The sequence below is a fragment of the Bufo bufo genome, chromosome 2, assembly GCF_905171765.1.
Source record: "Bufo bufo chromosome 2, aBufBuf1.1, whole genome shotgun sequence".
Lineage (NCBI taxonomy): Eukaryota > Metazoa > Chordata > Amphibia > Anura > Bufonidae > Bufo > Bufo bufo.
In genome coordinates this window covers 220,642,835-220,766,138 of record NC_053390.1, presented here as the reverse complement: position 1 = coordinate 220,766,138, position 123,304 = coordinate 220,642,835, and the positions used below count along the sequence as shown (strand labels likewise).

The window sequence follows — 123,304 nt, the reverse complement described above, 5'->3', positions numbered from 1 at the left end:
ACCCTTTAGGGTCAAATTGGCTTCTCAAGGAGATCTATATGTTAAAGGCATCCCTTCTTCTGTCTCATTCAGTAGCTATAAAACTATTGAGAGAGATGTATTTTAAAAAAAATACATTTACACATTTAACCCTCCATTTTAATTATATTATTTACCCCAGTGTTAAATTCACACCCCCTGGATGCTTGTTTTTTCCTACAGTGGGGTAGATAATTACACACAGGGTTTTAAAGAATAAACTTCCTGACTCAGACCAAGAGCTGACTCAGTGAGTCAGCAAGTGAATGGAAGCATCCGCGCATGTGCATTGCGCAACCTAAGCTTCGGGTCACTTGCTTCTTGTCAGCTCAGCGAATGAACCGAAGATTCGATTCATGAATCGGTTCATTTGAATGAACTGATTTAAATAAACAGATACATGTGAAAGATCCGAATTTCCCATCTCTAGTTTACTCGCAGTAAACCTTTCCGACAACCTGTAGCAGTGTCCCCTTCTCGGCGCGTGCGCACAGTGCAAGAAGAAGCCGGTGCCAGCAGTCCGCAACGGCGCATCAGGCTGAGCCTGTGCGCACAGGCGGGATCTCAAAGCGGGAGGAGGGGGGAGGGAGGGAGAGGCGGCACTGAGGAGTAGAAGGCGGCGCTGGGCACGAACGGCAATGCGTGCGTCCGGGCACCATGCATCCACAGACCTCCCCTGCTTGGGCACCTTAATTCAATGATTGACAGGTTAGTAAAACCTGTTTTTCCGCAGAATAAAGCCACAAATAGCTTTTATAAGACCACCTTAGAAATCAGAATGCTACCCTAGGCATGAGCAGATGTTTAGCTCACAGGGCTTATAGGTAATGACAGAATCCCTTTAATCATATACATAAATATGATAATTTGGGGCAGGGAAATGAGCCCAGTCCTCCACACCATCGAGCAAAGTGTGCAGATACTGCATATGTTTGGAAAATGTCATAAAAAGTTTGTAAAAGAAAAAAAAAGAAAACCTCCATGAAATGAGACGTACACCTCCCTGAAACGAGTTTTTGCAGGTTGGGATGTCTGATATAGTATATACAGCAGTGTACTGATATGTGAGGTATGATAGATGCAGTGTGTACAGATATATAGTATATACAGCAGTGTACTGATATGTGAGGTATAATAGATGCAGTGTGTACAGATATATAGTATATACAGTAGTGTACTGATATGTGAGGTACGAGGTATAATAGATGGAGTATGTAGATATATAGTATATACAGTAGTGTACTGATATGTGAGGTACGAGGTATAATAGATGGAGTATGTACAGATATATAGTATATACAGTAGTGTACTGATATGTGAGGTACGAGGTATAATAGATGCAGTGTGTACAGATATATAGTATATACAGCAGTGTACTGATATGTGAGGTATAATAGATGCAGTGTGTACAGATATATGGTATATACAGTAGTGTACTGATATGTGAGGTACGAGGTATAATAGATGGAGTATGTACAGATATATGGTATATACAGTAGTGTACTGAAATGTGAGGTACAAGGTATAATAGATGGAGTGTGTTAAGATAGTATATACAGCAGTGTACTGATATATGAGGTATAATAGATTGAGTATGTACAGATATATATGGGATCATTTATTAAACTGGTGTAAAGTAGAACTGGCTTAGTTACCCATAGCAACTATTTAGATTCCACCTTTTATTTTCGACAGTTCCTGTGGAATATGAAAGGTGGAATCTGATTGGTTGCTATGGGCACCTAAGCCAGTTCTACGTTACACCAGTTTGATAAATGACCCCATATATATCTGTACACACTGCATCTATTACACCATATAATACATGCAGTGTGTACAGATATATAGTATTAGGTTTAGGGTCAGTATTAGGGTTTATTATTAGGCTTTGGGGTTGGAGTTAGAGGTTAGGGCACATGGTCTCAGCCATATACCAGTTAATACACATCAGAGCAGAGCAGCTGTGGAACGGCCCTTATGGCGACCCGTAGACTACGCTTCACCGCGTGCTACTGATACAGACGCTCACAGCACAGTCAGGAACACAATGAACGCGTCCCCAGTTACCAGAGTGCAGCGGCTGCTAGGGACCGCTGACGTCACTTCCTCTTCCGGGTGCAGCATGCTTCATGCCCATAGAGATTCTGTCGTCTTCAGGCTCGTGAGTGAGTGTGACTTTCACTTGTATCGTGTGTGCAGGGACGAGGCCGTCGCAGTGTGTCCGCTGTGCTGTGTGACTGCAGCCCTATGACTAGTGCCAGGATGCTGGCACACAGCATAGTGAGGAGCAGCATTACTGGGGGAGGGTGGCTGGTATTGTACCCATAGAGGGGTATTCCAGGATTACCTGATTTTCTAACTTCCCACCTGCTGTACTGAACCTGTGAAGTTACCTGGTCACTGCTGTCTTCACCATGCTTCAGTCTCCGCATGTAAACTTCTGTCATGGACGGAGTCCTGTGTTCCTCTGCTGCAGCTAATGATTGGTGATGTGTTCCCAAGCGGCATATCACTGCTGTCACATCTGGCTTGGGTGACATGTCACCTCTGTGGCCAGTCATTGGTTGCAGCGGTGCACAGGAGCCCGTCCATATCGGAAGTTTACAAGTGGGGGCCGAAGCATAACGAAGACATCGGTGGATCCACAAAGCCTGAACCAGGGAGCAGGAAAGTATGCTCCTTCTAATGGGTATTCCAGTGCAATGATTTGAAATAGAATGATTTGATCCCCAGCCACCTCTGTTCGTCTGCCGGTCCATTCCTCTTTACTGTTCGCTTCTCGGGCTTGACACACTGGAGACAGTTTAGACTGCCCAGTGGTGACACACCTCAGCCATTAAAGGGCATCTGTCAGCAGATTTGTACCCATGAAACTGGCTGATCTGTTACATGTGCACTTGGCAGCTGAAGGCACTTGTGTTGATCCCATGTTCATATGTGCCCGCATTGCTGAGAAATATGTTTTAATATATGTAAATGAGCCTCTAGGAGCAATGGGGGCGTTACCCTTACACCTAGAGGCTCTGCTCTCTCTTTAACTTCTGAGCCCTCTGCACTTAGACAGGGCCAGGTGTCAAATTGTTTTACTGCCTGTCAAATTGCAGAGAGAGCAGAGTCTCTAGGTGTAATGGCAACGCCCCCATTGCTCCTAGAGGCTAATTTGCATATATTAATTTTTCTCAGCAATGGGCACATATGAACATGTGACCAACACAGATGCTGTCAGCTGCCAAGTGCACATGTAGCAGGTCAGCCAGTGTCATAGCTACAAATCTGCTGACAGATGCCCTTTACTTAGCTGAGCGGGTAGTCCAAGCCATCTCTGGTGTGTCGAGGCCGAGAAGAGGAAGTGGAGAGGAGTGGGGACCTCTCTGTGAGAGCAAATCTTGCTGTGCAATTCTGGGATAAAGGTTTGGTTCCTGCTGAAGAAGCTTTGACCATAGCTGATCTTGTACATGATATCTAGTTTCAGCATCATGGCCTTCACAGAGCAAATGTGCTGGCAGTAATATTGCCAGCTCTATGCAAGAGAACATGGTACCCTATCAGTCACGGTGATATCGGGGGCACATGGAAAATTTTAATGTCTTATTATGATTGCAGAAATACAAGGATGGGTAAACTGAGAAAGAGGCATAACTGGAAAGCAAGACAACAAGTGCAGTGCACAGAAGACAAGTCCGAACCCAAGCAAAATGTGCAGGTTGAGCTAGAAGGTAAGATACTGATACCAGGTGGTATCATGGGAATACTGTATATGGCAGCTAGCTAATTACTTATCAAATGATATATTCTAGGAGCTGAGCAACTGAAAGGTGTGGACGAGAGCAACGCTCTGGTGCTACCCTCCAAAAAATCCAAGCAGAAAAAACTTACTGGGACTGCTGCCATTAAAAAAACACTAAGTCGAAAACAGAAGAAAGCTCTGCAGAAGATCTTAGAACAGAAAGAAAAAAAGATCCAGGTTGGTCTGTTTAAATGGATTTAGAGGAAAAGTTGCACATATAGGATTCCTGCACCAGTTGTAAAACTTCACAGTATGGACGGGTCTTCCATACTGTGAAGTTTTACAACCCTATTAATCTGCTTGTCTGTTCTATTGTTTAACTGTAAGAGTGCCCAACAGTGTTTTAGGTCTAAGGGCTCTTTCACACCTGCGTTATTGTCTTCCGACATAGAGTTCCGTCGTCGGGGCTCTATGCCTGAAGAATCCTGATCAGGATTATCCTAATGCATTCTGAATGGAGAGAAATCCGTTCAGGATGCATCAGGATGTCTTCAGTTCCGGAACGGAACGTTTTTGGGCCGGAGAAAATACCGCAGCATGCTGCGCTTTTTGCTCCGGCCAAAAATCCGGAACACTTGCCGCAAGGCCGGATCCGGAATTAATGCCCATTGGAAGGCATTGATCCGGATCCGGCGCCGGAGCCGACATTTAGCTTTTTCAGAGTGGTTACCATGGCTGCCGGGACGCTAAAGTCCTGGCAGCCATGGTAAGTGTAGTGGGGAGCGGGGGAGCAGTGTACTTACCGTCCGTGCGGCTCCCCGGGCGCTCCAGAGTGACGTCAGGGCACCCCAAGCGCATGGATCACGTGATCGCATGGATCACGTCATCCATGCGCATGGGGCGCTCTGACGTCATTCTGGAGCGCCCGGGGAGCCGCACGGACTGTAAGTATACTGCTCCCCCGCTCCCCGCTCCTACTATGGCAACCAGGACTTTAATAGCGTCCTGGGTGCCATAGTAACACTGAAAGCATTTGAAGATGGAACCGTCTTCCAAATGCTTTCAGTACACTTGCGTTTTTCCGGATCCGGCGGGCACCTCCGGCAACGGAAGTGCATGCCCGATCCCAACAACGCAAGTGTGAAAGAGGCCTCAGTTTGGATCTTATCCATTTTTACTATTCTTACGGATATGTATGTGTGTCTGCCACCACAGGATATCCGCTGGTATATGCTACCGGTGATAGTAGGGGAAGGGTATTAAGTTGGATTTATGCACCATTGGACTTTTTGAGATTGTGATTTCACAGACGAATGACGTTGCTTGTACACATAGGAATACATGGCATGATATATTGTAATATCAAAATGTGCATGCAAGTGTGTGATTATTGCGTGTGATGAATTGTTGTCGTTTTTTAGTAACCTTAGACAATAGGGTCACTGGGGGAGTAGAAAACGTCCGAACACACAGAATAGGGATGTGACAGCAGCATAGATTACACAATAGTGATTGTGCAAAACTCTTCTGAGCATCCTGTGCAGTGTGATGAGATGAGACATTGCATTTCTCTCTGGGTCCCATTTGTAATGAGGCACTTGAATACCAGAAGTGCTGCACATTCACCAATGTGAGCGTACCCAAACGTTGTTGTAAATTGCATCAAAATTTGCTCTAGCCCGACAAGGGTGCATGGTATAATAGAAAAGGACGGTGGCTTAAAATGTGCCGTTTTTACTCAGAATTGTGCCATCATTCTGGCATAACCACTAAGCCAACCAATAGTTGGTATGCAGTTAGAGAAAAGTGTGTATCTCTGCACCAAATTCATCATCCAGCAAGAGCAATATCATGTCTAAATAGCCTAAGTCAATAAATCTTACCAGTACAGAGAAGATGATTGCTACTTGTAAATGGAGCTCTCCCTTCTGCTCAGTGATCAGGCAATTATTGGGAATGTTTAGTTTGTTCCCTATAATTGCCTATGCATGTGTAAAATGATCTAGAGTGCTTTAGTTGTGTGAGTTTGCACACAAGAGCTCTTTAAGGCTAGTTTCACACCTGCGGTGTGAATTCTGGCATGCTGTTACGGGAGAGAATAGTCTGCCGGAATTCACTGGATCCGGCACTGAATGTCCGCCAGCCCCATTAAGTATGATGGTGGTCCGGCAGACAATGCGGATGATCGGCCGGACACAGACCGCTGCATGATGTGATTTGTGTTCTGATGATTCCCTGCATTGTCTGCCGAAACAGCCAGATGGAATTCACACCGGAGGTGAGAAACTACCCTAAGCTGGCCATACACTCCAGTTTTTGGTCAGCCAAAAGGCACAGAAGACCTGTCCCCAATCCAAAAAGTGAGATATTTATATATTCTAGTTGGCCATGTTTCCATGCCTTCGTTTATGAAATTAATATGATGATAACCGTCACAGACCAACCAAGAATGACAAGTCGTTCAGAAAATGTCCAGCCGAAATCTGTATATGGCTGGTTTTAGGCTTTAAAGTATTGCTGCTTTTAATTGAATGCTGTTTGCAAGCAAGGAAGAACTAGACTTCCTACAACTCCTGTCATCACAGCTAGACATTTAGTGATACATGATTTGTTTTCCATCTAACAGAGATCGGGCCTCCTCACTAAGCTGAGTGAGGTGCAAGCCTCTGAGAAAGAACTGAGCCTGTTGTATACAACCTCCAAACTAGGCACAGGCGATCGATTGTACTGTGCTAAACGGTAAGATTTACTTCAGAAGCAGTATATCTTAACTTGTATAACTTTGTGTATTTTCCTTTTTTTTTTTGTAACTTGCTTTTTTTTATGTCCTTACAATTTTTGTGATTTGATTTTTTTTTCTAGTTTTCCAATTCACTATGTATAGGTAAAAAAAAAAAAGTAATAACCAGAAGTTTTGCAGGTTTCAATCTTGCCATTTAGCTTCATAAAATGGACACTTTCTGATGTGTAGAGATCACTTCACGGCAGTCATTTCCTTATCACAGGCAGGATTACAGTGACAGGTAACACATATATGTAATCTACCATACAGCGACAGGTAACACCTATGTATAGTGGATTCTAACATACAGTTACCCAATGTACACAGGATCCACCATTCACAAAAGGTGATGGGGACTGGTCCACTCCTCAGACCTTCCTGTACAGGTTACAGAGCATGTTTGCCACACTCTACCATATAACTCAGCCAGTCATCGCCAGGCTACAGTTTCCCATGGTCCATGTAGATGCCATTTAGCATATCTTTTTACTGCTGCAAACAGAGCTGAGTAGTAGCTCAGGTAAGATGACTGTCCCATAACCAGGTACAAAAAATGAATACAAATCTTTACAAATTAGGAAAAAGGTATTTCAGTAGTTGGTTTTAATTTCTTTAGTAAAAAAAAACTATAGGTGATATATTACCTTTAAAATAAAGACTAGCCATAGGTAGACTTGTTATGGCAATTTTAGTATCTAATCAGGAAACTGTCTTTTTGAAGTTAAAGGAATTTTCACATCTTTATGCTACGCCCACAAGTTGTGTATCTTATTGGTTGGGGGCACATATTGGTTGGGGACACACCTCTGAACAAAGTCTAAGGCCTCGTTCACACTTCAGTGGTTTGGTCAGTTATTTCCATCAGTGATAGTGAACCAAAATCAGGAATGGAGGCTACACAGAGATAAGGTATAAGGGAAAGATCTGTACCTGCTCTGTGTTTTGAACCTGGCTTTGGCTCACAATCAGTATTAGAAATCATCTACGAAATACTGACCAAATCACTGAAGTGTGATCTAGAACTAATTGAAATAGGGGTCAATCTTCAGCTTCTCTGACAGGCACTTTTACACCACTTTTCTCTAGGACGGTTGATGACGTGAATAGTCCAGTATTGGGATGCATAAATAGCATCAGTGGAGCCAACAAGAAGCGTAGACGAAAAGCTCCAGCAGAAGATGATGAAGAACAGACAGACAAGGACATGTCTTCTGATAGTTCTGCCGAGGAAGACGAGAGTGATGCATCTGAGAAGAAGGAAGAAATGGTTGGGGATAATGTCAGCTCTCCTGTGAAGCCTATAGTCACAGATGTATCTCAGAGCATCCCAGCAGAATCTAAGCCAGCACCTACCGGAGAGCCATCTAAAGACAAACCTGCTCCTCTGCCATCACAGCCAGCAATATTTATTCCTGTCGACAGGTCTCCTGAAATTCAGGTTTGTATTTTAACTCACTGATACTGCTAGTAGGGTAAAAAGCCACGTACGTTGGCAGGAAAGCCAAAAGAGAGAGACGCAACCGTTTCCTCCTTGTGTCTTCTAGGAGGCTAGGTTAAAACTCCCAATCCTGGCTGAAGAACAGGTCATTATGGAGGCCATTCAAGAAAACCCTGTAGTTGTTTTGTGTGGTGAGACTGGCAGTGGGAAAACCACACAAGTGCCACAGTTCCTCTATGAAGCCGGCTATGGAAGGTAAGTCATTATTGTCTGATATGTAAATGGTAAAGTACACATGGAATAAAAAGGAGCACACTTTAATGGAACGTTCGGGCTGTAAGTGCCCAGGCCGCTCTGCCTTCTTCTCACATAACTCCTCTGTCGGGCGGTAATAATTCAATTAAGAATTATTAATTATGGTTATAAAATAATTAACATGAAAAAATAAAATTTGTCATAAATTCTTGAAATCATAACCTGGTGAGTTGTAGACAACCTAATTGATACAATTCACATCTGAGTCCGACTATTTCTTTAGATAATAAGTTATTTTGACGTGAGATGACGTTAATGCTAAAGGTGTAGTTTTGCATTATACAATAATACACAGGTATTATAAAAATATGAAGATTAATTGGTTACAAGGTTATAAATAAGTAAATAAACACAATGATACATACAAATGAGTATATTCAGCGTTGATATAAAGCATTACAAGCTTAACAATACATGTGAGTAGAAGTAACTTGTTACATTATAACCAAGCTATTATTAGGTTGGGATATCAAAGTAAGAACATAAGTTATATACATCACTTCTGTTCAGAGTAAACCTCATGATATCAGGATGGGCATGTCTAATCCTAGACATTAATATGGAATGCTAAATACATTCCGCCCGCTTCTAACCAACTACACATCACATGACTTCGAGAATGGGCAAATCCATTCAAGGATATAATTTAGAAGAGATAACTGTATCCTTCCGCCCCATCCTGGACTATTTTCACACCTTTGACTTTGGTAAGACTATTAAGACAAACAGGGATCTACAGGGAGTGCAGAATTATTAGGCAAGTTGTATTTTTTAGGATTAATTTTATTATTGAACAACAACCATGTTCTCAATGAACCCAAAAAACTCATTAATATCAAAGCTGAATATTTTTGGAAGTAGTTTTTAGTTTGTTTTTAGTTTTAGCTATTTTAGGGGGATATTTGTGTGTGCAGGTGACTATTACTGTGCATAATTATTAGGCAACTTAACAAAAAACAAATATATACCCATTTCAATTATTTATTTTTACCAGTGAAACCAATATAACAGCTCAACATTCACAAATATACATTTCTGACATTCAAAAACAAAACAAAAACAAATCAGTGACCAATATAGCCACCTTTCTTTGCAAGGACACTCAAAAGCCTGCCATCCATGGATTCTGTCAGTGTTTTGATCTGTTCACCATCAACATTGCGTGCAGCAGCAACCACAGCCTCCCAGACACTGTTCAGAGAGGTGTACTGTTTTCCCTCCTTGTAAATCTCACATTTGATGATAGACCACAGGTTCTCAATGGGGTTCAGATCAGGTGAACAAGGAGGCCATGTCATTAGATTTTCTTCTTTTATACCCTTTCTTGCCAGCCACGCTGTGGAGTACTTGGACGCGTGTGATGGAGCATTGTCCTGCATGAAAATCATGTTTTTCTTGAAGGATGCAGACCTCTTCCTGTACCACTGCTTGAAGAAGGTGTCTTCCAGAAACTGGCAGTAGGACTGGGAGTTGAGCTTGACTCCATCCTCAACCCGAAAAGGCCCCACAAGCTCATCTTTGATGATACCAGCCCAAACCAGTACTCCACCTCCACCTTGCTGGCGTCTGAGTCGGACTGGAGCTCTCTGCCCTTTACCAATCCAGCCACGGGCCCATCCATCTGGCCCATCCATCTGGCCCATCAAGACTCACTCTCATTTCATCAGTCCATAAAACCTTAGAAAAATCAGTCTTGAGATATTTCTTGGCCCAGTCTTGACGTTTCAGCTTGTGTCTTGTTCAGTGGTGGTCGTCTTTCAGCCTTTTTTACCTTGGCCATGTCTCTGAGTATTGCACACCTTGTGCTTTTGGGCACTCCAGTGATGTTGCAGCTCTGAAATATGGCCAAACTGGTGGCAAGTGGCATCTTGGCAGCTGCACGCTTGACTTTTCTCAGTTCATGGGCAGTTATTTTGCGCCTTGGTTTTTCCACACGCTTCTTGCGACCCTGTTGACTATTTTGAATGAAACGCTTGATTGTTCGATGATCACGCTTCAGAAGCTTTGCAATTTTAAGAGTGCTGCATCCCTCTGCAAGATATCTCACTATTTTTGACTTTTCTGAGCCTGTCAAGTCCTTCTTTTGACCCATTTTGCCAAAGGAAAGGAAGTTGCCTAATAATTATGCACACCTAACATAGGGTGTTGATGTCATTAGACCACACCCCTTCTCATTACAGAGATGCACATCACCTAATATGCTTAATTGGTAGCAGACTTTCGAGCCTATACAGCTTGGAGTAAGACAACATGCATAAAGAGGATGATGTGGTCAAAATACTCATTTGCCTAATAATTCTGCACTCCCTGTATGATCAAAGCTATTATATCTTAAATGGGAAGAACTTAGAACAAGTCTTTCCTGTGTGAATCTATTACCTAGCTACTACATCTCAATATGAAGATAATCAATTAAGTAATTTATTTATTCGCCAATCTAGATGGTATAATTTCACCCACATTATCCAATTAGTCTTAATAAAATGAAATATCATTCTTTGTGTCTCTTACCAAGTCCTAGTAGGAGTCTCATTTCTGCTCCTAGGAAAGCTGGGTGGTCCATCATCGCATAGCTCACCGTGACTTTCATCTTGATAGACCCCTCTAGAGAGCTCAACTTGTCCTTGTGTGTCTAAGCCTGTCTTTTAACCTCTTTAGGTGTCTAGCTCTTTTGTTTTCTGATCTTCTGGTTGCTTGGTTCCTCTGGGATCTCTTTTTCTTTTACCACCCCTATGTGGTTTCTTAACAAAAAAACTTATCAGATGAACACACCTTCCTAGTTTGGAACTTTCCAATCATTGTCGAATAGGCGCGTACATTGATAAGGGATGTGATGTCATAACACTACCCAGAATGCACTTTTGCTACTGGTGTAGTGTTACCTACTCATACCTAGGTGGCACTGTTGTATAAGTCATAAGAATCATGCCCTAAAGAGTTAAATATGCATGTCTGACTTCATCTTCACTACACACACCTGACATCTGGAAATTTAAATCAAAGCTAGAGGGATTAATTCTGACACTTCTAGCAATTATATTCTAGACTCCAAGGAATCATTTTGATGGTTCACATACCATAAATCTATGATACAGATAAGAATACAATCGGACACTTGCACGTGTGTCTTCAAAGAGTAGTTAATTGCTAGTTAGAATAACATAGCTCTCTTCGGACAGAGACACATTAACACAGTCTAATACTTAAAGATTCTTCCTATATTTTAGGGGTGGAAGCATTCTTAGTGAGAATTATATAAGATAATGGATGTATTCTATATCTTTTATTACATTTAACAACATACATAACCATACCATATATCCTATTGATTATCTTATACTTAAAGAATTAAGGTTCATTATATATATATATATATATATATATATATATTTATATTAATCACAGATTTGTTTCTTGTCTCATTCCTCTATTTACTCACCCCCTGCTTCATTACCAGACAGAAAGCTGTAGGGGTTATTTGTACTAGATGTTTAGAGAACATACTAACTTCCTCATGCTTTATCTTTAAATATAAATCTTTTAAAAGACAAGGAGTACTCTCTCAAACTGGCACAATTATAGAGAAAAATGTGAGAATACACTTTAGGAACGTGTGGCCTTTCCATAAACTCACACAACATGGTGGACATATCACAAGATGGCAGATGCCATACTATTAAACATAGCAATTTATGTTTAATTCATTTAGGGCCAATAATTTTTACGACAACTCCCCAGCCTCTTGCTTGGCCCGACCTGTAAGCCCCTTGCCTCATATAGTGTACTTGCCGAGATCCCACTGGTGCATGCGCAGTGCATAGAGCAATGCCCGGTGCCCACAATGGTCTTCACAGTGCGCATGCCCAGGCCTGGTGGTGAACTGCGCACTCACGGAATCTCGGCCAGCACACTAGATGACGCAAGGGGCTTACAGGGCGGGCCAAGCAAGAGGCTGGGGAGGAGTTGTCTGAGAAGAAGGCAGAGCGGCCCTAATTTGCATATGAATAAAACTATGATATCAGAACAAAGGTACCATTTGACTCATGTAGACTTCTGCTACAGCGCTATGTAAGCAGTGTATAAGGTGACGTTGTGACAGACTCCCTTTAAGATGTTATCTAGTGAAATGCACCAGTAAAGTGACACAATGTTCAACAGGAAATTGTGATATTGATTCACACCATATTTGTGGAAGCTGTGCAGTGTTTTAATACTGTGCAGAAAGTATAAAAGTCTGCAGAAAATACGGATGACGTCCTTGTGCATTCCGTGTTTTGTGGAACAGCTGGCCCCTAATAGAACAGTCCTATCCTTGTCCGTAATACGAAGAATAATAGGCCATGTTCTATTTTTTTTTTTTGCGGAACAGAAATATGGAAATGGAATGCACACGGAGTAACTTCCGTATTTTTGCGGACCCATTGAAAGGAATGGTTCTGCATACGGTCCGCAAAAAGAATGGAAACGGAAAGAAAATATGTTTGTGTGCATGAGCCCTAAATTTCAATAAAGTGCTGCTCTGTTCGATGCGTCTTTGTGTTGTTTCCTGAGCTATGTAGGAATCATGTGGCAGTAGCCTCTTAGAAACCTAGTTGGACAGCTTATACAGCACAAAGCATGAATTGTTCCTGCATGGGCTGCTGTAAATACTTGTCAGAATTACTAAAAGATTATGAAAGGAAATATGTTTGCCAACCTCGGATCAAGACTTAAAGGGGTTGTCTCATCATAGAGAATGGCTAGCATATGCCCCCATTGTCTTATAGGTGTGGGTTCCACCGCTGGTACCCACACCTATATAGAGAATGGAGCCCCAAAAGTGAAGGAGGGCGCACTGTGCATGCGCATCCGCTGACTGTTCATTTTCTATGGGGTCGGCGAAAATAGCCGAGCGCTATCTCGGCTATTTCTGTCAAGCCCATAGAAGTGAATGGGAGCGGTGCGCTCCCATTCATTATGGAAAGCCGGCTTGGTGGTGGCCAGACCGGAGTCCTCCAGCCACCACCTTGCGGGGCTCCGTTCCTGATATAGGTGGGGGTCCAAGTAACCATTGGTGGAATAATATGGAGCCATACGCATGCTTGGCCACCTCTGCATGTAATTTCCACTTTGACGCATTGCCGCTTCATTTGGTGAAACAGGGCGCCATAAGGTTATGTTCACATTTCACAATAAAATCTGCCACGGTTTCTGCAGTAGCTTTTCACTTTGAATGCCGTGGTCCCGCTCTCGGCGACATGGAGCTAAACCATTAGCAGGCTCCTGCTGCAGCTTTCATGGTCTTCAAAGGTGTTCGCATGGTAACAGTGGTAAGAATAGATAAACGTATGTGAAAAATCCGCGACCACATGGACTGCGCTGCACTGGGAGTCGGTTCCAGTGCAGATTCAGAGCTGAAACCCGTGCCCACAATCCATTGCGTGGGCATACACTAACATCCTGGGTTTCCCTATCTTATCCACAGGTAGTGCCATAAATGTCTGATGAGTGGGGGTCTCGGAGAGTGAATGTCACCTGACTTTTTTTCCATTCGGCAAAACAGCTTTTTGCATCCAGATGGAGAATAAATGGACAGATGGTTGCATATGTGCAGCTCTAATTATTCTAGTCAATTAGAAATCCGGTGTGTCTGCCTCGGGGACCCAGTTCTTCTGTACATGTTTAAAAACCCTTAGAATACCCTTTTTATAACATAATGATATATTATGTCAAACCAAATCAGATAATGTAACCAATCGGTATGGCTAATAAAAATAATTTCTGTTTATTATTATTATTATTATTATTATTATTATTATTATTATTGTTGTGGTTTGTATGGTTGCATTGCTCTTTTTATATACATGCCTGCACTGTATTACCGTCTTATGTAGCAGAGTAGAGATTGTAATTGTTTTTTTGTTCTGTAGTGAAAATGACCTCATTGGCATCACAGAACCACGTCGTGTAGCAGCAGTGACCATGTCACAGAGGGTGGCTCTGGAAATGAACTTGCCTCAGAAGTAAGTTGCAGCTCCCGTTCATCTATGTAATGACAGTATATTTTATACCACCCACCCCGTCTAATGGTATGCGATCAGAACTCCCAGGTCATAAAACAAAGCAACGTTTAGATGCCAAATATTTGTGTCACTGCTGGATAACTGGAGAATCGAGCTTTGCCGCCAGTTCTTGCTTCCTGCTCTGCATGCTTTTGGCGGCTGGTCCTTCCATCTCCAGAAGGTCCTGTTTTGACCCTGCTGGGAGGCTATTCTGTGACCAATGTAGGAGCTCTATACTATTTGGTGAAGGGGGAAAGGTCCTGCCGTGACCACAGGGGAAAAGGGGAGGTGCTGTGACTACTGGTGGACGGCAGGAGATCTTGCTTACACTGCTGACGGAAAGCTGAGACCTGTTGCTGTTAATGAAAGGAGCTATTATACTGTGGAGAGAAAGTTGGGACAATGGAGGGGTAACTTTTTTGAGGGGGAACTTATGTGACTACCAAATAGTTTTGATGTAAAGGGATCTTTACTCTGACTACTATGTGGAATGGGGCAATATCTCCTGTGGCAGGTAAGGTCAGGCAGATGCATCATGGGTGTCAGCCACCCTTTCTGATTAAAAGCCAGATTGGAGCAGTATGTAAGACGAGTAAAATTTGCACTTTGTCCCTCTTACCTTTTGAATCAGATCTGAGTTTTCTTACTTTAATTAAAAATGGTATCAGTCATTCATTCTGATCATGAACCCAGCATTACAGCGTTTTCTTTCTTGCTGCTACATGTGCCTAAGGTTTCTTCAGAAGATGATCTATGTGTATGTATAGGAGAAAAGTTCAGAGATGAGGCCGCGCAGAGAACGTTTTTCACCCAGCACTTCTCAAGGCCTCACTGAACAGGCTGCTCACAATTTTCTTCACTGATTATGGAGTGCTGACTTTATTTTTTATTTTTTCTGGGTTGTCTTGAGAGGATTGGCATCCTGTACATTCCTTAGTACAGTGCTGCTATCTTTTGACTGTGTCTTTTGAGTGTATAGGAGGATATACAGACAGACCCTCTGTTAGACACAGTTTGCATATTAGGTGGGCACTAACCATTAGTTTATAACTAGCCATAAAGGGGTAGATTTAATAAAGACATTTAATTCCCATAATTCACTTCCCACTGCTCCTGCGCTATAGTCCCTCGCTAGCCATTACTGAAGTGATGATGGCTGTCCTTGTACACAACCACTGCAGCTATGTGCACACCACAGACTAGATGACAGTAGGCACATGACCGCTGAAGCAAGGGATTGACTTCAGCGGTCATGTGCCTATGCAGAATGTGAGCAAAGACCAACAGGAGACTATAAGGCCTCTTTCACATGGGCATCATATTTTTGGCCCGGATGCGGGTGCGCTGCGGGAAAATGCACGATTTTTCTGCGCGAGTGCAAAACATTGTAATGCGTTTTGCATGCGCGTGAGAAAAATCGGCACGTTTGGTACCCAAACCCAAACTTCTTCACAGAAGTTCAGGTTCGAGTTTGGGATCGGGGTTGTGTAGATTGTATTATTTTCCCTTATAACATGGTTATAAGGGAAAATAATAGCATTCTGAATACAGAATGCATAGTAAAATAGCGCTGGAGGGGTTAAAAAAATAAAAAATAATTTAACTCGCCTTAATCCACTTGCTCGCGCAGCCGGCATCTCTTCTGTCTCCTTCTTTGCTGATTGCAGGAAAAGGACCTGTTTTGATGTCACTCCGGTCATCACATGATCTTTTACCATGGTGATGGATTATGTGATGACCGGAGTGACTTCACCACAGGTCCTGTTCCTGTAATCAGCAAAGAAGGAGACAAGAGAAGCCGGGCTCCGCAAGTGGATTAAGGTGAGTTAAATTATTATTATAATTTTTTTTTAACCCCTCCAGCGCTATTGTACTATGCATTCTGTATTCAGAATGCTATTATTTTCCCTTATAACCATGTTATAAGGGAAAATAATAAAATGATCGGGTCTCCATCCCGATCGTCTCCTAGCAATCGTGCGTGAAAATCGCACCGCATCCGCACTTGCTTGCGGATGCTTGCGATTTTCACGCAGCCCCATTCACTTCTATGGGGCCTGCGTTGCGTGGAAATCGCACAATATAGAGCATGCTGCGATTTACACGCAACGCAGAAGTGATGCGTGAAAATCAACGCTCATGTGCACAGCCCCATAGAAATGAATGGGTCCGGATTCAGTGCGGGTGCAATGCGTTCACCTCACGCATTGCACCCGCGCGGAATACTCGTCCGTGTGAAAGGGGCCTAAGAGCATCTTATGGATCAGCCGGAGATATAACTGATTTAAAAAAATAAAATAAAATATATAGATATATATAGATATATAGATATATATCATTACTTATGTTGGACAACCCCCTAATTGTTTTACTTTAGACATCCATGTGAAAATATATTTTATTTTTCAGCGTTGTTTCTTATCAAATTCGATATGAAGGAAATGTTTCTCCTGAAACAAAAATAAAATTCATGACCGATGGTGTTCTGCTAAAAGAAATTCAGAAGGTGAGCATCTTCATTATCCATGATTGAAAGTGAAATGCACCTAGACAACACTTAAGAATTTAATGCAGAGGATTATGAGACTGAACGATGTAGATGATGCAAGTAAGGTAGTTTTAGCAAATATCACACTAAGGCTACTTTCACACTGGCGTTTCGGCTTTTCGTTTTTGTGAGATCCGTTCAGGACTCTCACAAGCGGTCCAAAACGGATCAGTTTTGCCCTAATGCATTCTGAATGGAAAAGGATCCGCTCAGAATGCATCAGTTTCGTCTCCATTCTGCTTTGGAGGCGGACACCAAAACGCTGCTAGCAGCGTCTTGGTGTCCGTCTGACGAAACTGAGCCAAACGGATCAATAGAAAACGGATCCGTCTTGAAGGCTTGGCTATGTTAAAGATAATAAAAACGGATCTGTTTAGAACTGATGCATGCGGTTGTATTATCTGAACGGATCCGTCTGTGTTGATCCATGACGGATCTGCACCAAACGCGAGTGTGAAAGTAGCCTAAGCCGAACCTGGCACCTGCATTTTATTTTTGTATGGGTTATTTTCTAATTTTTAACCAATTGTGTACAAACAAGACATAAAGGGAAAAAAAGAAAGTGGGAGTAGTAGGCAACAGTCAGGGCGCCTCTGTTGGCAGACTGGCAATTCTGCACTTTGGTATAATAAGGATAGGGCAGAATGTCCATGACAGTGGAGGATTTACCCATAGCAACCAATTACAGATCTGTTTTTATATTCCATAAATCTGACAATCTTTCTGTTAAGAAAGATAATTTTCAATAAATAATTGTATGCAGAGGGTTATTTAAACTAGTGCAAATGTAATAGGGCATTTTAAATGGCAACCAATCACTTTCCAGCTCTTATTTTTGATGCTTTTGGAGAATGAACATAATTGGTTGTTATGGGAAAATCAACTTTTCCTTTGGTAAATCATCTGAAGTATAGCCTCACAAATATCCATACTGCCAGCTTTGGTGTCAGCCAACACATAACTTTGTAATGAGTATACCCTTTTTTTTTTTAATTAGAAAAAAACAGGAATTGGTAGGAAAACCCTCTTAAAGGAATATTCTGAGAAATGGATCCAATCCATTTTGGTTAAAGGGGTTGTCCGGGTTCAGAGCCCTTATTTTCACCCAGGCAGCTCCCTGATTTTGGCATCGGAGCATCTCCTGCTCCAATGCGCTCCCTTGCCCTGCGCTAGATCGCACGGGAAGCTTCCGCCCAGCAGTGTGTTCGGTGACGTCACCGGCTCAGATGGACGTGTTTTAGCGCTGCCCTAGCCATTTTATTTGCTAGGGCAGCACTAAAGCCCGCCCATCAGTGTCAGTGACGTCACCGGGCTCCCTGGCAGCCCCATGGAGAGCCCGGTTAGTCACCGGAACTCCTAAAAATGCCTATGTCCTGCGCGATTTAGCGCAGGGCAAAGGAGAGCATCGGAGCATGAACTGGTCCGATGCTCAAGTCAGGGGGGCTGCCTGGGTGAAAATGGCAGTATGGAACCCGGACAACCCCTTTAAAAGCTTATACATTTAGGGTGTATCACATGTAATAGGGTTATTTCCATTATATGCTGTGTCCACAGGACCCCTATTTGGAGATAGTTGTGGACCCATCTGTATTAGACATTTTATGGTTATATCCTGTAGTTATGCCTTAAATGTATACAACAGGATTACCTCTTCAAAATTAATTCTCCTATGTTACTAATTGTTTGCTTGGCTTTAAAGGGGTATTCTGCTTTTGTGATATTGATGACCTATCATTAGTATCAGAGCGGTGGGGGTCCAACTCTCAGCACCTCTGCTGATCAGCTGTTTGAATGGGCCACAACACACCTGCAGTTGCTGCTTCTTCTGCAATGTTTACCTGCATACCGTCTACATTGTAGTGGTGATGCAGTGTATTTAGAGTTCCTCTTGCATTCACTTGAATGGGACGAACAGCTGTAATTACCGTGCACCACAGCCTCAATGTAGACGGCGTGCAGGCAAACAGTGAAGAGGAAGCAGCACTCTCACAAGTGCCGCAGTCTCTTCAAACAGCTAAATCAACAATCTAAGGCTACATGCACACAGACGTTGTTTGCTTCCGTGTCCGTTCCGTTTTTTTTAGCGGATAGGATGCGTACCCATTCATTTCAATGGGTCCGCAAAAAATGCGGACTGCACACTGTGTGCTATCCACATCAGTATGTCCGTTCCGTAGACCCGCAAAAAAAGAACATGTCCTATTCTTGTCCGTTTTAGGCATTGTTACAAAAATAAACTGCATACCGATGTCATCTGTTTTTTTGGGGGGGGATCCGCAGTTTGCGGACTGCAAAACACATACAGTCGTATTCTTGTAGCCTAAAACTGATGACCTCTCCCAAGGAAAGATCATCTATTTCAAGAAATCGGAATACCACTTTGTTTAAAATTCTCCAAACTGTTCTTGCTTCTTTTTAGGATTTCTTGCTTAAAAGGTACAGAGTCATAATTATTGATGAAGCTCACGAGCGCAGTGTCTACACCGATATTTTAATTGGACTCTTATCTCGTATTGTCCCTCTTCGTACAAAGGTAATTTTTGCCAGTTTTCATTATACTCTCTACTTGACCGTATAATGTTTTAAAGTTAATCTATATATATATATATATATATATATATATATATATATATATATATATATATATATATATATATTAAAGAGGTTCTCCGGGAATTAAAAATATATTCCCAAATACATTTCATTAGTTATAATGGCTCATTTTGTCTGGGGAGCAATGATCAGGGGAAACAAAATGGCCGCTGTCCCATTAGTTCACACCAAACCTGTCCTGATCACACATGAGGACAAGATACTTTACAACACTGAGGTAAAGAGCTGCCTCATCCTCCTCTCTACTTGTCAGGGATTATGATCCTGAATACAGATGATAAGAACTGAATCTCTGGGGAATGAGGTGACATAAAGTACAGAGAGGACGGACAGGACAGACCGTGGTAAAGGAAACTGTAAATAAGTGCTGCTGCTCATCAGGCACACATCACCCTCCTCTCATGTCTCCTCATCATCTCCTTTCCCACAGAGATTCACCTGTATTCAGGATCATGATTCCTGAGAGCAGAGAGGAGGATGAGGCAGCACTTTGGCTCATTGTAGTGAAGTAACTTGTCCTCCTGTGTGATTAGGACAGGTTTTGTGTGTACTGATAGGACGGCGGTCATTTTATTTATCCTAATGATTGCTCCCTAGACAAAACTAGCCATTCTAAGTAATGAAAGGTATTTGTAAATATATTTATTATAAAATAATATTTAAGTATTTTCATTTTTTTAATTCCTGGAGAACCCCTTTAAGGTGCTGTTACATGGCGACACTGTGTTTGCGCCCGTCACAAGAAATCAAACACTTCTGTATTTCTTGTGATGGGCGCAGCGATACCATTCATTTCTATGAGATCACCACTACTCGGTGAACATGGCCGCGACCAGTGTTGCCGTTTAGCCATACCCTTATTGTATACTTATTTAGTAGAATATAGATAAAGTAATATGTATAATATAATCCGTATTGTAATGTGTGTACATTTAACAGAAAGGACTTCCATTAAAGTTGATTATCATGTCGGCTACTTTGCGTATTGAAGACTTCACTGAAAACAAAAAGCTCTTCCCCATTACTCCTCCAGTGATTAAGGTGAGGGAAGTCTCATTGGAACTGAACGTGGACTTTTAACTATTATGATATACACAGGTCGTGATATATTCCCATGAATATTGTATTCCTATATAGTCAAAAACTGACTTGTAAAGGCAGTGCTTCTGATGTTTTCTTTGGAAGCATGGCCGGATTCTAACTTTCCCCGCTGGAGCCTATTGACTATAATGGTACAGCGAGGATCTGGCCTGTTTCCGCCAATAGTGTCCGGATACAGCTGGACAAAAAACACTGCTTGCAGTGATATTTGTCCGGCAGACTCTGGCCCTAATGCCAGAAACAGGCTGGATCCCTAACGGTTTCCATTATAGTCAATGTGACCTGGCGGTGCTGGGGCAATTTCCGGCTATGCCGAATGCAGTGAACTCCGGCAGGCTGTTCCTCTGTTGGAATAGCCTGCCAGATGATTTCAGCGATAGTCTTGAAACTAGCCTTCTAATCACTTAATATATTGGTGGCTGGCTTATATTCACACAACCATTATCCATGTTTATTCATGGAAACAGCACCTTGGCTTATTTCCTTCTCTACGCAAGTCATAAACTGTTTTGTAAAAGGAAGGCAACATTTTCTTTCTTCCTATTTTCCACTATCTTTGCTTGTCTGCCCCAATGCATGTTCATATTCTTGTTACTGTGATCTTATCTCAGGTGGATGCCAGGCAGTTTCCAGTCACAGTACACTTTAATAAGCGTACTCCACTAGATGACTATGTGGGGGAAAGTTTCAGAAAGGTCTGCAAGATTCACAGAATGCTCCCATCAGGTAGTGATTTTTCTTACTTAAGAGACAATTGCTTGGTGGAGTGAGTCTTTTGATGATTTCTTAGTAGGTGCCAAAGATCTTCAAAATGACCTTACTATTGGATTCATTTATGTCCTATTACTGATTTCTGTTTTATCAAAATAACTAAAGGTGCCCATACACATTAGATGAGAGTGGTGTTCTGACTCTCCTCCTATCACAGATTTTGTGGGACATTGTCCACTCCTTTTATTTTGATGGCCTATTCTCAGGCAATGGAGCTGTTGCAAACATCTGATCGGTTGGAGGTGCGGGTGTGGGACTTCACGCCAAACAGATATGATTGACCTATCCTGAGGATAGACCATCAAATAAAGAGTGGACAGCACTTTTAAGGGAGATATGGCACTGCCAGTGTTTTGGCAACAGCCTTTCCCCCCCTCTCCATTGAGAACAAATATGGGAGGGTCAGGAGGAAGAACTATAGTCTTACAGGGAGGAAGAATAACTATTGTCTGACAGCTAGCTAAGATGTATGGCCTTGTAATTTCTGCAGCTTGTCTCCTAATATATATCTCATTTATTACTAGGGGGAATCTTGGTGTTCCTCACAGGTCAGGCAGAAGTACATTCACTTTGCAGACGATTGAGAAAAATGTTCCCTTACCGAGGTAAACAAGAACCTAAAGGTGAGTTTGGTTGCTGCATTGAATTGAACCATTCTTTTTTTATTCGTATATTGGTTTACAAACCAGAGTTCCACAATGTATGGATACCTTCCCTGTGCACTCCACGTTCTCACTGCCGGATACAGCACAGCCAGCTCTTGGCTGTTTTTGGTATTCCCTTATTGGTGAATGGACGGTGTTTGCGCATGTGTGAACTGTCACTTAATTTCTGGAGATAAGAGTGGGTTCCAGAAGTGGGATTCCCACCAATCTGACATATCCAAGCAATATGCCTGAGATGTTGAGCTAGGAATAACCCTTTGACATTCAGAGAATGAACAACAGATCTTACCTAGCATTGTGTACCTGTGTAAATAATGGTGCGTCCAACATAACAGAAAAGTAATCCGTCTGTTTCAGCAGAGGAGAGACTACCGCAGTTAGCGTATCCAGCATAGCCATGTATTGCCGAGTCAATGACAATAATGGTATCCAGTGGGGAAACCTGGCAGATATTTCAGAAAGCTGTTGGATCCTATTATACAGGGGGTTCTGGCGATGTGTGGCAGTATCCATCTATGCCGGATGTGGTAATTTTGGTATTCTCTTCCTCTCCCTGATTAATGCCTCATTCACACGTCTGTGTTCAGTCAGTGATTTCCATTAGTGATTGTGAGCCAAAACCTGGATTAGAGCTTCCGCAGACATAAGAAATAAGGGAAAGAGCTGCACCTGTTCTGTGTTTGGAGCCGCACCTGGTTTTGGCTAAAAATCACTGATGGAAATCACTGACCGAACGCTGGTGTGTGAATGAGGCATAACTTAGCGGAGATGTGAACTTAGCCTAAGACTGCACCTTTTGTAGAGAGACTTCTGTAATTTAAAATGTTCTAGTAGTACAGAACTAGACTTTTTAAGGGCATCTGTCACCAGCGACCTTCCTAACCCCCCAACAGTTAGAACTCGCATATATTCCCTCTATCCTCTTAGCTGTAAAACAAGTACGTTCTGAAGTCAGACTTTTTACCTTAGTGTTGAGTGATGAACATTTACTTATTCATAAATTAGATCATCTGCATTTAAACAGAAATTAAGAGAAGTCCTTTACATTACTGATATCAAGTTTGATTTGGAATTGGACCCCCCCACTCCAAAAAAAAAATTTATATTTTTTTTATAAATTAGTTGTCGTGCATTTTTCTGTTACAGAGGTAAAAGATGAAGATGCGCAGGAAACAGAAGCACTGAAGGCATTTAAGAAGTCAAAACCGAAGAAGAATATGGTATTTATTTTCATTGGTTATGCAGAAAATGCTATTCACTTTTGTGTCACTTTATTTCATGGTGGTTAGACAAAACCAAACCGTTTTATGTATGTAGCTTTGCCTCTAAGTGGTAACATTTGTTGTACTTTTATTTAGAACCTGCCTAAAATCAACTTAAACAATTATTCAGCTTTGCCCGTGGATGAAGGAGATGAAGACCGGGAAGCAGGTGTTGATGATGAAGAGGGAGAGGGGTCAGACTTTGACCTGGATTTGGGAGATGCTGCATCCGATAAAGGTCCTTATAAATTTTTGCTTCATTATTGAGAACCCTGATGCCTTATTAGCAAACTTATTCCTGTTATAAAAGTTTGGATTGCCAATTTCCTGAGACTCTAAACCTTGCATACTGTTTTGATGAGCCCTAAATGGTTTTAGTATGAATTCCTGACTTCTGTCACAGATGGGGCGAGAATTATTTTATTGCTAAGACTTTTTCTATATTTTTCATTTTCACAAAACAAACATACTGTCATAATTGCATAATAGGCAATAAAATAGCCTTTTTTTTCTTTTCTAGATGAAGAATCAGACTCCTCCCTTCCAATTTTTGTGTTGCCATTGTATTCCTTGCTAGCTCCTGAAAAGCAGGCCAAGGTAACAGATTTAAGATTCCTTCTACATAGCAGTCTTATTTTCCAATGTGATGACTTATTTTTTTTTACATGTGTTTTCATGCAGGTCTTTCGCCCTCCACCAAGTGGAACTAGGCTGTGTATTGTGGCCACCAATGTAGCAGAAACATCTCTTACCATTCCCGGTATAAAATACGTTGTTGACTGTGGAAAAGTAAAGAAAAGATTCTATGATAAAGTCACTGGTGTTTCCTCCTTCCGTGTGGAATGGACTTCCCAAGCTTCCGCTGATCAGAGAGCAGGAAGAGCAGGGCGTACTGAGCCTGGCCATTGCTACAGGTCACACTCCTTTCCTGCAGATCTTCTCTTGGGGGGTTCTGTTTGTGAATATCACTGTAGATCTTATTGTAGAAATGCACTGAAATTGATTGTTGTCCACTTAATTTTATGATGACATTTTGTTAACTTGTTACAGTCCTTTTTATAATAAAGGGGCAGGAGTGCTCCGCTGGCTACTGTGCCCCTTCAGTTCAGGTCTACATGGAGAGCCAAGGAAGTGTTGTACAGATTTTTTGTGGCCCATAGACTGCTTACTACCTTCTCCAACTGGAGCCTGGCAGATCCAATCGAAGCCAAAGCGGGAAAGCTCTTAACTGGATTATTTTGCTCTTTCGTATTAGCACTTGGTGGGGGCCTGTGCACTCAGACCCCACCAATCAAAACCTCTGACATATCAGGATGACATGTCAGATGTTTCCTGAAATAAGGTACCCTTTAAGTTCATAACATCCGTGTGTGTCAACATGAGATTTCTCGCTCGTATCATTTGGGGACACAGAAGACCATGGGTATTGCTGCTGCCACTAGAAGGCGACACGAAGCAAAAAATAAGTATTAGCTCCTCCTCTTAGCTATATCCCTCCTGCAGACACTGAGCTAATCAGGCTTCTACTGCGTGAATCCTTCCCAGGGGGAATTTTTGCGTTCATCCTTCAACTGCGGCTTACATGACGCATGGGCGGGAGACACTACATTTATAGTTTTCTCCTCATCCCCTTCCTCCATGTGGAGTATCGGCCCTGACATTCTGGCGGTATCTACACCGCACTCCTCCTTCTAGGCATGGTGCCTTCTCGCTAGTTCTAGTTGTGATTGTGTCTACATTTCCTTCTTCCACATGGGGTACTTTGCTTACGTTCTGCCATGACACGCTGCGGCTGAGGGGTTTGCTCACTTCTGCTGGACATTAGAACGTTTTCTTTACCTGGTATAACCTACCTATTTGTATAGTGCTGGCTTAGCGCCTTGTTCCCTTTACATGTACCGCATTGCCTCTACAATCTACTACGGCGACAGCATGGGGGGCAAGTTTTGTCACTTTTGTTCTCCTGTATTTTCCGCAATCGCTTCATTGCTTTTGGTGACTGTCTAGTCTTCATTCTTGTCCACCTTGTGGATATTCTGTGTGCTCTCCACTTCTTCTGAAGTCTCCTAAGTCGTGATTTATATTCCCTGGGCTGTTCTTTCTTCTGCCCAGCCCAAGCCTCTGCGTATTCAGCTGCTCTCTGGCTGGTCTTCCGGGTAATGGGTATTCCTGTCCCTTTTCAGGGTTCCTGGTGTGATTATTTTATTTTATTTTTTCCCCCGCATTTCTGTGCGGGGCCTTATGACCGGCCTTGGATTCGTTCTGTTCTTGTTCCCTTCCCATGGTACTGCTCTTTAACGTCTCATGCTCTTCTTTGTCCCCCAATGATACGAGCGAGAAAATTGCATTTTTTGTGCTTACCTGTAAAATCCTTTTCTCGCTGAGTTCATTGGGAGGACACCGCTCCCATCCTGTTTGTACATTGCTGGTTCTCCTAGATGGGTCCTTCTGGTTCTTGATGATGACCCATCTCCGGTTTTCTTCCTTTTAATTGTGTTCTGTTGGCTTCTCCTGACTGCTCCTACTGCTTTTGCATAAACTGATTAGCTCAGTGTCTGCAGGAGGGATATAGCTGAGAGGAGGAGCTAACACTTTTTATGCTTAGTATCGCCTCCTAGCGGCAACAGCTATACCGTTGGTCTTCTGTGTTCCTGAATGAACTCAGCGAGAAAAGGATTTTACAGGTAAGCATGTCTGCTATAAATGGGTTGTCTGGGCTTTTAATATTGAAGACCTATCCTCAGGATAGGTCATCAATATCAGATCGGGGATCCGACACCCGGCACCCCTGCCAATCAGCTGTATAAGGAGACGGTGCACGCTTTGTGCACGTGCCGTCTTTCTTCCAGTTCGCTGCTGCTTTGCCATAGACAGCAGCGAAGCCCGGATAACCCCTTTTAACTAGGTCTTTTTTCAGATTATATCACTAGCATGCTCCCAGTATATTCAGTCATATCCTAACCAGCACCTAAATTTGCTGACGTTTGTTTTAATTTTTTCTAATAAGGCTAAGTTCACATCTCCAGTAACCTGATCCAGCAGAGCCTGCTGGAGTTCGTTGCCGGATACTGACATTCACCATTGGATGACATATTGTAATCCGTCTGATTTTTGTCATAAGTGCCGGGTTTTGGCCATACAAAAACAGCCTGCATGCAACAGTTTTTGTCTAGTCGAAACCCAGCACTCATGTGGGAACACTGCCTGATCCCATTATAGTCTATGGCAGGGATCAGCAACCTTTGGCACTGCAGCTGTGGTGAAACTGACTCCCAGCATGCACACTTGCTTAGCTGTGTTAAGAACTCCAATAGAAGTGAATAGAGCATGCTGGGAGTTGTAGTTTCACTACATCTGGAGTGCCGAAGATTGGTGACCACTGGTCTATGGGGTCCGGGGGTGAACAGCAGTGTCTGGCAGTGCCGATCCAGTGAACTCCAGCAGGCTCTTCACTTCCCTATCAGGTTACCAGAGATGTGAACTTAGCCTAATATTTTTGAGAATTATGCCAATAATCCTACTGTTCATATAACTCCGAATTTCCACTTAACTCACACATGTAGGTTGTACTCTTCAGCCGTCTTCAGTGACTTTGAACAGTTTTCCCAACCTGAAATAACAAGACGTCCTGTAGAAGATTTAGTTCTCCAGATGAAAGATTTGAACATTGAAAAGGTGAGAGACAAATAGTTGTACTGTATTATGAAAGTAATTCGATTTTTTTCCAGGTAAATGGCTGAACACAGATAATGCTACATAATAACTTGTGTAGCAGAGAACACTAAAGGTTAGCTGTCGGCCAAACGAGCATTTGGCCAACAGCTATCTGAGGTGTATGGCTACAGTTGGAATAAATGTCCTCCTTTTCCCTCCTATTGATTTGATTTCAGGTGGTAAATTTCCCTTTTCCCACGCCACCTTCGACTGATTCTTTGATAGCAGCAGAGGAGTTATTAATTGCTCTTGGAGCATTGGTGGAGCCCCTCAAAACTGGCAGGTATGACCATAATATTACTGATTCTCCAATTGCAATGAGGATACTGATGAGATACACAAATTTATAGTGGTCTACCCTTTTCTCCAGGAACAGTACCATTTCAGTTGGCCATGTTTAATATTGCAGCACAGTCCCATTCATTTGAATCTGGGTGCGCTGCAGTAATCATGGTAGTCTGTGGACAATACTAGACCCATTTATACTGATCCCAGACAGCCTAATTCAAAGTACTATTGCGGCTACATGGTGGACCGAACCTTCTACTTCTGGCTCCATCCCTTGTTTTGTTTCCAGCATTGGTGGCTGCATAACAGCTGATCGGTAGAGGTGCCAGGTCTCGGACCCCCACCTATCTCATATTGATGACCTACCCTGATGATGGGTCATCAGTATCAACCCCTGTCAATGTCTGACCATCTAAAAATTTAATGAATCACTGCAAATAACATTAAATATTCATATTCTTACAGACTAACAGTGATGCAGAAAGCTAAGCTTAGTTGTCCAATCACACCCCTAGGAAGGACCATGGCATCCTTTCCAGTTGCACCGCGATATGCTAAAATGCTTGCTCTGGGGAAACAGCACGATTGCTTACCATATGTTATTACTATTGTGGCAGCCATGACTGTTAGAGAGCTGTTTGAGGAGCTTAACAGGTAGGTGACAGATACCTTGACAATCTTCTTCACTGTTGAATCCATATTTAGCACATATATTGTCTCTCTTGATGTAATTACATTATGCCAAGTTCAGTGATTAAATTATTTCAGTAGGTATTATATTTGTTATTGAGATTTAGTCGTCATTCTGTATCCACTTCAGTATACTATTGTGTGGGCAAAAAAGTCACCAGCTAAGGCCTCATGCACACGACCGTTCCGTTTTTTTTGCGATCTGCAAACCGCGGATCTGCAAAATAACTGAAGCCGCCCGTGTGCCATCTGCAATTTGCGGAACTGAACGGGTGGCCCATTGTAGAAATGCCTATTCTTGTCCGCAAAACTAACAAGAATATGACATGTTATTTTTTTTTTTTGCGGAGCAACGGATGCGGGCAGCACACGGAGTGCTGTCTGCATCTTTTGCGGCCCCATTGAAGTGAATGGGTCCGCATCTGAGCCGCAAAAACTGCAGCTCGAATGCGCACCAACTCAACGATCGTGTGCATGAGTCCTAAATCTAATGAGTTGTCTTTATGGTTGTGGTACATTGTAGGTATTGCTCTTTGCACTGTTTTAGAAGACTATGCTCTTTTTATACCTTTTGTATGTATGTTGTCGGGCACTTTGGGTTATAAAGAGCCTTTATTGCTAGTACAGCCATTAGCAGGATGCTGCTTGTAATCCAGTGAAGCCTGCCAACAAGTATGAACTAATTATGTAACACATTTAGTGGACTGTTATATCATTTGTCCCTTTTTGTATTTAGGCCAGCCCTTAATGATGAAGAAAATGTAGTATTAAAAGGCAAGAAGGCCCGAGTGTTGCAGATGCAGAAGATATGGGCAGGACAGGGCCCTGCCCAGAAACTTGGGGATCTTATGGTTATGCTAGGTATGCACTTAGAGGAGAGTTTGGTGTCTAGCAGGATGTTTGTTTCCATAATGTGTTGTGTGGCCATATTTTCCCCCCAAACTACAAAAGATGATTCTGTAGAACAGTCAGTGAACACTGTGGTCACCACATGAATGAGAGGATGTAAGCACACTGACCTGATGGCGACATTGCCTTTTGTAGGCCATGGCTAAAACATCCACTGCTACCTGTGATGGAGCATTAGATGAAAAAAGTATACTTCGAGTCATTTTTGATACGGATACGGTGCTAGGCTCACATACTTATCTCCCTGTATGCGGCTGCATCGGCACAAAAGCGTATAGATCCAGTGCTGGCACCCACAGGCCTTGTCTGAAAAGTGACTTCCATGTGAACCACAGTGGGTCTCATTTATCAAAGCTGTCTAAAAGAAAAACTGTCTATGGCAACCAAGTTTTTATTTCTGTACTCTGGTAAAATGAAAGGTGTGCTGTGGTTGCTATGGGCAACAAAGAAATGTATTTTTTATTTTTGCTTAGACACTTTATGAATCTGCCCCAATGAGTTTCAATTTAAAGGAAAGAAAGAAATGTACCAGAAGAATAGATATTTTGATTGTGACAAAGAAATAGTTGGATTTGCTATGTGTGATCCTGTATTCTGGATAATTAGTAGTAATAGTTCATAGGCATAGTTCAGTTGCAGTATATAATACGTGTTTTGATTGTTTTCCTTTTGCAGGAGCTGTGGGTGCATGTGAATACTCCGGACTAACGCCAACATTTTGTGAACGTAATGGCCTCAGATTTAAAGCCATGATGGAGATAAGACGTTTAAGAGGACAGTTAACCACAGCAGGTAGGGGGCAGTTCAGACTCCTTAGTCATGTGTCATTTTTATAGTCATCTGAGTGTCCTCTCCCATCCACAGTCAATTCCTTGTGCCCCGACGTCTCCATTTTCCTTGACTCCAAGATGCAACCCCCTTCAGAGAGCCAAGTGAATTACCTGAGGCAGATAGTGATGTCTGGTTTGGGTGATCACATAGCTAGACGGATTCGTCCTGAAGAACTTCTTGATGACGCATGGAGGAATGCATATAAGGTGTGCAAACGTTTCCATTGCATTAAAAATCTTATCCAGTGGTTTTGTAAACTTTTCAGCAACATAAACAGAATATCACCCGGTATAGCTATCGTGCTGGGTTTAAAATTAGGATTATATGATCAGTCACGTTTAAACCAATAACCCGAACCCCTTCCCCTCAGCTACCCTGTGGGCCCATTATTCATTGGATGCTTAAGATGTGATAATTCAGTACTAGGTTTCTATTCAAACAAAGCAAAATTCTTGTAAGAAAGAGACAGCTGTGGCTTTCTTTCTATACTTAGAGTATTACAGTTAGAGAAAGTTATCCCCTATCCACGGAAGGTATACCCGAGACTATCTCTGGCACTCCTATAAAAATGAACGGTGAGGGCGCCAGCGGTAGAACCCCCACCGATCTAATAGTTATACCCTAGTTATCCTTTGGATAGGGGATAACTTTCTTTAACCTTAATATCCCTTTAAAGGGCTTCTGTCAGCCCACTAAACCGTCTTTTTTTTTTTTTTGTTTAATAATAATCCCTACACTGCGATCTCTGCATACATAAGTAAAATAATAATTTTCGTTCAGTAGAATTTGATAAAACGCTATTTTTATAATATGTAAATTACCTTGCTACCAGCAAGTAGGGCGGCTACTTGCTGGTAGCAGCCGCATCCTCCGACCCTAATGACGCCCCCTCCGCATTGTGATTGACAGGGCCAGGGAACGGAATCGTTCTCTGCTGGCCCTGCCTGTTTTCATTCAATATCTGGCGCCTGCGTCGCGGCCGTACCTATCTTCAATCTGCGCAGGCGCACTGAAAGACGGCCACTCGCTCGGCCGCTCCATCCTCAATGCGCCTGCGCCGATGGCGTCACATCTACACCCGGTGCAGGCGCATTGAGGAGCGAGCGGCCGCCTCTCAGTGCGCCTGCGCAGATTGAAGATCGGTACGGCCATGGCGCAGGCGCCAGATATTGAATGAAAACAGGGCGTCATTAGGGTCGAAGGATGTGGCTGCTACCAGCAAGTAGCCGCCCTACTTGCTGGTAGCAAGGTAATTTACATATTATAAAAATAGCATTTTATCAAATTCTACTGAACGAAAATTATTATTTTACTTATGTATGCAGAGATCGCAGTGTAGGGATTATTATTAAACAAAAAAAAAAAAAACGGTTTAGTGGGCTGACAGAAGCCCTTTAAGTTTTATTATCATCATCCGATGATTGATCGCCTTTGTTTAGTGTCCACAGTATTTTGGGCCAACTCTGTTAAAGTGGCACTGTCACCATGATCAGCCCTATTAAACCAGACATACTGCCTGGTCGTCATACTGATTAAAACGATGCCTTTCTTTTGTCTGTATGTTAAACAGCCGCAGAGAAACGTGTGTTTTTTTCATATGCAAATGAGTAGTTGGAGCACCAGGAGGTGGGCTGAATTCTTTGACAGGGGTAGACATGCTGAGGGCAGAGCTGTGTCCTAACATCTATCATATACACTATGTACTATAGCTTCACCACACTGATGGCTAATATACATATTACTGCTTTATACATAAGCACAATATATGATTATAAAGACACCAGTAATATGTGTTTGCTTATAAGCATAGAAAAAAACTTGCATCTATATGTGGAAATGCTATAGCTTGGGGTAAGTGCATCATTTTGCATGTAGAGATCCCAGGTTTAAATCCTGGGAGAAATTTCAATTTTTTTTATTTTATTTCAGATTTTTTTTTTTTCTTCCACATTTAACCCATAATCAGACTCTATATTCTTATCATATTGAGAGTAATGTTTTTAGGCTTCTAAATATTGCTGGTTTCTTTATAATCCTATATTGTGCCTGTGAATAAACCAGTAATAGTTGTCGGGTTTCTAAATAAAAAATAAAAAACACTATTCTTAATATAATAAGGCCTTTTATTGTTATTATATGTTATTTATTACAGCATAGCCTTTTATTATGGGCTAAATGAGAGAGAGAGAGAAGAAAGATGACAAAAAAACAAGTTTATGGAAGTCTCTCCCAGGATTCATATGCTTGAGCGCGTCAATAACGTGATTTTTTTCTTGTTTCCAGACTCCTCTTCTTGAAGATCCAGTTTTTATCCATCCAAATTCTTCTCTCTTCAAACAACTTCCTGATTTTGTAGTTTTCCAGGAAATTTTGGAAACCACCAAAATGTACATGAAAGGTAACAAGCAGGTTTACCTGGTGATTATGTTTCTATTTCCCTCTTGTGTAGTTATCATCAAGGGTGCATTCTGCCTTTTAATATTTGCTCTTGCTGGAAATATAAGTTGTCAGATGCTTCAAATCAGGTTTGTAAAGTTACTGTCCAAAACCTGATCACAGTGACTTTGTATTATTTTGGCTTCATTTTCAAAGGGTCAGAATTGTAAGTGTGAAAGCAGCTGCACTGTTGTTCTGCCTGCTCATTCTTGCGGACCTTTTTGTTTTCTTTCAGTATTGGCTATTTTGATAATGTAGGAGTCATTTTGAATGTCTTTTGCTTGTAGGTGTTTCTTCAATTGAGCCAGAGTGGATTCCTGCCTTGCTTCCCCAGTATTGTCATTACGGAGACCCGCTGGAAGACCCTCCTCCTTTTTACTGTGAAGCAACAGGAAGAGTGAAGTGTCACAGACAAAGCACCTTCTGTATGTGTATTAGGACATAACTTGAGATCTGTTCTTAGTTCAAAGATAATCCTTAAAGGGTCATTGAGTTTTCATAGAGACATAACAAAAGTTTTGATTGATGGAGGTCAGAGTTCTGAAACCCTGACCGATCCCTAGAACGAGGAGAGAGAATCGTTGTCGTTCCCCGCTGCAGAGGATAGAATCGAGGCAGGTCTATAGACTTCTATTGAGCCCCTCTCCTTCAGCGAGGAGAGAGAGCGCGATGCGTTAACAAGTCTCTTTCCTCGTTCTAGGGATTGGTCGGAGTCTCAGCACTCAGCTCTACACCAATTAAACTTTTGATATCTCTAAAACACATCAAACTTTTTTGAAAACTCAGTGAGCCTTTAATCTCTACATATTGTACTTTTGATGACAGGTGATGTAGATCTACAGCTCTCTTTTACTACTACTGCAGCAGCAGCAACAACTCTCAAAATCCAAGTGTGCAGGTTTTATTTTTGTGAGGGTTATTTGACTTTTTTTTTTTTTTACCAGACTGAAAGTGGACATACCTATTAGGCCTCTTGCACACAAACGTTTTAGTTTTTTTTTCCCGTTTACGTTCCGTTTTTTGCGTTCCGTATACAGAACCATTCATTTCAATGGATCCACAAAAAAAAAACGGAAGGTACTTCGTATGCCTTCCGTTTCCGTATTTCTGTTGTTCCGTTCAGAGATGGAACATGTCCTATTATTGTCCGCATAACGGACAAGGATAGTACTGTTCTATCAGGGGCCAGCTGTTCCGTTCTGCAAAAAACTGAATGCACACGGACATCATCCGTATTTTTTGCGGATCCGTTTTTTGCAGACCGCAAAATACTGAAAAAGCCATACGGTCGTGTACAAGAGGCCTTAGACTAATGTCAGCTGAACCCCCGGATCATATAATGTGTATTAGATGATCAACTTATGTTCATGCTGCAGGTGTTGGATGGGGGGGAGAAAGTATCAGGCATGTTGAATTATAACATCCCAATCCTTTGTTCTCCAGTGGATAAGGCACCATCTGAGGTGTCTGGCAGCAGCTTATTCCCATGATCATTTGCCACTTTGAGAAAGACAGTGTGGGCATTGTTATTTCAGAGTATAATTGTTATTCTCCTTTCCTTGAGTTACTGTCATGTGAACCAGGCTTTAGTAGATTCTCGTATATCATTTATATGTGCTTCTTAGTGACTCTTTTTTTTTCTACCTCAGATCGTGTTGGATGGCAGCTGGCTGCTGTGGAGGTTGATTACCCAGAAGGTTTAGAGCGCTACAAGTATTTTGCTAAGTTTTTACTAGAAGGAAAGGTATTAAAATATAGTTCTTTATTTGTCCACCCTGTGCTTAATTACATACTGTAAATCATGGGTCCGATGAGCTGTGTATCTAACTGGAGCGCCGCATGACGCTGGATTTAGGGTTGTTTCACACTACCGTTCTATTTTCTGTTTTAGCAATCTGTTTAAATATGATTAAAACGGAATTGGCCAAACGGAAAGCATTCTGTTTTGATTCGCCATTATAGAAGTCTATGGAGGAAGAAAAAAACAGAAAACTGCATTCTGTCACGCTTACGTTATTTAGGATGGAAACAAAAGTCCTGTCGACAGGATTATTATTATTTTTTTCCGTCCTAGATAACGGAACCGTGACGGAATGCAACTTTCATTTTTTTCTCCTTTAGACTTCTATGTTTTGCATTCCATTTGACCGATTCCGTTATTTTTCGTTTTAATGCCATTTAAACGGATTGCTGAAGCGCAAAATAGAACATAGTGTGAAACCATCCTTAAGCGAGATGAGTAAACGGCGTAGAAGAAAGAAGCGATTTGTTATTGCTTCTGCCTTCTCAGAGTGAGCTCTGTGTAGTGAATAGAGAAAGCAGCTAAGGCACTTCTTGTATTGGACCCAGTTTCAGTGACCTCTTGGAGGGATATATTATGTAGCAAAAATATATTTTCAAAAAGAAGTAAGAAAAAATAATAAAATGCAAACAAAAAAATAAAAGTTAAAAAGTGCAAGCTAAAAAAGTGTTATTGTCCCCCAGAGGTCTTTTAATGATTCTTGGGGGACATATTATGTGGCAAAAATATATGAAATAAATAAGAAACTAATGGTAAAAATAATTAAATATAATAAAACACAAATAAAAGATGATAATTAAAAGTGCAAAAAACAAAACGGTGGTGTCCTCCAGAGGTATTTTAATGACCCCTTGGGTGTGGAAAAAATATATTAAAAAATAAAAAAATAAGATACCCATTTTCCTACCTGTTGCCATTCACATGGAACTTTTGGTGTCAGTTTGCATATTTCAAGAATAACAAACTACAGTTTGAAAAAAAAAAATATAAAACATATATTTAATAAGCCCTATGTGTCATCTAAAAAATGCTGCAAAAGTTATTTTGATTGGTCAACTAATAAAAAAAGTTACAACTGTTAAAGTCAGCATGTGCACTAATCACAAAATAGTTTTTAGTCATTAAGGCCTTTTTTTGGGGTTAACAGGTGAGCGCTGATTTATGAATAGGAAGCAGGATGGAAGGAAATGTCGCCTCTTAAAGGGGTTTTGTCACTTCAGCAAATGGCATTTATCATGTAGAGAAAGTTAGTACAAGGCACTTACTAATGTATTGTGATTGTCCATATTGCCTCCTTTGCTGGCTGGATTTATTTTTCCATTACGTTATACACTGCTCGTTTCCATGGTTATGACCACCCTGTAATCCATCAGCGGTGGCCGTCCTTGCACACTGTAGGAAAAAGCTCCAGCCTATGTGAGCTCTCAAGGTCCCGGCCACCAGAGAGATCGGCACTTTTTCCTATAGTGTGCAAACACAGCCACCGCTGATGGATTACAGGGGGTGGTCGTAACCATGGAAATGAGCAGTGTATGATGTGCTGGAAAAATTAATCAAGCCAGCAAAGGAGTCAATATGGATAAACGCAATACATTAGTAAGTGCCTTGTATTACCTTTCTCCACATGATAAATGCCACTTGCTGAAGTGACACAACCCCTTTACGACCCTGTTACACTGCACACTTTTCAGGCCAATTACTGGGAACAAGTGTTCATAATAATGCTCATCCTGATAACGGTCCTAGTGCCTCCTCATATCTCAGCTAATTTGCATCCTTCATCTGAATGAAACATGCACGATTATCATCAGCACATCTAATCGTACGTGTTTATTTTTTTGTTTTTGTTTTTGCGGCCCCTTGCAATAGAGCAATGTGACAATGCGACCCCTAAACCAGAAAATGTTGTGCACCCCTGCTCCAAATAATCCACTTTTGTCTTTATTTCAGGTGATCAAAAAACTGGGCTCCTACAACAGTATTTTACTATCAAGCCCTGTGACAATGCTTAAAACGTGGGCCAAGTAAGTGACTGAACTGCAATCATTGCTATGGTGTTAGTGCGTTTTGGCTTTTAAATGGGTTCTGTCATTAGAAACGTTGCACTTGACAAAGTTGAACATCAGGGTCCCATCTTCCTAGGTGCCCACTTGCTTGAGAAAATTGATGTTTTATAATATGCAATTGAGCACCAAGGAGCAATGAAAGGTGAAGGCCATGAGCGGAGCAACGAGGTGCAACGGCACCTCCCTTGTTGCTCCTAGAGGCTTATTTTTACATCAGTTTTCTCAAGAATGCGTGCACCTAGGAATATAGGACCAAGCGTCCAAGACAACGATGTCAAGCGCACATGTCTCCGCTGAGATGGTTTTATTGCGACATATCTGGTGACACAACCCCTTTAATATGTCATCATACTAATTAATTTGACCCCCTGATGATTAGCTGATTACATGGTGTCTCAATGCTAGAATTCTCAGCGATTTACCTGTAACCTGTGAGGGGAACGTATTCAGTTTCTCTGCAGCACCACTACATTGTCTCCGAAATGTGCTGCAGCTTTCCACCTCACTCCAGTCCCAAGTCAACGATGCAGCCACAACTTTATTTGTGGCATTCATTCTGTTACCACGTGTAGAAGCAGTGGCTGAGGTTTCCACATAGGGGTTCTCTTATTAGGAAGTGCAGGCAATAGTATATTTGTTATGCAGTTGTTCTGTGTTGGTCATTTTAACGTGAAATCTTTATATTCTTCACAGGCTTCAGCCTAGAACAGAAATTTTATTGAAAGCCTTGGTTTCTGAAAAGGCAGACAATCTGTCCTCGTTACTTGCAGCCTGGAAAAATGACCCCAAGTGTAAGTTTTGTTCTTGTGTTGTCTTTGATTCTTCTTTTATGCCTGTTTTCTGTTCCAGGATGTGTTTGTATCGACATTATAAAGGTGCCTTCCACACGGGACGGGAAAATGTACGTTAAAGGGAGTCTGTCACCAACCTCACTGGTTTTAGACCGATCACATAGTTCAGTGGGACACAAAGACATGACACAGATGTTACCTTTGTTTAATTTTTCAGATCATCCAAATCGCCCATTTTTATGATATGCTAATGAGCCGTCGCAAGTGCCCAGGGGCGGAGAGTTTGCTGAAAGTGCCCAAGTTCCCCCGCCTCACTCGCGCCTAACTCCGCCCCTCAGTAAACTCCGGCCAGCCCTGTGGCTTTGTGACTTCATATATCCCTATAGGCCATTCGCGCATCGCTGCCGGGCCCGGGCATGCGCAGTGTTCTGCCCACAGTGGGAAGAGGCACAGAGATATGCAGTGCGCATGCACCAGTTACTGGCGTAAAATCAGTGCATGCGCACTGCATATCAATGTGCCTCTGCGATGCACGAACGGCCTATAGGGAAATATGATGTCACAGAGCCACAGGGCTGGCCTGAGCTTTCTGAGGGGCGGAGTTAGGCGCGAGTGAGGCGGGGGAACTTGGGCACTTTCAGCAAACTCTCCGCCCCTGGGCACTTGCGACGACTCATTAGCATATCATAAAAATGGGCGATTTGGATGATCTGAAAAATTAAACAAAGGTAACATCTGTGTCATGTCTTTGTGTCCCACTGAACTATGTGATCGGTTTAAAACCGGTCAGGTTGGTGACAGACTCCCTTTAAAAATTCAGTGACAAATCTGTGTCAAAGTCTGCATGTTTTACTAGAGTTGTTGCGATACCAAATTTTAGATTCGATTTCGATACCATAAAAAAGTATTGCGATACTTGATACCATTCGATACCACGCGGAAAAAAATAAGCCAAAAAGCCACGTGCATTCCGCCTTTTTAAAAAATGGCGAATCACACAGTTTTTATTAAGTTTTTTCTGTTCCGGCGTTCACCGCATAGATTTTTTTCTATTTTAATAGTTTGGACTTTCCGTACGTCGCAATATGTTTATTTATTGTTTATATATAATTTATACTTAATATTTTGGTGTTTTTGTTTTTTTTTTACTTTTTTTTTTTTTTTTTTTAAATAACTATTTCCCCCTTAGGGGCTAGAACCTGGGATTTTTTTTCATCCCTTGTCCTATTCACCCTGATAGAGCTCTATCAGGGTGAATAGGACTTCACACTGTCCCTGCTGCTCTGTGCTCTGTGCACACAGCAGCAGGGAGCTGACTATGGCAGCCAGGGCTTCAGTAGCCATGGTAACCGATCGGAGCCCCAGGCTTACACTGCTGGGGCTCCGATCAGAAGCTGCCACTGCACCACCAATGAGGAGGGGAGAGGGGTCCCTGTGGCCATTACCACCAATGATTTTAATACTGGGGGGGGTTGAGGGGGGAGGGGGCGCTGCGCCACCAATGCTTCTAATACTGGGGGCGGGCGCACTGCGCCACCAATGATAATTAACCTTTAATACAGGAGGCGGGTACTGGCAGCAAATCAGCAGCAGTTAACCCCTCAGGTGCCGCACCTGAGGGGTTAACTGCCGCTGATCGCATCTCCCTGTCAGAGGCAGGGTGCCGGCAATGTAATTCTGCTGCCGGCTCCCGCCTCCTGTATTAAAAGTTAAAGACTATCTTTCCTGGGTCCGGACTTAGTAGAGCGGCGCCCAGTGATCTCCCTGCACCTACTATTATTCCTGGGCTCCGTTTGCCCACTGTGCCCCAGTTACAGGCTCCTGCTCTGTATGCTGATAAGTACTATCGGAGCGATGGGGAGGAGACATCAGCTTCTCTAGTGGGCGTTCCTTCTCCCTGAGCTGCGATTGTCTCCTCCCCATCGCTCCTATAGTAGTAATTAGCATACGGAGCAGGAGACTGTAACGGGGGCACATTGGGCGAACGGAGCGGCGCCCAGGAATAATAGTAGGTGCAGGGAGATCCCTGGGCGCCGCTCTACATGTCCTGCTAACTTAAAGTCCGACCCATTAAAGGTCCTCCTATCATTGAGTGTGCAGTGCGCCCGCCCCTCTCTCCCCATTGGTGGCAGCGGCACAGGGGAAGGTAGAAACTGCTTCCTTCTCCCCTGTGCTGCTGAGGGAACATGAGCGCGCTCACAGCAGTGCGCTCATGTTCTGTGATACTAGACTGCGCAGCAGAGCAGGCTAGTATCGAAAAAATGGAAATCCCGGTATCGTATAGTTACCGGGACAAAAGTATCGATTGGATATCGAAATTTCGATACCCGCAACAACCCTATGTTTTATGTGTGGATTTTGTCACAGTTTTTTTATCACCGCTTTAACGCTAATTTCACCATGTGAAAATCTGCCGAAAGAATAGACATTCTATGGGTTTAAAGCACATCTTATATCTCGGTGCTTAAGCAGCTGTTTTTCCTCCGCGTGTGGATGAGATTTAGAGAATTTTCCGTACATGAGGACATCGCCTTAATCTACTAAGCTAAATTCCCCATTATAGTAATTGCATGGATCACAAGAAGCCTTTATAAGCTAGGATTCTTGTATTTAAATAGTGGTCTGCAGTCTGTGGCTCTGTTAAGAAGGGTGCTTTCACACTGTATTTTGCATTGTCTGTTTGCCTTATGTGCCAGAAAAGCTCCCAAGCTATACATTACTTGTCTCCGTAGGCCCCCATTCACCTGGTCACTGGGTACTCTCTCAAGCTTACATCTCAAGACTGCCTAGCCCATATAGAGATAGTTAATGTGTCTTAAAGGGATTGTCTCAAATGAGACATAGGATCTAGTGATATGCCACCTATCTCTGGGACCTGCACCTATATCCAGAACGGGACCCACGAAAGTGAGCAGAAAATGGCCGTTCTCTAACCCAACCTGTTTTTTTTTTTTTTTTTTTTCCAGAACTCCCATAGAAATGAATGCAGGGCACACCACGGATGCATGGTGCACTCTCCTTTTATTTTTTAGAGATAGATGCAGGTCTCAGAGGTGGGACCCGCACCCATCTCACTTTATTGGAATATCCTAGCAATATTCCATCAAAGTCCCAGGTGGCACAACCCCTTCAAAGGCTAGGTACAGCTTTGTTGGCATTTGTTTTATTATTGCATTGTACATTTTTTCAATTGGTCTTTGGTCATTGTGACTACAGACTGCTGCATCCTTTTGGATTTTTTTATAGAAATATATAGGAACACGTTATCTTTGTGCAGCCCTGTAGGTTATGCCAGGTTTGCTCTTAGTTCAGGCAGCACTTTCCAGTGCCACTGGAACTATTCCCCAGCCGCTATGTCTACACCATTGCGAACATCTGCCATTTACTTCCATTGTAATCAAAGCAAATTTACACTTTGTGGTTTCGATTTTTTCGGGCTTTCAGTTGCCAGCCAAATGGATAACGATATTTTGGTATGCGTCTGGCCAATAGAACTGTGCATATTAAACATATATGTCGGGGGTGTTCCTCGGCATTTATGCCTAATGTGTATGGTTTGAAGTCCTGGCATTGCCAAGATACACTTCCCCATTGCACGTTGCATGTTTTCAGACCCATGTGGTGGGAAAGCATTGCTGCAATGTTTTATGGGTATATGAAACCCTGATCACTAATTTGAAAACTATAGTGGGTGACGTTAGTTTAGCATTGGTTGATGGTTCCCTTTTTACTCTATTGTTCACATATACACACACTGAAATGAACTATTTTCTTCCCCAGACCTCTTACATGCGTTTTGTCAGTGGATTCCAGAAGCTGCACACGCAGACGTCACCAAAGCCTGGCCGCCTGTGTCTTCTTGAAGCCATCAGAAAATCTTATCGGATATTGTTCATGTCTCAAGAATCTAAAGGAACGTCTCAAGTGCCTTGTATTATACAGCGATGGCTGCTGTTCTCTCTTCATGTCGTGTGGCTTGCCCTCTCCTTGGCATTTCATACATCGTTACAATGTAACTGAAGTCACATCTTCCATGAGATCATGTGCTACATATTGTACAATATGTATATAACAAAGTGAAATAAAACTTTTTTTATATCAAATTTGAGGTGTATGATGAATGTATGACAAGACTTGTTAGTAGTTGATTTTGTTTTACTAGTTCCTACGAAGGTTTTAGTTCCACATCTAATAAATTTTTACATTTATGACTCCGTTTACTAATGCTGGTTTAAAGTGATGCAGCCGATTTATCATTAAGATATGCCAAAATTGCACGTTTGTGACCTTTTTCAACCGCATTTATGCAAAACTTTTTGCACAAGTGCCGTTTCTCCGCCGGTCTCGTCACTTTCCTGACGAGTTTTTTCTGGCGTGGAAGAACATTTAAATCTACGCCTGACATGGGACTGCCTCCTGATGCATCTAATATATTATGATGTGAACACCACTCGTCATAAATCGGGAGCAGCATACACCACCGGGCTATGATATATCTGCTCCATTGTCTCAGTATGACCACTTAATGTACACGGCTGAGTTTGTCTTTTGTATTTAGTGGAGCAAATTTATCAAAAGGTTTTAGTTTAAGTAATAAAAGCCAAGCGCTGATTGTTTGCTATGAGCAACAATTTTTAAGATATATATATATATATATATAATGTATATATGTATATGTATATGTAGACATATATGTATATGTAGACCCCCCCCCCCCCTCTGGTTACCTCGCACCAGTCGATGGATATTTAGAGGTAGTAGCTCCCAGTGTGGGTACTGAGCGGGTGGCCTTGTGTCTCCTTCAGTAAGAAGTGGGTCAGTTCTCAGTATCTGGAGCCCAGTGTGTGTGGATACAGTCAGTATAATATGATGGGAGCACAAAAAAATAAAAATTAAGCAACACAACGTGGGAGGGGGTCCACGTCTCCTGCCCTGGGAAGATTTTTTTATGAGCAAATTATTCTGCATGTTGTGTAAGAATGTTTTGTCAAAAAATAAAAGAAATGACTGAGTTTTCTAAAGGCTGTGGTTATTTTTTGCACAATGTTCATATAGCGGTAGTGGCATAACCCGGCGATAGAATGGTGGCACACATCAAGACAATTTAGACTAGCACATCGTCACAGGTGCAAATCTATAACGCTAACAGAACTAGGGATTATTCTGGATTACATTGATGTTGGTAGATGGGCCCGACACACATTTGATCAAAAATGTTCGCGAAGGACTTCCATTTTTCATGTATAGTAGGTATATCCTATAAAACATAACTTTTACTAAGTAATTTTTATAAAATACTAAAAGCTTTAACTTTTTCTTTTTTTGTATTTTATAAAATTGTTTATAAAAAGTTACGGTAAGTTTTAAAAGAGAAAGTTATGTGTTATGGTGATTTGATAGTGTATTACCCTCTACAATATATCTGAGATTATGGTGATTTTATAGTAGGTATCTAATAAATCAAGCCATGGACTCCTGAAGTTCCAGAGGAGATTATGGAATGGAGTCTTGTCCAAGGTGCACCTCAGCCGCTGACGGTGAATGTCTTAGAAAATCAGCAATACTGTGCTTTTTCCAGCATCTTGGCATTGTTGTAGTTGTGGGCCTTAGTCCTTTTTACTTCAGTGTCTGAGACTATGTTAAGGCCTCTTTTTCACATTACCGTATGGGTTTTTCGTTCTGTTTTTCACGGTTCCGTTGTTCCGTTCTTTTTTTCTGTTCCGTTTTTCCGTTTGTCATATATAGTATACAGTAATTACATAGAAAAAATTGGGCTGGACATAAAATTTTCAATAGATGGTTCCGCAAAAAAACTAAACAGATACGGAAGACATACGGCTGCATTTCCGTATGTGTTCCGGTTTTTTTGCGGACCCATTGACTTGAATGGAGCCACGGAACGTGATTTGCGGGCAATAATAGGACATGTTCTATCTTGGAACGGAAATACGAAAACAGAATGCATATGGAGTACATTCCGATTTTTTGCGGAACAATTGAAATTAATGCTTCCGTATACAGACCGCAAAAAACGGCCCGTAAACGGGTAAAAAAATACGGTGTTGTGAAAGAGGCCTTAAGGCCCCTTTCACACGGGCGAGTATTCCACGCGGATGCGATGCGTGAGTTGAAGGCATTGCACCCGCACTGAATACCGACCCATTCATTTCTATGGGGCTGTTCACATGAGCAGTGATTTTCACACATCACTTGTGCGTTGCGTGAAAATCGCAGCATGCTCTATATTCTGCGTTTTTCACGCAACGCAGGCCCCATAGAAGTGAATGGGGTTGCGTGAAAATCGCAAGCATCCGCAAGCAAGTGCGGATGCGGTGCGATTTTCACGCATGGTTGCTAGGTGACAGTCTATTCACTGTATTATTTCCCCTTATAACATGGTTATAAGGGAAAATAATAGCATTCTGAATACAGAATGCTTAGTAGGTGATCAATTGAGGGTTAAAAAAAATTAACTCACCTTCTCCTCTTGTTCGCGTAGTTCCCGGTCTCTTCTTTACTTCTTTAATGATGAACTACCGGCTAGGACCTATGGTGACGTCAGATCACATGGTCCATCACCACGGTGATGGACCATGTGATTGGAGCATGTGATCTGACGTCACCAAAGGTCCTTTAGCCCACAGCTCATTATTAAAGAAGTAAAGAAGAGACCGGGAACTACCCGAACAAGAGGAGAAGGTGAGTTAATTTTTTTTAACCCTCAATTGATCACCTACTAAGCATTCTGTATTCAGAATGCTATTATTTTCCCTCTTGATACTTGACTTGGAGGGAGTGTAAAAAAATAAATAAAAAATAAGTATTAACCATTTCAACATTTTTTATGGAATTCTCTTCTTTACACCTTAGTTGACCACCCATTCCCTTTTTACAGTGGTCACTAAAGGGCCTTAAGGCTCATGCCCACGAACGCAAGGGCTCTGTGCCATAGCAGTACGCAATGCACGGATATCGGCCGTGTGCAGTCTGCTGCAGCTGCGGACCCATTGACTTGAATGGGTCTGTGATCTGCAAAATATGGCAAAAGATAAAAACATGACTTATCTTTTGCGGTGCGGAGGCACTGGCCTGAAAGTCCACAGAAGTGCTATATAGTGTTTCTGTGGGCTTCCGATCAGTGGTTCTGTGCCACAAAAGATATTGCATCTGCATGCACACGGCCAGTGCATTCAAGCCCACCGTTTTCAGTCCGTAATAGAGGCATGGAGCCCTTAGGCTGGGCAACTTCCTTCACTTGAGTATAGCACTGACAGAATAACATTGCATTGTGCATAAATAGAAACTTTTAAAAGATTAAAGTTTCCTTGTGGCCAATTAAATACAAAAATAAAATAAAAAATCTATGTTAAAAAAATGTGCATATTTTCTTCTGACCGATCAGAACGGATAGATAAATGGTGAATGTTGAATGATGGTGTGAACTCACCATTAGGCCTCATGCACACGACCGTTGTTTTGGTCCGCTTCCGAGCCGCAGTTTTTTGGGCTTGGATGCCTGTTCACTTCAATGGGGCCGCAAAAGATGCATGTGCTGTCTGAATCTGTTGCTCCGTTCCGTGGTCCGCAAAAAAATATATAACATGTCCTTTTCTTGTCTGTTTTGCGGACAAGAATAGGCAGTTATATTAATGGCTGTCCGCGCCATTCCGCAAATTGCGGAACGCACATGGACCCCATCTGTGTTTTGCGGATTGTAAATTTGCAGACTGCAAAACATAAAACGGTCGTGTGCATGTAACCTTAATATGTCTGATACCACAGGTCTCGCAGGGAGGAGTGAGAATTTTTAAGAAAAGCTGGATGAAGAGGTACACAGAAAAAAAAAAAAAAAAAAAAAGTTCCCTGGAGATGCCGGGGATTGAACCCGGGGCCTCATACATGCAAAGCATGCGCTCTACCACTGAGCTACATCCCCTTCATGCTCAGCAGTGAAACTTTGTGATTGTAAACAGTAAAAGCAGAACAAACCATTTCATACTAGAACAGGAAAACGAGGGCTTGGCTTGGCTTCCACAGCCAATCCTCGTTAGTATAGTGGTAAGTATCCCCGCCTGTCACGCGGGAGACCGGGGTTCGATTCCCCGACGGGGAGGCTTGATCTATTATCTTATTTTTTTTGCAGCTCAAGATTGCACAGTCATCCAGAGCTGAATGTCCAATACAATCTGCATAAAAACCGGGGCCAGCAAAAAGGTAGCAGATCCCTTGTGGAATATCCGCAGCACACATGGCGGAATTCAGTTACTGCAGAAGATTTCTTCCACTAAATACACCCTTTGTATGTCCACAAGGCACAGTTCTGCCATCTTCAGAGCTGTTTCCCTTTGAAATGAATGACAGGTAGAAAGGAGGAGGCTGCTGGCAGGATTTTGTCGCATAATCCGCATCAGGTTTTTAAGAAAAAAAATTCCTATGATTTTTTTCCTGCCGTGTTTTTAACGCGTTTTTTGGCCCGGTTTTGCTGAAGAATCCAATGGAACTCTGAACACGGATTCCAAGAAAAATCCATGTCAAGAATAGACGAGGCACTTCTTTTTTATAACTGCAAACAGAAAAAAGAAAAACGACATATGGTTCAACATGTAGGTTCCCCTTTGAAATGAATGGGACGTTCCTCATACCTTTTGATGAGCTTTTTGACGCAAAATCCTTACCTAAAATATTCTGAACTGAGCCTTGAAATTCATTACATAAAGATTTGTGAGCACTTACCAGTCAGCCGAAATAGCTCAGTTGGGAGAGCGTTAGACTGAAGATCTAAAGGTCCCTGGTTCGATCCCGGGTTTCGGCAGTTGTTTTTTTTTTTTCCTTCCTACTACACATGACTCCTGTGAAATGGCTTTATGAGGAACATCGATAATCTACTTGTGTATGTCCTTACTGCTTGTCTTCTTACAAGAAGTTCTATAGGAGCCCATGATTTTAGGGCTGTGTAATTATTACACAACATGTAATAAGGGGAAGCTGTTCAGTCACATGATTTGCTTGAGGAAACATTACAGTGTTTCATTTCGGCTGAGTTACCAGCTAATCCTCGTTAGTATAGTGGTAAGTATCCCCGCCTGTCACGCGGGAGACCGGGGTTCGATTCCCCGACGGGGAGGCATAGTTTTCTTTTTTTTTTAAAAACCCCCACCTTTATACAGAAATATTCTAGAATTGGTTCCTTTGGTAGCGAAGGAGTCACTCTATTCATCGGCGTCTGTTCGCCTCATTACTTCACCACACATCTCATTTATGAATGTACTGAAAAGAACAGGCCCGAATACAGCAACAAGACCTATGCTGATCTGCCTGCCAACAGCTAATCCTCGTTAGTATAGTGGTAAGTATCCCCGCCTGTCACGCGGGAGACCGGGGTTCGATTCCCCGACGGGGAGGCAAATGTTTTAATTTCATTCACCCTGATGTTTCATTAGGGGGGTGTCTAGGATCGCACATTGTTCTTTTGTTAAAGCCCAAATCGCAATTCCAGTCCTTTAATAGATCTTGTGGGCTGGCGATTTGGCATGCGCCCCCAGCACACTATTTCAGAGTCTCTTTGATAAACCTGGATTTATAGTGAGAATTTCCTTTATCTGGACCCTTTTCAATGCAGAGATTGTTCTTTCTAGCAGTAGGAGGAATTCCAGTCTAAATGAAGCCCTAAATGAAGGTCGGCCGATGTACTTATGTACCTGGCCATGTGCCCTCTTGATTTCAACTATATGAGTCCATTTACACGACTGCATGTATTTTGCAGCCCGCAAAACGTGGATCCATGCCGCATCCGTTTTTTTTTTACCTATTGTAACAATGTCTATTGAATAGGACAAGAATAGGTGACGTTATATATTTGTTTGCGGAGCTACGGAATGAACATACGGATTCGGACAGCACATGGTGTGCTGTCTGCATTTTTTGCGGACCCATTGAAATGAATGGGTCCGCATTCTTTACACAAAAAATGCGAATCGGATGTGGAGCAAAAATACAGTCATGTGAATGGGGCCTATGTATGCAACTGCTATCCTCCAGTTTCTGGCAATGATACAGGTGCGGGCAGCAGTATTTGGTTCTACTGGGGGCAGTATTTTGTTCTGTAATATGGTATTGCTGGCTCCGACTACTTCTGTTGTCCCACCTTCTGTCAATTTGGATTCACTCACAAGATGGGGCCAGTTTTAGTTTTTTTCCAGGGCCACTTTAAGTTCCCAGTCTGTCCCTGTTGTGCATTGTGGTATATCTGTGTAGTGTATTGTGTATGTCTCCACTGTTCTGCCAAAACAGCTGCAACAGGTCAAAGCATGGTCCTTAAAAGCCCTGTCCTGTGATACCTGGCAGGACGCTAGCAGAATATCCTTTAAAGGAGTATTCTCATCTGGACATTTACGGTATATCGATGAGTGAAAGCACTATATATGTGCAGTTTATACTGGCACACATTATGGGGGAAACTACGGAGATGGGGGTAGCACTATAGGGGCATTTACTGGGGCCACTATATAGGGCATATTGTAGGGGCACTATAGTGACATTAGCTCAACTGGTGTTACCAAGAGGGGGTAATTTTGGTACTGGCACACAGAACAGGGGCATTTTTGTACTAGTTAACATTATTAGGGTGCATTTTTTGCATTGGCATACATTATAAGGGGGCATTTTTGTATTGGCGCTCATTAGGGGGCATTTTTTTACTGCCACGTTATAAGGATAATTCCCTTACGTCCTCAACAGCAGCACAGATGGGGTTAACTGCCCCTGTGGACTGGTAGGACCGGCGGAATTTTAATGAGCCCAAGAACCAATAAACGATCTTCAGCTCCCTGAAAGGGAGGAGATCACCCCCCAGCCCACCGTGTTTTTTTCTGTCCTCTGGACAGGTGGACTGGCGTGTCGCTCCCTCTCTGGGAGCTGAAGATTGCTTAGGGGTTCTTTTCCCCTCCTTTCTATGGATCTCAGTGCCTTTATTTTAGGCCTGATCATGGCGATTTCGGTCTGGGGTACCGTCGGGGAGGGGGGCGTCCCCTCCCCTCTTCTCTCATCATCTGTAGACGGTGCTCCGTCCCTCCGTTACCGCATGTGTGCGGCGCTATGGGCGCCGCCATTTTCCGGAAGTGACGCGCCCTAGGTGCGCTACGTCACTTCCGGTTTTCCGAAGCGTTGCGGTGATGTATAAAACTCACCTTTCTTTTAAACTGGCTCCCTAGAAGGACATCCTGGACTTAGGATTAGTCTGGGGAGACAATTTTCGTATAGGTAGAGCCAGTATAGGCTCTGGTTTTTCTACAAGAGAAAAAAAAAAAAAAAAGGGAGTGGTGCTGATCTCGTTTCAGGAACCCGCCCATTTGGCGGGGCTTCCTCCTTTTAAGCGCCCAGAGCCCATCAGTCAGTGCTCTGGTTGTGTTGCTTTCACAAGTTAGCTCCAGAGCTCTCCTGTGCTTTGTGATATTCCTGCAGTATTGCTTTGCTTGGGTTTTGTACTTCCTCTTCTTTCAGCTCTATTTCTTCTAGTGCTGGTGGGCCCCCTTAAGGTCTGGTTTTCTCCACCTCCTGATATTGTAGGTGTTATGACCTGTTTTGTTTCTTCCATTACAGACTATGGCTTCCCTTAAGGAGCAGGATCAGCGGAAGGCTGGGGCCAAGAGGAAGCATTTGGCATGTTACGAATGTAACACACCCCTAGATGACAGCTGTCCTTACTCTAGATGTGAGAGTTGTCGCACGGCATCCACGGAACCCACGATGCAGGAGATGTTCCAATGGACCAAGACATACGTGGATGATTCCATCAAGGGAGTAGTTCAGCTGCTTAATGAGAGGCTACCAGGTCCCTCTCAGACTCCCATGGAGGTGGTCGCACCGGTCGAAAGACCTACCACCTGTTCAGTGGGGTCTTCTTCTTCTGAGGAAGAAGAATCTACTTCTTGCTTTTTCCCTCCAGAAAAGACGCAGAAGTTACTCAAGTCCATCAGGTCGGGGGACCAGGATGTTGACATGGGGGAGTCCTCCTATCCCGCCGGTCGGACACAGCGTGTCTTTAGAGCGGATGAGACCCTCCTCTCTGTGATGCGCACAGAGTGGAAAAAGCCTGAGAAGGGTCCAGTGCTTACCAGAAAATTCAGACTCATGTACCCGATGGCTAAACCCTTGGTGGAATCGTGGGGTTCCGTTCCCAAGGTGGACATGGCTATAGCCAAGTTGTCCCGGCGCACTCTAGTCCCTGCAGACGATGGGTCTAGCCTGCAGGACCCTCTAGGCTGGGGCGCTCACCTGGACGGATCCCCAATTCAGGGATCTTGGTCTCCCCTGGAGCGGCATCTTTCCTCCAATCTTCGCGAGATGCGAGCTATCCGGCTAGCCCTCCTTCACTTTGCGCCTCAGATCCGGGGCAAAGCAGTGAAAGTCCAGTCAGACAATATGACTGCAGTTCTCTATATAAACAAACAGGGAGGCACAAGATCATTGCCCCTTCTGTCAGAGATCGGGGTAATTCTTCAGTGGGCAGAGCTGAACCTTTCCCATCTATCTGCCGTTCATATTCGAGGCTCCCTCAATATGATAGCGGACCGCTTAAGTCGAGGATTACCGACCATGGAGTGGTCTCTGCATCCAGAGATCTTCAGGCAGCTAGTTCACAGATGGGGTATGCCAGAAGTGGATCTCATGGCAACCAGGTTCAACGCCAAGGTGATGAGGTTCTGTTCCCTCTACAGGGAAGACAACCCCCTGGCGATAGATGCTCTGTCAATACCGTGGAGGTTCAGGCTGGCTTACATCTTCCCTCCCTTTTCCATGGTACCGAGGGTATTGATGAAAATCCATCAGGATCAGGCCTCGGTAATAGCCATCATACCGTTTTGGCCCAGAAGATCCTGGTTTACCCAGCTCATTCAGATGAGTCGGGGACAATACTGGAGACTCCCCCCGGAGCAGACCCTGGTGTCGTGGGACACTCACCTCTGCCTAGATCTGCACAGGTTCAACCTGACAGCCTGGAGGTTGATCAGTCCCTTCCCAACATAGAAGGGCTTTCCGAGTCGGTCCTGAGAACTTTGTCGCATTCCCGAGCAGAGTCTACAAAGAAGGCCTACTCCAGGATCATGAGAATCTTCGAGGCATGGTGTGATTCCAGACAGGTGGCATCTGCAGATCCGCCTCTTCCTGCGATACTTCAATTTCTTCAGGATGGATTAGATAGAGGCCTATCTCCAGCTACCTTGAAGGTACAGGTTTATGCCATCTCGGCCTGTCTCAACAGGCCACATTCTCTGGACCCACTCATCAAACGCTTCCTGAAGGGAGCTGAAAGACTAAAGCCTACTATACTGAAACCTATCCCCCAGTGGGATCTTTCAGTAGTGCTCAGGGGGCTAGCATCTCCCCCCTTCGAGCCCTTGGAGGAGGTAAATTTTAAATTTTTGACTTTAAAGATGGTCTTTCTTCTGGCTATAGCTTCAGCCAAAAGAGTTTCTGAATTGCAGGCTTTCTCCGCAATTCACCCGTACATTATTTTTCTACAGGATAGAGTACTCCTGAAGTTTTTACCTTACTTCAGGCCTAAGGTGCCTACTTTCCAGAACATCAATCAGGTAATATCTTTACCAGTTTTGTTTACAGCCTCCTCCTCTGATACTCCAGCTAGAGACCCGCTGGATATTTCAAGATGCCTCCAGATCTATGTGGATAGATCTAGTGAGTTCAGGATAGATGAGAATCTTCTTATCCTGTTTGCCGGTAAGTCTAAAGGCCGTAAAGCGTCTAAAGCCACCATTAGTCGCTGGATCAAGGAGGCCATTATGGAAGCTTTCGTCTCCCAATCCTTAGATCCTCCTGAGTTTGTGAGAGCCCATTCTACTAGGGCGGTCTCCACCTCGGTTGCGGAGAGAGGACTCCTCCCCTTAGAGTTGATCTGTAAGGCGGCCTCCTGGAGCTCTGAGTCAACCTTCATCTCCCATTATAGGATAGATGCTAGGATGGCAGAGTTTTCGGCTTTTGGGCAGACTGTTCTTAGTTCTGCCAGGCATGAGGACCCTCCCTAGGGGATTCTTCTTGCTATCTCCCCATCTGTGTTGCTGTTGAGGACGTAAGGGAATCGTTAATTTCTAACGATAATTTGTTTTCCCTTAGTCCTAACAGCAGCACACAAATATCCCACCCTAAATACATTATGCTTGTTAAAAACACGGTGGGCTGGGGGGTGATCTCCTCCCTTTCAGGGAGCTGAAGATAGTTTATTGGTTCTTGGGCTCATTAAAATTCCGCCGGTCCTACCAGTCCACAGGGGCAGTTAACCCCATCTGTGCTGCTGTTAGGACTAAGGGAAAACAAATTATCGTTAGAAATTAACGATTATTACTACTGGGAGGCATTATGGTGAGCTTTATTACTACTGGGGGACTATAGGGAACATGATTACTAGTATGGGCACTTGGGAGCATTATTGGTTCTGGGGCACAGTGGGGACATTATTACTACTACTACTAAGTGCACTCTGGCAAATAATAATTTCAATTGGTGGGACTTTGGGGAGCACTATTACTGTGGGGGCACCCAGGCACTGTATTAGCTTAGCACAATTATTTTTGGGGAACATTATGTTTACTCTTTTTTGGGGCACCGTGTGCCAATAATTATTGAAGGGGGCATTGGTACTACTATTTTCAGAGGGATTGTATTGGGGGTGGCAGAATGGGGTGTTCAGAAGGTGGGAGGATGATGGAAAAGTAGGAAACTAAGATGTCGGTTTGACAAACTTCAGAGACGAGAGATGGCTGTAAAATCATCATGGCGGTCTGTTCTCAATGGAGAAGATGAGGAAAGAGAACATGTACTGTACATCAAAGGAGACAGCACTGGATGTAAGAGGTGTGTGCGTCTGTATTACCCTGTATGTTCTGTAGCGATGCAGCGGGCGCGCTCTGAGCAGGAGAGGAGACGCTCCGGCTCCTCCCTCTGTCATTGCAGAGGGAGGATTCAGAGAGTGGCAGCAACAAGCAGCTATAAGCATGGTGGTGGCTGCAAATGGGGAATGGGGGCTTCGGCCTGATGAGGACGGCCGAGGGAGGGCAGCTTCTGCCAGAGCCAGCAACGTGGTGGGCAGGTTGTGAAACAGAACTGCATGGTGAGTCCTGTCACAGGGAGGGAAAAATAATAGTTTATTTGAGTACAGTAGCTTTACATTGGGGCCCTGAGTATTAAGTACAGTGTGTCTATGTAGGATGAGGGTGAGACTCCTACCTTCATTCTCAACAATATAATTTCAGCTGTATGATGTATGTTGGGAGTGGTCTATTATATGTAGGAGGGGCACGCAGGGGCGGATTAAGTGCATGATAGGCCCGGGGCTGTCTACCCAACTTGGGCCCCCATCCATTTTAGTTTAGTTATTTTTTTTTTGTATGAAGAGGCTGCGGTGCTTCATGGGTGCCACAGTCTCTTCTTAGGCCATATGACATCTTCAGACTAAAAAAAAATGCCCCAAATTGGGTCCTAAACTGCAAAATTTGGTCACCAAATTTAAAATACATATAATTGTAATAAAAAAGACATGGAGGAGAATACAGCACCACATACCTCTTACATCCAGTGACATCTCCTGTCATGTAGACCTTCTCTTTCCTCTTCTCCTCCATTTGACCCAGACCACCATGGCAAATTCTTTCAGCCGCATCTCGTCTCTACAGTTTGTAACACAGACACGTTAGATTTCTAAATTTTTCCATCAACCTCCTCATCCTGGTGTCCCCACAGTGTCATCCTGCCACCCCCAATACTGTGCCCGTTGTGCTTCTCAATGCCCCAGGAACTATACTGCTGAAAAAATAGTGACCCTAATAGACATAATTTGGGTAATTTATCAAACTGGTGTAAAGTAGAACTGGATTTCCAAAAGAGCTGTCAAATATGAAAGGTGGAATCTGATTGGCTGCTATGGGCAACTAAGCCAGTTCTGCGTTACACCAGTTTGATAAATTACCCCCAAATGTCCCTATAGTGTCCACAGCAGCTATAATGTCCCCTAGAGTGCCCCCAGTAATAATAACACCCTATATTGTGCTCCAGGCAATAATCCCTGTATAGTGTCCCCAGAAATAATAGAATTGCCCCTACAGTGCCTCCCCAATAGCAACACCCCCATATAGTAATTTCCACCACACTGCCCCTACATAGTAATCCCCCCATAGTAATTTGCCCCCACACAGTAATTTCCCCCAAACTGCCCCCATATAGTAGTTTGCCCCCCACACAGTAATTTGCCCTACACTTCCCGCACATAGTAATTTCCACCACACTGCCCCCACATAGCAATTTCCCCACACTGTTCCCACATAGCAATTTCCCCACACTGCCCCCACACAATAGTTTTCCCCACATAGTAATTTGCCCCCACATAGTAATTTGCCCCTACATAGCAATTTCCCCACACTGTCCCCACATAGCAATTTCCCCACACTGCCCCCACACAATAGTTTCCCCCACACTGCCCCCACATAGTAATTTGCCCCCACACTGCCCCATATAGTAATTTGTCCCCACACTGCCCCATATAGTAATTTGTCCCCACACTGCCCCCACATAGTAATTTGCCCCCACACTGCCCCCACATAGTAATTTGCCCCCACACTGCCCCCACATAGTAATTTGTCCCCACACTGCCCCCACATAGTAATTTGTCCCCACACTGCCCCCACATAGTAATTTGTCCCCACATAGCAATTTCCCCACACACAATAGTTTCCCGCACACTGCCCCATATAGAAATTAGCCCACACATAGTAGTCCCTCCCATAGTAATTTGCCCCCACACTGCCCCCACATAGCAATTTGCCCCCACACTGCCCCCACATAGCAATTTGCCCCCACACTGCCCCCACATAGCAATTTGCCCCCACACAGTAGTCCCTCTCATAATATTTTGCCCCCACACTGCCCCCACATAACAATTAGCGCCCACATAGTAGTCCCTCTAATAATAATTTCCCCCCACATAGCAATTTGCCCCCACACTGCCCCATCTAGTAATTTTCCCCCACATAGTAATTTGTCCCCACATAGTATTCCCTCCCATAATAATTTGCCCCCACACTGCCCCCACATAGCAATTTGCCCCCACATAGTATTCCCTCCCATAATAATTTGCCCCCACACTGCCCCCATGTAGCAATTTGCCCCCACACTGCCCCACATAGTATTCCCTCCCATAATAATTTGCCCCCATACAGCCCCCACATCCCCCCCCATGTACTCAATTTAACTTCCCTAATATGTCCTCCTGTGTGTAGCCGCCCCCCAAATATAGGCACATGAAATAAAAAAATAAAAAATGAACAAAAAAATGAAAAGATAAATACTCACCTATGTCCATTGTCCAGGGCCAGGCGCTTGTTCGCAGAGGAAGGCGGAATGAGTCAGGCGCGTCACAGTGCTGCGTCCCGGCACAGGCGCGCGATGACATCATCACGCACGCCTGCGCCGGGATTTCTCTACCGCATAGGCCTCAGGCCTACAAGGCCTGAAGCCTATGGCGGTGATCGGCGACGGGACAGGAAGCTATGCGCTCCCGTGCCCCACCGCAGTATGTGGGTGTTCGGGTCAGCGTTGGGCCCCCCAGCGGTGCTGGGCCCAGGGCTGCCGACCCGAACGTCCCTATTATAATCCGCCACTGGGGGCACGCCTTTATTCTCCTTGGGCCCCCGCTAAGCTAAATTTTTGGGTGCGCCCCTGTGCTCTGCTGAGCTAAGGGTACTTTCACACTAGCAATAGTCTTTTCCCAGAAAAAAATGCATCAGGTTTTGTCCTAATGCATTCTGAATGGAAAGCAATCAGTTGAGTATGCATCAGGATGTCTTCCGTTCCGTCCCTTGTAAGGTATTTGACCGGACAAAATCCCAGAACAATAGCGCACTTGCCGGATCTGGCATTAATTTCCATAGAGATGTATTAATGCCGAATCCGGTACTAAGTGTTCCGGAAATTGCTGCATCGCCGGATCCGGTTTTCTGGTCTGCACATGCGCTGGGCTTTTGATATTTGCAAAAAGATCCGTCTAACGGATCCGGAAAATAAGGCGTTCCGTTTGTACACGGCTTTTCCGGAGCTGCTTGCCGGATCCTAACAACGCTAGTGTGAAAGTACCCTAAGCTGCAAGTGTAATAACACTCTTAGGTTTTTTATACATCACAAACCTTAGAAAAACTGATATGTTTAATAGACATATGCCAAACGTGCACAATTTTATTCTGTTTTGCTTTCCTTTCCTGCCCATTGTTTAACTAGATGGGAAAAGGCTTGTATTATTCCATCTAGTAAAAAAAAAAAAAAACATGGTCCCTTTAAAAATTCCACCTCATCCCTAACCTCACCACTATAGTTATCCCTGCCCTTACCCACCTCGTCAACCTAACGCCAACCACTGGTGTCTTCCCTGCCTCTTTTAAGCATGCAGTCATTACACCCATACTCACCCTCCCACTCTATCCAGCTATCGTTCCATTTCACTGCTCCCATTTGCATCCAAACTCCTTGAACAACATGTCCATCTTGAATTGTCCTCTTACCTCTCATCCCACTAACCTTTTCACCAGCTGCAATTTGGCTTCAGACCCAATCACTGAAACTGCCCTAACCAAAGTCGCCAATGATCTGCTAGCTGCCAAAGCTAAAGTCACTACTCTGTGCTCTTCTTTCTTGACTTCTAGGGTTGTCACGATACCAAAATTTTGATTCGATTTCGATACCATAAAAAGTATTGCGATAGTCGATACCATTCAATACCATGTGAAAAAATAAAACACCAAAAAAGCCATGTGCATTCTGTATTTTATGGAATGTCTGGCAATCGAACAGTCCAATCCTATTTTTTTTGGGGGGGGGGGGGGGGGCAAGGTGGCTAACAAATGGCATATCACTCAGTTTTTATTAGTTTTTTTCTGTTACGGCGTTCACCGCATAGGAGATTTCTTTTATATTTTAATAGTTTGGACTTTTCGGACGTGGCGTTATGTAATATGTTTATTTATTTATTGTTTATATATTTTATATTTAAAATTGGGAAAGGGGGTGATTTAAACTTAAAGGGAGTCTGTCACCTAATTTTCACCAATACAACTAACAACACTGCCTCATAGAAGATTGCAAACCCACTCTAAATATATCTGTGTGTACTATGTGTCTTTATTCCATGTCCAGGAAAAGCACTTTTAGGGTGGGTTCACACTAGCGTTAGGGATTCCATTATGGCTTTCCGTTATAACATGGTTATAGCCAGGCCTTTTTTTCTGGCGGAACGCCACCTATTTTCTGCCGACTCGCCCCGCCCCCCTTTAGTTACTCCAGGGTCGTTTCTTGGGGCGGGCGGGCCGGGCAGCCGCCCGGGGCGCTGTCAGAAGGGGGGCACCGGCAGGGCACAGCAGGAGATGAGCACTGTGCTTCCATTGTAGAAGCGCTCACTCATCTCCAAAGTCATCTCATCTGTATTGCCGTCCTCAGGACGGCAATACAAATGTCTGTAATGCGTCAGGGCAGGGAGAGGTGTGTCCCCTCCCTGTTCCTCTGATAGGCTGCCAGCACTAGGCCGGCAGCCTATCAGAGGCCGTGGCAGGCGGCGCGATGACGTCATTGCGCCGCCTGAGCCAGCGAGGGACACAGGCCGGAAGAGGCCTGCATCGCATCCTGGAGGAGGTAAGAAGTATATTTTCTTTGTTTTTTTTAATATATATAAAAATGACAATCCTGGCACATAAGGGGGGCTGCTGGGCTGGCACAGACATAAGGGGGGCTGCTGGGCTGGCACAGACATAAGGGGGACTGCTGGCACATAAGGGGGGATACTGGCTACTGGCACATAAGGGGTGCTGCTGGCACATAAGGGGGTCTACTGGCTACTGGCACATAAGGGGGGCTGCTGGCACATAAGGGGGCTTCTGGCACAGACATAAAGGGGGCTGCTGGCACATAAGGGGGGCTACTGGCACATAAGGGGGGCTGCTGGCACAGACATAAGGGGGGCTGCTGGGCTGGAACAGACATAAGGGGGGCTGCTGGCACATAAGGGGGGCTACTGGCTACTGGAACATAAGGGGGGCTACTGGCACATAAGGGATAAGGGGGGCTACTGGCACATAAGGGGGGCTACTGGCACATAAGGGATAAGGGGGGCTACTGGCACATAAGGGGGGCTACTGGCACATGATAGGAGGCTACTGGCACTTGATAGGGGGTTACTGGCACTTGATAGGGGGGCTTCTGGCACATGATAGGGGGGCACTCAGGCTACTGGCACATGATGGTGGGGTGCTCTTATTACTGGCACATGATTGGGGGGCATCTATGGGGGCACATCTTACTGGCACATGATATGGGGCACATCTTACTGGTACATGATTGGGTGGCACTATAGGGACATATACAGAGGCTAAAAAGAAGCAGTATTTTATATGGGGGCCCTGTATAGGGGCATTTTATACTGGGAGGGAAGGAAGGGGCCAGGCCAGGCTGCGCTGCCCATGTGTGGACTAGGGCGGTGGCGGCCGCGGGCACTGGCAGCCTGGCTGTCATGACCGTCACTGGCAATTTTACTTGCATCCCTGTTCTCTAAAGGGGGCGGTTTTAGGGGGCGGTCCTAGGGGTGGGTAGGGGCGTGGCCAGGGGGTGAGTTTTCCGTCTTGCATAACGGGACCCAGATGGATCCGTTTTGATTCCCATAGACTTCTATTAAGACGAAGAGCAAACAGAATGCCTTTAAAAGGCTTCCGTTTTGCATTCCGTCATAATACAAGTCTATGGGCAGAAGAACGGACCCGTCCTTCCGTTTTATGGATTCCGTTATTTTCCATTATAACCATTTTTTAACGGAAAGCCATAACGGAATCCAGAACGCAGATGTGAACCCACCCTTATTCTGCTGAATAACAGCTCCCAAGTGCCCAGCTGAAAGTGAAGTTAAAAACAGATTTCACTCCTGACTTGATTTCTAACGGCTATATCTTCTGATATAATGCAAGGTCAGGCCCATGTTTACCAAACCAAGATATGAGCAGCTAAAGCAGCCCTCCCTTCTTCAGTCTGGTTTGCTTTGGGCACTTGGAGCAGCAGAGCTGGGCACTTAGGAAATGCACCACCAATGACTTTAGGGGGTAGGGGTGGCCACACGGCGCCACCAATGTTTTTAATAATGGGGTTGGGGGGGCGCACTGTGCCACCAATAAAGATAACTAACCTTTTAATACAAATACAGGTGGCGGGTGCCGGCGGCAGAATCACATACCCGGCACCCAACCTCTATGACAAGGCGCTGCGATCCGCGGCAATTAACCCCTCAGATGCCGCATCTGAGGGGTTAATTGCCAAGGATCGCAGCGCCCTGTCATAGAGGCCGGGTATGTGATTCTGCTGCCGGCACCCGGCACCTGTATTTGTAATAAATGTTAGTTATCTTCATTGGTGGCTCAGTGGCCACAGCCCCTCCCCTCCTCCGACCCTCTCTCCTCTCATTGGTGGCAGCGGCACAGTGGGGACAGGGGGAGTGAGGGACTCCTTCTCCACTCTGCTGCTGAGGAGAACATTGCGCGCGCTAAGAGCAGCACGCACCATGTTCTCTATACTAGGCTGTGCAGTAGCGCAGCCTATTATCCGTTAAAGGCAAATCGCAGTATCAAATCGATCCGGGTACAAAAGAATCAATTGGGTATCGATAATTTGATACCCAGTGCAACCCTACTTTCCTCTACCTTTAACTTTGTTGACCACTCTCTCCTCTTACAAATCCACTCTTCCCTCTGCATCAAAGACCTAGCCCTCTCCTGGATCTCCTTGTACCTCACCAAAAGAATCTTCAGCCTTTCCTATTTATGCACTACCTCCTCTTCACGTCCCCTCTCTGTTGGTGTCCCTCAAGGCTTCTCCATTTACACATTCGGCCTGGGACAGCTCAAACAATCCCATGGCTTCTAATACCCCTCTGTGCTTAAGACACTCAAATCTATTTCTTTGGCCCAGATGTCACTTCCCTGCTATCCAGAATATCAACATATCTTCAATCTTCTCCTCCTGCTTCCTAAAACTCAACATGGAGAAAACTGAATTCATTGTCTTTCCCACATGTCACTCAGCCCACCTACCAAACCTATCCATTACAGTTAATAGCTGTAACGCTACAACGGGTGTGGACCCGCTGTGCCACTTACCGGTTTGGCTTTGGGCCAAACTTGGAAGCGGAATCTAAGTGTTCCCCTGGTTTTCACCCTTTATCCCGCTCCAAGATGCGGAAGCTAGTCTTAGCTGCAGGGGAGACACCAGGTCGCTACCGCAAGAGTGGTCCAGGTTAAGTGGCAGCTGGCCGAGCCGGCCAGAACGCCCCAGTGCAAGCAATGGGGATACAGGCACGTGGAGCGAGCTGTCACTGGATGGAAGGAGCACAGCAGCAGAGTCAGATGAAGCAGAGCTGAGTTAGTGATTTATCAGAGCTGGAGCTGTTAGAACAGCAGAGCTGAATAGCTCAGGTGCAGCAGGTGTAACAAGCTGAACAGCAGACAGAGGCGTGGTTGACAATCCGAATCATACACTTGAGAGCAGCAGGTACAGGAGGATCAGACAGAGACGAGGTCAGGATACAGGTTAAGATTGGAATCAGGATATCAAAACAGGAACAACAAGCTGGAACCTTCGCTGTAGAAAACTACAATATTGCTAAGGCATCACAGGAAGGGGGAAGCACCCTTATAAAGGTAGTGCCTGGCGGAGATTGGAGAGAAGGTGGAATCGGGGGGGCGTGCACGAACCCTTAAAGAAACAGGATGCATGCGGCTCCTACAAGGTGCAACTGAAGCTGTCGCCGCCCGCGACAGTGCAGGAAAGCGGGTCCGGAGCCTGCAGCGGAGAAGTGCAGCCTTGTGTGCAGTTCGACTGAGGTACATAGCAGGATGCACTGCATGCTGGCGGCTGCCAGCTGCCATTGTTACAATAGTATAACGCTTTCTCCACTCTCGCAGGTCCATTGCCTGGGATAACATTTGATTCTGCCCTGTCGTGTAAGCCACACATCCATAACCTTACCTCCAGCTGCCGTTTTCAACTTAAGAACATCTCTCGTATTTGTTCCTTTCTCACCCTGAGTAAACTAAAATGCTAGTGCATGCTCTCGACATCCTCTGCCTGGACTACTGCAACATCCTCCTGTGTGGCCTCCCATCCAGCACTCCCACTCCCCTCCAATCTATTTTCAATTCTGCTGTCCTATTAATCCACATCTCCCCTCGTTTCTCCTCTGCCTCCCCCCCTCTGGTAATCTCTTCACCAGCTCCCCGTCGCCCATCAAATTCAGTTTAAAATACTTACAACTACATATAAGGCCATCCACAACCTGTCCCCTCCTTACATCTCTGACCTGCTTTCTCGATACATCCCCACAAGTAATATTAGATCCTCACAGGACCTCCTCCTCTGTTCTCCTTTCATCTGTTCTTCACACAATTGACTACAAGATTTCTCACATGTACGGGTGGATTGGCCGTAGACACTACAGGGAAATTTTCCGGTGGGCCGATGCCCCAGGGGGCCACCCAAGTCCTACTCTCTGCCTCTAAGCCCCCTGATACATAGACAACTGGAGGAGGAGAACAGAAGATGGTAGCTATTGATTGTCACCACAGAGGGCCAGCTTTTGGGGCAGTATATTGTGTTATTTGGTTCTGCTGAGATGTTATTTTTCACTATGGTTTTGTTGACCCCGCATATTTGTGTTGTCCCACCTTCTGTTAATTTGGACCTGCCTACAAAATGGGGCCACTTTTAGTTTTTTTTCCAGGGCCTTTTTAAGTTCCAAGTCCGACCCCCCTGCTCACATGCTTCGCCCCTACTCTGGAACTCACTACCCCAACATATCAGACTCTCCACCAATATCCAAACCTTCAAGAGTAACCTGAAAACCCCCCTTTTTTTCAGGAAAGCCATACACTTGCAATAGCATGCTACCACCACACAGCCACATGAGCAGCCTCACCTACTGTGTTCTACCCTTCCCTTGTAGATTGTAAGCTCTTGTGGGCAGGGTCCTCTACCCCTCTGTACCAGTCTGTTAATAGTTTGTTTATTGTATTTTTATATTTGTGTAGCCCAGTCTGGTACATCATCATGGAATTAATGGGGCTTTCAAATAAGTAATAATAATAAAAATGCAGGAAAACTGATGCAAATGGATACAAAAGACCCGTTGTTGTTTTGTTTTGTTTTTTTATGAAATCCTGGCAGACAATTTATAATGGTTGACAAAGTAAAGAGTGAGCTCCAAGAGGCTGCACTACAGATATGGTCCAATAAGATCAGGCATTGAGACCAAACAAAGGAAATGGGCTGTAATAAACAAAGGAGGATCTAAGCTCTGATAGACAAAGTTAATGTCACGCCCTTGTGTGGGAGGGAGACACCATACCGGATGAAGAAGGAGAGGGAACAAGGAACAAGGCCTGAAAGCTAGCGAAGAAAGAAGGACACCTCCTAGTCAAATCCCTAGTCACATTCCTGACTGGCTGTCAGTATGAACAGACCCCAAAGGTAGGTGAGTTCATACGCAGGAGTACCTAGAGTCCTAACTCACCCTATAAGACCCTGGCGATAGTGACAGGACTGAGACTACCTGTTCCTCCAGAAAGGAAGGATGACCAGGAGTCTCCCTCAGGCCTACAACAAAGGGCAGGGGAAAAACAACACACAGATAAACCAAAACAAAATGCAAAAAGGAAAGGAAACACTTTCCAGTAGCTATGGCAGCAACAGAAATTCAGCCGAGAACCAAACACCAGCAGACCACAGATACCACAGAAGTTATAAACCGCACAGCATTGTGGGAGAAGCAACTATAAATAAGGAAAGTTAAATGACCACAATAGCAACACCTGGAGTTTAGAGGTGTAGCCAGTATCAGAAACAACACAGAAGTCAAAGCACGTGTTGCCAGTCTCACAGATCTTCTGTCACCCACTGTCGCAGGGATGTCCGTATGTCTCAGTATGTCCGTGACAGATAAATTTGGAGGCTCTGAAGGCTTTGTTACCGCCTGAAAACAAGAAGCAAAAGATTTTCTGCTTTCCTAATTTTTCTGCAAAATAACTGTGGTGTCAAATGCTCACTCCAGCCTATGATAAATAACTTGAGGGGTGTAGTTTCTAAAATGGTGCCACTCATTGGGGGTTTCCACAGTACCGGTACCTCAGGATCTGTACAAATTTAAAGTAGGGGCCAACAGCCATTTTGGCAAATGGCGATTCTTCCCTTCTGAGCCCTGCTGTGTGCCCATACAGCACCTTACATATATGGCATTCCTGTATCTAGAATAACCAAGTAGTGTGGTGTGAGTCTCAGATGAAACCAGCCAGGCATAACATATTGGGCATTGAAATGCCATACATGTGGAAAATTGCAATTTTCATTTTGCATGGTCTGCTGCGCATTAATTTCTGCAAAATATCTGTGGCATCAAAATGCTCACTCCATCCTGTAATAAATACCTTCAGGAGCATACTTTCCAAAATGGGGTCACTACTTGAGAGTTCTGCATAAGTGCCACCACATTGGGTCTCTAATTGTTGTACTGTACTTGGGAAAAATTATGTAACAACATTTGGTGTGCTTTCTTCTTTTACCACTTATGAAAACATTTGGAGCCAAAACTACATATAATTAAAATAAAATGTAATTTTTCATTTCATGTCCCTTTTTAAAAAAAAATTCTGTGAAACATCTGTGGGGTCAAGCCAAAAACTATACAGTTATATGAATTCCTTGAATGGCTTAGTTTCCAAAATGTGGCAACTTTTTGGAGTTTAACACTGAACTGGTACCTCAGGGGCTCTGCAAATGTGACATGGCACCCGAGAACCATTCCAGCAAAATCTGCCCTCCAAAAGCCAAATGATGCTCCTTTCCTTCTGAGCTCTGCTGTGTGCCCACACAGCAGTTTATAACCACATATGGGGTGTTGCTATAATTAGGAAAAATGCCTAACAAATTGTGGGGTGCCTTTGCTTCTGTTTTAGATTACAAGTCTGGGGCTAAAGCAACATTTTATTGGGGAAAAAAAATCTAAGTGTTTCTAAATTTTAAGAAATGTCTGTGGGGTGAAAGCACTCATTGCAACCCTAGATAAATTCCTCAACGGGTGTTTGCAAAATGGGTTCACATATAAGGGTTTCCACTGTAGAGGAACCTCATGGTCTATTCAAATACAACATGGCACCCAAAAAACATTCTAGCAAAACGTGCCCTCCAAAAGCCAAATGGAGTGTGCGGTGTGCCCATTCAGCAGTTTATGACTACAAATCACAGTCGAAGGGCTCTGCAGCTCTGTCATTATGATAATGACTAGGGATGAGCGAACCCGAACTGTATAGTTCGGGTTCGTACCGAATTTTGGGGTGTCCGGGTTCGGGTTCGGTGTTCGGCGCTTTCTTGGCGCTTTTTGAAAGGCTGCAAAGCAGCCAATCAACAAGCGTCATACTACTTGCCCCAAGAGGCCATCACAGCCTTGCCTACTATTGGCATGGCTGTGATTGGCCAGTGCAGCATGTGACCCAGCCTCTATATAAGCTTGGGTCACGTTGCGCTGCATGTCACTCTGCTGATTCAAGCATAGGGAGAGGTTGCAGCTGCGACGTTAGGGCGAGATTAGGCAGATTAACTCCTCCAAAAGACTTCATTCTGTGATTGATCTGCAGCTGTGGATCATTGAAGTGCTAATATCGACTTGCTCACTTTTTTGAGGCTGCCCAGAGCGTTTTTAGATCACTTTTTTTCTGGGGTGATCAGCGGCCATTTTGTGACTTGTGGTGCGCCAGCACAAGCTATCACCAAGTGTATTTAACCATCAATAGTGTGGTTATTTTGTGCTATATCCTACATCAGCTGCAGGCTGAGCCTGTGTCACCGAAGTGCATTTAACCATCAACAGTCTGGTTATTTTTTGGCCATATACTACATCTGGTGCAGGCTGAGCCTGTGTCACCGAAGTGCATTTAACCATCAACAGTCTGGTTATTTTTTGGCCATATACTACATCAGCTGCAGGCTGAGCCTGTGTCACCGAAGTGCATTTAACCATCAACAGTCTGGTTATTTTTTGGCCATATACTACATCTGGTGCAGGCTGAGCCTGTGTCACCCAAGTGCATTTAACCATCAATAGTGTGGTTATTTTTTGGCCATATACTACATCAGGGGCAAGTTGAGCCTGTCACCCAGCGCCTAAAAAATAGACCTGACATTTCTATTCAACCAAATTTGTACTGTTTTAGCTGGTCAAGTTATTTGTAGTAACCGTAAAAGCACACTTTTTGTTCTGGGTTGAAAAACTATTCCCAAATTTGCCATTCTCAAAATAACTAGTTTCTGGTATATGAGGCCTACTTGAAATCTATCCCAAAAAGGACATCTTACATTGAAGGTGCTGATAGTGTCATTCAGAAAAACCTAAGACACGCTACCGTGCAGATAGAAGTCTGATTCTGTGATTAAACCTATACCTGTCACATAGCGCAAAAAAAAACCAGGCCTGACATTTCTATTCAACCAAATCTGTACTGTTTTAGCTGGTCAAGTTATTTGTAGTGACCGTAAAAGCAGACTTTTTGTTCTGGGTTGAAAAACTATTCCCAAATTTGCCATTCTCAAAATAACTAGTTTCTGGTATATGAGGCCTACTTGAAATCTATCCCAAAAAGGATATCTTACATTGAAGGTGCTGATAGTGTCATTCAGAAAAACCTAAGACACACGCTACCGTGCAGATAGAAGTCTAATTCTGTGATTAAACCTATACCTGTCACATAGCGCAAAAAAAAAAACAGGCCTGACATTTCTATTCAACCAAATCTGTACTGTTTTAGCTGGTCAAGTTATTTGTAGTGACTGTAAAAGCACACTTTTTGTTCTGGGTTGAAAAACTATTCCCAAATTTGCCATTCTCAAAATAACTAGTTTCTGGTATATGAGGCCTACTTGAAATCTATCCCAAAAAGGATATCTTACATTGAAGGTGCTGATAGTGTCATTCAGAAAAACCTAAGACACACGCTACCGTGCAGATAGAAGTCTAATTCTGTGATTAAACCTATACCTGTCACACAGCGCAAAATAAAACAGGCCTGACATTTCTATTCAACCAAATCTTTACTGTTTTAGCTGGTCAAGTTATTTGTAGTGACCGTAAAAGCACACTTTTTGTTCTGGGTTGAAAAACTATTCCCAAATTTGCCATACTCAAAATAACTAGTTTCTGGTATATGAGGCCTACTTGAAATCTATCCCAAAAAGGATATCTTACATTGAAGGTGCTGATAGTGTCATTCAGAAAAACCTAAGACACACGCTACCGTGCAGATAGAAGTCTGATTCTGTGATTAAACCTATACCTGTCACACAGCGCAAAAAAAAACAGGCCTCACATTTCTATTCAACCAAATCTGTACTGTTTTAGCTGGTCAAGTTATTTGTAGTGACCGTAAAAGCACATTTTTTGTTCTGGGTTGAAAAACTATTCCCAAATTTGCCATTCTCAAAATTGTGGTGAACGGGAACAATGAGGAAAACATCTAATAAGGGACGCGGACGCGGACGTGGACATGGTCGTGGTGGTGTTAGTGGACCCTCTGGTGCTGGGAGAGGACGTGGCCGTTCTGCCACAGCCACACGTCCTTGTGAACCAACTACCTCAGGTCCCAGTAGCCAGCAGAATTTACAGCGATATTTGGTGGGGCCCAATGCCGTTCTAAGGATGGTAAGGCCTGAGCAGGTACAGGGATTAGTCAATTGGGTGGCCGACAGTGGATCCAGCACGTTCACATTATCTCCCACCCAGTCTTCTGCAGAAAGCGCACAGATGGCGCATGAAAACCAAGCCCATCGGTCTGTCACATCACCCCCATGCATATCAGGGAAACTGTCTGAGCCTCAAGTTATGCAGCAGTCTCTTATGCTGTTTGAAGACTCTGCTGCCAGGGTTTCCCAAGGGCATCCACCTAGCCCTTCCCCAGGGGTGGAAGAGATAGAATGCACTAACGCACAACCACTTATTTTTCCTGATGATGAGGACATGGGAATACCACCTCAGCACGTCTCTGATGATGACGAAACACAGGTGCCAACTGCTGCGTCTTTCTGCAGTGTGCAGACTGAACAGGAGGTCAGGGATCAAGACTGGGTGGAAGACGATGCAGGGGACGATGAGGTCCTAGACCCCACATGGAATGAAGGTCGTGCCACTGACTTTCACAGTTCGGAGGAAGAAGCAGTGGTGAGACCGAGCCAACAGCGTAGCAAAAGAGGGAGCAGTGGGCAAAATCAGAACACCCGCCGCCAAGAGACTCCGCCTGCTACTGACCGCCGCCATCTGTGACCGAGCACCCCAAAGGCAGCTTCAAGGAGTTCCCTGGCATGGTACTTCTTCAAACAATGTGCTGACGACAAGACCCGAGTGGTTTGCACGCTGTGCCATCAGAGCCTGAAGCGAGGCATTAACGTTCTGAACCTTAGCACAACCTGCATGACCAGGCACCTGCATGCAAAGCATGAACTGCAGTGGAGTAAACACCTTAAAAACAAGGAAGTCACTCAGGCTCCCCCTGCTACCTCTTCTGCTGCCGCCGCCTCGGCCTCTTCTGCTGCTGCCGCCGCCTCGGCCTCTTCTGCTGCTGCTGCCGCCGCCTCGGCCTCTTCCTCTGCCTCTGGAGGAACGTTGGCACCTGCCGCCCAGCAAACATGGGATGTACCACCAACACCACCACCTGCGTCACCAAGCATCTCAACCATGTCACACGGCAGCGTTCAGCTCTCCATCTCACAAACATTTGAGAGAAAGCGTAAATTCCCACCTAGCCACCCTCGATCCCTGGCCCTGAATGCCAGCATTTCTAAACTACTGGTTCCCAACTGGTTCAGGACCCGACTAGAGGGACGGCCATACTGGACTTAGTATTAACCAATAGACCTGACAGAACAACAGACGTGCAGGTTGGGGGACACCTGGGAAATAGTGACCATAAAGTAATAACCTTCCAATTATCTTTCAAAAGAGCGTTTCTACAGGGAGGAACAAAAATACCAAACTTCAAAAAAGCTAAATTTAGCCAACTAAGAGAGGCCATAGGCCTAACTAACTGGGACAAAGTCCTCACAAATACAGACACAAAATGGGATATCTTTAAAAACATCCTAAAATCTCATTGTGAGAGGTACATACTGTATGGTAATAAAAGGTTAAGGAACAAAAAGAAACCAATGTGGATAAATAGAACTGTAAAGAAAGCAATAAATGACAAAAAGAAAGCATATAAAACACTAAAACAGGAGGGTAGCACGGAAGCACTGAAAAACTATAAGGAAAAAAATAGAACATGTAAAAAACAAATAAAAGCGGCCAAACTAGAGACCGAGAGATTAATTGCCAAAGAGAGTAAAACTAACCCAAAAATGTTCTTCAATTATATAAATGTTAAAAAGTATAAATCTGAAGGTGTCGGCCCTTTAAAGAGTAATGAGGGGGGAGTCGCAGAGAGCGACGAGGAGAAAGCAAAGCTGTTAAATATTTTTTTCTCCAATGTATTCACTGAGGAAAATAAATTGTCAGATGACATGCAGAATGCAAAAATAAATTCCCCATTAAAAGTGTCCTGTCTGACCCAGGAAGAAGTACATCAGCGACTTAAAAAGATTAAAATAGACAAATCGCCAGGACCGGATGACATACACCCCCGTATCCTAAAGGAATTAAGTAATGTCATAGCCAGACCCTTATTTCTGATATTTGCAGACTCTATACTGACAGGGAATGTCCCACAGGATTGGCGCGTGGCATATGTGGTGCCAATATTCAAAAAGGGGCCAAAAACAGAGCCTGGAAACTATAGGCCGGTAAGTTTAACATCTGTTGTGGGTAAACTGTTTGAAGGTTTTCTGAGAGATGCTATATTAGAGCATCTCAACGGAAATAAGCAAATAACACCATATCAGCATGGCTTCGTGAGGGATCGGTCATGTCAGACTAATTTAATCAGTTTCTATGAGGAGGTAAGTTCTAGACTTGACAGCGGCGAATCAATGGATGTCGTATATCTGGACTTCTCCAAAGCATTTGACACTGTACCACATAAAAGGTTAGTATATAAAATGAGAATGCTCGGACTGGGAGAAAACATCTGTATGTGGGTAAGTAACTGGCTGAGTGATAGAAAACAGAGGGTGGTTATTAACGGTACACACTCAGATTGGGTCACTGTTACTAGTGGAGTACCTCAGGGGTCAGTATTGGGCCCTATTCTCTTCAATATATTTATTAATGATCTTGTAGAAGGCTTGCATAGTAAAGTATCAATTTTCGCAGATTACACTAAACTGTGTAAAGTAATTTACACTGATGAGGACAGTATACTACTACAGAGGGATCTGGATAGATTGGAGGCTTGGGCAGATAAGTGGCAGATGAGGTTTAACACTGATAAATGTAAAGTTATGCACATGGGAAGGAAAAATGCAAGTCACCCGTACATACTAAATGGTAAAACACTCGGTAACACTGACATGGAAAAGGATCTAGGAATTTTAATAAACAGCAAACTAAGCAGCAAAAACCAGTGTCAGGCAGCTGCTGCCAAGGCCAACAAGATAATGGGTTGCATCAGAAGGGGCATAGATTCCCGTGATATGAACATAGTCCTACCACTTTACAAATCGCTAGTCAGACCACACATGGAGTACTGTGTACAGTTCTGGGCTCCTGTAAACAAGGCAGACATAGCAGAGCTGGAGAGGGTCCAGAGGAGGGCAACTACTAAAGTAATAAATGGAATGGGGCAACTACAGTACCCTCAAAGATTATCAAAATTAGGGTTATTCACTTTAGAAAAAAGACGACTGAGGGGAGATCTAATTAATATGTATAAATATATCTGGGGTCAGTACAGAGATCTATCCCATCAGCTATTTATCCCCAGGACTGTGACTGTGATGAGGGGACATCCTCTGCGTCTGGAGGAAAGAAGGTTTGTACACAAACATAGAAGAGGATTCTTTACGGTAAGAGCAGTGAGACTATGGAACTCTCTGCCTGAGGAGGTGGTGATGGTGAGTACAATAAAGGAATTCAAGAGGGGCCTGGACGTATTTCTGGAGCTTAATAATATTACAGGCTATAGCTACTAGAGAGGGGTCGTTGATCCAGGGAGTTATTCTGATTGCATGATTGGAGTCGGGAAGGAATTTTTTATTCCCCTAAAGTGGAGAAAATTGGCTTCTACCTCACAGGGTTTTTTGCCTTCCTCTGGATCAACTTGCAGGATAACAGGCCGAACTGGATGGACAAATGTCTTTTTTCGGCCTTATGTACTATGTTACTATGTTACTATGTTACTGGCCTATGAAATGCTGTCATTTAGGCTGGTGGACACACACAGCTTCAAACAGCTCATGTCACTTGCTGTCCCACAGTATGTTGTTCCCAGCCGCCACTACTTCTCCAAGAGAGCCGTGCCTTCCCTGCACAAACAAGTGTCCGATAAAATCAAGTGTGCACTGCGCAACGCCATCTGTGGCAAGGTCCACCTAACCACAGATACGTGGACCAGTAAGCACGGCCAGGGACGCTATATATCCCTAACTGCACACTGGGTAAATGTAGTGGCGGCTGGGCCCCAGGCGGAGAGCTGTTTGGCGCACGTCCTTCCGCCGCCAAGGATCGCAGGGCAACATTCTTTGCCTCCTGTCTCCTCCTCCTCCTACTCAGCTTCCTCCTCCTCTTCTTCCACCTGCTCATCCAGTCAGCCACACACCTCATATGCGACGTGCCCACCAGGTGGAACTCCACCTTGCACATGCTGGACAGACTGTGCGAGCAGCAGCAGGCCATAGTGGAGTTTCAGCTGCAGCACGCACGGGTCAGTCGCACTGCGGAACAGCACCACTTCACCACCAATGACTGGGCCTCCATGCGAGACCTGTGTGCCCTGTTGCGCTGTTTCGAGTACTCCACCAACATGGCCAGTGGCGATGACGCCGTTATCAGCGTTACAATACCACTTCTATGTCTCCTTGAGAAAACACTTAGGGCGATGATGGAAGAGGAGGTGGCCCAGGAGGAAGAGCAGGAAGAGGGGTCATTTTTAGCACTTTCAGGCCAGTCTCTTCAAAGTGACTCAGAGGGAGGTTTTTTGCAACACCAGAGGCCAGGTACAAATGTGGCCAGACAGGGCCCACTACTGGAGGACGAGGAGGACGAGGATGAGGAGGAGGTGGAGGAGGATGAGGATGAAGCATGTTCACAGCGGGGTGGCACCCAAAGCAGCTCGGGCCCATCACTGGTGCGTGGCTGGGGGGAAACTCAGGACGATGACGATACGCCTTCCACAGAGGACAGCTTGTCCTTACCTCTGGGCAGCCTGGCACACATGAGCGACTACATGCTGCAGTGCCTGAGCAACGACAGCAGAGTTGCCCACATTTTAACGTGTGCGGACTACTGGGTTGCCACCCTGCTGGATCCCCGGTACAAAGACAATGTGCCCACCTTACTTCCTACACTGGAGCGTGATAGGAAGATGCGCGAGTACAAGCGCACGTTGGTAGACGCGCTACTGAGAGCATTCCCAAATGTCACAGGGGAACCAGTGGAAGCCCAAGGCGAAGGCAGAGGAGGAGCAAGAGGTCGCCAACGCAGCTGTGTCACGGCCAGCTCCTCTGAGGGCAGGGTTAGCATGGCAGAGATGTGGAAAAGTTTTGTCAACACGCCACAGCTAACTGCACCACCACCTGATACGGAACGTGTTAGCAGGAGGCAACATTTCACTAACATGGTGGAACAGTACCTGTGCACACCCCTCCACGTACTGACTGATGGTTCGGCCCCATTCAACTTCTGGGTCTCCAAATTGTCCACGTGGCCAGAGCTAGCCTTTTATGCCTTGGAGGTGCTGGCCTGCCCGGCGGCCAGCGTTTTGTCTGAACGTGTATTCAGCACGGCAGGGGGCGTCATTACAGACAAACGCAGCTGCCTGTCTACAGCCAATGTGGACAAGCTGACGTTCATAAAAATGAACCAGGCATGGATCCCACAGGACCTGTCCATCCCTTGTGCAGATTAGATATTAACTACCTCCCCTTAACAATATATTATTCTACTCCAGGGCACTTCCTCATTCAATACTATTTTTAATTTCATTTTACCATTATATTGCGGGGCAACCCAAAGTTGAATGAACCTCTCCTCTGTCTGGGTGCCGGGGCCTAAATGTGTGACAGTGGCCTGTTCCAGTGGTGGGTGACGTGAAGCCTGATTCTCTGCTATGACATGAAGACTTATTCTGTGCTGACATGAAGCCAGATTCTCTGTTACGCGTCCTCTCTCCTCTGCCTGGGTGCCTGGGCCTAAATATGTGACAGTGGCCTGTTCCAGTGGTGGGTGACGTGAAGCCAGATTCTCTGCTATGACATGAAGACAGATTCTGTGCTGACATAAGGCCAGATTCTCTGTTACGGGACCTCTCTCCTCTGCCTGGGTGCCTGGGCCTAAATGTGTGACAGTGGCCTGTTCCAGTGGTGGGTGACGTGAAGCCTGATTCTCTGCTATAACATGAAGACAGATTCTGCTCTGACATAAGGCCAGATTCTCTGTTACGGGACCTCTCTCCTCTGCCTGGGTGCCTGGGCCTAAATATGTGACAGTGGCCTGTTCCAGTGGTGGGTGACGTGAAGCCTGATTCTCTGCTATGACATGAAGACAGATTCTGCGCTGACATAAGGCCAGATTCTCTGTTACGGGACCTCTCTCCTCTGCCTGGGCCTAAATATGTGACAGTGGCCTGTTCAGGTGGTGGGTGACGTGAAGCCTGATTCTCTGCTATGACATGAAGACAGATTCTGTGCTGACATAAGGCCAGATTCTCTGTTACGGGACCTCTCTCCTCTGCCTGGGTGCCTGGGCCTAAATGTGTGACAGTGGCCTGTTCCAGTGGTGGGTGACGTGAAGCCTGATTCTCTGCTATGACATGAAGACAGATTCTGCGCTGACATAAGGCCAGATTCTCTGTTACGGGACCTCTCTCCTCTGCCTGGGTGCCTGGGCCTAAATGTGTGACAGTGGGGGGCGTGGCCTGACCGGCATGGAGTGAGGACGCAGGTCGCTTCAGCTCCGGTATAATCCTGTTAGTATCCTGACCATCCGCTCTGGTGGAACCTAATTTTTGATCAAAAGACCCTCAGTGAGTCCCTGTGCTTGTCCCCCCTAAAGCTCGCCTGTCTCTGGGCCCTGCGGCTGCTGCCGGACGCCACCTTGGAGCCGGGCCTTCTCTCCAGAGGACATCCTTACCAGCTGGCTGGTGCTATCGGTGGCGGTGCCGGTGAAAAACGGTACCCCGCTATACTCACCTGCACCGGAGGTCGAGCGGAGCTTGGGGACTTACTCCAGTGTCTTGGACTTACCTCTCTTCCCGACCGGACGGTGGTTCCTGCACGCTTGGAGCTGCGGGCGCCATCTTGGCTGCTGCTCTGAAGACGACCGCACTTCTCCCTCTGAGGCCTGCGCTCCAGGTAAAGAACCTTCTCCTCTCCTGCATTGCAAAGGACACTTTCCTGGGGCGGTGTGTCGCTGGTTGGGGACACTGAGACTCCGTTTGCCGCAGTATAAAGGGACCGGGCACATGTATTAGGCCACAGCCGCACTTGCTGAAGCGCTTCCTATTTAATATCAAGTGTGGTGCTTGCAGGAGGTTTTATGGGCCGCAAAACGGGCACTTCAGGGCCTGCTATCCCTCCTAAGTTGATGCTCGACAACATGAGCCAAACAGACGGCCAAGAAGCTGGGGCCTCTACTCCACGTACAGAGGTGGACCTTGCCAAAGTTATGGCGGCCATTACTAACTGCCAAACGACACTCACGGTCAAAATTGACCATGTACAGGCCGACCTAACTCTCCTTAGACATGACATTGATAAGATTCGGGAGAGAACAACAGAGGTGGAGAGAAGGCTGGGAGAGGTGGAGGATACTGTTCAACGTGAGGATTCGGTGGTCCGGGCTCTCCAAAATCAGGTTAAAACCCTGGCAGCAAAAGTGGAGGATGCCGAAAATCGAAATAGGAGAAATAACATTAGGATTATGGGCTTACCAGAGAGGGCAGAGGGTCCATCCCCTGAGGATTTTACGGAGCGCCTTATCAAACAAATCCTGAGCCCAATTACCCTATCAGGGACTTTTGCAGTGGAGCGGGCGCACAGGATACCTACTCGTCCTCTGCCTCCTGGAGCCCCGTCGCGCCCTTTTATCTTTAAAGTGCTCAACTATAGAGACCGGGATGTTATACTGGCAACGGCCCGTCGCATGAAAGACATTTATTTTGATAATGTCCGGATCTCCTTCTACCCGGACTTCTCCACAGAGGTGCAGAAACAACGCAGGCAATTCACAGCAGTGAGAGTTCGGTTGCGGGAGAAGGGCCTCGTCTACGCCATGATGTATCCGGCGCGTCTCAGAGTCCAGGATGGAGAAGTAGTGAAATTCTTCGCCACGCCAGAGGAGGCGTCTGACTGGTTGGACCGCAGGGGCTGAGTAAATTGGGACTTGTGTACTGAGAGTCTTATTTCATGTTCAGGATGGTCACTTTATATGTGGGAGCTGAGGGTGCTATAGTTAGATTGTCCTACTGCCTAGGTTCAGTTCTTAGTTTTACCTAGAGTGGTGGGCGGCAGCACGGGCCTCCCCGTTCAGACCTACTAGAGAGGAGATTGAGTATGGGGTATTCAGGCTTGGATAGGTTGGGGATATCTGGGCAGGGTGGGGGGAGTTGCCCGCAGTTCTGGGCATGTTGGGATGGTTTTACTGCAAAAATAAAAAATAAAAAATGTGTGAGAGTGGCCTGTTCCAGTGGTGGGTGACGTGAAGCCTGATTCTCTGCTATAACATGAAGACAGATTCTGCGCTGACATAAGGCCAGATTCTCTGTTACGGGACCTCTCTCCTCTGCCTGGGTGCCTGGGCCTAAATGTGTGACAGTGGCCTGTTCCAGTGGTGGGTGACGTGAAGCCTGATTCTCTGCTATGACATGAAGACAGATTCTGCGCTGACATAAGGCCAGATTCTCTGTTACGGGACCTCTCTCCTCTGCCTGGGTGCCTGGGCCTAAATATGTGACAGTGGCCTGTTCCAGTTGTGGGTGACGTGAAGCCTGATTCTCTGCTATGACATGAAGACAGATTCTGTGCTGACATAAGGCCAGATTCTCTGTTATGGGACCTCTCTCCTCTGCCTGGGTGCCTGGGCCTAAATGTGTGACAGTGGCCTGTTCCAGTGGTGGGTGACGTGAAGCCTGATTCTCTGCTATGACATGAAGACAGATTCTGCGCTGACATAAGGCCAGATTCTCTGTTACGGGACCTCTCTCCTCTGCCTGGGCCTAAATATGTGACAGTGGCCTGTTCAGGTGGTGGGTGACGTGAAGCCTGATTCTCTGCTATGACATGAAGACAGATTCTGTGCTGACATAAGGCCAGATTCTCTGTTACGGGACCTCTCTCCTCTGCCTGGGTGCCTGGGCCTAAATGTGTGACAGTGGCCTGTTCCAGTGGTGGGTGACGTGAAGCCTGATTCTCTGCTATGACATGAAGACAGATTCTGCGCTGACATAAGGCCAGATTCTCTGTTACGGGACCTCTCTCCTCTGCCTGGGTGCCTGGGCCTAAATGTGTGACAGTGGCCTGTTCCAGTGGTGGGTGACGTGAAGCCTGATTCTCTGCTATAACATGAAGACAGATTCTGCGCTGACATAAGGCCAGATTCTCTGTTACGGGACCTCTCTCCTCTGCCTGGGTGCCTGGGCCTAAATGTGTGACAGTGGCCTGTTCCAGTGGTGGGTGACGTGAAGCCTGATTCTCTGCTATGACATGAAGACAGATTCTGCGCTGACATAAGGCCAGATTCTCTGTTACGGGACCTCTCTCCTCTGCCTGGGTGCCTGGGCCTAAATATGTGACAGTGGCCTGTTCCAGTTGTGGGTGACGTGAAGCCTGATTCTCTGCTATGACATGAAGACAGATTCTGTGCTGACATAAGGCCAGATTCTCTGCTACGGGACCTCTCTCCTCTGCCTGGGTGCCTGGGCCTAAATATGTGACAGTGGCCTGTTCCAGTGGTGGGTGACGTGAAGCCTGATTCTCTGCTATGACATGAAGACAGATTCTGTGCTGACATAAGGCCAGATTCTCTGTTACGGGACCTCTCTCCTCTGCCTGGGTGCCTGGGCCTAAATGTGTGACAGTGGCCTGTTCCAGTGGTGGGTGACGTGAAGCCTGATTCTCTGCTATGACATGAAGACAGATTCTGCGCTGACATAAGGCCAGATTCTCTGTTACGGGACCGCTCTCCTCTGTCTGGGTGCCGGGGCCTAAATATGTGACAGTGGCCTCTTCCAGTGGTGGGTGACATGAAGCCAGATTCTCTGCTATGGCATGAAGAGACTGATTCTCTGCTGACATGAAGCCAGATTCTTTGCTATGGCATGAAGAGACTGATTCTCTGCTGACGTGAAGCCAGATTCTCTGCTATGGGACCTCTGTCCAATTGATATTGGGTCATTTTTATTTTTTTTATTTTTATTTTAATTTATTTCCCTATCCACATTTGTTTGCAGGGGATTTACCTACATGTTGCTGCCTTTTGCAGCCCTCTAGCTCTTTCCTGGGCTGTTTTACAGCCTTTTTAGTGCCCAAAAGTTCGGGTCCCCATTGACTTCAATGGGGTTCGGGTTCGGGACGAAGTTCGGTTCGGGTTCGGATCCCGAACCCGAACATTTCCGGGAAGTTCGGCCGAACTTCTCGAACCCGAACATCCAGGTGTTCGCTCAACTCTAATAATGACCACAAAAGAGGGCTGGCAGCCTGCAATGTGTATTACAGACTGTAATACACATCACAGGCCCGTGCTGGTGGCCTGGTGGCCTGCTGGCCTGCGATGTACACTGACGAGCAGAAGGGTAACAATGTTTTAAACTTTAGACTTTCAGGCTCCATATCTCACCATCCACTACAGCTTCGAACGTAAGACTACCATCATTTTACAGACAATCTTCTTGGCTATCTTATACTTAAATTGAACTTGCATAGTATCTCATACTTAAATTGGTCCATTCAGACGTCTGTGTTTTACGGTCCGCAAAATGCGGAACGCACACGGCTGGCCCTATGATAGAAATGTCTATTCTTGTCGCACCGCCAATTAGGAGAGGTGAGGCGACCGCCTCAGGCGACGTGGCCCTGGTGACAAGTGGGGGGTGGCAGGGCAGCAGGAGTGGAGATGAGCGCCTCCATGGTGGTAGCGCTTATCTCCATATTCATCTTTAGCGCCGTCCTTAGGACAGCGATACAGATAAATGGTGCGGGGAAGGGAGAGGTGTCTCCCTTCCCCGTTACTCTGATAGGCTGCAGGCACTAGGCCTGCAGCCTATCAGAGGCTGGTGCAGGCGGCGAGATGATGTCATTGCGCTGCCTGAGCCGTACAGCGTGGGACACAAGACGGAAGAGGCCTGCATCGCATCTGCCAGCCTCATGGAGGTAAGTATAAGTGTTTATTTTAGTTTTTATATAGCACAATGAAGGAGAGGAGTGCTATGGGGGCATCTATGGGGATATTTCTTACTGCACATTATTGGGGGGCACTTCTTACTGGCACATTATTGGGGGGCACTATGGGGGAACTTCTTACTAGCACACTTTTAGAGGGCATCTATGGGGGCACTTCTTACTGGCACATTATTGAGGGGCTGTGTGGGGGCATGTCTTACTGGCACATTATTGAGGGGCATCTATGGGGGCACTTCTTACTGGCACATTATTGGGGGTCACCATGGGTGCATCTATGGGGCACTTCTTACTAGCACATTATCAGGGGGCATTTATGGGGGCACTTCTTACTGGCACATTATTGGGGGGAACTATGGAGGAATCTATGGGGGCACTTCTTACTGGCACATTATTGGCGGACATCTATGGGGGATCTTCTTACTGGCACATTATTGGGGAATACTATGAGGGCATCTATGGGGGCACTTCTTACTGGCACATTATTGAGGGGCACTATCGGGGCATCTATGGGGACACTTCTTACTGGCACATTATTGGGGCATCTATGGGGGCACTAAGAAGGGGTATTTTATACTGGCACACATAATGGGGGCACTATGGGGACATTAGCTTAACTGGGTGCATTAAAAGGGGGTATTTTTTGTACTGGCACACAATATAAGAGGGGATGTTTGTACTGGCACACATTAGGGGGCATTTCTCTACTGTCACATTATAAGGAGAATTATTACTACTGGGGGGGGCATTGTGGTGGGCTTTATTACTTCTGGGGGAACATGATTACTAGTATGGGCACATTATTACTTCTGGGGCACAGTGGGGACATGTTGGGAGCCCTGTAGGAGCACTATTACTACCATGTGCGCTCTAGCAGATAATTATTACTATTGGTAGGACATTATCTTTACACTATTGGAACCAGGGACACTATTTGCTGGGCGCAGTTATTTTAGGGCACTGTGTGCCAATAATTATTGAAGGGCACTATCTGCATGGTCTCTGCAGTATAATATTGGGGAGCACAGCGGCACAGTATTGGGGTAGTAGGATCATTTGCCCAGAAGATGGAAGGATGATGGAAAATTTGTCAACTAAAAACAATTTTTGTCCAACTGCACAGACGAGAGATGGGTGAAAAATTGTGAGATTTTACTAGTTTATGACGTAAAGTCATGATTTTATGAAAGACACGGAGGCGAGTATTGCTTAACTCTTTCTTTACTGAAACAACAGCAGAAAAGAAGACAATCAGAAAACATTTCTCCAATGAGGATATAAGTCCCTCCCCTTAGTCCCACATAAAGGGACCTCCTTCATATCTCCACTTCCTCTTTCTTTGGTAACGGAACTGCAAACCGAAACTGGAAACGCCAAGAATCAAGAAGAAGAAAACCGGCGTGACTTCAACCGATGCCGAAAAAACGGAACAATCCCCAACTGAAATCCTGGTAGGATGCGACAACACTGGGGAGCATCATTCACAGACTGCTGGGACCTGGAATCAACCTGGGAAGAAAAATAAATATAAATAGCAAGGAGCCGAGGATGAACTCCAAACAGTAGTACTGATACAGTAAAATGACAAGGTTAACGTAAAAGTCAACAATCTATATAGCATAAAGAAATAGCACAAAAAATGTAACGGGGAGGGAGAAAAAAGAGGGTGGGACAATACTCCGTGTCTTTCATAAAATCATGACTTTACATCATAAACTAGTAAAATCCCCCAATTTTATATCAAGACACGGAGGCTCATATTGCTAGTTCAAAGCCGATTCACAATAGATGAAAACATATGCGGACCCGGTCTGAAATAGAACTCCCTGAAAGTAGAAGCTCGAGACCAGTCTGCCAGTCTCATGACGTCCTCCAACTTAGCCCCCGACAGGGTTAGGGACGTGGCCGAAGCTCCTCGAACCGAATGAGCCGTGAAAATGGAGGTGTCAATGCCAGATAGGGATAGGATCCATTTCACCCAACGAGACAAGGTGACACTGGTGACCGGAAGGTGAGGCCGGCGAAACGAAATGAACAATTGCAAATGAGACGCAGATCGCAGAGACGAAGTCCGAGCCTCGTATTCTTTAAGGCATGCCATCGGACAAAGGACCAAAGACTCCGGAAAAGCCGGATAATCCACTGACCTAATACTGTTTTTTGTGCGACGTGAGATATTAAAGGTCCGACGCCCGCACGTCCGACACCCTTTTACAGGAGACGAGACAATATAAAGTAACTAACTTGGCTGACAGCTGGCGTAAGGACAGCTCCTGATTGACCGGCCAGGCCGACAGAAACGATAAAACTGTAGAAACGTCCCAAGAACGCGAAAAACAAGGGCGGGGGGGACGGGTAAGGCGAGATCCTCTAAGCAGGCGACAAACGAGGGGATGGCGTCCAGCCGGGCAGCCCTCGAACCCCCTATGGCCCAACGAGATGGCAGACCTAAAAACGTTAATAGCACGATAGGCCTTACCGTCCTTGTACAAGGAAGAAAGAAAAAGGATAATATTATTTACTGAAGTCGTAATGGGATCCAGGTTCCTAAGCAGGCACCAATCAGACCATGACTGCCATGCAGACTTGTAAGCTCTTCTGGTCCCGGGGGCCCATGCGCTCTACAGAAGGAATCTAGCCGTCTCCGAAATCTCAGAGAGTTGACTGGAATTCCCAAAATCCTGCAGGCCAGCAGGCGCAAAGAGTCGGAGACGAGGGGATGGCGTTCAGCCGGGCAGCCCTCGAACCCCCTATGGCCCAACGAGATGGCAGACCTAAAAACGTTAATAGTACGATAGGCCTTACCGTCCTTGTACAAGGAAGAAAGAAAAAGGATAATATTATTTACTGAAGTCGTAACGGGATCCAGGTTCCTAAGCAGGCACCAATCAGACCATGACTGCCATGCAGACTTGTAAGCTCTTCTGGTCCCGGGGGCCCATGCGCTCTCCAGAAGGAATCTAGCCGTCTCCGAAATCTCAGAGAGTTGACTGGAATTCCCAAAATCCTGCAGGCCAGCAGGCGCAAAGAGTCGGAGACGACCAGCAGGTGCGGTTGACCCAACGGCCCCTGCAACAGAGCCGCCGACTGAGGCAGTAACAGGGGCCTGTCTACCAGCAACTCCAGGAGTTGCGGGAACCAAGACTGTGTCCTCCAAAACGGGATCACCAAGACCATGTCCGCCGACTGGTGACGCACCATGGCCAGAACCCGTGGAATCAGGGAGAAAGGTGGAAAGGCGTACGTCAGGTTCTCTGTCCATTGTTGTAGGAAGGCATCCACCGCATCCGCGGCTGGGTCCGGCCTCCAACTGAAGTATCTGGGCAGCTGGGCGTTCCATCGAGACGCAAAGAGGTCTATGGAGAACGGACCCCAAAGGGATAACACAGAGGCGAAGGTTCCCTCGTCCAATTTCCAGTCGCTGGAATCGGACATGAATCGAGAACTCCAATCGGCCTGAGTATTGTGGAGCCCCGGTAGATATTCCGCCACCACCGACACATTGTTGGAAAGGCAGAAATCCCAAAACTCCTTGGCCAGATGTGTTAACATCCTGGATCGGGTACCTCCCATGGAGTTGATATACCGAACGGCTGAAACGTTGTCCATCCGTAGACGAACACACGCCCTGGCCTTCCCCCTGGCGAAGCTGCGGATCGCAAAAGATCCCGCCAGGAGTTCCAGTGCATTGATGTGCAGAAACGATTCGGATGCCGCCCAAGGACCTCCGGTGGATACCCCCTCACCTATTGGACCTTGGAGAAGATTTGCTATGTTCCAGGATCAGTCAGAGATAGAGTGCAAGCTCCTGTACTGCAAGTCCTGTGTGTTTAACACTCTGTAGTCACCTTGCTCAATCTGTATTGCCTGCATCGACCGTATTGAAAAATCAACTGTATGCAAAGGAACTGTGCTTCCGTTAATGTCTCTATGAAAACTACTAAAGTTGGAGTTCTGTTTTAACATCACGGTGTTCCTCATTTATTCCTGCTATCAGCAAACGGCGTGCCACCGTTTAATTGGCACTGGCGTCACGAACATTTTCTACCATCACCTGCCCTTGCAGAGAGTCAGCCGTCTCAGGTTAGTGTCATTGCACTACTACACCCAGAAACTCTATTACACACAACTTGAGTACGCTGCACCTCTCTTTTGGCGTCACGAACAGGATACGCACGCTTTATAGTGCAAGAAGCGTGAACTTTGTGCCTTATACAGTTGCCCTGTGACCAAAGTGACAAATTACCTGTTTATTTAAAGTGGACTTTGTGGACTGAAAATCCTACCCAAAGTGTACCTAAAACCTCCAAAAAGCGCTGTGCAGTGTTGCGCTATCAAGAGGAAGAAAAACGCCACATTGGAGTGTGGTTTTGTGGACTTTTTACAATCTTGCTTGCTGTCAGTGAATAGACAGCGTTTCTTGCTAAAGATGGCCGCTGAGCTTGCTGAATTTACTGCTGCGTCATCTTCGTCCCGAAAAGGCGGGAAAAATTGGCGCCTTTCTGAGGAAATAGCGGGAAGGAGTTCAAGGTCAGGCGCCACTGCTTATCTGGACATTTGCATGTCTGCCAGCATGGACACCACCTTCCATATACTGGAATACCTGGGGGGAGGCCTCCCAGTGCGAGGGGAGGAGCTGGCTGAGTTAATTGACGCGACCCTATCGCTCTCCAGAGAAGGATCGAGCATGTTGGAAAGCGAACAGAGCGTTGCTGCAACGTCCGCACCTGAGATTTCAAAGATGAGTGATATTGGTGTAGAGCCAGAGGAGGCTCCACCGGCCTACTCTCCGGGACCGGAGAAACCCGCCTGCCGCCCAAGGGAGAAAGAACCAGAGCCCTGCTATGGCTCGTGGAGAGACTTCTTTCAGCCCTCTTTCAAATGGTCCTCACTCATGGCGGAGATCCGGGAGGCCGCAATAAAGCGAAATACCAAGACCAAGATCTACTATGAAGAGTTGACCAAGACAATTCATGAACGACACACCAACACCCAACCCCGCCTGGAAAGCAGAAAGGGAGTGGTGGTGTCCTTTGACAAAACCCGTGGCTACGGGTTCATCCAAGATTACCTGACTGGCAGAGACCTATATGTTAACCGAAGGTCTGTCAAGAGAGACTACCTCCCTTCCTATCAGCACAGCCTCCGCGAGGGAGAGGAAGTGGAGTTCACCCCTGCCGAGAGCCTGAGAGGCCCTTATGCCACTGCCGTGACCCGTCCCAAGCGAGAACCTGAGGACTGGGAGGCAGAAGAAGAAGACTACTCTGGCTGCGAGCGGGAACCGGAACGCTCTCCAGAGCCGGCCCATCACGCCTTCCAGGAGCGGAGCTCCTTCATTGGGCCTAACGTCTTCTGGCAGCCAACCATGTTGGAAAAATGGGTGAGCCCTTACCCTTCCCCCGAGCTGCCTCGTCGGGAGAAGACCATGCAAGAGATGGAAAATCTAAAGGGACTTCGAAATACCTTTGAGAACATCCGGAGGGGTCGGAGACCCGATGCATCAACAGAACCTGCAGAGGCCGAGTCCGCGCCATCGGTGACTGTACCTGCGCCGGCGGCGCCAGCAGATGACCGCGACACTGACACGGAGAGCTTCGGTGAGCAGATTGTCCGGCTGGAGGAGAAGTTGCGGGAGCTGCGCAAGATCGCGACCGCCAGGATCCAGACGCCGCCAAAGGAGGACGAGGTAAAGGTGCCTGTCACCACCCGTAGAGTACCTTCTGCTGCCACCGCTCCGCCAGTGCCCCAAAGAAGACCCCCTGTTGCTGTGAATTGCTGCACAGAGCCCACCAGACCGCTTGCGGCGGCGGTATCCACTCCAATCCATCCCACCATTATCATGCCGGGACCGGTACGGTCCACCCAAGGGTTTACCCCTAGGCCCATGGGGCCAATACCTATTAGGGGCCCCTTTACTCTGCAGCTGCCCCCTAACACCGTTATGTGGGCCCATCCTCCTGTAGAGGACTACTACAGGCCATATTTGCCAGCAGGGTCAAGTGATTATGATATGCCTCTGTAAACCAGCCTGCTAGGCCTTTTGATTTATTTCATCAATGAATGAGGGTATTAACCCTTCCAGGACAGGAGTCCTATGTTCCTGGTCGTTTGTTGCTGCTGCCAGTTTATCCACGGCTCAGTGGTGGGTGTTGACCACTGAAGTATTAAAGTCGACAAAGCCAAGTTTGTTTCCAGGACCTCCTGCCTGCTTTTGCTACCCCCACGCCAAGTTGTGCCTGTTCCTTAGTTGCACCTTTTACCCTTCACCCCCTTTTCAGGTTGATCAGGGGTATTACAGCACTTGTTTTATATTCTACCATTTTATTGTGCAACTTCATACTAAGGAACCGTGCCCGGAGACAGACTCAAAAGAACCTGAGCCTCTGAGATTTTTGCTCTTTTAAAAGGAAATGTGCCCAGAGATGGACTCCACCGCATGAGAGCCTCTGTGATTTATTAGGAAAATAACCTGGGTACGGACTCATGTTTGTTCTTTGAGCCTCCAAGAACTTTTATACTGTTTTATCTATTGTGCTGTTCTATTATGGACTTATTCATTGTCATGGACTATCCTGGTTATAATGTTACGCTGTGCCAGGTCAGCGCCCCAGTTCCATTCACTATCCTGAAGAGAAGAGAACGACGCCCCTTGTCACCACCCTTCATCTTTGCCAATTGGACCTGATATGAATGTAAATGCAGATGAATTACATGTATGTATGCCTGCATGTCTCTTTTTTCTGTTTCAGGTAGAGATTCCAGTTGGGCGAGCCCTGATGGAGTACGAGGTCGTACTCAGCTTAAAGCAGTGGGGTATGTAGTGTACGGGGACTGTAATGCCCGTCACTACAAAAGTGTCACTTGGTGTGCTGTCGTCCCTCCTTAATTATGGGGAAGTTGGTATATGTCATTTTTATAAATTGTCATGTAATGCAATGCTATGTATTTCCATATTTTGCATGTACAGGCCTGCTAGGGGTGTCATTCCAGCTTCTAGTCACTAGAGGGAGCTAGAGAGCCCTAGTTTATATAAGGCCCAGTCAGGGAAGCAAAAGGGAGTCTAGTCTAAGTGTCTGTCTAAAGCTGCAGCCTGTAGTCTGAAGCTGGAGCTTAGACTATGTCAGAGACAAGTCCAGGCCTGAAGCCTGCGGACCAGGAGAGGGTATTGCAGTCCCTGTAACCGGGTTCCGAATCCAAGGAGAAGGTTCCCCTCCTGAATATATATATATGCAGAAGCAGGAAGACCACTGTTCAGAAACTTCTAGAGCCTGAGGAAGCTGAGAGGGAGACAGAGGCAAAGCGCAGAGAAGCAAGAGGTACTCAAGATAACAGAGGAGGTACTTTATAAAGCTAAAACCAAGGATATACGCCAGAGTTAAGGTATTGGACCTTGGAGAAGATTTGCTATGTTCCAGGATCAGTCAGAGATAGAGTGCAAGCTCCTGTACTGCAAGTCCTGTGTGTTTAACACTCTGTAGTCACCTTGCTCAATCTGTATTGCCTGCATCGACCGTATTGAAAAATCAACTGTATGCAAAGGAACTGTGCTTCCGTTAATGTCTCTATGAAAACTACTAAAGTTGGAGTTCTGTTTTAACATCACGGTGTTCCTCATTTATTCCTGCTATCAGCAAACGGCGTGCCACCGTTTAATTGGCACTGGCGTCACGAACATTTTCTACCATCACCTGCCCTTGCAGAGAGTCAGCCGTCTCAGGTTAGTGTCATTGCACTACTACACCCAGAAACTCTATTACACACAACTTGAGTACGCTGCAGACCTGGGAAGCTGGTTCTATGGCCTCCTTTAGGAGCAATCCGTTTAATTCCTCGTCTATGAGGGATTGGGCAGTCAGTGCCGTACGAGTGAACGGCGGAGTCACAATGGAATACGGGGTCGACACCAGTACTATGTGAAAACCCCGGATCTTGGACAAAACCCACGGATCCGAGGAGATTGAGGCCCACACATGCGAAAAGGACCGGAGTCTGCCCCCCACACCCTGATCCGAAAAAGGGGGAAGAAACAGTTGACTTACCAAATGGACGGCAAAGATTCTGCTGTCCTCGATAGGATCTACCCCGTCCAAAAGAGCGACGGGAAGAAGGATGGAGGTTGCCTCGGGTCCTGCCCGGAGGACCGGAAGGATGATGATGAGGGGCCTTGTCCCGAGCCTCGGGACTGGAAAGACGAACGGCCGGCCAGACGGCCCCTTGTACTGCCGGCCCTGGAGGAAACCCGGCTATTGAAAACCTTGCGCATAGAGGTTTGCGCCTTATCAAGGGCAGTAAACGTGCCTACGAATTTCCCCAGCTCTTTAATAAAGGGGTCACCAAATAGGAGCCCCTGGACGTCTCTGCCCGACTCAGTGAGGGCCATGTTGGCCAATTTAGGCTCCATCTTTATTAGGATGGCCTTTCTGCACTCAATGGCAATAGAGGTGTTGGCATTGCCAGCCAAGCATATAGCTCTTTGGACCCAGCATCTAAGCTCATCGGGGTCCACCAGACGGCCTTCCGCTTTCGCAGATTCTGCCAAATCAAATATCTTGGCCAGCGGACCCATAATGTCCAATAATTTGTCCTGGCAAGCCCAAAGGGCTGAGTCCAGGCCTCTACGGGGACTAAATCCTGATTTGGATAAAAATTGTACGACCTTAGGGTCGACCATAGGTGTTTCACACACCTTGTTAGGTATTGCCGGACATGGGCATTCGGCCCGAAGTTTGTTCCTGGCCTCCTTGCTAAGGGGCTTGCGGGTCATGGATTCTATGTAGCTAGCGACATGGGGAGCGGGCAGCCACTCAGATGACCTGGGGTGATGGAGAGAGTCCAGGTCAAATAAAGGGGAACCGGATGGATCCTTAAGGGATGCCTGCGCATCGGTCGTCGAAGACGACTTAGCCGCAGTCGGGCGGGAAACCGGTTCAGGTTGCCCCTCATCCAAGTCAAACTCTTCTCCCTCAGAGTTCACTGGGGAAATCAAATTAACCTCCTCCTCAGACTCCTGAGAGTCAGATTCTGGTTGCGGCTGGGCCGTTTTCCAGTTCCGCGCATGTTCTGCCTGGCGCGGACAGGCTCTTTTGCACGACCGGGGCGCGCCGTCAGATGATGGAACTAGGCCATCAGTCAGGGAGTTTCTGGAGGTATTAGGTAGTGATACCGTAGTATCGTGAGTCATGGTCACCGTCTGGGCACAGAGGACCTGGGACAGGGAGCTGGTGAGGGCTGAGGAAACGGAGCCCATTGCGGACAAAATGGCGTCCGAAATGGATTGCTGTAAAGCCCTAGTTTGGGCATCTGCAGAAGGAGGAATAGCTCCCACGGGAGGGAGTACCGCTTGGGGCACAGCGGCAGCAGGGTTAGCCTCCAGAGTGGGGCTGCCTAGAAGCAATGCAGAGGTGGCAGGAATAAGGGACATGTTGCAACTAAACCCCAGTGGCGTACAAGCAGGAACGGGGTAACAGAGCAAACTGTCACAGTATATAAGGAAAAAACCTGAAGGTAGTACAAACTGAAGTCCCTAGAAGGTAAACTAGCTATCCAGACAGGAGTGCGGCAAGTACGAGGTGGCCGTTGGCTGCAGGCACTATGGCGTCCGAAATCTCGCGAGATCTCGGACGCCAAAGGTGGCTGGAGCGCAGGGAGAGAGAGCGCGCCCGAGATCCCGTGATAGCGAGACTTCAGGCGCAATCCAAGATGGCCGCCGAACTCTCGCGATACTAGGATCCCAAGAAGGAGACAAGGTGAAGAGAAAAAATGGCGCCCGGGAACCGCGACCACAGGAAGAAGCGCAGGACCCGCAGTGGGAGCAGGTAAGACCCGGGCACCAGAGAGACTGCTCTGACCCGAACCGGAGGGAGAAAAACTTACCTCCCAGGAAGGGCAGAAGGGAAAAAATGTAGGAAACTACAGAAAAAGAGGTACAGAAACAAAAGGGGAAGATGAGAAAAGAAAAAGGGGGTGAAAAACAACCCAAAAAAGTCCAATCCCCGAAGGGAGGAGCGGTAGTCTAAATATAACAAATATAAGTTATATAAACCTACAAATTCCCATATAAACAGGCAAATTCCCACCCACAGCCCTGGAGGACTGTGGTGGGGTACTTATCTGAACAGTAGCAGCAAAGAAAGAGGAAGTTGAGATATGAAGGAGGTCCCTTTATGTGGGACTAAGGGGAGGGACTTATATCCTCATTGGAGAAATGTTTTCTGATTGTCTTCTTTGCTGCTGTTGTTTCAGTAAAGAAAGTAAGCAATATGAGCCTCCGTGTCTTGATATAAAATCATCATGGTGGTCTGGCCTGAATGGAGAAGATGAGGAAAGAGAACAAGAGAACATGTCACTGGATGTAAGAGGTATGGGGTGCTATATTACCCGGTATGTTTTGTAGTAATATATGTAATGTTAGGAGGTAAGGGGTTAGGTTGAGAATTTGTTATGGGGGGGTGGGGGGCGTTGTTTAAATATTCGTCTCAGGCAGCAGAAAGGCTCGGTGCACCCCTGATGGGAACCAGTCTGTCAGAGAGAGGGGGTATCGACAGCTATCTTTGAGAGAGAAGAGATCCCTGGGCAGCAGTCTGTATGACAGAGGAATAGGAGAGCAGTATGTGTAAGAGAGGAGGGAATCACTTCAACATAGTCCTGACCAACTTGGTACCCATCTCTGATGCATGCTTAACATTTACAGTGCAAAATGACATCAGTGTGCCTGCCAGTATCACATTGCAGTAGACTGCCTATACTATGTATCAGGCAATAATGGACTTCTCAAGTGAGTGAGGATAGGCAAGTACTGAGAATAAACCAGTATTGATATGGGTTCTCTGATTTGGGTCAAACTATTAATTTATTTATATATATGCTAAATGTGGAGTGTATAATATATTGTTACTATAAAATGATGTTACAATAAAATGAAGAATAGTATTCTGCTAAATGTCCTTTTAATAGATAATAGTAATAAAATGTATAAGTGAGTTGGAGAATAGTTACCAGCTGGTAATTGAAAAGATTGTAATTAAAAATAAAATATAGATGATGCGCTAATAAAAAATATAAAATGCGCTAGTAAAAATGAAGAAAGTAAAATAGAGGATATTTGTCCTTATTTAAATAGTTTTATATAGAGCAGTCTTTTCATAGAATAGTAGCCTCAAGGTGGAGGCTAAATGGAGGATAAAATAGTACGTTTTTCTCCTTATCTCCCCATATATAGGATAGTCTTTTTAAAAAAAGGGGTAATATCCTCTAGATAGGAGATAAATAGGTAAAAAATGTGCCTTATGACTCCTTTTATATATTCACCGCTATGGAATGGAAGATAGATGATGCGCCTTGTTGCTGTATATAAATATCAGTTAGTTTTCATAAAGCCACAAGTACATTTGTAGTTTATATGTAGCAATATATTGTTGTTGTACTTTTTATGCTGGGCTGTGGGAAGAAGGGATGCTCTGTGCCTGAGTGCGGCGTCCTGCACTGTCTCTGGCTCCAGAGGTCACTTACCCTTCACCCAGCGCTGCTGTCTTCAGACCTCTGGCGGTGATCAGCTGGGCGGCTATCTTGAATCCAGTTCAGGAGTCGGCGGCGTGTCTCGTGTTGGCAAGGACGCCGGGGGGCGTGGTTCGCGTGTCTGGATGGTGACGTAGGCCGTCACGTGATCGCGATTTTCTCCCGGCTTGTTCTAAATGGTCCTGGCCTATTCTGAGTGATGGTTAGATGAAATTAAAACTGTTCACCATGGCACACTTCCCTGGAGAAGCGGTGAATATATAAAAGGAGTCATAAGGCGCATTTTTTACCTATTTATCTCCTATCTAGAGGATATTAACCCTTTTTTTAAAAAAAGACTATCCTATATATGGGGAGATAAGGAGAAAGACGTACTATTTTATCCTCCATTTAGCCTCCACCTTGAGGCTACTATTCTATGAAAAGACTGCTCTATATAAAACTATTTAAATAAGGACAAATATCCTCTATTTTACTTTCTTCATTTTTACTAGCGCATTTTATATTTTTTATTAGCGCATCATCTATATTTTATTTTTAATTACAATCTTTTCAATTACCAGCTGGTAACTATTCACCAACTCACTTATACATTTTATTACTATTATCTATTAAAAGGACATTTAGCAGAATACTATTCTTCATTTTATTGTAACATCATTTTATAGTAACAATATATTATACACTCCACATTTACCATATATATATAAATAAATTAATAGTTTGACCCAAATCAGAGTGTGCCTGCTTATCAATCTTCTTTTCATAATTTTACATGTATGGGCAATATAGAAAAAAAAATTTTAGATGTGCATTTATGGGTAATGCCTGCATGAACGGCAGGATCACCCGATGAACGAGTGTTTCGCTCGTTCATCTGGTGATCGGCAGCACATTTAGACGGCCACTTGTTGCGTCTAAATCCACGTTTGATTAACTAAAGAACCCACTCCTCTTCAGAACTGAGGACCCTGAAGAGTGATAAGGCCTATGAGAACTGGCACATAAAGGCCACCTATCAAGGCACAAAACAGCTGTGAAAATGACCTTCGGTACAGGCAGGTAACACTGTACTGTAAAGTACATGGCATATCAATAACATATTGAGGCAGATTTATGATAACTGTCAAAAAACTGTGTTTTTGCCCATAGTAACCAATTATAGTTCAGCTTTTACTTTTAAAAGCCGAATACAAAATGAACGCTATGCTATGATTTCTTGCCATGGGCAAAAAAGAGTTTTTGTTTTAGACAATTTGATAAATCTCAACAAATGTCTTTAGTTTTTGGAAATGCTAATGATTATTAAAAATTTATTTTACAAAAAATGTGTGAAGGTATAGTTTCATTAACTTTGTACCAGTAACACTTAGAAAATAGTTAATTACCATCTATATAGCAATCTAAAATCAAATGAAGCCTGAAGCCCCTGGAAGTAAAGATGCTGTAGCGTTGCCCCAAGTACCTAATGCACACAAAATTTATTTGGCTGTCACCACACAACTGCAGCGTAGTCAGAACAATGACATATCAGTATAAGGGTCCATTTAGATGTCTGTAGGTGTTTTGCGGTCCGCAAATTGCGGATCCGCAAAACACGGACACTGGCAATGTGCGTTCAGCATTTTGCGGACCGCACATCACCGGCACTATAATAGAAAATGCCTTTTCTTGTCCGCAGTTGCAGACAAGAATAGGACATGTTCTATTTTTTCGGGAATGGAATTGCGGATCTGGAAGTGCGGATCCGGAAATGCGGATGCGGACAGCACATAGTTCCTGCCTCATTGAAAATGAATGGGTCCACACCCGTTCCTCAAAATTGCGGAACGGATCCGGACCCAAGTTGCAGGCGTGTAAATGGACCCTGACAATGTCTCTATTACTTTGTGATACAATTGAATGTATGGCCACCTTTCCAGACACTGCGCCTGGTAAAGGGGGCCCTGTTCTCCAGACAGATGCAGATCCCAGAGGTGGGACCCACATCTATGTAACTTTTACAGGTGTTTCACATAGTTTTATATGGGCATTACATGGGTATGGGAATATTGTTTTGATATGGATTTATATATATATATATATATATATATATATACACTCACCTAAAGAATTATAAGGAACACCATACTAATAAAGTGTTGGACCCCTTTTGCCTTCAGAACTGCCTTAATTCTATGTGGCATTGATTCAACAAGGTGCTGATAGCATTCTTTAGAAATGTTGGCCCATATTGATAGGATAGCATCTTGCAGTTGATGGAGATTTGAGGGATGCACATCCAGGGCATGAAGCTCCCGTTCCACCACATCCCAAAGATGCTCTATTGGGTTGAGATCTGGTGACTGTGGGGGCCATTTTAGTACAGTGAACTCATTGTCATGTTCAAGAAACCATTTTGAAATGATTCGAGCTTTGTGACATGGTGCATTATCCTGCTGGAAGTAGCCATCAGAGGATGGATACATGTTCTCATTCTGTTTACGCCAAATTTGGACTCTACCATTTGAATGTCTCAACAGAAATCGAGACTCATCAGACCAGGCAACATTTTTCCAGTCTTCAACAGTCCAATTTTGGTGAGCTCGTGCAAATTGTAGCCTCTTTTTCCCATTTGTATTGGAGATGAGTGGTACCCGGTGGGGTCTTCTGCTGTTGTAGCCCATCCGCCTCAAGGTTGTGGGTGTTGTGGCTTCACAAATGCTTTGCTGCATACCTCGGTTGTAACGAGTGGTTATTTCAGTCAACATTGCTCTTCTATCAGCTTGAATCAGTCGGCCCATTCTCCTCTGACCTCTAGCATCCACAAGGCATTTTTGCCCACAGGACTGCCGCATACTGGATGTTTTTCCCTTTTCACACCATTCTTTGTAAACCCTAGAAATGGTTGTGCGTGAAAATCCCAGTAACTGAGCAGATTGTGAAATACTCAGACCGGCCCGTCTGGCACCAACAACCATGCCACGCCTAAAATTGCTTAAATCACCTTTCTTTCCCATTCTGACATTCAGTTTGGAGTTCAGGAGATTGTCTTGACCAGGACCACACCCCTAAATGCATTGAAGAAACTGCCATGTGATTGGTTGACTAGATAATTGCATTAATGAGAAATAGAACAGGTGTTCTTAATAATTCTTTAGGTGAGTGTATATATATATATATATATATATATATATATATATGTGTGTGTGAAAAAAAGGCAGCACAGCCTGCAGATAAGTATGGGTACACAGCCCACAGGGAAAAGCCAATCCCACAAATACAAGTGGAAAAAACTCCAGGAGTAAATTGAGTCCCTCTATCCGCCACGACATCAGAGGGAATGCCATGTAATTTCACAATGTTATCAATAAACACTTGTGCGAGAGTTTTGGCATTATGCAAAGCTGATAAAAGTATCAAATGAGCCATTCTACTAAAACGATCCACCACCACCAAAATCCGAAAGAACTAGGAAGATCAGTTATGAAGTACATGGACAAATGCGTCCAAGGACGGGATGGGATGGACAAAGGAAGAAGATATCCTGAAGGCCGAGTATGAGTCACCTTGGCACGTGCGCAGGTCTCACAAGCTGACACATAGCCCTCCACACTTTTACGTAACCCTGGCCACCAGAATCGCCGGGAAATAAGATCCACCGTGGATCTACTCCCAGGGTGTCCCACAAGGACGGTGTCATGATGTTCCTTGAAAACTTTGCGCCGAGGCCCAGAAGGAACAAATAACCTCCCTGGGGGACACGAATCAGGTGCCTCACCTTGAGCACCCAACACCTCAGCCTCAAGTTCAGGATACAGAGCTGACACCACCACCCCATCAGCCAAAATCGGACCAGGATCCTCCGAATCTCCCACCAGGGAAGCTACGTGACAAAGCATCCGCCTTGACGTTTTTGGCCCCAGGGCGATAAGTGACCACAAAATTTAATCTGGTAAAAAAACAATGACCATCTGGCCTGCCTTGGATTAAGACGCTTTGCAGATTGCAGGTAAGCCAGATTCTTATGATCAGTAATTACAGTAATAGGATGGATCGCTCCTTCCAACCAATGGCGCCACTCTTCAAAAGCCAATTTAATGGCCAGCAACTCTCTATTACCAATGTCATAATTTTTCAGCAGAAGAGAGTTTTTCAGAAAAGAAAGCACAAGAGCGCCATTTGCCAGGAGAGGGAACCTGCGAAAAAACTGCTCCGACTCCCACTTCTGACGCGTCCACCTCCACAATGAAAGGTTGAGACACATCGGGTTGCACCAGAATGGGAGCCGCAACGAAACACTTCTTTATAGTAGAAAAGGCATGCAATGCCTCATCAGACCAAACTGAGAAATCAACACCTTTCTTGGTCACATCGGTCAAAGGTTTAACAACAGTAGAATAATTCAGGATACATTTTCTGTAGTAATTGGTAAACCCCAAAAACCGCATCAGCGCTTTCTGATTCTCAGGTCGATCCCAGTCCAATACCGCACGGACCTTTTCTGGATTCATACGAAAACCTGAGGAAGAAAGCAGGTAACCCAGGAACTGCTGCTCCTGGACGCAAACACACATTTTTCCAACTTAGCATATAACTTATTCTCCCGGAGGATCAATAATACTTGTCTTAAATGATCCTGATGAATCTCCATATCGGGCGAGTAAATTAGTATGTCATCGAGGTATATAACAACAAACCTCCCCACCAAGTGATGAAAAATGTCATTAATAAAGTGCTGAAAGACCGCCGGAGTATTCGTCAACCCAAAAGGCATTACCAAGTTCTCGAAGTGACCCTCAGGTGTATTAAATGCCTTCGTCCATTCGTCCCTGTAACGGATCTCCTGCCACCTCGACCGGGTAACTCCGTTGATGGATGCTCCTAGTGCTTCCTGGGGGCTCCAAGCACTCCGCTCTACACCGTAACCACCACAGGAACAGCTCTTACAAGAGCTAGAAGTTATAGCCAGGGGACTATACGCATATAGCAATCCCCACACACATGAGACGAGGCTCTATGTTGCATGTAAAACAGGAACTCTTCATTGGGCTAACTTAATCACTCACAGGCAGAAAAAACACATTTTTCCCCAAAACACAGAAAACACCTCAAAACCTCACATATCCCCATAATTTATGCATCCGTGGATAGCTCTGATCTGGGTGAACAACATATGCAAAAATCACCCAGATCCGAGCAGGGGTTCCCGAATTCCATGGAAGTCACATTTGGCCAACTGCAAGCATGGCTTTCCTGCCCAAAACAGTTCCACAGATTTAGGCTGTGCGGCCGGGCTACCTTCTCCTTCAAAGTTAGTATATGGGCCATAATCCTGAGGCAAGAGTCTGGCAAACAGGCCCCTCCAAAACCCAGTGGCGAGGTTATTTTCGCCACAGTCCCCTTCCCTGATTCTTATCAGATTATAAGCCCCTCTTAAATCCAACTTGGAGAACACCTTGGCTCCGACAATCTGATCAAACAAGTCTGGAATCAAGGGAAGGGGGTACGGATCACGGACAGTGATAAGATTGAGCTCACAAAAGTCTAAACATGGTCTAAGGGTCCCATCTTTTTTTTTTACGAAAAAGAAACCTACGGCCACCAGTGACTTAGAAGGTCTTATATGTCCCTTTGTCAAACTCTCGGCAATATACTCTCGCATAGCTACTCTTTCGGGTTGAGAAAGATTATACAGCCAAAACTTTTGCAATTTAGCTCCGGGAATCAGGTTGATCGGACATCACCTGATCCCCACCCTCAGAGAATATGTCAGCAAAATCAGAAAGAAAGGGGGGTAACACCTTAGTGGATACCACAGAAAGTGACGTGCCAAGACAGTTGTCAATACAGAAATCACTCCAATTACTGATCTGTCTTGTTTGCCAATCTACACTTACCTAAAGAATTATTAGGAACACCATACTAATACGGTGTTGGACCCCCTTTTGCCTTCAGAACTGCCTTAATTCTACGTGGCATTGATTCAACAAGGTGCTGATAGCATTCTTTAGAAATGTTGGCCCATATTGATAGGATAGCATCTTGCAGTTGATGGAGATTTGAGGGATGCACATCCAGGGCACGAAGCTCCCGTTCCACCACATCCCAAAGATGCTCTATTGGGTTGAGATCTGGTGACTGTGGGGGCCATTTTAGTACAGTGAACTCATTGTCATGTTCAAGAAACCAATTTGAAATGATTCGAGCTTTGTGACATGGTGCATTATCCTGCTGGAAGTAGCCATCAGAGGATGGATACATGTTCTCATTCTGTTTACGCCAAATTCGGACTTTACCATTCGAATGTCTCAACAGAAATCGAGACTCATCAGACCAGGCAACATTTTTCCAGTCTTCAACAGTCCAATTTTGGTGAGCTCATGCAAATTGAGGCCTCTTTTTCCTATTTGTAGTGGAGATGAGTGGTACCCGGTGGGGTCTTCTGCTGTTGTAGCCCATCCGCCTCAAGGTTGTGCATGCTGTGGCTTCACAAATGCTTTGCTGCATACCTCGGTTGTAACGAGTGGTTATTTCAGTCAACGTTGTTCTTCTATCAGCTTGAATCAGTCGGCCCATTCTCCTCTGACCTCTAGCATCCACAAGGCATTTTTGCCCACAGGACTGCCGCATACTGGATGTTTTTCCATTTTCACACCATTCTTTGTAAACCCTAGAAATGGTTGTTGCGTGAAAATCCCAGTAACTGAGCAGATTGTAAAATACTCAGATAGGCCCTTCTGGCACCAACAACCATGCCACGCTCAAAATTGCTTAAATCACCTTTCTTTCCCATTCTGACATTCAGTTTGGAGTTCAGGAGATTGTCTTGACCAGGACCACACCCCTAAATGCATTGGAGCAACTGCCATGTGATTGGTTGACTAGATAATTGCATTAATGAGAAATAGAACAGGTGTTCCTAATAATTCTTTAGGTGAGTGTATAGTAGGATTATGTCTGGTCAACCATGGTAAACCCAGCACTAGGGGAGCAGGCAGACCCTTCAGAAAAAATCAAGAAATGGACTCAAAATAGGAATCACCCACCCTCAAATGAATATCGTGCACCATATGAGTCAGACACTTTTGTAATGGGGATCGTAATCAATAGCAAACACATGTATCACCTTGCTTAATGCGCTAGTTTTAAAACCATGATTCTAAACGAACTGATAATCCACAAGGTTCACCCCTGCCCCACTGTCAATAAATACTTCCAAATCAATATTTTCTGAGTCTAGCGCCACCATGGCAGGCAGGAGAAATCGGGTACTACAGGCAAACAACAAAAATACCTTCTCTGGTTCTCCACCCACACTGCCAAGAGTAAGAGAACTAACCCACTTAGTTGCAACCCCTTTTTCACCCTGAGCTTTAATATAAGGACATACATTAACAAAATGTCCTTTTTTACCACAAAAGAAACAGTCTTCTCAGGACCTTGAGTTTCCTATTATCAGGGCAAGAAAAGATCTGTCCCAATTGCATAGGTTCCTCACCTGACATAAACTCTGATATCTCTGAACCCCTAGGGACAGAAGAAACAGTCTCTCCAAATGATAATGAATCCCAAGTGAGGGGAACCACTTTGATGTATAACCATGTTTCCATTAACATGCAAAAATGCAGAGCTCACGCATATATCAAGATAAAACTGGAGTACTCCAATTAAAATTACCTCTTTGCTCTCCAAAAACTTGTTTTGTATACCAATAGTTCCTCTGGTATATATAACACCTCTGGTATTTATAACATACAGACAGATACTTGAATCAAGCTGACTCTATTAATGTCATGTAACTTAGAAATAACATTACCAGTAGTTGAAACCCTCCTGGTTCAGAGGATTATGTCCTTGTACGATCGCTGAAGTTCAAAGTTACGTGCTCAAACAGCGCTTGTTCCTGCCTCGCTTCCCGATGAACAAACTGTGAGTCACTGTGGCGTCCCAAGTGACCAGCCGAAGGAGCGGATGCGGCGATCCGTATTGGTGCGGCACACTGCAAGCCGCAGTGATACAAGACGTAGCCGGTGTAGCTGAGTTCTGTGAGTATAACAAACTTCCGTAGATGTAGCAGAGTTAAAATGGTGTAATGAAAACTCTGATTACACCGATTTAACTCTGCTACATCTATGGAAGTTTGTTATACTATGACTGGGTAATAGGAACAATCCTGTTACCCCTTGCTTCACTGACTGGGGATCCAAATTGCCATTATACAGCTCTATAATTCCAGCAAATCATTCCTGTTATTGGGGTGCAAGTGCTGTTTGATACAGCCATTACCAGGGTTTATTACAAGGTAATATTTCTACAGTGTGTCTTATTTGCCCTTGTGCGGTGCAGTTATATGTTAAGCCCTTTTTGCGGTGTATTAGTGGCAAAATAAAAATATATTCGCCGTCCAGCGTTGCACTTATCTGTTCAAAAGCCTGTTGTGTTGTGTAAAAGTAGAAAACAATTAGGGCCTAATTGCCGTTCAGTGGTGTATCGATATACTCTAAAGCCCTGTTTGCCGTGTATTAGTGGCAAAATAAAAATATATTCGCTGTCCAGCGTTGCACTTAGTGGTTGAAAAGCCTGTTGTGTTGTGTAAAAGTAGAAAAAAATTAGGGCCTAATTGCCCTTGTGAGGTGCAATGATATACTCTAAAGCCCTGTTGCCATGTATTAGTGGCGAAATAAAAATATTCGCCGTCCAGGGTCGCACTTATCTGTTGAAAAGCCTTTTGTGTAGTGTAACAGTAGAAAAAAATTAGGGCCTAATTGCCATTCTTCGGTGCAGTGATATATTCTAGAGCCCTGTTTGCCGTGTATTAGTGGTGAAATAAAATATATTCACCGTCCAGCATTGCACTTATTCGTTACAAAGCCTGTTGTGTTGTGTAAAAGTAGAAAACAATTAAGGCCTAATTGCCCTTGTGCGGTGCAATGATATACTCTAAAGCCCTGTTGCCGTGTATTAGTGGCGAAAAATAAAAAATATTTTATCTAACATTTGATTATTTTATCTAACAGTATGTCAGACAGAGAAGTGCCAGGCCCTTCACAGGGGAGTGGCAGATACCTAAATGTTTCGGGGCGCAGGCAGATGTCGCAGCAGAGTAAGTGGGAGTGGCAGCAGGGGTCGCAGCAAGAGGCCTGAGCGCCCGGTGTTATCTAGCGGTCGTGTCTTGACCAGCAACCCAGAGGTTCTTGAATGGTTGACTTGGTCATCCAGTTCATGCCAAGTGACATCAGACACCCCCTGCCAAGAGTCTGATACGACGCTTAGTTGTCATGGCCCGGGAGCAGGCCCTGTGCCCCCACCTGATCTGAACCCTCCTCTGTCATTTTCAGTTCCCTCACCGCGAGAAGTATTACATGCCGTAGGCTCGGCTCCACTTTTCAGCGAGGAAGAGCTACTAGAGGACAGTCAGCAGCTACTGCCCAGCCAAGATCTGGAGGAGACATTCGCCGCTTCCTCCGCTAGGCAGGCAAGTAGTGATGAGGAGAGTGGCATGGGAGCTGGTGTTGAGAGCGGTCAGGCTCCTGACCCAGAGATCGTTGAGGAGGACATCAGTGACGTGCAGACAGTACTCGATGATGATGATGTAGCTGATCGCACTTGGGAGCCCGGTGACGAAGGGGCTTCATCATCATCGGGAGAAGAGGGTGGCAGCTTGCCCGTGAGCCAGAGGTGTAGCCAGCAAGTCGCTAGTATGGGCGGGAGTCAGCAGTGAGTGGTCGGTAGCCAAACGTGCCGCTTTGTGGGAGCCTACCTGCCCAGGAAGTAGTGGTGCAGGGGTTCAAGGAGGCAGCGGAGGTAGCAGTCAGTCACTGCATAGTGTTGGGGGTAAAAACACCTACTCGGCAGTGTGCCAATGTTGGCACTACGGCGCTGCATTAACATATGCAGCGTCGCCATAAATTGGCCTGGGAGAACCGTGGCTCCTATATGGTGGTCCAGCCTGCCACAGCAACTGCTGCATCACCCAGTGGCATGCACCCGGTTTTAGGCAGTCAAGGCTCCACCACCTCAGCTGAAGGAAGCTGTCTGTCCTTCCCATCATCTGCTGGTCCTGATGCTCCTGCTCCTCCTCCTCCTCGTCACTCATTCCATCAGCAATCGATCACCAAAGCGAGACAACAGTATGCGTGCACTCATCTAACGGCGCAGAAGCTGAACGCCATGCACACACATGTAGAACAGAAGGTGGGCCAGTCCTTGAGCCTGTCGGTGTCTGCCAAAGTGCACGGCAGCGCCGACGTTTGGAGCTGTAACTACGGTCAGAGGCAATACATGTCCTTTACGGCCCACTGGGTGAATATGGTTCCTGCACAGCCACACCAGCAACTTGGCCAGGTGACGCAGCTTCAGCCTCCACGTTGTCACGCCATTGGTCCAGAAACAATGTCCGCCTCTGCCTCCTCATCCTCCACCGTGTCCTTAGCCTCCACTGCAGGGGACAATGCACAGTGCCCCTCCAGCATACCACATGTGCAGGGCACGGCGGTGTCACGCTGTTCTGTACCTCGTTTGCATGGGCGAATGGAGTCACACAGGGGAGGAACTGCTCCATGTCCTTCAGCAAGAAATCGAATCCTGACTTTCTCTGTGACAACTCAAAATCGGAACCATGGTGACTGAAAACGAGAAGAACATTGTGTCCTGCTTCAAGGAGGGCTGAGCCATGCGCTGTGCATGGCACACATGTTCAATCTGGTTGTCAAGCGGTTCCTGAAATCTTCCACCCATCTGTAAGACATCCTAAAAGTGGCCAGGAAACTTTGCATGCACTTCAGCCACTCGTACACCACAGAGCACACTCTTCTCGAGCTGCAGCGGCAGAACGGCATCCCCCAACATAGGCTGATATGCAAATTTTCCACCTGCTGGATTTCCACACTCCATATGTTGGACCAACTGTACGAACAGAGAAATGCCATAAACGATTTCCTGATGATCCAAGCGGACAGGAGTACTCCCCTGTGTAACTTCGATGTCAGCCAGTGGCAGCTCATGTGTGACACCTGCCGTTTGCTCAGGCCCTTTGAGGAGGCCACGTTATTTGTTAGTCGCCAGGACTACGGGATGAACAACGTCATTCCACTGCTTCATGTCCTTGAACAGATGCTGGTAAGTATGGCTGGTCAGAGGACTGGAGACGTGGCGCCTAGATCTCACGGCCACATGAGCCCTGTGGGGGCTGAACTGGAGGAGGAGGAAGAGGAGGACATTGGAGTACAAGCAATGTGTAGTGAAATGGGTGGTTTTTCAACACAGGTGACAGGAGAGGAGGAGCACGAGCAGCCAGAGGAGCTACAGGGCGATGAGGAAGATGAGGCAGAGGACCCAGACACACCGTGGCAGTATGCAGTGGAGATGGAGGCAGGGAGACCCTTCAAGTCACTTGCACAAATGGCCCGCTGCATGCTCACTTGCTTGGGTAGTGACCGCCGAAATGTCACCATTCGGCAGAGGGATGCTCCTATTTTCACCCGCCATCTTCAGCGGGTACTGGTATTGCCACCCACCTCCACACTAAGTCACCTTGCCACTCTGTGGCCTCCTGATGCTGCCGCCACCTCCACACTGTCACCTTGCCACTCTGTGGCCTCCTGACGCTGTTGCCACCTCCACACTATGTCACCTTGCCACTCTGTGGTCTCCTCATGCTTCTGCCACCTCCACACTGTCACCTTGCCACTCTGTGGCCTCCTGATGCTGCGGCCACCTCCACACTATGTCACCTTGCCACTCTATGGTCTCCTCATGCTGCTGCCACCTGCCCACTATGTCACCTTGCCACTCTGTGGTCTCCTGATGATGCTGCCACCTCCACAGTAGGTCACCTTGCCCCTCTGTGGCCTCCTGATGCAGCCGCCACCTCCACACTTTGTCATTGTGCCACCTGTGGCCTCCTGATGCTGCTGCCACCTCCACACTATGTCACCTTGCCACTCTGTGGCCTCCTGATGCTGCCACCTCCACACTATGTCACCTTGCCACTCTGTGGTTTCCTGATGCTGCTGCCACCTCCACACTATGTCACCTTGCCACTCTGTGGTCTTCTGATGCTTCCGCCACATCCACACTGTCATTGTGCCACTCTGTGGCCTCCTGATGCTGCCGTCACCTCCACACTCTGTCATTGTGCCACTCTGTGGCCTCTTGATGCTGCCGCTACCACCACACTCTGTCATTGTGCCACTCTGTGGCCTCCTGATGCTGCCGCCACCTACAGACTCTGTCATTGGCTCACTCTGTGGTCTCCTCATGCTGCTTCCACCTCACCACTATGTCACCTTGCCACTCTGTGGTCCTTTGATGCTGCCGCCACCTCCACACTCTGTCATTGTGCCACTCTGTTGCCTCCTGATGCTGCCTCCACCTCTACACTCTGTTATTATGCCACTCTGTGGCCTCCTGATGCTGCCGCCAACTACAGACTCTGTAATTGGGCCACTCTGTGGTCTCCTCATGCTGCATCCACCTCACCACTATGTCATAGGGCCACTCTGTGGACTTCTGATGCTGTTCCCACACTCCCCATTTCATGACTGGGCCACTATTTTGCCTTTTTGGCTTGGCTGACATCATCATTTATTTGACCCTTCTTCTGATCCGTCAAAAGGAAGGTAAAATTAGATGCACAACGGATCCTCTCTGTGTAGCAGCTGTAAGGCCTGCTTGGTCCCATTAGAATTGGCTTATGTTTTGGTAGCCAAAAACAGGAGTGGGTACAAAACACAGAAGACTTGCAAATATTCCGTTCACGTGTCATCTTTGTTTTGGATCGACTCCTGTTTTTTTTTGGCATTAGCAATACTGATGGATTACTGACCAAATGCTGACAGAGTGATGCTCCACAGACAGGATCCGTTTTTTGTGGGTTATTGTTCTGACAGATCAGAGAAAGGGCAAAATAATCAGTGACGTCAACACAAACTTACTGCTGACACCCTCTCCACTCTGTTGGGGGGCTCTACTTGTATAAGTGTTTAATAGAACAGGTTCTGTTGGAATCAGCTGACGATGGTGTAAAAGGAGTGTGCTTCTTTTACATCCACCTGTAAGGTTGAGTTCATACTTGAGTTATTTGATCAGTTTTGGCCCTGTGACTGCCCAAATAAGTGAAGTGTGCAGTGATTCTAAGAGCGACCGCTGTCATCTGCATGTCATACGGACTCACAGTATTATTTCACTACCAAAGCAGACTCCCTATGCGTGTTACTGCAAGGCACAGTGTTCTACACCAATATAAAAGCTCTCTGCAGCCAGGAAATAGCCGTTTTTTTTATGAAATCCGCCGCGAATATACTTAAGGACACAGGGAGTACCTGTACGCCCTGTGTATTTCCGATCACCGCCGTGCGGCGGGCGTTGTGTTGGGCTTACCGCGATGTATGCGTTGACAGCACTGGTGGTAGATGGCAACACCATTGTCAACAGCGGACACGTTAAAAAAATCCCACACTGCGCAGCCATGTGCCGGCGTCCTGGGAGCGCCAGATGTGACCGTGCATGGTGGATGGCTCGTTCCAGATACATTAGCAGCCTGCTTTTTGCCTCCTGTGCACTGTAAGTTCTGCCTGCTTCTCCTCCCTCTCCTCCCTATCTGCTGCTCTGTCTCTCCCTATGAACTCCCCTCCTCTTCCTCTCTTTTGGGCACCCACGTGATGTCTATAGACACGTCATCAACGTCCCCTTCACCACCACTGACATTAGAAATCTCGGAGTAGGCAGCAACAGCGGGGACCACCCTCCTTGGGCTGATCTGGGTACTGTCATCAGACTGCTGGGTGGCGACCGTTCATACTTCCTCTTCCCGATCCGATGCCAAGAATGGCTGCACATCGGTAAGGTCTTGAAATGGATGGGAAAATAATTCCTCTGACTCGAGCGGAGGTGGTGGTGTCTTTGGGGGTGCACACAGCAGAGAGTGAAGAGGGTGCAGATAGAGACGATGAGGAGGGTGCAGAAGCAGAAGGTTGAGTGAGCCACTCAACCAAGTCTGGTGCTTCCTTTGAAGTAATCGAACGCACCTTCTGCAACTTCCCACTTAGGCTCCGGCCTGGTGCATCTGCCCGACCCCTTGCCTTCCTCTTCCTCTGCCTATCATTTTCAAAATGACCCTGTGACAAAAGTCCCTATAGAAGAGCAGTATTTATGGAAGAAGGTATATCACACCCCTGCTTCAATCACTTTTTTGGGGGGGGAACTGGTATATCACACCAGTAGAAATTATTTGTTCCAATAACGTTTGTCACTCTGTGTAGCTGTGGTAACGCAGCAAAACCGCAAACAAATGCTGTACTACCTAAATGCACTATATAGAAAGTATATTATTGGTATATCACACCCCTGCTTCAATTACTTTTTTTGGGGGGCAACTGGTATATCACACCAGTAGAAATTATTTGTTCCAATAACGTTTGTCACTCTGTGTAGCTGAGGTAATGCAGCAAAACCGCAAACAAATGCTGCACTACCTAAATGCACTATATAGAAAGTATATTTTTGGTATATAACACCCCTGCTTCAATCACTTTTTTGGGGGGGCAACTGGTATATCACACCAGTAGAAATTATTTGTTCCAATAGCGTTTGTCACTCTGTGTCGATGCGGTAACGCAGCAAAACCGCAAACAAATTCTGCACTACCTAAATGCACTATATAGACAGTATATTATTGGTATATAACACCCCTGCTTCAATCAGTTTTTTGGGGGGGGCAACTGATATATTACACCAGTAGAAATTATTTGTTCCAATAGCGTTTGGCACTCTGTGTAGCTGCGGTATCGCAGCAGAACCGCACACAACTGCTGCACAATACAATTGCACTATAATATACTTTCTATGTTAGAAAGTATATTATAAGTATATTACACCCCTCAGTATGTCACACCTATCGATAGCACACCTATACCAGTCCTTAAAAGGACTTTTGTGGCCTTATTAGCTAGCGTTTGGTGTCCCTAACAGTCTGTCCCTGCTCCACATAGCAACCTCTCCCTACACTGGCAAAAAGACTGAATATAAAATGGCGGCCAGATCAGGTTTATTTATAAGGTAGGGTGTATGCCCATGTGCTGAAACGTCTCAATTGGCTGTCCTGTACCACCTGATGGATGTTTCATGGGTCAAAGTTCTTCACAATGAAAAAGAATATGGTGCCGGTGGACATCGCCATATGTTCGCCCGTTCGGCAAATCACGAACCAGCAAAGTTCGCAGCAAAACGACCGCCGGGCGAACCGCAATGCCATCTCTAGTCATAAACACAAAAAGCAGCGATTATTATATTTCATTGAATTCCAAGTGAAGAAGGTAGAACTACAGACATAAATAATAACAAGTCTGCAAAAAACAGGGTTGCCTGATCAGACACGTGAACCTGCTATATTCCCCTTGTAGTGCCCTCAGCAATAATAATGCACCATATAGAGCCCATAGTAATAGCAATGCCCCAGTAATGCCTCCTGTAGTACCCCCAGTATTAAAAATGACCCCATAGTGCTCTTTTTTTTATTGAAAAAGTGCTCTTTTTTTTATTGAAAAAGAGTAACAAGGCATGTTTGTAGTACATTCATATAAATATGATACAGTATTATACATCATACCAAATCATACAGTACAATAGTATCATCTGTGCTTAGGCAAATCGATACAAGAAGGGCATAACAGTTTCTTTGAATATACAGTGAAAATACAATAAATTGAGTCAAACAGAGAAATCGTGTGAGATTTTGAGTGTTCTGACCCGCTTAAGGACCAGTGGAGACCGCGGATCCAGCTGAAGTTGTTAAATGTGATTCGCACCAGAGATTTCATACTTTCTGGAATTTATCAGGACATTTTCTATTCATATATATCACATTTTCAAAGGGTATTACCTGGTTCACTAGCCTTTTCCAGATCCCCAATGTAGGCAGATCTTCCGCCATCCACTAGGAACAGAGTTTCGCTCAGAAATATCTTATTGTAGTGGGACCAACCGTCATTATCCAGAATACCCAATAAACATATCTTGGGGAATAACGGTATTGGACCTATACCCAATGATGAAAGTACCCCAAGCACTTCCTGCCAGTATGATTTAATGCGTGTACATTCCCACATCATATGCCAGAAATCAGCAATATTATGACAGCATCTTAGGCAACTGGGTTGGGGCATTCTCCCCATCTTGTGTAATCTAGTGGGAGTTAGGTAACTGCGATGCAGCATAAATAACTGGATTAATCTATTATTAATTGAGGGAGACACGTTAGTGACAGCCTCCAACGCCTCTGTCCAATGTTGAAAGATGTGGAATGTTCCCTTTCCACCTGGTTTCGGCTAGTATGGGTTGTGCTAACATATGATTCTCTAGAAGGTAAGTGTAGAGTACAGATATTATACCTCTAGGCCCTTGTGACTTGATGACCCCAATTAAAGGGTAAGAGGAAATGACCTTGTTTCCATCCCTAAATTGTTCCTGAAGGGCATGCCTGAGCTGTAGGTATCTAAAAAACTGGGTGCGTACTATCCCAAATTGCTCTTGAATTTGTGAGAAGGAGCGTAAGATTCCATTATTATATAGATCTCGCAGTACAGCAATCCCGGATGCCTCCCAGGTATGTATTCCCTCTATTCCCTGTAGGTGGGGGAATAACGGGTTATCCCACAGAGGTATGATGTCGGCCCAATCCTGATATGTCGTAGTTTGGCATCTCTCCAGACCTGCTGCGCTAACCTGTGTATTTGCAACAATTGTCCCGATAGGGATCCAGCTTTTTCTAGTACTGGCCATAGGTTGGATAAACCCAGGTACTGCTGTAAATAATACTCCATATTCTGTAGGGGTTCCCCATTAACCCAATTAGCTAGGAACCTCAGTTGTCCTGCAAGAAAATACTAATGAAAGTTTGGCAACGACGCTCCACCCTGCACCTTGGATCTCTGCAGCGTGTCCAAAGCGAGCTTGTGCCTGGCCTTTCCCCTTATAAATTGAACCATTAGAGAGTGGAGGTGGTCAAAGAAACTCCGGGATATTGGGGTGCAAGCGTGTTCCAGTATATACAGCCCCTTGGGTAATAGGATCATTTTTTATTAGATTGATCCTGCCCATAATGGACAGAGGAAGGGTTTTCCACACTTTAAATTTGTCAGTGAAGATGGATTCTAGAGGGGCGATATTTTTAGAATATGAGTCTTTCGGCTCTCTGGTGATGAAAATCCCCAGATATTTAAAGTGGCCCACTACTCTGAGGTTGTGATAGACCTCGGGTCAATTGGAATGCCACAACGGCATCAAGGCCGACTTAGCCCAATTAATATGTGACCCCGAGAAGTGCCCAAATTGTTCTATGTTGGTGATCGCTTGTGGCAGAGAAACGTCCATCTCACTCATATACAATATGAGGTCATCTGCATATAGGCCTACTCTGTCCTCTCTCCCCCCCAGCACCACCCCTCTAAATGTCAAGTCTTTGCAGATTCGTAAAGCCAGGTGTTCAATGGCAATTGCAAACAATAGGGGGGAGAGAGGGCAACCCTGCCTCGTACCCCTCTGCAGAGTAAAGGAGGAAGAGGCCGTGCCATTGACCAGGATACTGGCCTTTGGATCCCTGTATATTATCTGGACCCATTGTAAAAATCTAGGTCCAAAGCCAAACTTCTCTAGTGCTTTCATTAGGTATGGCCATTCCAGTGATTCGAAGGCCTTGGCCGTATCTAAAGAAGCCATTGCCCATTGTCTATCATGATTGGTTCCAATTTGGGCTATGACTTGTGCTCTACGGATGTTATTGGAGGTCGACCTTCCTGGTATAAACCCAGTTTGATCACTATGTATTAAGCTAGTTATTATTTTGTTCAACCTGTTGGCCAAGATTTTTGTTAGGATTTTGTAATCTAAGTTTAGCAAGGATATTGGCCGGTATGAGGCACAATCCAACAGATTTTTGTCCGGCTTAAGAAATACTACTATGGACGCTTCATATAAGGAATCCGGTAGTTTGCCCAGCCGCCATGCCTCCTTAAACATCTCTTTCAATTGAGGTCCAAGGATATCTACATACTTGGAGTATACCTCCAGGGGTAGCCCATCAGGACCAGGAGACTTCCCGTTCGCGAGTCCATTAATTGCCTCCTGTATCTCCTCTAGCGTTATATCTTCCTCTAGTAAGTTGCTGTCCTCTATCGATAGTGTTGGGCAGGTTATCTCATTTAAATAGTGCCCAAGTTCCATCTCCGAGTATGCCACTCGTGTTTGGTATAGCTCGCGATAGAAGTCTGCAAAGCTCGCTACAATGTCTGGGACGGAATCTCTGACCTCACCACCTGGGATCTGTATACGTAAAACTGGTGGAGCGGATGTATTTCTATGGACTATGTGAGCTAGTACTCTTCCTGCCTTATCTCCTATCTCAAAGGCCTGCTGTTTGTAAAAAAATAACTTACGATCACTTTTTTCATGTAGGTGAACCAGATACATCCAACCCTTCTGTTCAGTCCTGTCTATTTGCCTCAGACGGATCCAGGACAAACCTAGTCTCAGCTTCCTTGACACAGACATTAAGGGAGTCCTCTTTTTTTTGGGTGTCTTTTTTAATATAAGAGATGGATGATCTGAGGCATCCCCTTAAATATGCCTTCATCGTTTCCCATAGAAGCAGGTCATTCGTATCTGCGTCATGCACTTCTAAGAATATTTGCAATTGGTCTGGGATCCTATCTTGGTCTTTTAGGAGGGTGAGCCAAAATGGGTGTATTCTCGTGTGGCGAAACCAACCTCGCCACTGGGTTTTGGAGGGGCCTGGCTACCAGCCTCTTGCCCCAGGATTATGGGCCCTCTCATCAGCCCATGCAAAACTTAAACCCCATGGCGATTTGACTGTGTTTGTGGCATCTGAGCGCTCAGATCCAAGCCATATGGAGACATGTGGGGTTTTGAGATGTGTGACAGAACCATCTGTCTGTGTAATTGTATTTTATGTTATGTGAGGGTACCCAGTTAGCTCATTTTATTGTATTCATGTTGTCTGAGTGCCATTCACCTAATAATATGCACTCAGACTTGAGCTGTCTGGGAATATGTTAAATGTCTGTGTATTGAAAAGGGTTGTGACATTGTATGTTTAAATGGTGATTTCTGTCCTGTTGTCCGCACATGTGTATTGGCGATTTCCCTTTGTCCTGAGAGATAATTGGATTACTCCCCGGTTGTCTCCAGGACAGAGAGGAGGAAACCATGATGCATTGTGGGGATGTGTTGTAATATATTGATTGGTTGTATTTCAAAACCCTGTGGGCAGTACTTTTATTCACTTGGTTTGTGAATAAAAGAGGCTGTATGTGGAGGAGGACATTGATCTTGGCAGCACGGAGGAGTCTAGGTTTTGGGATATCTACGACTACCGGATGGGCATGCATGTTTATGCTGACGGAAGGGAGGTGAGCAAAGACATGACCCACCTGGTAACAAGGGAGTGGGAGCTGGAGCAGACCTACCAACACCTGCTCAGCTCCATTAATCCCCAACCTACTCGACAAGCAGAGCCAGATCTGCCCCACTACAACTGGGAAGACGTGCCGGCGATACCCCCTGCTTCCCTACCAACTCCCAAAGTAGGGAACTTCATCGACTGGTTCTGGGAAGACCTCCCGATGGCAGGTGGAGATGGGACCGAGGTCTCTCCACCGGCCCTACAGAGATGCTGGATGGCCGGTTCAGATCCCCCACCAACCCTGCAGGAATGCCAGGAGGAGGAGGTAAGCGATTCCTCCTCTCCACAGCCGATCTGCAACAATGTCCTGGGGATAGGATTCCCTGACCACATCCCAGTAGAAGAGCTGGCATCTGGGCAGAGCGCAGTCAGCCTCTGCCCTCCCCTATCCTCTTCTCCAGAGCCGGACATCCCACAGGCTACCCCAGCGGAAGAGCTGGCATCTGGGCAGAGCGCAGTTGGCCTCTGCCCTCCTCTATCCTCTTATCCAGAGCCTGACTCCCCACAGGCTACCCCAGCAGAAGAGCTGGCATCTGGGCAGAGCGCAGTCAGCCTCTGCCCTCCTCTATCCTCTTATCCAGAGCCTGACTCCCCACAGGCTACCCCAGCAGAAGAGCTGGCATCTGGGCAGAGCGCAGTTGGCCTCTGCCCTCCTCTATCCTCTTCTCCAGAGGCTGACTTTCCACAGGCTACCCCAGCAGAAGCGCTGGCATCTGGGCAGAGCGCAGTCGGCCTCTACCCTCCCCTATCCTCTTCTCCAGAGCCGGACTTCCCACAGGCTACCCCAGCGGAAGAGCTGGCATCGGGGCAGAGCGCAGTCGGCCTCTGCCCACCAAGTACCTACAGCTCCAAGCTAGAGAGCAACAAGGAAGCAAGGAGTAGCAGATGCCCCCTCAACAGCTGGGGACATTCAGAACAGAGCCAGGCCCCAAAATTCAACAGGTCCAGTATTGGGTTGTGGGTGGACTGCCAGACTAACTCAGGTACTGACCGTGAGGTCAGGTATCTGGTTAGTCTTCCCTGGGAGGGGGAGATATGTGGCGAAACCAACCTCGCCACTGGGTTTTGGAGGGGCCTGGCTACCAGCCTCTTGCCCCAGGATTATGGGCCCTCTCATCAGCCCATGCAAAACTTAAACCCCATGGCGATTTGACTGTGTTTGTGGCATCTGAGCGCTCAGATCCAAGCCATATGGGGACATGTGGGGTTTTGAGATGTGTGACAGAACCATCTGTCTGTGTAATTGTATATTATGTTATGTGAGGGTACCCAGTTAGCTCATTTTATTGTATTTATGTTGTCTGAGTGCCATTCACCTAATAATATGCACTCAGACTTGAGCTGTCTGGGAATATGTTAAATGTCTGTGTATTGAAAAGGGTTGTGACATTGTATGTTTAAATGGTGATTTCTGTCCTGTTGTCCGCACATGTGTATTGGCGATTTCCCTTTGTCCTGAGAGATAATTGGATTACTCCCCGGTTGTCTCCAGGACAGAGAGGAGGAAACCATGATGCATTGTGGGGATGTGTTGTAATATATTGATTGGTTGTATTTCAAAACCCTGTGGGCAGTACTATGTTTTTGGTTTGTGAATAAAAGAGGCTGTACGTGAAGTACAGTCAGTTCCTGTTTTACCCTTTATCATGTTGAGGCTGATGTTTGGGTAACTCATCGATGCTGGGGATTGCTATACGCTGGGAGATTTGCTATACTCCCCTGGCTTTAACTACTAGCTCTTTTAAGAGCTGTTCCTGCTCTCTGGTTTTAGGAGAGGTTCACCCACTGGAGCCTGGAGCCTTGTCGTAGGTCCAGGGTGGGTAGGAGACAGTGAGACCTCAACCAAGCTTCGGCTGTTCGTGGGGTCTGCAGTGCGTACGGTGTCCAGTGGAGTGCTTGGAGTCCTCAGAAAGCACTAGGAGCCACTATCAACGGAGGTACCCGGTCGGGGTGCTAGGCGTTCCATTACATCTCGTTTTCAGACGGGGGCTTAACTCCTGCGAAACATTAAACTGTGCTATCAAGGGTGCATGATCAGACACACTTTGGGGGCCATGAGAGATAGTGGATAACTCTAAGTAGACATCGGGGGATCCAAATATGTAGTCAATCCTGGACAAGGCTCCACAGGAAGGAGTGAAGCAAGAATATTCCACAGTCCCTGGATGTTTCTCTCTCCACAAATCTATCCACCCCATCTCCTCGGTCCAGGCTGACAACAAAGTGGGTGAGCTGTGGACCGAGGAAGTCGGCTGAGCATGAAAGCGATCCACCTGTGAATTCATGACCATGTTAAGGTCCCCTGCACATAGTAGTTTAGCTTGCGGGTACTGAGCCGCAAATATGGCCGCAGTCTGCAAAAGTACCAAATCAGCAGGATTGGGACAATAAATGTTCAGAATCACAAATGGAGTACCATTCACATGTGCATAAACAAATATGTACCTTCCATCCGGGTCAGTTTCAACCGTATTCTATTCCCATCTAACAGAGCGGTTAATTAAAAGAGACACTCCCCTGTAATGTGAGGTACCGTATGAGTGATATGACCACTGAACCCATGATTTCTGAAGCCTGCCGCTGTTTCGGCCGTCAAATGGGTCTCTTGTAAACTGAGTATATGAGGGGCATATCTGCGGACATGTGTAAAAACAGACATTCTTTTACCCGGATTACCCAACCCCCTCACATTCCAAGACATTAGCACTAGGGCGGCCATATTGTGCGCATCTTATATCTAAATACGAATCTGCTCTTCTGCCGCAGCTTCAGATAGCCCTTCCGCATCAAATCTCCCATCGCATACACAGATCTGTCTACAGTTAATGATCTACCACATTGTGCCCAAACAGAGTATATAAACTTAAAGTTAAACAAAACATGCCATAAATCAACGCTGAAATAAAGTGAATAATACCAAGGGCGGGAAAGTAACTTCCCTGTGGCTGAGTAGTCAGGGACCTGCATATTTCAAGGTGGTGAGGGTTTATGCAGGTGTCTGACCAGCTCCCTCTACATAATACACATCATGCTGACCTTTAACCAGTGGCGTACACATCAAACAGTCAAACTCACTCTGAATTAGCTGTGCGCAATTATTGCAGAGTCCATAACTGTATAACTTTGCCTGATTCAAATGACGAATCTCCACCGCCAGCACTGATGTTGTGCCCTGACGGTAGAGTCCTCAGGCAAAGGGTGAGGTATTGATGTCATACCGCTTCTCAAGATGGCGCCAATCTGCGCGATTTCCTGGCGACCCAATCATCCGCCTCTTTGGGATCGGTGAAGAAATGCGATTTTTCCCCTTCTACCACCCGCAGCCTGGCGGGGTAAGCCATGGAATATGGTAAATTCATGTCACAGAGCCTTCTTTTAACAGAAACAAAAGTCGCCTTTTGCCTCTTCTGAAGCTCGGCGGAAAAATCGGGAAACAAGGATATCTTGGCGTTTTCGTGCATGATGGTCTGCTTCCTCCTCGCATGGGTAAGGATGAGGTCTCGATCTTTCCAATTCAACATGCTTGCTAACAGAGGTCTAGGTGGAGCCCCAGGTGGTGGTGGGCGAGCTGGAACCCTGTGGGCTTGTTCCACCGCATACGCCATAGAAAACGCTGCCTCAGGAAAAGTAGACTTGAAGCAAGTCTCCAGGAAGGCGGCGGGATCGGAACCCTCCGTTCTTTCGGGTAGGCCTAGTATGCGCACATTATTCCTCCTGGCCCTGTTTTCCAGGTCGTCACACTTCTGCCTCCATAAGGAGACCGAGTCTTCCAGGGCATGGATCTTGGCAGGTATGGGACGAGTGCTATCCTCTAACTCCGAGATCCTCTCTTCCGCTCCCCTCACCCGCTCTCTGAGTTGCTGGATGTCTTGTCTAAGGAAGCCTACATCCACACGTACCTCCTCAATCTTGGTAGTGAGGGAAGTTTGACAGGTCAATTCAGACCTGCAGTTTGCAGCGCTTTCAGAAGTTTCTGATCGGACCGTGGGGATTAGTAACTTCAAAATGCCATTTTTTTTTTAAATAAGATCATTTTTTATTTTTCATATTCAAGAAAAAAGTATATAGCAATTAAACATGAATGTACATGTCCAAAAAGTAAAAGTGGAATCCAGTCCATCCAAGAAATGAACCAAGAGATAGCATGTACATAAAATACATCAAAACATATCCCCTCCCTCCCACCCCCCCAAGTCACACCAATTCAAGCACAGCCAACAGTACTTCCTCTCATTGTAGCGCTCAGTACCATCACAGACGGGACTACAGCCATCACCGTGATCCTACAATCCTTCACATTGTTCATCCCAGCAGATTCCTCCTCACATTATCAAGGAGAAGTCGTCTAGAAGGTATACCTGGCGTTTGTACCCACAGACCCCAAATAGAATAAAAAATTTTAATAGCACCCCTTTTAAAATAAACACCTTTTTCCATTTAAATGAGCACATTTAGACGAGCAATAAATTCTTGTTTGATAGGTACATCCGTACCAGTGGCGGATTACAATAGGGACGTTCGGGTCGGCAGCCCCGGGCCCAGCACCGCTGGGGGACCCAGCGCCGACCCGAACGCCCACATACTGCGGCGGGGCACGGGAGCGCATAGCTCCCTGTCTGTCCCGTCGCCTATCACCGCCTTCGGTGTGCACGCCTCCCTCATCCCGCCTTCGTCTGCGATCAAGTGCCTGGCCTTGGACGGTAAGTATTTAGCTTTTCATTATTTTTTCGAATTTTAATTTTTTTATTTCATGTGCCTACTTTGGGGGACATGTGGGGGACGAGATACAGAGGAGGACATATTAGGGAAGGGACCTCGAGTACATGGGAGGGGGAATGTGGGGGCTGTGTGGGGCTAAATTATTATGGGAGGGACTACTATGTGGGGGCAAATTATTATGGTAGCCGGACTACTATGTGGGGGCAAATTACTATATGCGGCAGTGTGGGGGCAAATTACTATGTGGGGGCAAATTACTATATGGGGCAGTGTGGGGGCAAATTACTATGTGGGGGCAGTGTGGGGGCATATTACTATGTGGGAGCAGTGTGGGGGCAAATTATTATGGGAGGGACTACTATGTGGGGGCAAATTACTATATGGGGGCAGTGTGGTGGAAACTGTTGTGTGGGGGCAGTGTGGGGTAATTACTATGTGGAGGCAGTGTGGGAGCAAATTACTATATGGGGCTGTGTGGGGCCAAATTATTATGGGAGGGACTACTATGTGGGGGAAACTATTGTGTGGGGACAGTGTGGGGGAAATTGCTATGTGGGGGCAGTGTGGGGTAATTTCTATGTGGGGGGCAGTGGGGAAATTGCTATGTGGGGACAAATTACTATGTGGGGGAAACTATTGTGTGGGGGCAGTGTGGGGTAATTGCTATGTGGGGGCAGTGTGGTGTAATTTCTATGTGGGGGCAGTGTAGTGGAAATTAATATGTGGGGGCAAATTACTATATGGGGCAGTGTGGGGGCAAATTACTATATGGGGCAGTGTGGGGGCAAATTACTATGTGGGGGCAGTGTGGGGGCAAATTACTATGTGGGGGAAAATTACTATATGGGGCAGTTTGGGGGCAAATTACTATGTGGGGGCAGTGTGGGGGCAAATTACTATGTGGGGGCAGTGTGGGGGCAAATTATTATGGGAGGGACTACTATGTGGGGGCAAATTACTATATGGGGGAAGTGTGGTGGAAACTATTGTGTGGGGGCAGTGTGGGGTAATTACTATGTGGGGGCAGTGTGGGAGCAAATTACTATATGGGGCTGTGTGGGGCCAAATTATTATGGGAGGGACTACTATGTGGGGGAAACTATTGTGTGGGGACAGTGTGGGGTAATTTCTATGTGGGGGGTAGGGTGGGGAAATTGCTATGTGGGGACAAATTACTATGTGGGGGAAACTATTGTGTGGGGGCAGTGTGGGGTAATTGCTATGTGGGGGCAGTGTAGGGTAATTTCTATGTGGGGGCAGTGTAGTGGAAATTAACCACCTCCGGACCGCCTAACGCAGATTCGCGTTCCGGAGGTGGCAGCGCTGCGCACAATCACGCATATACGCGTCATCTCGCGAGACGCGAGATTTCGCTCAAAGCCGGCCCGCGCATGCGCATCGCGGGCCGGCAAAATTAAAAGAACAAGTTCGTCACCAGCCTGCCAGCAACGATCATTGGCTGGCAGGCTGGCGATTTTCAAAAAATCCAATCAAAAGTCATATAACAGATCATATTAGTAATATGATCTGTTATATGGCTTGTCTGCTCCTCTGCTGGTCCTTTTCGTCGGTTGGATCCAGCAGAGGAGCAGACTGAACTGTGAGTACACCAAACACTACACCTTAGCCCCAGATCACCCCCCTGCACCCCAATTAACCCTTTGATCACCCCTTTGATCGCCCCTGTCAATCACTATTGAAAGGAAAAAAAGTGATCAGTGTAAACTGTCACTTTTTTTTTTTCACTAGTATTGGCTGTTAGGTTTTAGGGATAGTTTAGGCCCCTTGGTTAGGTAGTTTAGCGTGAGTTAGCGCCCAGCCCACCGCACCGCAGTCACTTATTCGCTGTTTAGCGTATCGCTAATCAGCATTTGTGCTTTTATAGTATCTGTAAGTGATCAAAACTGATCACGGTCAGATCTATAATTGTATTAGTGTCACCTTAGCTCGCCCTCCACCCAAAACGCAGTGTTTGCCTGATCAGGCCTGATCGGTCGCCCACACGTGCGTTCACCCACGCCCGCCCCACCGCAGTGACAAAAAATATATATTTTTTGATCACTGCACATTCATTTTACACGCACTGCGGCAATAAAAAAATCAGTTTTGATATTTTTTATCAACCGCAGCGGCCTCCGGTACTTCGCTAGCCTCCCCTTTGTAAGACAGGCTTGCTTTTTTTCTTGGGTAGTCTCAGGGAATACCCCTAAATTTAGTAGTCCAAAATGTCAAACAGGGGGTATTCTTCTGAAGAGGCCTACAGGATTCTGACCCAGTCGGATGAGGAGTGGGAACCCTCATCTGACGAATCTAGCGGGTCAGAATATGAACCTGTAGAAAGCAGTGGCTCTCTGACCCAAAGTTCAGACGAGGAGGTTGAGGTCCCTGGCAGCACCAGGCGTACCCGGCCCCGTGTCGCTAGACCACAGGTTATGCAGGATCCGCTTCAAGAGCAGCAGAGTGGGGCTGTCGCTGCCGGATCACGTGGTGAGGCATACACCAGCAGCGCAGCCCTCCCTGGACCTAGTACCAGCACTGCCGTACAACATGGTGACGTGGCGAGCACCAGAAGGGCAGTTGAAGCTGGTACGGTGGCACGTGCAGTAGTTACCCCGTCGCAGCCACCGCACAGACAGGCCCGTAGAGCCCCTAGAATCCCTGAGGTGCTGGCAAACCCTGATTGGCAGTCACCAACTTCAGCCGCACCATTAGTTCCCCCTTTCACCGCCCAGTCTGGAGTTCGGGTTGAGACGGCTCAAATCGGTTCGGCCCTGGGATTTTTTGAGCTGTTCTTGACTGCGGAGCTCTTGGACTTAGTCGTGGCAGAGACAAACCGGTATGCCACACAATTTATATCCGCCAACCCGGGAAGCTTTTATGCCCAGCCTTTCCGGTGGAAACCAGTCCAAGTTTCCGAACTTAAAATTTTTTTGGGCCTTCTCCTCAACATGGGCCTGACAAAAAAGCATGAATTGCGGTCATATTGGTCCACGAACCCGATTCATCACATGCCCATGTTCTCTGCTGCTATGTCCAGGGCACGATTTGAGGCCATCCTCCGTTTCCTGCATTTTAGCGACAACACCACCTCCCGTCCCAGAGGCCACCCAGCTTTTGACCGGCTCCACAAAATTCGGCCCCTCATAGACCATTTCAACCAGAAATTTGCAGATTTGTATACCCCTGAGCAAAACATCTGCGTAGACGAGTCCCTAATACATTTTACCGGGCGCCTTGGCTTCAAACAATACATCCCAAGCAAGCGTGCCCGGTATGGGGTCAAATTGTATAAGCTCTGTGAAAGGGCCACAGGCTATACCCACAAATTTCGGATCTATGAGGGAAAAGATCAGACCCTGGAGCCGGTCGGTTGCCCTGACTACCTGGGGAGCAGTGGGAAGACAGTCTGGGACTTGGTGTCACCCTTATTCGGCAAGGGGTACCATCTTTATGTGGACAATTTTTACACAAGTGTGGCCCTCTTTAGGCATTTGTTTCTAGAACGGATTTGCGCCTGTGGCACCGCGCGAACTAGTCACGTGGGCTTCCCCCAACGGCTTGTAACCACCCGTCTTGCAAGGGGGGAGAGGGCTGCCTTGTGTAATGAAGAACTGCTCGCGGTGAAATGGAGAGACAAGCGTGACGTTTACATGCTCTCCTCCATTCACGCAGACACGACAATCCAAATTGAGCGAGCAACCCGTGTCATTGAAAAGCCCCTCTGTGTCCACGACTATAATGCGCTCATGGGAGGGGTGGACTTCAATGACCAGATGTTGTCTCCGTATTTAGTTTCCCGCAGAACCAGACGCTGGTATAAGAAGGTGTCTGTATATTTAATTCAATTGGCGCTGTATAATAGTTTTGTTCTCTACAGTAAGGCTGGGAGAACAGGATCCTTCCTCAAATTCCAGGAAGAGATCATCGAGAACCTCCTTTACCCAGGAGGTTCCGTGGCCCCATCCACCAGTGTAGTTAGCCGTCTACACGAGCGACATTTCCCCAGTGTCGTTCCTGGTACCTCAACCCAACCGTCACCCCGAAAAAGATGTTGTGTCTGTAGCAGGAGTGGAATAAGGCGTGACACCCGCTATTTCTGTCCTGACTGTCCTGACCACCCTGCCCTATTCTTTGGTGAGTGTTTCCGGAAGTACCACACACAGGTACACCTAGCATAGGGATTGCATCTCACAGGACAGGCACACAGGGCTATTAGGGCCCTTTTACTCACAGCTGCTGCAAACCTCTCCTTTCACCTGGGATAAAGTGCATAACGTACTTTGCCACATCTTTGGGCGATTTGCGCTTTGCACATTGTCCCATGGGGAAGGAGAGGTTTGTTCTATAAAGGTAAAAAAAACTAAACAAAAAAAAAATTACCGGTAAGTAAAAAAGTTAAAAAAGTTAAAAAAAAAGTTAATATGTTCTGTTCTAAAGTTAATAAAGTTATTGCGTTGCGGCCTGGTTTTTTCTTTTTTCTTTTTTTTTTTTTACCTTTCAGGTGGACCAACCGATCGACTAGCTGCAGCACTGATGTGCATTCGGACAGAAGCATTGCGCTGCTGTCAGATTACACGCAAGTCGGTGTATGCGGCGCTGCAAGACGAGATTTCTCCTCTGCAGTAAAAGATACGTTTGCCGAGGCATATGAGCTGAGGAGGTGGCGGTGTTCATATACTTTGGCAAACACTTTGTATATATAAAAAAAAAAATCCCGGCAATGATTTATTCATCCACATCGATTGATGTGAATGGAGAAATCGGGTTTGCCAGGGCATACGGGCTAAGTGGGTATGGATGTTGGGCGGAGCTCCTATGTCCTGGCAGACGCCTTTCCCCTCCTTTTTCTTTTTTTGGCAGAGATTTTTTCATCCACATTGATCGATGCGAATGAAGAAATCTGTGCCGTTCATTTTTTTCTTTCAGCCCAGAGGCTGAACGGAAAAAAAAAATCTCATTACCTGTATGCTCAATATAAGGAGAATAGCAGAAACTCCTAATGCTGGGCATACATGTAATGATTGCGGAGACCCTCAAATGCCAGGGCAGTACAAACACCCCACAAATAACACCATTTTGGAAAGAAGACACCCCAAGGTATTCGCTGAGGGGCATATTGAGTCCATGAAAGATTGAAATTATTGTCCCAAGTTAGCAGAAAGGGAGACTTTGTGAGAACAAAATCAAAAAAATCAATTTCCGCTAACTTGTGCCAAAAATTTTTTTTTTATATGAACTCGCCATGCCCCTCATTGAATACCTTGGGGTGTCTTCTTTCCAAAATGGGGTCACATGTGGGGTATTTATACTGCCCTGGCATTTTAGGGGCCCCAAAGCGTGAGAAGAAGTCTGGTATCCAAATGTCTAAAAATGCCCTCCTAAAAGGAATTTGCCCACCTAGGCTGCAAAAAAAGTGTCACACATGTGGTATCTCCGTATTCAGGAGAAGTTGGGGAATATGTTTTGGGGTGTCATTTTACATATACCCATGCTGGGTGAGATAAATATCTTGGTCAAATGCCAACTTTGTATAAAAAAATGGGAAAAGTTGTCTTTTGCCAAGATATTTCTCTCACCCAGCATGGGTATATGTAAAATGACACCACAAAACACATTCCCCAACTTCTCCTGAATACGGCGATACCACATGTGTGACACTTTTTTGCAGCCTAGGTGGGCAAAGGGGCCCACATTCCAAAGAGCACCTTTCGGATTTCACAGGTCATTTACCTACTTACCACACATTAGGGTCCCTGGAAAATGCCAGGGCATTATAACTACCCCACAAGTGACCCTATTTTGCAAAGAAGACACCCCAAGGTATTCCGTGAGGGGCATGGCAAGTTCCTAGAATTTTTTATTTTTTGTCACAAGTTAGTGGAAAATGATGATTTTTTTTTTTTTTTCATACAAAGTCTCATATTCCACTAACTTGTGACAAAAAATAAAAACTTCCATGAACTCACTATGCCCATCAGCGAATACCTTGGGGTCTCTTCTTTCCAAAATGGGGTCACTTGTGGGGTAGTTATACTGCCCTGGCATTCTAGGGGCCCAAATGTGTGGTAAGGAGTTTGAAATCAAATTCTGTAAAAAATGGCCTGTGAAATCCGAAAGGTGCTCTTTGGAATATGGGCCCCTTTGCCCACCTAGGCTGCAAAAAAGTGTCACACATCTGGTATCTCTGTATTCAGGAGAAGTTGAGGAATGTGTTTTGGGGTGTCTTTTTACATATACCCATGCTGGGTGAGATAAATATCTTGGTCAAATGCCAACTTTGTATAAAAAAAATGGGAAAAGTTGTCTTTTGCCAAGATATTTCTCTCACCCAGCATAGGTATATGTAAAAATACACCCCAAAACACATTCCTCAACTTCTCCTGAATACAGAGATACCAGATGTGTGACACTTTTTTGCAGCCTAGGTGGGCAAAGGGGCCCATATTCCAAAGAGCACCTTTCGGATTTCACTGGTCATTTTTTACAGAATTTGATTTCAAACTCCTTACCACACATTTGGGCCCCTAGAATGCCAGGGCAGTATAACTACCCCACAAGTGACCCCATTTTGGAAAGAAGACACCCCAAGGTATTCCGTGAGGGGCATGGCGAGTTCCTAGAATTTTTTATTTTTTGTCACAAGTTAGTGGAAAATGATGATTTATTATTATTTTTTTTTTCATACAAAGTCTCATATTCCACTAACTTGTGACAAAAAATAAAAACTTCCATGAACTCACTATGCCCATCAGCGAATACCTTGGGGTCTCTTCTTTCCAAAATGGGGTCACTTGTAGGGTAGTTATACTGCCCTGGCATTCTAGGGGCCCAAATGTGTGGTAAGGAGTTTGAAATCAAATTCTGTAAAAACTGACCAGTGAAATCCGAAAGGTGCTCTTTGGAATATGGGCCCCTTTGCCCACCTAGGCTGCAAAAAAGTGTCACACATGTGGTATCTCTGTATTCAGGAGAAGTTGAGGAATGTGTTTTGGGGTGTCTTTTTACATATACCCATGCTGGGTGAGATAAATATCTTGGTCAAATGCCAACTTTGTATAAAAAAATGGGAAAAGTTGTCTTTTGCCAAGATATTTCTCTCACCCAGCATGGGTATATGTAAAATGACACCCCAAAACACATTCCCCAACTTCTCCTGAGTACGGAGATACCAGATGTGTGACACTTTTTTGCAGCCTAGGTGGGCAAAGGGGCCCATATTACAAAGAGCACCTTTCGGATTTCACTGGTCAGTTTTTACAGAATTTGATTTCAAACTCCTTACCACACATTTGGGCCCCTAGAATGCCAGGGCAGTATAACTACCCCACAAGTGACCCCATTTTGGAAAGAAGAGACCCCAAGGTATTTCGTGATGGGCATAGTGAGTTCATAGAACTTTTTATTTTTTGTCACAAGTTAGTGGAATATGAGACTTTGTAAGAAAAAAAAAAAAAAAATCATCATTTTCCGCTAACTTGTGACAAAAAATAAAAAGTTCTATGAACTCACTATGCCCATCAGCGAATACCTTAGGGTGTGTACTTTCCGAAATGGGGTCATTTGTGGGGTGTTTGTACTGTCTGGGCATTGTAGAACCTCAGGAAACATGACAGGTGCTCAGAAAGTCAGAGCTGCTTCAAAAAGCGGAAATTCACATTTTTGTACCATAGTTTGTAAACGCTATAACTTTTACCCAAACCATTTTTTTTTTTTACCCAAACATTTTTTTTTTTATCAAAGACATGTAGAACAATAAATTTAGAGCAAAATTTATATATGGATCTCGTTTTTTTTTGCAAAATTTTACAACTGAAAGTGAAAAATGTCATTTTTTTGCAAAAAAATCGTTAAATTTCGATTAATAACAAAAAAAGTAAAAATGTCAGCAGCAATGAAATACCACCAAATGAAAGATCTATTAGTGAGAAGAAAAGGAGGTAAAATTCATTTGGGTGGTAAGTTGCATGACCGAGCAATAAACGGTGAAAGTAGTGTAGGTCAGAAGTGGCCTGGTCTTTCAGGGTGTTTAAGCACTGGGGGCTGAGGTGGTTAATATGTGGGGGCAAATTACTATGTAGGGGCAAATTACTATGTGGGGGCAGTGTGGGGGAAACTATTGTGTGGGGGTAATTTCTATGTGGTGGCAGTGTGGTGGAAATTACTATGTGGGGGCAGTGTGGGTGCAAATTACTATGTGGGGGCAAATTACTATGTGAGGGAAATTACTATGTAGGGGCAGTGTGGGGCAAATTACTATGTAGGGGAAATTACTGTGTGGGGGCAAAGTACTATATGGGGGCAGTTTGGGGGAAATTACTGTGTGGGGGCAAATTACTATGGGGGAATTACTATGTGGGGGCAGTGTGGTGGAAATTACTATATGGGGGTGTTGCTATTGGGGAGGCACTGTAGGGGCAATTCTATTATTTTTGGGGACACTATACAGGGATTATTGCCTGGAGCACAATAGAGGGTGTTATTATTACTGGGGCACTCTAGGGGACATTATAGCTGCTGTGGACACTATAGGGACATTTGGGGTAATTTATCAAACTGGTGTAAAGTAGAACTGGCTTAGTTGCCCATAGCATCCAATCAGATTCCACCTTTCATATTTGACAGCTCTTTTGGAAATCCAGTTCTACTTTACACCAGTTTGATAAATGACTCCAATTATGTCTATTAGGGTCACTATTTTTTAAGCAGTATAGTACCTTGGACATTGGGGGGCACAACGGGCACAGTATTGGGAGTGGCAGCAGGATGACACTGTGGGGACACCAGGATGAGGAGGAATTGAGAAATCTAACGTGTCTGTGTTACAAACTGTAGAGACGAGATGCGGCTGAAAGAATTTGCCATGGTGGTCTGGGTCAAATGGAGGTGAAGAGGAAAGAGAAGGTCTACATGACAGGAGATGTCACTGGATGTAAGAGGTATGTGGTGCTGTATTCTCCTCCATGTCTTTTTTTATTATAATTATATGTATTTTAAATTTGGCGACCAAATTTTTCAGTTTAGGACCCAATTTGGGGTATTTTTTTTTAGTCTGAAGATGTCATATGGCCTAGGAAGAGACTGTGGCGCCCATGAAGCACCGCAGCCTCTTCATACCAAAAAAAAACCTAAACTAAAATGGGGGGGGGGGGGGGCCCAAGTTGGTTAGACAGCCCTGGGCCTATCATGCACTTAATCCGCCCCTGATCCGTACTAATCCAATACCTGGCTATCATCTTTCTGGCATTATACAGTATCCTATTAATACCAATAGTCGTGCCCTCCATCAAATCATCTTGCAGAAGACCCAATAGACAAACTGACGGATCGATTGGAAGTCTAATATTATCAAAATGCCTTTTTTTATGTTTAACGCCCCCCCCCTGCAGCCCTCTTTGTGATGTGCCAGCAGGCGCAGCGGCGGGGAGGGAGGGGGATTGTGCGGTCGGCAGTGCAGGCGCGCGATCATCCGCCCGCCCTCCCTTTTCATTTTCAGGATGGCCGAGCTTGTAAAGCAGAGTGTCAGCAAATTGACACTCTGCTTGAAACGTCTGACATCACACAGATGTCAGCCGTTTAACCCCTTCCATGCCGCAGTCCGTAGGGACCGCTGTATGGAAGGGGTTAACAGGGAGGGAGCTCAATTCAGACCTGCGGTTTGGGGTGTTTACGGGTCGTTCCGGTGGGGATTGGCGGTGCCATCGGGTCCCCGTGCTGCTGTAATGGGGACCCGATGGCATGGAAGGCAGCGCGATGCCTTCCTTAGGCATCGGCGCTGCCTTCCGGTGAAGAGCCTGTTAGATCCAGCCCCCTGGATCTCACAGGCAGGAAGCTATATGAGTAATACACACTGTATTACTCATACAGCCCATGCATTCCAACACAGAAGTATTGGAATGCATTGCAAAGGGGATCAGACCCCCAAAAGTTGAAGTCCCAAAGTGGGAAAAGAAATTAAGTGAAAAAAAAGTTTAAAGTTTTTAAGTAAAAAACAAAAACAAAACGTCATTCCCCCCAAATAAAGTAAAAAACAATTGGTAAAAAATAGGGAAAAATAAAAAGTTTACATATTAGGTATCGCCACGTCCGTATCGACCGACTCTATAAATATATCACATGACCTAACCCCTCAGATGGACACCGTAAAAAAAAAAAAAAAAAAACTGTGCTAAATAAACAATTTTTTTTGTCACCTTACATCACTAAAAGTACAACAGCAAGCGATCAAAAAGGCGTATACCCACCAAAATAGTACCAATCTAACCGGCACCTAATCCCGCTAAAAATGAGCCCCTACATAAGACAATCGCCCAAAAAATAAAAAAACTATGGCTCAGAATGTGGAGACACTAAAACATGATTTCTTTTTTGTTTCAAAATGATATTATTGTGTAAAACATACATAAATAAAAAAAAGTATACATATTAGGTATAGCCGCGTCCGTAATAACCTGCTCTATAAAAATATTACATGACCTAACCCCTCAGGTGAATACCGTAAAAAAATATAAATAAAAACAGTATAAAAAAAGCCATTTTTTGTCACCTTACATCACAAAAAGTGTAATAGCAAGCGATCAAAAAGTCATACGCACCCCAAAATAGTGCCAATCAAACCGTCATCTCATCCCGAAAAAATGAGCCCCTACACAAGACAGTCGCCCAAAAAATAAATAAAACTATGGCTTTCAGAATGTGGAGACACTAAATCATAAAAAAATAATAATAATGCTTTGTTATGTAAAACTGAAACAAACAACCAATAAAAGTAGTCATATTTGGTATTGTCGCGTCCGTGACAACCTGCTCTATAAAAATACCACATGATCTAACCTGTCAGATGAATGTTGTAAATAACAAAAAAAAAAAACGGTGCCAAAACAGCTATTTCTTGTTACCTTGCCTCACAAAAAGTGTAATATAGAGCAACCAAAAATCATATGTACCCTAAAATAGTACCAACAAAACTGCTACCCTATCCCGTAGTTTCTAAAATGGGGTCACTTTTTTGGAGTTTCTACTGTAGGGGTGCATCAGGGGGCTTCAAATTGGACATGGAGTCAAAAAACCAGTCAAGCAAAATCTGCCTTCCAAAAACCGTATGGCATTTCTTATTGTTCGCCATGATTTGAGAAAACTGGCAGAACGCACCACGGCCTTAGAAGACAGAATGGGTGCGGTTGAGGATATCTTGCCCCCCTG

General features: G+C 45.4%; 1 protein-coding gene and 5 non-coding genes across 7 annotated transcripts; 5 read left to right on the top strand and 1 right to left on the bottom strand.

Annotated features, from left to right (window-relative positions):
* The first annotated feature begins 2,071 nt into the window (after nt 1–2,071).
* On the top strand, nt 2,072–41,393 carry DHX37 (DEAH-box helicase 37). Of its 2 annotated transcripts, none has more exons than XM_040416229.1 (28): nt 2,072–2,179; nt 3,622–3,734; nt 3,816–3,982; nt 6,372–6,484; nt 7,614–7,965; nt 8,072–8,220; nt 14,190–14,282; nt 16,731–16,827; nt 19,289–19,402; nt 20,422–20,523; nt 21,195–21,309; nt 21,879–21,977; nt 23,166–23,239; nt 23,378–23,519; nt 23,802–23,878; nt 23,963–24,195; nt 26,845–26,956; nt 27,172–27,278; nt 27,749–27,937; nt 28,710–28,834; nt 29,558–29,674; nt 29,747–29,919; nt 31,997–32,111; nt 32,437–32,574; nt 33,799–33,893; nt 35,901–35,974; nt 36,710–36,807; nt 40,588–41,393. In XM_040416229.1, the coding sequence occupies exons 1-28, from the start codon at nt 2,148–2,150 to the stop codon at nt 40,668–40,670; spliced, it is 3,498 nt and encodes a 1,165-aa protein (XP_040272163.1). In that variant the 5' UTR covers nt 2,072–2,147; the 3' UTR covers nt 40,671–41,393. The 2 variants fall into 2 exon arrangements, with proteins under 2 accessions (XP_040272163.1, XP_040272164.1); XM_040416230.1 differs by having other exon boundaries at nt 2,124–2,183.
* Nucleotides 41,394–44,671: 3,278 nt separating this feature from the next.
* TRNAA-UGC lies at nt 44,672–44,743 on the bottom strand. The gene has a single exon. It is a non-coding gene; the product is annotated as a tRNA-Ala (tRNA).
* A 105-nt stretch (nt 44,744–44,848) lies between these two features.
* Nucleotides 44,849–44,920, top strand: TRNAD-GUC. Its single transcript has one exon. It is a non-coding gene; the product is annotated as a tRNA-Asp (tRNA).
* A 626-nt stretch (nt 44,921–45,546) lies between these two features.
* Nucleotides 45,547–45,619, top strand: TRNAF-GAA. Its single transcript has one exon. It is a non-coding gene; the product is annotated as a tRNA-Phe (tRNA).
* Nucleotides 45,620–45,859: 240 nt separating this feature from the next.
* TRNAD-GUC lies at nt 45,860–45,931 on the top strand. The gene has a single exon. It is a non-coding gene; the product is annotated as a tRNA-Asp (tRNA).
* Nucleotides 45,932–46,136: 205 nt separating this feature from the next.
* TRNAD-GUC lies at nt 46,137–46,208 on the top strand. The gene has a single exon. It is a non-coding gene; the product is annotated as a tRNA-Asp (tRNA).
* The last annotated feature ends 77,096 nt before the right edge of the window (nt 46,209–123,304 follow it).

What these genes read in the sequence shown, in the direction of transcription:
- DHX37 (XM_040416229.1), top strand. Translation starts at nt 2,148, where the DNA reads ATGCCCATAGAGATTCTGTCGTCTTCAGGCTC. An exon ending in TGCTAAAAGAAATTCAGAAG is followed by an intron (nt 16,828 to 19,288) that starts GTGAGCATCTTC and finishes GCTTCTTTTTAG; the next exon opens with GATTTCTTGCTTAAAAGGTA. An exon ending in TCACAGAATGCTCCCATCAG is followed by an intron (nt 21,310 to 21,878) that starts GTAGTGATTTTT and finishes ATTTATTACTAG; the next exon opens with GGGGAATCTTGGTGTTCCTC.